Below are 144179 nucleotides of genomic sequence, written 5' to 3'. Positions count from 1 at the left end.
ACTCACACTCACAGTGGAAACAGATCAAGAAGAGGGAAGCTAGGGCTCGGGTGAAGGCCGATGGTGGCGCTGCCCAAAGCTAGGGCACGAGTGGTTGCGACAAGGATCGTTGGCAGCTGGCTCGGCAGATCCTCTGACCACCGTCATCACAAACAAGAAATGGACTAGGCGACGCCACTCAATGGAAGACGATCGGCGATCGAGCAACCCACAATTGAAGGCGTCGGGGTCAGATGGGGCGGCGTTGATCACGTCTAGGGCAGAGGCGATCCGGGTTGATTGCGCGTGAAACGTCGCCTCCTCGCACCGGGAGGAAGGGAAGGCAGTGGCGTACTAGGAGAGTCGTCTGCGTCGAGTCCAATGGCCGGCGATGAACTCATGGTGGTCGGCGATCGGGCGAGGAGGAATCGCCGGAGAGGGAAGAAAGGTTTCGGGCGAAGGGGTTTTGGGGAGAAAAGATCGGGAATTTAGGGATTTAAAGTTAGGTTAATTTAATTAACCTTAAGTTTATTCCTCAATCAATTCCTATTTAAGGGGTATTTCAAACAGGCTTTCACTGTACCCCGAATCTATCCCCTCAAAACGAATCATACGGACTCCGTTTAAATCCAGAAAAATTTCTAATAATTTCGAAAAAACCAATAAGATTTTTCGTCCAATGATATTTATTATTTAATTTTACGGTATCTTACACAAATTGTGTTAAGGTTTCAGTAATTAATTTCTGTACAATTAGGTTCTGGATCGAGTTTTTGGAAGAATTGGTGGTGGTGTTCTGTTGTATGCTATGTATCTCCCCACCAGATGGATTGAATCGGGTGATCAACCTTGGTAAGCTTCATCCGAATTCATATGGATTCGAGGTCTTACCCTAATTGTTTCCAATTTTTGTTCTTCTTTCTGTTCTGGAATAGAGGAAGCATTGGATCAGTATGTGGTGGACCTTCCCTGTTGCCAGCCATTTCCAATTCCACTTCTTGAAGCTGTGCAGGCCTCAGGTGAGGAGGTGAGGGTTCTATTGAGGTGAGTAAGGTCCGATTTATTAGGGTTTTCAGCATATACACTACTGTACAAACTGAGCTATGGATTGATTCTTGGAAGAATAGATGTGTGGGTGCTCTTGTAGCTTATGGACAGGGATCTTGGTGCAGTGAGCTACTGGTTTTGGTTGCCTTATCTCAAGGTGAGTGTATTTCAGTGATGTACTTCTGATTCTTAGTAGTATGTTACTCAATTAGGTCTTTTTATGGGTTGTAGGACTTTGTTCTTGCTTAGATATATTTGCATGTATTGTTGAATCCATGTTGATATTAGATTAGGGGTTTTGGATTGGAAACTATGGATAGAGGTGAGAATTTAAAGATGAATCATGTTGGAGTTTGTGATTGATTGTGATTTGATGATTTGGTTGATAGGTTGATTGGATGATTATCGAATTGGGAGGTATTGTTATGATGTTGGATAAAATTGGATTAAATGATGAGTTAGTTTGGGAAGCTATAGAGATGATTCATGGTAAACCTAATTTAATTAGGTTGTAGTATGGTTAAGGTTAATTGGGGATTAATCTATAAACCAGTTTGATTAGAGCTACTCTAATTAAGTGGGGGAGTTGTTTAGTTAATTACTTTTTATGTAATTAGCTAAATATACTATGTGATCGCAGGACTTGGATTCGGGGCGAGCATCTTGACGTGGGATTTCTGAACATGATCTACGTAATAAGGCGGGTATTTCTTCCTTGGCTCTATGTAGATTTTTGTTGAGCTTAGTGCATGGTTTTATGTGATGGTTTAGGATGCTTTTCCTTATATCGTATTTGTTGGTTGCCTTCCTGCTTGATACTTATGCTTGATCTTTGAGATGTCCTAGTTATATCATATACAGTCTCTACTCTTGATTTCTACTCTGCTGTGATTACGCGTGTAGAGTATGTATTGTAGGGATTGTTGAGTGGTTGGATTTATCATACTGATTTTGCATATAATGTGGACTGTACGTAGCTTGGTATGTGTTTTAGGAGACATCATGTTGACCGTACATTTGCATGTTGTATGTACACTTGTATTTATTATGTACTTTTGGAGGAGTTGTGTTGATTGTATATTTGTGATTTATACACATATCTGATGTGTTTACTACTGGAGGATACATTGTTGGATCGAAAAGAATTTAGATATCTCCACAATTGCATGATATTGTCCACTTTGGGCCAAATCCCTCATGGTTTTGCTCTTGGGCTCTCCCCAAAAGGCCTCATGCCAATGGAGATATCTTTTCTCTTATAAACCCATGATCTTTCCCATGTCTTTCCAATATGGGACTATGTTTGCAACCTTGCAACCCCAACAATCCCCCCTCAAACAAAGGACCATAGACTTCTCACGTCTGATCCTCGACCCACCAGGTCTTCCTGCCCTTCGGTTCACCCGACCTACTAGGACTTCCTGCCTGGTGTCTGGTCCTCTTGATCCGAACATAGGAGCTCTCACTTTCTTTGTTCGAGGTCAATATTGTACACACATGGCTCAATCAGACCATAGCTCTTGTGCACAGTCGGCGGTTAAACCTTCTGGCAGTCCGTGCTCTGATACCAATTGTAGGATCAAAAAGAATTTGGATATCTCCACAATGACATGATATTGTCCACTTTGGGCCTAAGCCCTCATGGTTTTGCTCTTGGGTTCTACCCAAAAGGCCTCATGCCAATGGAGATATCTTTTCTCTTATAAACCCATGATCTTTCCCATGTCTTTCCAATATGGGACTATGTTTGCAACCTTGCAACCCCAACATACATGTTGATTGTATTTATGTACATGTGTCTTGTGGGATTATTGGAGATTTTTAGTTGATTATACATGTGTAGTTGTGTACATATGTTTCGTGGGATATGTGGAGGTATCATGACGATTATATTCTTATTGTGCAGTGCTTATATGGTTTAGAGGTTGCATGGATGATGACGGTGTTTCTATCATGATTATATATATATCATGTTCATCATTCATTGCATCTGATGACTAATCTCCCTTGTGGTTGAGAGGGTCGTCAGTCTTTTATAGTTGTCCACTCTACCACTGATGGAGAGTGGTAGTTGGGAGTGGAGCTATGTCCTGTCGTGCTTACTCAGCTGCTCATTGTTTTTACTCTGTCAGCCTCGACCACTCTGGAGTAGTGGATCTTGAGGGTACAATAGTCAGGGGGCTTGAGTTGTGAGTGGTCAGGGACCCTTAGCTATGTAGTTAGATAACTACATAGTATATTGTCGCCTTAGTCGCTTTATAGCGGTTACGTGCGTGAGGCTTGTACGGTTTGTCAAGGACCCAAGCCTCTCGGCCATACAAGGGTCTCGGTGTCTGGAGAGGTGGCGGGGTGACCATGGAGCATGCATACACATTTGCATATGATGTGCAGTGCATCGGTGGATATATATTTGCATACATGCCTGGTAGATACTAGTTTCATGTGATTGTTGTTGTTGCACTTGTTTGAGATATGCTTGTTGCATATGGTTGTCATGCTGCATACATGTCATTTATTTTACATGTATATTCAGTCGTATTTATATTGCACATGTGTCACGGGTATGTCTGTTGCAGATCCAGTGAGTTTACTGATCTTTGTACCTTACGTCGATTTCAGATTGGGTATGTATTTATCATTATGTCAGTACTGGTTTGTGCAGTTTGTATGTCAGTTATGATTATATCTGGTTATTACGTCAGGTATGTTCAGATGCATTGATTATGATAGTATGATCATGTTCTTTATTTCCCTACTGAGGTTGTATACTTGTGATCTCCATGTTTGTTTATGGGCCATGCACTATCTTGTCTATTACCCGTTGAGTTACCTATACTCACCACCGCATGTATACATTTATGTTTTCAGGTAGCTTATAGATGGTTGGTGTCGCTCGGAGTATCCTGTCTGCCGGGTCCTACGTCACATCCAAAGACTGTTTCATCTAGTGTTTGTTTTCTTTCTGTATATCTTTTTATTATTTTTGGCATTGTATTTGTGTTTAGCCATGTGGATATCTTATTCTTTTGGTATTGTATTTGTGTTTAAGCCGTGCCGGCATGCATTGTATTTATTTGGTTGTATGGGCTTTCTTTCGTTTTTCCGCTGTGTTTTTAGTACAGCCGTGTGGGCTGTTTTATATATAACTGCGTGGTTGTGATTGTTTCATTCCAGCCGAGTGGGCTGTGATTATAACTGCATGGTTGTGTATATAAATATTCCAGCCGCATGTGGCTGATGTATTTTGTTTGTATTGATGCTTCAGATTGTCACCAGTACAGGGGAGATGCTGCCGGATTTTTGTCTGGCAGAGACTCCTTTGGGGGCGTGACAGATGAAGATCCGAAAGTTTTGATCTATATCTGAGTTCATCCAACCGTTGATCAAGCCCCGAGAAATCTGGACCGTCCGATCAAATTTGAGAAGGTTTAAATCACGCGAGAAGCAACAGTGATTCCTGGGCTCGGCTTCGCGATTTCCTCCACTATAGCTTCTTCTTCTTCAACGACGACAATCTCAAGCCTCCGGCGTTCATCTTCTAGTGATCAGAGAGTGGCAGAGGGAGGTTTCTTAGCCGCGACTTGGATTTTGTCCATCGCAGCATACCCGATCGCGGGAGGTTCCCGATCAATGTTATTTGCTTCCACTAGAGCTTGAAGGGAAGGTTTCTGAGAGCTACTGATACTTTTCCAATCTCCATTCAGCAGCAAATTGCAATTGCTGATAAATGGATGCATGCAAGTTCAATTTAATCCGAGAAGCCTTGTCAGAAGTGATCAATCCAAGGATTTTAAATCTGTTGCTGCTGAAAACTTCAATTACTGATTTCTCAACAGTGCCAAATCTGTGTGCAAATTTCAAATCTGTGGAGTGCCCATTTCTTGGTGCAGATTTCCGATAATTGAAGAGTTGGAGTAGTGCATAAATGAAAATATATACAGGAGATAAGTTCAGATTCTGTTATCAAAATACTAGAATGCAGAAATTAGAGTACTTGAAAGGATATGTTAAAACTGAATTCTTTGTAGAAATAGAAAAGAAAACAAATGCAGCTAGCTATGGTATATCAAAATTCAAAAGCAATATCAAGTAAAGGAGAAGATCTGGTGAAATTCTAAAGTGTGAAGAAACAAATGGTAATCTTGCATCAAATTACTGAAAGAACAGAAATGTGCAGGAATCTGAATCTGAATCAGGCAGAACAAATGGTATTTCAGCCTTTTATGTCATCTACAAATTCAGGAATTCAGTAGCAATATATTTAAATTCTGTTGAACTGGTGTATCAACTGAAGTTTGAAACCATGAACTTTCGGAAGCTGTAAATCCTTGAATTCTTGCTGAATTTGATTGCTGAATTGATGAAACCTAGATATTTCATAGAAACTAAATTCTGGAAATTCTGAACTGGATTCTCAATTCTGAAAATTCTGATGGGGTTATTGTCCTTTGAATCAAAATTCTGAAACTGCATTGTAGAAAGAAAGTTACAAACTGAAGCTGAAATTTTAAAGTGCAGAGTTTTTCTTCAAAACCTATAATTTATTGAAGTGCTGAAAACTTCTGTATAAAGTTTTTGTAACAGAGAATTGAATTCTGTTATTGCTGAGAATAAATTGTGATTCCAGAAATAATTATTTTTGGTTTGCATATGTCAAGTTGAAGGAGTCTTCACAAGTTAGTAGAGATCTGTTTGGTGTCAATTTTCTGTGCTGAATCTGAACTTATGAAGTAATTAAGTGAGTGTCTTCAAATCTGATCTCCTAGTCCATATTCCTGAAACTTTGGACCTTGTGGTGATTTAATTCATAAAGCTTTGCTGAATTTGTTTTCTTAAGTTCTGATTTACAGCCTAATTAATTGAATTATTGTTGAATTGTGTTAGTTCAGTAATTCTAAAGATCTGTTCTGGAATTTTACAGAATGTGCAGATTTGAAAATTTTAATTGGTGTACTAGTTGTGTACTAAATTATGTTACAAGTATTTGGCCTGTAAAATGTAGTGAAGCATTTGGTCTTCCATTCGATTTTCTTAAATCTGTTATGAGTTAGACATGCATGAACAATGAAAGAGATTGCTGGAATTATCCAACCCCATTGCAGTAGATAAATTTTTCAGCAGAATTTAGTTGAGTAAGGAATTCAGGAAATGTAGATTGCTGCGTTTGTCATTTCTGTAAGATTTTGGAAGAGCAAATGAGGTGTGCCTAATTATGGATGCAAGTTCTTTATTAGCAAGAAATTTATGCACTACACTTAATTTCTTGGTGTCATTTGGTGTTGTCTTCTCTTCACGACTTTTATGATTCAAAACATGAAATTTCAGTTGCCAAATCAGATTGACACAGAAACAAAGAAAGAATCTGCAGAAAGAAGAATAAAAAACTGTGGTTAAAGTGTGTTAATAATTGGAAAGCATGGTGTTTTGTATTGTCTGAGACGGCCAACATTTTATATGTGGGGGAGGGGGATCTTCTTTATAAGTGATAGAAATGAAACCAGATGTTGGAATTGAAGTGAAAAAAAAAACAGTAAAAATAGTGAAGAAGAAAGGAAAAATAGTGGCAAAACAAAAGAGTATCAAGTGTGGAGATAGTATCAAAATTTTTGGATAGATATCAAATTGAAGGGGAGTTTAGCTTGATCTTTTGTATTAATAATGGTAAATGGTATTCATCTTTTACATATCAAATTGGTCAACTCATCAAGTATATTCCTCCAATACTCTCATTTTCTCACTTTTCCTCATTGAATTCTTTGTTTTTGCTATTATATCACTTTATTTGTTCTTTTTTATTCCATTTAAATTCTTGTAGATAATCCTTTTGATTCATGTATGCTATGTTTTTAGTGGTGGAGAATTAGAAAATAAGCAAGCTTATGGTAGTGAAATGTTGTGAGTGACATTGAGTGAGCTCCACTAATACATGTTTTGAGTGTGAGGGCTAGAATAGGTGAATACCTTGTGAGATTACAACTTGCTTAATTTTTCAATTGGATTGAAACCACCATACCTACTGATTATTGTTTGAATTGTATTCATGATTGTTTGTGATCTTTAAGATGACCTTAGTTAATTTCCTTTTACTATCTTCTAGGTATTGCTAAGGAATTTGTGTGGAGATGATTTTTAGTTTTCTTAACTTGAACGGGACGTCCAAGATTAAGTGTGGGGGATTTGATAATCATGATTTTGCTATATTATTTTGACTCATAATGCATATTTTTAATGGTCTATTCATAGCCTAATCTCACATTTTACATCGTATTTCATAATTACATGTGATCTTGGACTTAATTACAAATTAGCAAAATATCATGGTATTTGACGCTAATATTTTATTGTTATTTTGTAGGCATCAAGGGTTTTTGGACTTGGATGAATTTGAACTGAATTCGTGCTCGGATCAGAGTTTTAATGAGACGATCAAGATCCAGAACATTCATAGTCATTCATTCAAGATTGGAGCAGATCTACACCATCCATTGAGAATCTGGTCCATCTGACCTAATGAGGTGCAGATCTGAGCCATTGATGAAGATCCAGAAGTTTTGATCCAGATCTGAGTTCATCCAGCCGTTGATCAAGCCCTGAGAAATCTGGACCGTCCAATCAAATCTGAGGAGTTTTAAATCACGTGAGAAGCAACAGTGATTCCTGGGCTCGGCTTTGCGATTTCCTCCAATGTAGCTTCTTCTTCTTCGCCCGACGGCCGCAACTCCCATTCCCGATTCCAGATCTGGTTCTTCTTCTTCTTCAATGACGACAATCTCAAGCCTCCGGCGTTCATCTTCCGGTGATCAGAGAGTGGAAGAGGGAGGTTTCTCAGCCGTGACATGGATTTTGTTCATCGCTGCATACCCGGTCGAGGGAGGTTCTCGATCGGCGTTATTCGCTTCCACTAGAGCTTGAAGGGAGGTTTCTAAGAGCTACTGATACTTTTTTGATCTCCATTCCGCAGCCAAACTATGTCGATTTGGTCGTTCGATCTAGTTTGGCAAATCACAGATTCATGCTCTGTTCCTTCGGTTGATGAGGTTCAGTAGTATATGAGCTTAAAGGAAGGTTTCCAAGAGCTGTGAGCACCTTCTGGAAATAGTTGTAAGCTTGTACATTGCTCGTTGAATGTTTAAGAGAGGTTTCTCAAAGACATTTCTGTTGACAACAGGTTGAGAGGTTGAGCTCAGGATTTGGTTATGGAATGTTTAGGGTTTTAGATTTCTTTGTTTTGTCTTTGAAATGTTCATCACTTTGCTTAGATCTATGATCTGATTTACTTTTCTGTAATTCTATTTCTTATTTCTTGTTTGTAACTTTGTTTCTCTTTAGATTTTTACAATTTGAACCAAATTCAACAACTAACTTAGTGTGCAATCTGAATCTTAAGTAGCTATCTAATTGTAGCTAGCTAATTTGTTTGTAATCTAGGTTTTGTTTTGAATTCCCTAGTTCGTCTCATGTAAGCTAGTATTAGTTTTAATTCAAGAAATTAGGAAACCTTTGATCTATTCATTGAACTTGTTGCGATTGTGATTATGCATGAAAATTTAATGTTTAACTTGAGCTTGTGATTTGTTATCTCTGTCTAATTTTAGTTATTTGAGTTTAAGAAATTGATTGAAATTGTGATTGTGAGTTAGAGAGATGATTATTGATTTATTTGATTCAATGATGCTTAATTGTTAACAACTTGAATTGTAAGAAGTTTAATCATGTTTAGATGAGAGTTATCTTACTTTGATGCTATTCTTGACCTAGTTGAAATTAGATTTTGATTGGAACCACTTGTAGAATTTTCATACATTTATTAGTTAAACTTGGAAAAATACGACTTGGGACTCCTTACTACAACATTTATTTTTATTTTAACGAGTTTCAATTTTAATCAATTTGGGGTGTCACGTGACATGTAAAAAGGGCAACACCAGTCTCCCGATGAGCTTGAGCTTCCTGTGTTCGCCCCGAACACCCAACTCAAGTTCATCAATAATAACTCATACCACTAAAGAGTTATTATTGAACTACCGCACCAATCCCAAATTACATTATGGACTCTTTCTTATCATGAGTGCATTAATCTCCATGTGTTTAAGATATCGAATGCCCATTAATTAAATGAGTTACTAACAACTCACTTAATTAATATCTAGCTCCAATAGTAGTACCACTCAACTTCATTATCATGTCGGACTAAGTCCACCTGCAGGGTTTACATGATAATCCTTATGAGCTCCTCAAGGGAACATCATCAACCTAGATTACTAGGACATAATTTCCTTCTATAATTAACAACACACCATATAAATAATATTATTTCCCAACTTATCGGGCCTATTGATTTAGCAGAATAAATCTCACCCATTGATAAATAAAAAAAATACATACTAAGTATATGTGCTTGTTATTATATCGAGATTAAGAGTACACACATCCATAATAACAGAGGTTTTTTTCTTTTATGTAGTCAGTATAAAAAGAAATTAGCTCAAATGGTCCTGCTCAACACACATATAGTGTACTAGTGTAAATTTATAGTCAAGATAAACTAATACCAAATTACACTACAACCACTCCAATGGTTTGTCCCATTCCATCTTGGTTGTGAGCTACTATTTATAATTTACAAGGAACTGATAACATGATCTTCTGTGTGGCACCACACACCATGTTATCTATAATATAAATTAAATGGACAACTACATTTAACATAAATGCACACATTTGACCTATGTGATTCTTATGTTCATACAAAAAGCTAGGCTTTTAGTATACATCCCAACATAGGGCGCCTCCAGCCTTGCCGCGCGCACATCTTCTCCTTTGTACCCGAGGCGCCTCCAAGCTCCATGAGGGTGCCTCAGGTACTATTCATCCTTGGCATACTTTGCTTTTTCATCCCTACAAAACATGTTAGTTCACAAAATACCAACATATCCTGCAAAACAAAGTTAGCACATAATAAACACAATAACATAAATATTTTGGCAATCTCTGGACTATCCAGTTCTGACTTCGGATTTTCGACCGGAAACACTAGGTCGAAATGACGCCTACTATTCCCTCCGCGGGGAACGCGCCCTCACCTACTCCACTCAGGAGAGCATACCTGATGTTAGTCCGGTCCTCCAGACCGACTGAACTTTTTGCCTAGGGTTACCACCCCCTAGGACCTAGGGTTACCACCCCTTAAGGTTTTTCGTCACCTAGGGTTACCTCCCCCTAGGACCTAAGGTTACCCCCCCCCCCCCTTAGGATTTCCATCACCTAGGATTACCACCCTCTAGGATTTAAGGTTGCCACCCCTTAGGGTTTTCCTCCACCTACGGTTACCACCCTCTAGGACCTAAGGTTACCGCCCCTTAGGATTTTCCACCACTTAGGGTTACCACCCCCTTGGGTTTTCCACCTGCCTAACCGCAGTTAGGACTTTCCTGCAACCTCATTCACACACATTAGATAACAAACCAACTTAACTTGTACCCTTTGACATAATCAAAACACCGGTTTAATCGTCGGATGCTTCCTGTACCAACAATCTCCCCCTCTTTGATTATGGCAACACGGTTCAAAGTTAAGCAAAAATATGACAAAAAATATGAAATTAAGAAATTTAAACATGAGCATGAATGTAAAAATTTGTAAAACTTATGCTCCTCTTTATGTTTAAATTCTTAATTCTTAAGTTTCTTTAACTTTGACTTTTCTCTCCCCCTTTGATATAAATCAAAAGAAATAAGTAGAGAGAAAAATATTTTATGTAATTTTAAGCTCCCCCGAATAGTATCCTTAACAAAATTTAGCTTTGAAAATACTTAGCTATTTCAACAAAAAATTAGCAAAACTTAGCATTTAAAAATAATTGCTTTGGAAAACACTTAGCTAAATTTGAAAAGCCTTTGAAAGATTTTGACAAACCCTTAAAAGTATTGATAAATACTTAACTTTTAAAAGGATTTTCTTGATGGAAGTTTAGTTTAAGTACTTAACTTTAAGAGGATTTTCATAAAAGCTAACTTAAGTACTTAGCTTTGAAAAATATTTATATTTTCAACAGAGACTTAGCTAAATGCTTCAAGTAAATGTTTTGTCAAGTACTTAGCTTTCAAAACTTATAAACACTTTGATAAATTTAGTAATTAGCTTTAAAATTTTGAAGATTTTGAAAATATAATTAATTCAGTTTTAAATCATAATTTGAAAATATGATTTGAGAATTAATTGAGATTAATTATCATTAAGATTTTGAATTAACTATAATTTGAAAATTAATTATTATATGATTTGAAAATTGAAAATTTAATAATTAATGATTTGAAACTTATTTAGAAATAATTAAGAATTTGAAGCTTAAGAACTAATAATTATGATTTATAGATTAGTAATCAAATAGTTTATTAATTATCATTTTGAAATTATAATTTTGGAAATAATGATTTTGAAATTAAACATAATTTAATTATGATTTAGAAATAATTGACATTTTGAAATTAATTAAGATTTTAAAATTATTTATAAAATTAAGTGAGATTTTGAAATTAATTATGATTTTAAAATTAATTATGATTTTTAAAATTAATTATGATTTTTAAAATAATTTAGAAATTAATTGAGATTTTGATATTAATTATTATTTTTAAAATAATTATGATTTTTAAAATAATTATCAAATTAATTATGATTTTTAAAATAATTATGATTTTTAAAATAATTTTCAAATTTATTGAGATTTTGAAATTAATTATTATTTTTAAAATAATTATGATTTTTAAAATAATTATCAAATAAATTATGATTTTTCAAATAATAATGAAATTAATTAATATTTTAAAATAATTATGCAATTAATTATGATTTTTAAAATACTTATCAAATTAAATATGATTTTTAAAATAATTATGAAAATAATTATGATTTTTTAAAATAATTATCAAATTCATTATGATTTTTAAAATAATTATCAAATTCATTATGATTTTTAAAATAATTATGAAAAGAATTATGATTTTTAAAATAATTATCAAATTAATTATGATTTTTAAAATAATTATGATTTTTAAAATAATTATCAAATTAATTATTATTTTTAAAATAATTCTCAAATTAATTATGCTTTTTAAAATAATTATGAAATTAATTATGATTTTTAAAATAATTATGATTTTTAAAATAATTATCTAATTAATTATGATTTTTAAAATAATAATGAAATTAATTATGATTTTTAAAATAATTATGGAATTTATTAAGATTTTTAGAATAATTATCAAATTAATTATGTTTTTTTAAAATAATTATCAAATTAATTATGATTTTTAAAATAAGTATCAAATTAATTATGATTTTTTAAATAATTATGAAATTAATTATGATTTTTTAAATAATTATGAAATTCATTAAGATTTTTAAAATAATTATGAAATTCATTAAGATTTTTGAAATAATTATCAAATTATTTATGATTTTTTAAATAATTATCAAATTAGTTATGATTTTTAATATAATTATGATTTTAAAATTAGTTATAATATTATGTAAGATTAAAATTAATCAAGTTAAATTTTTTAAATTGATTATGGTTGATTAATTAGATTAAATTAACTTAGGTAAAATATATTTAACTAAGTTCGTCCTAGGTCTATCTCACCCGATTCTAAGTTAACAATAAGGAAATCTTAAGTAGTTTTGTGAGATGGTTATCTTTAATTTAAATTATTTCTAAAGATTAATTTGCATTTGAGTTAGACTTAGGTTTTCCAATTAGTCAATTAAATACTTATTTCAAAAATTGGCTCCCAGGCTGTGGCGAGGCACTAGACCTTCTTAGATATGAGATTATCCACCACTTCTAGATAGAGCCTTTCAAAGAAAGTATATATTTAATTTTCTTTTTGAAACCCCTAGGTTTAACTAATGAATTGTAAATTATGCATAGGTCCTTAATCTAGCCTAATCTAAACATATAATAAATATAGAAAAAAAATAAAGCAATCATCGAACAATTCTATTTGTTTATAAAGATAGTTTTTCGATGAGCTCCCCCTGAATCATAGCCTCGATATGGTCTATCAAGGTAATGGACTTGTTCCTTGGCGAACCAATAGTGTCCAAGTCCGATTTTATTAGTCATATTTGACTTGGGAACCCATGCTTAGACTAAGTTTCTATTATTTCTATTTACAAGCGATATATATGACTTGTATTTGTGTTTGACCTTAAATCCAAGTCCAGATTTGTTGTAAACAGCTCGCTGTTTTCCAAGAATCAGATCAAGTTGGAGTTTTTAAATTGGAGTTTTCTTCCTCAAGTTGTTGGATTTGAGTTGAACTTCCAATTTGAACTGGCTCAGTCAAAGGACTCGAGTTAGTCACTTCCTTAAGGGTTGTTACCTCCTTTTGGAGTGACTTAATCCGGACATTGGATTTAGCCAATTTCTTGAACAAGTTGGAAACTGTCACGCCCCAGGTAGTCCCTGTCCGAAGAAATTTCGGCAGCATTTCCCCTGTACGGCGGACAATATGAAGCTCAGTATACATATATCTCTATACCTCGGCCACACACGGCCGGAATTATACAATACAATTAAGAAACAAACCACGCAGTGTATATCAACATTCCACACAGATATAATATATGATCAATCCACGCAGTTTAATAAGGAAAGGCGATATAGAACCCCGAAGATATATGTAAACAGCCTACTCCACTACAACGAAGAAAACAAATCCACGAAGTAATGAAATATTCACAGCGGAAAACAAAGTAGCAAACCCGAATGTTCGATATAAAGTCCACAATACAAACCCACAATACAAGTATATAAGATGCAAAAGCAAAATATAATACGACAAAGAAAATCCTCGCGAGAATGGGGCTAACGACTGGAATACCTCCCGACGGCCTCAACCTGAAAAATAGTAACAACGGGGTGAGTTCAAAGAACTCAGCAAGTAATCCAATAGACATGTATAGCAATATATAACTACTAGTAACATCCTATGGTACAGTACACTAAACCATAGAGCCTACAGTACAGTCTCCTAACAGTACAACCTACGGTACGGTCTCCTAACAGTATAACAGATATGCATAGCTGAAATAAACTGTAATAACCAGCAAAAGACATAAAGTACAGTCTATAGCAAGAATGATAAGAAAATGCATAACTGAAATAAACTTTGCTCACCTGCAAGGCTTGGGCAACTGACTGTCAACATACAGAGATAAAAGTAGTCAGAGCAAAAGCATGTATCCTGTATGCATGTCAATCATATGCAATCACCAAAATGCATCAATCATAACGAATGCAATCCGTGCATATGATGCAATATGACATGGTCACCCCTGTCAACCAGTCAGCCATCTCACACACAATGGTGAGACCGAGTGGGTAGGGCTGTGACACCGTGCACTCTGCCGTCACTACCCCTGATGAGTGACCGAGTGGACGGGATGCTGTCGGAGTACACCTATCCTCCTACCTCAAACATAGTGAGGAGCGCAATGCTCTCAACTCCGATGCGATGACGGGGAGGATCCGGGCAACCCCGTATCGTGCTACCGCATGAGCACCCAGTGCACCACCGAACAACGCCATACACACCCGAGTCGTGCCACTACCCATGCGGTGAAACACGTTGTGTGCGAGCCTATGTAGCCGAAGCGAGCTCAACAATAATGGAGTCGTCAATCGCCCAACATGCAATCATGCGGGATGGTGCATGTTGCTACAGTGTCATACTGAACATAGCCTCCTCCATATATGTGTGTGCCCAAAAGGTAAACGCATATATATAACCATGATATAAATAGCATAAATCCAAAGACATCACATATAACAATGATGTAAGTATCATGAATCCAAGAGCATGTATCACACATGTAAAGCAACTAATCCAGTAGAGTAGAGCACTATAGATATGCATCTCTATGAACATATATACACATGGCAAGAGATAAAATATCCAATCCTGAAATAAGGCAACTAGCAGATGAAACATGTGATAGGTATCAACTAACTAAGACCAAGAGAAAGAATAATCTACTATCTACCACTAGTAAGTATATATAAGCTAAACATATCATAAGACATTATCAAAAGATAAGTCAAAGGGTACCCGCCTCAAATAGAAGGTATAATCCCAAAGCCGAAGTCAACGTCGAGACGCCTGTCTCGAATCAGAATCCTGCGTCAATCAACATATATATATTTTATTTAGCTAAATCCAAATGAATAGCTAAATAAAATCCCTAAACTAAATTAGGGCAAAACCCTAATCAAACACAACCTTATCCCATCTAAGTAATCCAATGGTTAATTAGGATTAGTTACCTAATCCCTAATCACCAATTAGATTAGTTAGCTAATACCTAAATTAAATCCAATAGTCGATTAGGGTTAATTGTCTTAACCCTAGTCATTCCATTAGATTAATCTAACCAAATAAATCTAAACAATAATCACTAACCATCTAGTAATCATGTAATCCAAATCATACATAAATCTACACATCATCCACAACTAAGTAATTCACAGAGAGAAGAACTCACCTCACTAATCGAAAGCCACAGGTGATGCTACTGGAAATCCCTTACGATCACAATTCCACCATCTCAGCAACAGGACCTCGCTGCTCTAATCGAGTTGCTGTTGAAACCATATGTTGCTGGATCATAAAGCAATCCACAACACACAATTTGAATTCCACAGAACATGTCCTTATTGGAATCAATCGGATCAAGCTTGGAATCAAGAACAAGGAACCTCACAACCTACAGAACACCTCTGCTGAATCCACTTCACGATCACAGATCCTCATTTCATTGAAGTCAATCCGATCACAAGAGATGAGATCAACAATTCAACACACCCAATCTCGTGACCTAAATCAGCCACAAAGAGAAGAGGATCAAGATTTGATCAGGGGAAAGAATCCAGCACAAGAAGAGTCAATTCCAGAAGGAGAACCCTAATCCAGTTAAACCCTTGAATCAACAAGGATCCAGTGATGAATCAAGAGGCAATTCGAGAAGAGGGGTTTTCTGTTAAGGCTAGCTTACCCACGCTGGCGATCAAGTGGCACAAATCCAGACTAGGGCACCTCTCCAAGCTTCGGTGGATGATTGGTTGGGAGTCGATGCAAATCTTTCCCCTCACCGTGCCCTAGCCACCAAGGAATCGCCGAGGATCGGCGCAAGAAGCCACCGAGATAGAGATCCCTCGGCCAGATCCAGCTTGTCTTCCTTAGCACCGTCAAGCTCCGGTGATGTGCTCCTCTGGTCTCGGCACCGAGTCGTCCGCGATAGAGAGTGCGTCGAGCGGAGGAAGATCGGGGAAGAGGAGATCGGGAATTTGAGTCGAGCAGAGAGGGGAGAAGAGATCGGGAAATCCGGAACTCCTGGTTCGATCTCCGGTAAGCTCCGGCGGCAAGCTCCTCCGGCGATGTCGACGATCGGCACAGATCCGCCCGCAAGAGGGAACGAGAGGGAGAGGAGTCGGAGAAGAGAAGGGTTCGGGTGAGAGGGTGGATCGGCGATTTGGGGGGGGGGAAGAAAAGAAATAAGGAATTTATATATTAACACATTTCCTCACTTAAACGGGTATCCTAAACAGGCTTTATCCGAACCCAAAATTGATCCCCTCAAAACCCTCCATACGAGCTCCGAAAAATTCCCAGAAAATTTCTAAAAATTCCGGAAAAATTCTATAAGGCTATTTTCCAAATAACCCTATTAATTAAATTTTCCGAGATCTCACATCCTCCCCTACTAATAAAAATTTGGTCCCCAAATTTCGCTCTAACCAACAGCAAATACTAGAATATAACCAAACAGGATAAATGCTGAAAGAAACTCTAACTCACATACCTCAAGTAAAGAGATGAGGGTATCGAGCTCGAATCGTATCCTCCAGCTCCCAAGTAGCCTCCTCGTCAGAATGATGCTACCATCCGACTTTAACCAGCCGGACAGTCTTGTTCCATAGCTGACGCTCTCTGTGATCCAGAATCCGTACCGGAACCTCCTCGTAAGTAACATCAGGCTGAATAGGAACAGATACATCTGACAGAACATGTGCTGGATCGGATACGTATCTCCTCAGCATAGATACGTGGAATACATCGTGAATGCCAGCTAGAGATGGTGGTAGTGCCAGACGGTAAGCTACTGCGCCAATCCTCTCCAAGATTTGGAATGGTCCAATATATCGAGGAGCTAGCTTACCTCGGAGACCAAATCTCTTTACCCCTTTCGTGGGTGAAACTCTAAGAAATACATGATCACCAATGGAGAACTCCAGGGGTCTCCGTCTCTGATCAGCATAACTCTTCTGACGGTCTTGAGCCTCTGACATCCTCCGTCTGATAGTACGAAATAACTCTGCATCCTGCTGAGCTCTCTGAGGTCCTACCAACTGAGCCTCCCCAACCTCTCCCCAGAGGATGGGTGTCCGACAAGGCCTACCATACAACGCCTCAAACGGTGCCATCTGGATAGCCGAATGATAGCTGTTGTTGTAGGCGAATTCCCCTAATGGCAGGTGGTCCTCCCAACTGCCTCCGAAGTCCATGACACAAGACCTCAGCAAGTCCTCCAATGTCTGAATAGTCCTCTCTGACTGCCCATCTGTCTGCGGATGGAACGCCGTACTGAAACGAAGCTGTGTGCCCAAGGCCTGCTGCAGACTCTGCCAGAATCGGGACGTGAACCGTGGGTCTCTATCGGATATAATGCTCAACGGAACTCCATGCCATCTGATAATCTCTCGACAGTATAACTCAGCTAATCGATCCAGAGAATCAGTATTCCGGATCGCTAAAAAGTGTGCGGATTTGGTTAATCGGTCAACGATTACCCAAATCGCATCATGGCCTCGTCGAGTCCTAGGCAATCCTACCACAAAATCCATAGTAATATGCTCCCACTTCCACTCTGGAATAGGGATCCTCTGAAGTAAACCAGCAGGTCTCTGGAGCTCAGCCTTCACCTGCTGACAGACAAGACATCTAGCTACAAAATCTGCAATGTCTTTCTTCATACTGTTCCACCAATAGGAACGCCTCAAATCACGATACATACGGGTCCCACCTGGGTGGATAGCAAATCTAGAAAGATGAGCCTCCTAAAGTAGCTCCTCCATGATCAGGTGAGACTAAGGTACACATAATCTGCCCCGGAAATAAACAATACCCTCGTCACCTCGGGTAAACTCGGTCTACTATCCGGAAGCTATATGGCTGCTAATGAACTGTAAATGCTGATCTCCGGCCTGGGCCTCTCGAATCCTCGTCCTGATCGACGACTGAGCAACCATGGTAACCAGAATACCCTGCTCTGTCCGTCCCTGCTCATCAAGGCCCAACTCGGAGAATCCCTGAATCAAGTCCGTGACCAAAACTCGGTGACAAGCTAAAGTCCCTCTGGACTTCCTGCTAAGTGCATCAGCAACCACATTAGCCTTACCCGGATGGTAGCTAATAGTACAATCATAATCCTTCAGGAACTCCATCCATCTCCTCTGTCGGAGATTGAGTTCCTTCTATGTAAAAATATATTTGAGACTCTTATAATCATTAAGAATCTCAAACGTAATACCATAAAGATGATGTCGCCAAATCTTCAAAGCAAAGATAATAGCGGCTAGCTCTAAATCATGTACTGGGTAGTTCTTCGCATGCTCCTTCAACTGACGAGAAGCATAGGAGGCTACCCTACCGTGCTGCATCAAAACAGCGCCCAAGCCCTGAAAAGATGCGTTTGTGTTAAGTACGAATCCGTCATCACCAGAAGGTAAAACCAAAACTGGTGCTGATACTAATCTCCGCTTCAGCTCCTGGAAGCTGGTCTCGCAAGCCTCTGACCACGCGAACTTCATGCCTTTCCGGGTCAGATGTGTCAACGGCATAGCAATGCTGGAGAAACCCTCAACGAATCGTCAGTAATATCCAGCCAAGCCCAAGAAACTGCGAATCTCCTGGACCGACTTCGGCTGCTCCCAGCTGGTGATAGTCTCGATCTTCTGAGGATCTACAGAAATACCTCGGCTAGACACCACATGTCCCAGAAAACTAACTGAGGATAGCCAAAATGCACATTTGCTGAACTTCGCATATAGATGATGTCGTCGAAGAGTCTCCAGGACTATGCGAAGGTGCTGCGCATGTTCCTCCTCGGAACGTGAATAGATCAATATGTCATCGATAAACACAATCACAAACTGATCTAAATACTCCAAAAAGATACGGTTCATCAAATCCATAAATACTGCAGGAGCATTGGTAAGCCCAAACGGCATTACCAAAAACTCGTAATGTTCGTATCTGGTGCGGAACGCTGTCTTCTGAATATCAGAATCTCTAACTCTCAGCTGATGATATCCAGACCGCAGATCAATCTTGGAATACACTGATGTAACTCTAAGCTGATCAAATAAATCCTCAATCCGTGGCAAGGAGTACTTATTTCTGATAGTCACTGCATTCAGCTGCCTATAATCGATGCACAACCTCAGAGTACCATCCTTCTTCTTGACGAATAGTACAGGAGAAAACTAAGGCGGAATACCGTGGGGTTCTCCACAAGGACATCGAAATGCTCCTGCCCGTGCATGCCATATGCAGCTGCTATAGGAGGGGTTGTCCTCTATTGACGATGTGAAGATTGGACTTTCGACCCGCCTCGCTGAGTCCCGGGCTGACCAAACCGTCCTCCCGGAACAGAAATCCTGGAAGTTACATGCTGAGCCTTCAGCGAACAGCCTCGACTCAAATGTCTAGGCTGTTTGCAATAATAGCAAACTGACTGTCCCAGAGTACATGCAGAGATGATGTGATCTCAAGACCCGCATCGGGTGCAGTGAGAGTCACCGGTGGACTTTTCCGATTCTGCTGAGAAGACCGGGAACGTCCTGATCGTACTAACTTCTGGGGTCGGCCAGATGACCCCGAAGTACCCTGACTTGTCTGAGTACGACTGCTCTGCTGCTGTCCCGTAGTCTGTGTCTGCTGGGTCTGTCCGGAAGTCCGATCGGTCTGCTTCCTCGTCTTATCTACATTCACTTTCTGCTGAGCAGACTCAATCATAAGAACTCTATCTAGTGTCTCGGTGTATGATGAAGTACTAAAGCCAGAAATCTTCAGCTGAAGATGCCCGTTCAGTCCCTGGACAAACTGAAGCATACGAGATCTGTCATCGGCAACTAACTCAGGACAGAATCTGGCCCACTGATTAAATTCGGCATTATACTCCATCACTGAGCGGTTATTCTGCCGAAGACTCAGAAAATCCTGCCGACGTGTTATCTGATACGCCGAGAAAATACTGACTCTCGAATGCCTCCCTAACTCTCGTCCAGGTAATATGATGCTCGCCTATAATCAAGCGCTGCGTGTCCCACCATATCTCTGCCTCGTCTCGTACCTCAAGTACGCAGTAGTAGGCACGACTGGAGTGGGTGCCGAGTATACTAAAGGTGATACCGCTAGTGGTACAGTCGAGGTATGCACCTCTGAAGTCGGAACCGTCGAGATCTTATAATCCGACGTGCCTATGATATCCTGACGAGTCTGTCCCTGATGGACAAGCTCGACCCTAGCAGATCTCTCTGGAGACTCTATCTCCGGAGAATCTATCAGCCGCTTACGTGGATGACCACGTCTCGGTACCGAAACACGTGTATGTGTCATATCTGTAAACAAATGTTACCCAGATATCACTACAGGTATAAGAACTGAAAAATTACCTAAATTACCTATTTGCCGTCTGGAGATATCCTGTCGCTGCTTAGCCCCCAAATAGAACCAATAGAACCTCGTCAAAATACCTCAGAATTCCGAAATGAGTAAGTCGACGAAAATCCGTACGAATCCAAAATACCGAGAAATACTCACGAAAGTAAGCATCGTAAATCCGAAACCCGACAAGTAGGTATCGCAAAACTTTGCTCTGATACCAAATAAATTGGTATCAGATAAACCTCGAAAATCCAAAACGAAGAGCAAGTATCGTGAGCCTAGCTCTGATACCAAATAAATTGGTATCAGATAAAATCTCGAAAATCCAGAATACCTAGCAAGTCTCGTGACCTGCTCTGATACCAAATAAATTGGTATCAGATAAAAAGAAAATACAGAGCATCGTAACCCATGCTCTGATACCAAAAATATTGTCACGCCCCAGGTAGTCCCTGTCCGAAGAAATTTCGGCAACATCTCCCCTGTACGGCGGACAATATGAAGCTCAGTATACATATATCTCTATACCTCGGCCACACACGGCCGGAATTATACAATACAATTAAGAAACAAACCACGCAGTGTATATCAACATTCCACACAGATATAATATATGATCAATCCACGCAGTTTAATAAGGAAAGGCGATATAGAACCCCGAAGATATATGTAAACAGCCTACTCCACTACAACGAAGAAAACAAATCCACGAAGTAATGAAATATTCGCAGCGGAAAACAAAGTAGCAAACCCGAATGTTCGATATAAAGTCCACAATACAAACCCACAATACAAGTATATAAGATGCAAAAGCAAAATATAATACGACAAAGAAAATCCTCGCGAGAATGGGGCTAACGACTGGAATATCTCCCGACGGCCTCAACCTGAAAAATAGTAACAACGGGGTGAGTTCAAAGAACTCAGCAAGTAATCCAATAGACATGTATAGCAATATATAACTACTAGCAACATCCTATGGTGCAGTACACTAAACCATAGAGCCTACAGTACAGTCTCCTAACAGTACAACCTACGGTACGGTCTCCTAACAGTATAACAGATATGTATAGCTGAAATAAACTATAATAACCAGCAAAAGGCATAAAGTACAGTCTATAGCAAGAATGATAAGAAAATGCATAACTGAAATAAACTGTGCTCACCTGCGAGGCTTGGGCAACTGACTGTCAACATACAGAGATAAAAGTAGTCAGAGCAAAAGCATGCATCCTGTATGCATGTCAATCATATGCAATCACCAAAATGCATCAATCATAACGAATGCAATCCGTGCATATGATGCAATATGACATGGTCACCCCTGTCAACCAGTCAGCCATCTCACACACAATGGTGAGACCGAGTGGGTAGGGCTGTGACACCGTGCACTCTGCCGTCACTACCCCTGATGAGTGACCGAGTGGACGGGATGATGTCGGAGTACACCTATCCTCCTACCTCAAACATAGTGAGGGAGCGCAATGCTCTCAACTCCCGGTACACGATGACGGGGAGGGATCCCGGCTGCAACCCCGCTGTATCGTGCTACCCATGAGCACCACAGCAGTGCACCACCGAGCAACCTGCCATACACACCCTGAGTGCTGTGCCACTACCCATGCAGTGAAACACGTTGTGTGCAGGCCTATGTAGCCGGCCGACGAGCTCAACAATAATGGAGTCGTCAATCGCCCAGCATGCAATCATGCAGGATGGTGCATGATGCTACAGTATGTCATACCTGAACATAGCCTCCTCCATATATGTGTGTGCCCAAAAGGTAAACGCATTTATATAACCATGATATAAATAGCATAAATCCAAAGACATCACATATAACAATGATGTAAGTATCATGAATCCAAGAGCATGTATCACACATGTAAAGCAACTAATCCAGTAGAGTAGAGCACTATAGATATGCATCTCTATGAACATATATACACATGGCAAGAGATAAAATATCCAATCCTGAAATAAGGCAACTAGCAGATGAAGCATGTGATAGGTATCAACTAACTAAGACCAAGAGAAAGAATAATCTACTATCTACCACTGGTAAGTATATATAAGCTAAACATATCATAAGACATTATCAAAAGATAAGTCAAAGGGTACCCACCTCAAATAGAAGGTATAATCCCAAAGCCGAAGTCAACGTCGAGACGCCTGTCTCGAATCAGAATCCTGCGTCAATCAACATATATATATTTTATTTAGCTAAATCCAAATGAATAGCTAAATAAAATCCCTAAACTAAATTAGGGCAAAACCCTAATCAAACACAACCTTATCCCATCTAATTAATCCAATGGTTAATTAGGATTAGTTACCTAATCCCTAATCACCAATTAGATTAGTTAGCTAATACCTAAATTAAATCCAATAGTCGATTAGGGTTAATTGTCTTAACCCTAGTCATTCCATTAGATTAATCTAACCAAATAAATCTAAACAATAATCACTAACCATCTAGTAATCATGTAATCCACATCATACATAAATCTACACATCATCCACAACTAAGTAATTCACAGAGAGAAGAACTCACCTCACTAATCGAAAGCCACAGGTGATGCTACTGGAAATCCCTTACGATCACAATTCCACCATCTCAGCAACAGGACCTCGCTGCTCTAATCGAGTTGCTGTTGAAACCATATGTTGCTGGATCATAAAGCAATCCACAACACACAATTTGAATTCCACAGAACATGTCCTTATTGGAATCAATCGGATCAAGCTTGGAATCAAGAACAAGGAACCTCACAACCTACAGAACACCTCTGCTGAATCCACTTCACGATCACTGATCCTCATTTCATTAAAGTCAATCCGATCACAAGAGATGAGATCAACAATTCAACACACCCAATCTCGTGACCTAAATCAGCCACAAAGAGAAGAGGATCAAGATTTGATCAGGGGAAAGAATCCAGCACAAGAAGAGTCAATTCCAGAAGGAGAACCCTAATCCAGCTAAACCCTTGAATCAACAAGGATCCAGTGATGAATCAAGAGGCAATTCGAGAAGAGGGGTTTTCTGTTAAGGCTAGCTTACCCACGCTGGCGATCAAGTGGCACAAATCCAGACTAGGGCACCTCTCCAAGCTTCGGTGGATGATTGGTTGGGAGTCGATGCAAATCTTTCCCCTCACCGTGCCCTAGCCACCAAGGAATCGCCGAGGATCGGCGCAAGAAGCCACCGAGATAGAGATCCCTCGGCCAGATCCAGCTTGTCTTCCTTAGCACCGTCAAGCTCCGGTGATGTGCTCCTCTGGTCTCGGCACCGAGTCGTCCGCGAGAGAGAGTGCGTTGAGCGGAGGAAGATCGGGGAAGAGGAGATCGGGAATTTGAGTCGAGCAGAGAGGGGAGAAGAGATTGGGAAATCCGGAACTCCTGGTTCAATCTCCGGCAAGCTCCGGCGGCAAGCTCCTCCGGCGATGTCGACGATCGGCACAGATCCGCCCGCAAGAGGGAACGAGAGGGAGAGGAGTCGGAGAAGAGAAGGGTTCGGGTGAGAGGGTGGATCGGCGATTTGGGGGGGGAAGAAAAGAAATAAGGAATTTATATATTAACACATTTCCTCACTTAAACGGGTATCCTAAACAGGCTTTATCCGAACCCAAAATTGATCCCCTCAAAACCCTCCGTACGAGCTCCGAAAAATTCCCAGAAAATTTCTAAAAATTCCGGAAAAATTCTATAAGGCTATTTTCCAAATAACCCTATTAATTAAATTTTCTGAGATCTCAAAGAAACTAACTTTTGTAATTCGTCTACTTGAGTGCCGGCGAATAGAGAACTTACAGTGGAGTTAGGCCCTCCAAAAATGGATACAGATCCGTGGCTTCGCTCGGACTCTGTATCTGATTCGCTCTCGATTTCGAACTCGAACTCGGACTCGGTTTTGATGATGTTCGCTTGTATCGGTAGAGCGAGAAGGCTCGTTTGTTCTTCTTCATCGAATTCGGATTCGTCTGATGACTCAGACCATGTTGCCTTCAACACCTTCTTCTTTCTAACCTTCTTTGTCTTGCTTGTACCTGCAACCAACGCAACACCTTCCTCTGTCGGAGTAGTATTAGTGTGCCCAAATAATTCATCTATTAAATCATGCTTACTTACTTTCACATTGGAAGTACCTTCATGTAGCTCAATCAACTTCTGCCATAATTCTTTTGCAGTTGAGAAAGGGCTGATGCGGTTCAGCTCCTTATTGGTTAGTCCGCACTGTAGTGCATATTGCTTTGGCGTTTGCTTCTACCTTCTTTATGAGTGCTGCATTGCAGTTCTCGCATGGGATAGGTTTGCTAGCGTCGTCAGTTGGAAGTACCAGACCGGTTTTAATGATCATCTAGACTTTGAAATTAGTTTGAAGGTACGACTCCATCCGACCCTTCCAATAACCGAAGTCATCTTCGGTGAAGAGCGGTGGGCGAGCAGTGCTATAGCCTTCTTGGAATGCCATAAAAAAATGAATCTCGCACACAAAAAGAAAAAAGAAACAAATATTCCAAGACTTGGTCTTGGATTAGTAGTACGGGAGAAAGATAAGAATAAAAATTCACTAATTTCTGAAAAAAATAATAAAATAATAATAAAATATAAAAAAATATTATTTCAAACTTTTGAAAATGCGATATTTCTCTAATGTCGACCAATGGTGAAAAATGAAAATGAATTTTTTGAAAATGATTTTGGAGGGGAAAAAAATGAAAGGACCGCTACATCTCCAGAACTCGGGTGTAGTGATAAATATGCAAGAGTTCGCGTTACAGGGTCCGACTGTAACGTCTCAGCAAGGACCGCTACATCTCTATGAGAACTTGGGTGTAGTGTTAAATAGGCAAGAGTTCTCACACCATAGGTTAGATAAGAAAAAATATGATAGGAAAACTAATAATCTAAGATTTGGAACATGGAACATAAGAACTCTCACTGGTAAATCAATGGAGGTAATAGATATGATGATTAGGAGAAAAATTAATATTTTATGTGTACAAGAGACAAAATGGACAGGTGAGAAGGCAAAGATGATAGAGAACTCGGGTTTTAAGTTATGGTACACTGGAAAGAGTAAAGCAAGAAATGGAGTGGGTATTATTGTAGATAGTTTGTTAAAGGATGAAGTTGTAGGAGTAGTTAGAAAAGGGGATAGAATTATAACCCTTAAGTTAATAGTGGCGAAAGAAACTATGAACATAATTAGCGTATATGCACCACAAGTAGGATTAGAGGAAGCTACCAAATTAAGGTTTTGGGAGGACTTAGATGAAATATTACAAAATATTCCACCAAATGAAAGGATTTTAATAGGAGGTGATCTAAATGGGCATGTCAGAGTGAAAAATGAGGAATATGAGAGAGTACATGGGAGTTATGGGTTTGGAACGAGGAATGAGGAAGGGAAAACTATATTAGATTTTGCGATAGCATATGACCTTATATTAGCTAATACGTTTTTTTAAGAAAAGAGAGGAACACTTAGTCACATTTAAAAGTGAGAATAATAAATCGCAAATTGACTTTCTTATGGTTAAGAAGAAGGATAGAAAAATTTGTAAAGATTGCAAAGTTATCCCTGGAGAAAATTTAACTACCCAACATAGGGTAGTAGTGTTGGATATACGCCTCAAACATAGTATCAATAGAAAGAAAATATATAAAATTCCTAGAATTAAGTGGTGGAAGTTAAAGGATGGGAAGCAACATATATTTAAAGAGAAGGTAGAAGTACAAGCATTAGGTGAAATATATAATGACTCTAATACAACATGGGATAAGATGGTATCAAAGTTGAAAATAGTAGCTAAGAGTGTCCTCGGTGAGTCAAAGGGGCATGCACCGCTAAGTAAAGAATCTTGGTGGTGGAATGAGAAAGTACAAGAGAAAGTGAAGGAACAACGAATAGCTTATAAGGAATTATATATTTGTAAGAACGAGGAAAATTTAAAAAAATATACAATAGCCAAGAAAGAAGCTAAGAAAGTAGTGAGTGAAGCAAAAAATGAAACTTTTAAACGATTATATCAAAAATTGGATACAAAAGAAGGGGAAAAAGACATCTATAGAATAGCTAAAGTGAGAGAAAGAAAAACAAGAGATCTTAGCCAAATAAAATGTATTAAAGATGAATGTAATAGGATATTAGTAAGCGGTGGAGAAATAAAAGAGCGGTGGAAGAGGTATTTTTATCAACTTTTTAATGAAGGTTTAGGAGACAAACTTAACTTAGGTAATTTAATTAGGTCAAATGAGCATCGAAATTTTAATTTTTATCGTAGAATTCAAACTTCAGAAGTAAAACAAGCTTTAAATGAGATGCACAATGGAAAAGCCGTTGGACCAGATGATATTCCGATAGAGGTATGGAAGTGCTTAGGGAAACAAGGTATTGAATGGCTTATAAAATTATTTAACATGATATTGAAAACAAAAAAAATGCCTGATCAATGGAGGATAAGTACTCTAGTTCCCTTATATAAGAATAAGGGAGACGTACAAAATTGTGCAAACTATAGGGGTATTAAACTAATGAGTCATACTATGAAACTTTGGGAAAAAGTAATAGAAAAAAGATTAAGGAAGGAGACCACAGTGACAGAAAATCAATTTGGGTTCATGTCTGGAAGGTCGACAATAGAAGCTATACATCTTCTTAGACAATTAATTGAAAAATATCGGGAGCAAAAATAAGAACTACACATGGTATTCATTGACTTAGAAAAGGCATATGATAGAGTCCCAAGAGAAATTATATGGAGAATTTTAGAAAAGAGAGGTGTTAGCGTAACATATATTGAGCTAATTAAGGATATGTATGAGGATGTAACGACCAGAGTAAAGACTTCAGGTGGAGTAACTGAAGCATTTCCAATAAAGATAGGATTATATCAAGGATCAGCTCTAAGTCCCTATATTTTTACATTAATTATGGACGAACTCACTGCACACATTCAAGACACAGTACCATGGTACATGTTGTTTGCAGATAATATTGTTTTGGTAGATGAGACACGTGAAGGAGTAAATGCTAAGCTAGAATCTTGGAGGGAAACACTAGAAGGGAAATGTTTTAAACTTAGTAGATTAAAGACGGAATATATAGAATTTAAGTTTAGCAATATTAGAAGTAATGAAACAATTGTTAAGATAGGAGAGGACGAGTTACCTGGAACCGAGAGATTTAAATATTTAGGATCATTTTTACAAAATGATGGAGGGATTGAGAGAGATGTCTTACATAGAATACAAGCAGGATGGGTGAAATGGAGGGGAGCGTCGAGTGTTTTATGTGACCATAAAGTACCTCTTAAACTTAAAGGTAAGTTTTATAAAACCACAGTTAGACCTGCTATGTTATATGGAGCTAAATGTTGGGCTATGTCTCGAGCAGATGAGCAGAAGATAAGAGTTGCAGAGATGAGGATGTTAAGGTGGATGTGTGGACATACGAGGATGGACAAAATAAGAAATGAGAGCATTAGAGAGAAAGTAGGAGTTACATCTATTGAGGAAAAACTCAGAGAGACACGTTTAAGATGGTACAGACATGTACTTAGACGACCAATAAATGCTCCAGTTAGACGATGTGAAACTATGATAAACATGCATATAAAATGAGAAAGAGGAAGACCAAAAAAGACTTGGTTAGCAACAATAAAACAAGATAAAATTTATTTAAATATAGATGATGATATAATAGAAGATAGAGTTCAATGGCGTAAAAGGATTCATACAGCCGACCCCACCTAGTGGGAAAAGGCTTGGTTGTTGTTGTTGTTGCTGTTGTTAACACAAACGATATCTAATTTTCTTTCAAAAATGAACCCCCTGCTCGATTGGTGGTTTCACCAATTCAGAGCAGCCTGGCTCTGATACCAATTGTTGGATCGAGAAGCGCTAGAGGGGGGTGAATAGCGCTCGTGCCTTTCACTTATCATAATCGACAATCAACGAGTTAAACGTAGCGGAATAAGTAACTAATCACAGAAAGACTCAAGTGTTTTTACTTGGTTCGGAGCCTTGGGCTACTCCTATTCTAAGGCCCACGCTCCTTGAGCGTTTACTTTGGGCAATTCACTATAAGATCGTAAAGTTACAAATATGTATTATAAAATAATAACAATAAATCTATACCAATAACAGAAATACTAAAATTGAAGCTCCGGGTCGTCGGGGTGTTGCTACAACACTTCTGGAACATCTCTTGAGCAGCACACAGGAGAATGATCGCTTGGCAATTGATTGAATGGAGTTGTTGGTCGAGATTTGCATATAATGGCTGTTGAAGGTGCCTCAGAGGCCCTTGAGGGCGCCTCCATCACTGCCGAGTCAGCCGCGCGGATGAGCGCTGAAGAAGTCCTCGCTGTTCCTCTTGAAGGCGCCTCCATACCCCTTGAAGGTGCCTTCAAGCCTGTCCGAGGTGCCTCAAGCTTCCATGATGGCACCTCCAGCCTTGCTACACAGACATCTTCTCCTTTGCACCCAAGGTGCCTCCAAGCTCTATGAGAGCGCCTCGGGTATTGTTCATCTGAGGCATACTTTGCTTTTTCATCTTTGCAAAACATGTTAGTTCACAAAATACCAACATATTCTACAAAACAAAGTTAGCACAAAGTAAACATAATAACATAAATATTTTGACAGTCTCCGGCCTGTCTGGTTCTGACTTTGAATTTTTGACCGGAAACCCTAGGTCGAACCGACTTCTACTGTTCCCTCCGCGGGGAACGCGTCCTCACCTACTCCACTCAAGAGAGCATACCTGATGCCAGTCCGGTCCTCCAGACTTACTAGACTTTCTGCCTAGGATTACCACCCTCTAGGATTTTTCGCCACCTAGGGTTATCTCCCCCTAGGACCTAAGGTTACCCCCCTTAGGATTTCCACCACCTAGGGTTATCACCCTCTAGGATCTAAGGGGTTATAGGGTTATCCTCCGCTTAGGGGTTTCCTCCACCTAGGGTTACCACCCCCTAGGACCTAAGGTTACCGCCCCTTAGGGTTTTCCACCACTTAGGTTTACCACCCCCTAGGGTTTTCCACCTGCCTAACCACAGTTAGGACTTTCCTGTAATGTCATTCACACACATTAGATAACAAACCAACTTAACTTGAACCCTTTGACATAATCAAAACACCGGTTTGATCATCGGATGTTTCCCGCACCAACAATGAGCTCGTTTAAGAGTTTACCCAGAATATACTCTCAATCCCTTATGGATAAGATGGTATTTCTATAGTTCTCATTTGCCCTATAATTGTGAAGAGAGGGCAGTTGGTAAGCTCATGAGCCAATGCATAGTTATGTCTTCAAGTAATAAAAATATCGGTCCATAGGGATTGGTGGCTAAGTACTTGTCTACTAAACAAATACAATTGTATAGACTAATCATTGGGCTGAGTTGTGCAAGAGCAAAAGATATAAAGAAGAAAAATCAGAGAATATGGTGAAAAACGAGTATTGAGTGAGATGGGAGAAGGGAAAGGAGTGTGATCTAAGAGAATTTGATGGGAAAAATAATTCTAAATTTTGGTTTTATCACAATGATTGTAAACACCTAATGTATGTTTAGTTTCCTATCTTCAATGGTTATAGGTAGACTATCCTATGGTATTTGATGTAAACTTTTGGGATTACACTAACATATCCATTCTAATTCGTCATCTATTTTCAGAAGGACAGAGCTAAGGGATTGCTTTCTCAAGGGGATCCCTATCATGTGATCCCACAACCCTGGGAGTTGCCTAGTCTTACTATGTAGCGACAAATTGGAACTGATCCATTAAGATATAAGATAGCCTATTGCTCCTTATGACATACCGATCTACTTTCGTAGGCGAATCTCTACATCATAGGTTTCTATGGGTTAGAAGATTGGGTTCACCTTTCGGTTCATCCCCTCACCTCATGGGATATGAATCTTATGCTTTTGATATCAAGATTAAGGATACACAGTAGACTTGGACCACAAACACATATATCATTATTGAATAAGAAATATTCAAAATCAATATATTCAACAAAATAGTGTTTACATATCAAAAGGTTTAATCCTTAACTCTAGAATCAAGAGTCTACTCCATAAATTTCGAGTTACAACTAGAGATCAACATTCAAACAAATTACAATCAAGACAAATTCAAAAAAGAGAAGAGAAGCTTAGTCTCGATGTGTAGGATCATCTCCAAATGCTCTCCAATCTAAAATCTAGGAATTAAGGCATCAAAATCCCTTGTATCCACTCATCTAAGTCTTTTTGGGACCCTTAGGCGGCTTCCAATCATGATGCCTAGCTTGAGATCAATCGCCCGACACGGCCATGCTGCCTACATGTGTTGGTGCGAGAAGCATCCGACGATCGAACCGGTGTTTTGATAATGGCAAAGGAATTCAAAGTTAAAATTATGTTGTTATCTAACAAGGTTCATGGAGCTTGTAGGAAAGTCCTAAGAGATACTTAGGCAAAAGTCCTAGCTGCGGTTAGGTAGGTTGAAAACCCTAGGGGGTGGTAATCCTAGGTCATAGGGGGCGGTAACCCTATGCGGAAAAGACTTGGCGGGTCGAGTGCTTCAGGCGAAAGTCCTAGGGGTGGTAACCCTAGGTGGAAAGTCCTGGTGTCGCGAACCAAGTGGAAGATTGGACCAGCCGGGAAGCGGAAGTCCAGCAGAAAGTTCGGAAGCTTCGAACGCTGAGCAAAAGCCCAGTCGATCTGGAGGATCGCACTGGCAACAGGTAAATCTCCTGAGTGGAGTAGGTGAGGACGCGTTCCCCGTAGAGGGAACTGTAGGCGTCAAGTCGAACTAGGGTTTCTAGTCGGAAACTCGAACTCAGACCCGGACAGTCCGAAGGCTGTCAATTTATTTGCTCATATATTATCGATTGTGTTCTAACTCTATTTTGCAAGAGACTAACGTTTTTGTGCAGAGTTAGAAGTGATTGGGATCGGTCGACCGAACCTTGGGATCAGTCAACCGAACCCACAAGCTAGCAGATCAGATCTCTAGAGGTTGGATCGAGCTCGACCAGGGGATCGGTCGACCGAACCTTGGGATCAGTCGACCGAACCTGGGTTGGGTGTCGACTGGATCAGGCTGACTGAGCGGAGTCAAAACAGCTTATCGGTCGACCGACCATGTTTATCGGTCGACCGAACCTCGGATGGAGTTTTGACCAGAACAAAGCAGAGCGGGAGGATCGGGCGGATCAGATAGGAAGAGATCGCCTGATCGGTCGACCGAACAGGGGATCGACCGATCAGGCGATCGGTCGACCGATCCGCCTCGGGTCAAACTTGATCCCGAACCTTGGGGATCTGGATCAGACTTTGCAGAGCTATAAAATAAGGCCTCGGAGTACAACTTACAACAACGCTAGAATAGAACAACCTGTGCTCCTGTGTGCTGCCCTGTGCTCTTCAACAACGCCTTGCTGCTCTAACGAATTAGAGCTCCAAAAGTTCATTATTTTCCTTTTTGTTGGTATAGTTTCTTTTACTGCACTTAATTGTAATTCATATTATACTCATCTTTTTCAATATTATAGTTGTTTCCCAACGTAAATGCTCAACGAGCGTGGGCCTTGGAGTAGGAGTCGCCACAGGCTCCGAACCAAGTAAATGGTTGTGTCCTCTATGTTTGTTTCTTTTTGTTTCATATCTTCCGCTACGCTACTCGAGTTTTTCCGATTCCGAAATGAGTGAAAGCCACGAGCGATATTCACCCCACCACCCTCTAGCGATTTCGATCCAACAATTGGTATCAGAGCGGGGTCGTTTTGAATTGGTGCAACCACCATTCAAAGCAATTTTACGTGGTCTTTTTAATCTTTTCAGAGTCAATTAGAATTAGCTTTGTAGCTACATTCTAATTCTTTTTACGAATCGGTTTTGCTCGAATCAGGTGCAACACCAATCGAGTTCGCAATATTTTTTTCCCTCTTCTCCCGCACTACTAATCCAAGACTTAGTTTTGGAACAGATTTTCTTTTGTTTTTGTCACGCAAGGTTTCAAGAGGGTTATAGCACCATTCGCCCCCCACTTTTCACCGGAGAAGATTTCGGATACTGGAAGGGACAGATGGAGAATTTCTTGAAAATCCAATTCGAAACTTGGATGATTGTCAAGACCGGACTTCAACTACCAACTGATGAAGATGGCAAGACAACACCCTGTGAAAAATGGGAACCTACCCTAATCAAGAAGTTGGAAGCCAATGCAAGAGCTACTTGCACCCTCCAGTGTGGACTGACCAAGGAGGAACTCAATAGAGTTGGTCCGTTCTCAACTACAAAGGAGTTGTGGGAGAAATTAATTGAACTGCACGAGGGCTCCTCCGAAACCAAAGTAAGTAAGTGTGATCTACTGTTTAATAAACTGTATAATCTAAAAATGCAGGAAGACGAGACGTCCAATCAACTTCACGCTCGTATTCAAGACATCCTAAACTCCCTCCACGCAATCGGGCAAAAGGTCGAGAACATGGACGTCACAAGGTACGCACTTAATGCTTTTACGAGGAGCACATTGTGGGCATCAATTGTAGATGCCTACAAAGTCTCCAAGGATTTATCTTCCAGTAGATTAGACGAGTTATTTTCTGAATTTGAACTTCATGAGTAGACTAATACATAGCCACCCGAGAAAGGTGTAGCTTTGCTTGTAGGTACCAGTAGAACACGCGAACAAAGATCACGACGAAGAACTGAACCGGAGTCGGAACCAGAACCAAACTTAGACGATGAAGACGACGAACTAACAACCGAACTCGTCAATCTTGTAAAGAAATTGTACAAGAAGAAGAAGGGGTTCAACAAGAAGGACCTCAAGAAGGCAATTCAGTCCAAGGAAGTTCAATCAAAGGTGAAGTTCGAGGTAACGTGCTACGGATGCAATCAGAAGGGGCACATCAAAGCGAACTGCCCAAATCAGAAAGATCCAAAGAAATCAAGGAAGAAAAAGGCCCTAAAGGCGACATGGGACGAATCTTCAGAAGAGGATACAGACGACGAGCTCGAACAGACGAGTCTTCTTGCACCGATGGCTCGGGACCAGATCGAACTGTCCGAGAGCGACAGCGAGTCAGAAGCAGATTCAGAAAGAAGCCACGGATCCGTATCCGTTTCTGAAGGGCCCGATCCCTCTGTAAGTATCCCTCGACTAAACAATCTAGTCAATTATTTGTTACGAAAATTAGCTAAGTCTAATCTTAGAATTAAGTCACTTCTAAAGGAAGCAGCTGTCCTTAAAGAAGTGACTAACTCCGAACCTTTGACTAAACCAGTTCAGATTGGAAACTCAACTCAAGTCCTAAAACTTGAGGAAGAGAATTCCAGCCTGAAAACTCAGATTAAGGATCTGGAGAAAACATTAGAATGATTCTCTTTGGATTCCAAGAATCTTGACTTAATTCTTGGAACACAAAGGGCAATCTACAATAGAACTGGACTAGGATTCAAATTAAAAAAGAAATATAAATCATATTTATCACTTATACAAAGAACTAATAGAAAAATGGTCCAAGCATGGGTCCCCAAGTCCAACCTGATCAATTAAGTTGGACTTGGACAATATTGGGTTCTCAAGGATCAAATACACTATCTCGATAGACCATATCGAGGCTATGATCCAGGGGGAGCTAGAAGAAAAACAATAAAAGTAAAATTAAATTTAAACTCAAATTAAATAAAAATTTAAATTAAATAAAATTAAATTCCAAATTAAATTAGAATTTAAATTAAAATCCAAAGGAAGGCTCCAGAATAGCTGGCACCTCCAACTTAATCCACCCGATAAGGGTAACCAAGAGTAGACTACCCGGCAGGGTAATTAAGATTAGAGTAAAGTGGGCTAGGTTTAACTTGACCCATGGTACTGGTGAAGTATTGGATGATAGTACGTTGGGGAAGCCTAGTCATCGCATGTCTAGGAAGATATGGCTTCGACCTGGTACGTTTAGTAAGTGAAACTAATCGAAGCTACCCTCTATGGATCCTAACCAGTTAGACCAAGGTTTTGTATTAAGTTCAATGGGTAGACTATTTGGAAAACTTCGAAGGCATGGTTACTTTAATGATGTCCTTGTGACTCACCATAGCCCAGAAGTTTATCCAAAGAATGCCTATTTGTTAAACCCAAAGCTAAACCTGAATCTAACATAAAGTTAAACCAAAACCCTAAATTTGAATCTAATTCATCTCACAAAAATTATAGGATTCCCTGATTGAAAATTTAGATCGGGTAAGATGACTAAGAAATAAAAATTAATTAAAATTCAGCTAATTCAAATTTAAAATTAAAATTAATTCAAATTTAAAATTAAATTCGTAATTAAAATTAATTCAATTTCAAAGTAAATTCGTAATTAAAAATTAATTCAAATTCACAGTTAGTTCAAATTTAAAATTAAAATTAATTCAAATTTAAAATTAAATTAGTATTTAAAATTAATTCAATTTCAAAGTAAATTCGTAATTAAAATTAACTCAATTAATTAACTTAAATTATTTTCCAAAATTTTAATTAACTTAAAATAATTTTTAAAATTTAATTAACTTAAAATATTTTCCAAAAATTTAATTAACTTAAAATATTTTTCTAAATTTGAATTAAATTAAAATATGTTTCAAAATTTAATTAACTTAAAATATTTTTCAAAAATTTAATTAACTAAAAATATTTTCCAAAATTTAATTAACTTAAAATTTTTTTCAAAATTAATTAACTTAAAATATTTTTCAAAATTTTAATTAACTCAAAATATTTTTCAAAAATTTAATTAACTTAAAATATTTTTCAAAATTTAATTAACTTAAAATATTTTTCAAAATTTAATTAACTTAAAATATTTTTCAAAATTAATTAAGTTAAAATATTTTTTAAATTTAATTAACTTAAAATATTTTTCAAAATTTTAATTAACTTAAAATATTTTTCAAAATTTAATTAACTTAAAATATTTTACAAAAATTTAATTAACTTAAAATATTTTTCAAAATTTAATTAACTTAAAATATTTTTCAAAATTAATTAACTTAAAATATTTTTCAAAATTTTAATTAACTCAAAATATTTTTCAAAAATTTAATTAACTTAAAATATTTTTCAAAAATTTAATTAATTCAAAATATTTTTAAAAATTTAATTAACTTAAAATATTTTTCAAAATTAATTAAGTTAAAATATTTTTCAAAATTTAATTATCATAAAATATTTTTCTAAATTTTAATTAACTTAAAATATTTTTAAAAATTTAGTTAACTTCAAATATTTTTCAAAATTTTAATTAACTTAAAATATTTTTCAAAATTTTAATTAACTTAAAATATTTTTAAAAATTTAATTAACTTAAAATATTTTTCAAAAGTTTATTAACTTAAAATATTTTTCAAAACTTAATTAACTCAAAATATTTTTCAAAATTTAATTAACTTAAAATATTTTTCAAAATTTAATTAACTTAAAATATTTGTTGAAATTTAATTAACTCAAAATATTTTTCAAAACTTAATTAGCTCAAAATATTTTTCAAAATTTAATTAAGTTAAAATATTTTTCAAAATTTAATTAACTTAAAATATTTTTCAAAATTTAATTAACTTAAAATATTTTCCAAAATTTAATTAACTTAAAATATTTTTCAAAACTTAATTAACTTAAAATATTTTTCAAAACTTAATTAACTCAAAATATTTTTCAAAATTTAATTAACTTAAAATATTTCTCAAAATTTAATTAACTTAAAATATTTTTCAAAATTTAATTAACTTAAAATATTTTTCAAAATTAATTTACTTAAAATATTTTTCAAAATTTTAATAAACTCAAAATATTTTTCAAAAATTTAATTAACTTAAAATATTTTTCAAAAATTTAATTAAGTCAAAATATTTTTAAAAATTTAATTATCTTAAAATATTTTTCAAAATTTTAATTAACTTAAAATATTTTTCAAAATTTAGTTAACTTCAAATATTTTTCAAAATTTTAATTAACTTAAAATATTTTTCAAAATTTTAATTAACTTAAAATATTTTTAAAAATTTAATTAACTTAAAATATTTTTCAAAAGTTTATTAACTTAAAATATTTTTCAAAACTTAATTAACTCAAAATATTTTTCAAAATTTAATTAACTTAAAATATTTTTCAAAATTTAATTAACTTAAAATATTTTTTGAAATTTAATTAACTCAAAATATTTTTCAAAACTTAATTAACTCAAAATATTTTTCAAAATTTAATTAACTTAAAATATTTTTCAAAATTTAATTATCTTAAAATATTTTTCAAAAATTAATTAACTTAAAATATTTTTCAAAATTTAATTAACTTTAAATATTTTTCAAAATTTAATTAACTTAAAATATTTTTCAAAACTTAATTAACTTAAAATATTTTTCAAAATTTAATTAACTCAAAATATTTTTCAAAATTTAATTAACTTAAAATATTTTTCAAAATTTAATTAACTTAAAATATTTTTCAAAATTTAATTAACTTAAAATATTTTTCAAAACTTAATTATCTCAAAATATTTTTCATAATTTAATTAACTTAAAATATTTTTCAAAATTTAATTAACTTAAAATATTTTTCAAAAATTTAATTAACTTAAAATATTTTTTAAAATTTAATTAACTTAAAATATTTTTTCAAAATTTAATTAACTTAAATTTTAATTAGCTTTCAAAACTTAATTAACTTAAAACATCTAATATTTATGTCTTAATTATTCAACAATCACCCATAGGATTAACTGATAATTAACTTAGATTGGGTGAGATGGAAAATTTAGGAAGCTTACTTCAATTAAACTGTCTTTTGATCCAAGAGGAAAAATTCAATTCAACTACTTTATGTGTAAGAATTGGATCAATGGATATTGGACAGTGGATTCTCCAGATATATGACTGGAGATAGGTTGAAATTTACTAAGCTCAAACTAAAGAACCTAGGGTCGGTTGAATTCGGCAACGACAGTAAACTTAAGGTAATCAGAAAAGGTAATATCGAACTTAACTCCGATTTTATTATTCGAAAATTTTTATTACTTGAAAATTTCAATTTTAATTTATTAAGTATAAGCCAATTATGTGATACTGGTTACTCAGTTAATTTTACCAAGTCCGAATGTATAGTCAAACATATTGATAATCCAAAAATCATACTTAATGGCGCTAGAAAAGATAATGTCTACACCATTTACCTACCAACACTCTCAATAAAGTGTTTTCTAAGACAACAAGAGGAAACTGAGTTATGGCACAGGAGATTGGGTCACACTAGACTCATTTCAAAAATGAGTCAAAATGGACTAGTTAGAGGGTTGCCCAAATTAAAAGTTATTGAAAACTCAATCTGTAATTCTTGTCAACAAGGAAAACAAACCAAGTCAACCCACAAGTCAACCAATCTAGATAGAACTACTTCTTTACTTGAGCTCCTTCACCAAGACCTATTTGATTCACATGGAGCCAAGTCACTAAGCAAGAACCAGTATTGCTTAGTTATAATTGATGACTTCTTCTGGTTCACCTGGGTAAAATTTCTAAAAACAAAAGATGAAACCTTTGGAGTATTTAGTAGTTTTTGCAAATTAACAGAAAATGAAAAAGATACTAAAATTAAAAGAATAAGAAGTGATCATGGAGGGGAATTTGAAAATCATAAATTTACCCAATTCTGTAAAATCAATAGGTATAAACATGAATACTCTTGCCCTAGGACCCCCCAACAAAATGGCCTAGTAGAACGTAAAAACCGGACCCTACAAGAAGCCGCTAGGACCATCTAAACAAATATAACTTAAATCATCAATTTTGGGCTGAAGCAATAAATACGGCAAACTATATTCAAAATCGAATTCTAGTTAACAAAGTTAATAATAAAACCCCTTATGAAATATATTATAATAAAAATCCTAACTTAAACTATTTAAAAATATTTGGATGTAAAGTTCATATTTTAAACACTAAAGATTACTTAGGAAAATTTGCATCCAAATCAAACCAAGGAATCTTTTTAGGGTACTCTACAACTAGTAGGGCCTATAGTGTCTATAATCAAAATACCCTAAAAGTTGAAGAAACATCTAATGTAATATTTGATGAAGAAAAAATCTACCAAATATAGATAAAAATGTTAACATTAACCCAAGAATTATAGAAGATGATGAAATTCAACTTAACACTAGTAAACCAGAGGAACTAACTCCTAACACAAATATAAGACCAACAAGAATAGGTACTTCTCACCCACTTGACCAAATTTTGGGTGACCCAAACCTAGGAGTTAGAACTAGATCCTCGTATAGAAACCTGAGTCAGATTGCCCTTATTTCAAAGATTGAGCCTAAGACCATAGATGAAGCCCTACCTGACCCAGACTGGATCATTGCTATGCAGGAAGAGTTAGCCCAATTTGATAGAAATCAAGTCTGGGAACTTGTACCTAAACCCATAGATAAATCAGTAATAGACACCAAATGGGTATTCAGAAACAAGTTGGATGATCAGGGTGAGATAATAAGAAATAAGGCTAGACTAGTAGCCAGAGGGTTCAGTCAAGTTGAGGGCTTAGACTATGACGAAATCTACGCACCAGTAGCTAGACTCGAATCCATAAGAATGTTGTTAGCCTATGCAACACATAAAGGGTTTAAGTTATACCAAATGGATGTAAAATCCACATTCCTTAATGGGTTTATTAAGGAAGAGGTCTATGTAAGTCAACCCCCAGGATTTGAAGACTTAGACTACCCTAACCATGTATTTAAACTGAAAAAGACCTTATATGGACTAAAACAAACCCCTAGGGCATGGTATGAATGATTATCTAATTACCTAATATCCAAGGGCTTTAACCAAGGACAAATAGATCAAACCTTATTTGTCAAAACCTTAGAAAAAGACATTTTTATAGCCCAGATATATGTTGACGATATAATTTTCGGTTCAACAAACTCCAAACTTTTAAAAGAATTCGTTAAATTAATGGAAAATGAATTCGAAATGAGTTTGGTTGGGGAACTCAACTTTTTCTTAGGCTTACTGTAACGCCCCGCCCCTTCCTGCTCAAGCTGACGGGGGTTACTTATCCTTTTCTTCTTATCTTATCTTACTTATTTACTTGTTAATAATCTTTTCTACTTAAAACAGCGGAAGTCTTGTTTATAGTATATTTTTTTTTCTTTTTAAAACTTTTCTTTTACTTTTCAAATCATCATCACTAACTACCTATCATATAAAGTCACATAGCATGCTTAACATAAATTTAAGCCATAATACTAATAAGCATGATGAAATTTCATGGAGTCATGAAAGAACGACATAAGCATAATTCTTATTAGATAAAAGCAGATCTTTCTCTTTTAGCCGAGCCACTACTACACACATCCTTCTTGCCCCTCCTGCTGCTCCCTTAGTACATCCATTCCTTGCCTTTATCTGTGGTACAAGGAAAGTAAGCTATGAGCACACAAGGCTCAGTAAGATCCTTCCTACTCACAAAAACCATAAAGCATAGCATATAGCATAAAGACAACTCATCATATCATATATGGAAGCATCATATCGTAACATAATCGTAAGGTATCATGGCATATCATAAAGTGCATCATAGCATAACATAACATAATCATAAGTGTCATGGCATATCATAACATAATCATAAAGTGCATCCTAGCATAACATAACATAATTATAAGTATCATGGCGTATCATAACATAATCATAAAGTGCATCCTAGCATAATATAATATAATCATAAGTATCATGGCATATCATAACATAATCATAAAGTTCATCCTAGCATAACATAACATAATCATAAGTATCCTGGCATATCATAACATAATCATAAAGTGCACCCTGACAAATCATAACATAGTCATAAGTATTATGCGAGATGACTTTCAAAAACATGTATCATGAAAAATATATGCAACATGTCTTTTGAAAACTTATTACATACATACTTAAACATAATCTCAACATGATTAGGGCCCCAGCTAGTACCACATACATAAATGTGCGCGTCCTATGTAGGTCCAAGGTAGCAAGTCTCGAACCCTACAAGGCATACATACTAGGCCCGTTTCTTAGTCCATTGACCTAGGGGCACTTAGGAGCCCATCCCTAACGAGGTCCGTTTCTTAGTCCATCGACCCCGGGGCGCTTATGGAGCCCACCCTTGGTACAAGCCATATAAAGTAAAGTAGCATGTCATACATATCATGGTTCTTATTATTTCATGCACATCATATTTCTTAACGTATCATATCATACAAAATTTGGGCACACAGCTCATCATAATAGCATGCATAATTTGGGCACACAGCACATCATAAATACATGCATAGTTTGAGCACACAACTCATCATAATAGCATGCATAATTTGGGCACACAGCACATCATAAATACATGCATAGTTTGGGCACACAGCTCATCATAAAAGCATACATAATTTGGCACACAGCTCATCATAAATAGCATGCATAATTTGGGCACACAGCACATCATAAGGGTTATCAACATGCATAGATCATGAGCATACATAATTAAACATAGAAGCATAGCAAGCTCTTATCATATCATAAAAACATTGCATGTGTGACACATGGGAATCATATTTAGGTCTCTAACCCTAATATCATATAGTGGCCGAAACATATAGTTGTGACTTAGGTTAAAAATCAACATACAAGCATGTGAACCCTAAACCAATATCGTATCATGTATCACAAGGAACATCATGAGCATGCTTAGTTTAGGTTCTAGGTTTCCTAAGCTTAGAAATCTTGTCATGGCCGAATCTTATCAAGCATTACTTTGGGCAAAAAGCAACATACAAGCATGAGAACCCTAAACCAATATCATATCATAAATCGTGAGGAACATCATAAGCATGTTTAGTTTAGGTTCTAGGTTTCCTAAGCTTAGAAATCTTGTCATGGCCGAATCTTATCAAGCATTACATTGGGCAAAAAAACAACATACAAGCATGTGAACCCTAACCCAATATCATATCATATGTCATAAGGAACCTCATAAGCATGTTTAGTTTGGGTTCTAGTTTTCCTAAGCTTATAAACCTACCATGGCCAAAACTTGTTAATCATGGGACTAGGTTTCATGTGGCATAAAAGCATGAAAAACCCTAAACCAATTTCATAGCATTTATTACAAGGAACATCATAAGCATAGTTAGGTTGGGTTCTTAGTTTCCTAGGCCTTTAAATTATTTGTGGCCGAAAGTTTATAAAGCATGAAAAGTTCTAATCAACCCTACAAGCATGAGCATGTCATGTTAACTTCATATTTTTGTCTTAAGGAACATCATGGCATGCTTAGTTTAGGTTTAAAGTTCTCCTAGGCCCTAAAATCTACCATGGCCGAATATTCATGAGCATGGAATAAAATTCTAATCGATATACAAGCATGAGCATATCATGTTAACTACATATCTTGTCTTAAGGAACATCATGGCATGCTTAGTTTAGGTTTAAAGTTCTCCTAGGCCCTAAAACCTACCATGGCCGAATATTCATGAGCATGGAATAAAATTCTAATCAATATACAAGCATGAGCATATCATGTTAACTACATATCTTGTCTTAAGGAACATAATGGCATGCTTAGTTTAGGTTTAAAGTTCTCCTAGGCCCTAAAACCTACCATGACCGAATATTCATGAGCATGGAATAAAATTCTAATCAATATACAAGCATGAGCATATCATGTTAACTACATATCTTGTCTTAAGGAACATCATGGCATGCTTAGTTTAGGTTTAAAGTCCTTCTAGACCCTAAAACCTACCATGGCCAAATGTTCATGAGCATGGAAAAATTCAAATCAATATACAAGCATGAGCTTATCATGTTAACTACATATCTTGTCTTAAGGAACATAATGGCATGCTTAGTTTAGGTTTAAAGTCCTTCTAGACCCTAAAACCTACCATGGCCGAATATTCATGAGCATGAAATAAAGTTCAAATCAACATACAAGCATGAGCATATCATGTTAACTCCTTATCTTATCTTAGGTAAAAATCATGGCATGCTTGGTTTGAGTCTTAACTTACCTATTTCCTTTATTCATGCTTGGCCGAGAGTCTAAGGACATGACTCTAAGTTCTAACCAAACATTCTAGCATATGAACATTAGATAAATCCTCTACCATAAGGTACATGTTACAAGAAACATATTGAGCATGTCAAATTTGGGCCTTTACATTTCCTAGGTCCTTCTTGTCTTGGCCGAAAATTCCATGAAGGTATCCTAGGTTTTTAGGCAACCAAATCTCATAGGAAAATACACAAGCTATTGTACCACAGGTGAGGGGAAACTTACCTCCTTTCGCTTGTGGTTTTTCTTAAGGAAAAAGGTACCCTAGGTGCAAATGAAGGAGAGAGCTTCTTCTTCTTGCACTTCCTTTTTGCTTCTCTTGCTTGGAAGGGGTAGATCTTGAAGGCTTCTTCTTGTAAATTAGTTTTATTGGAGAGGAAACCTTAGCTTAGCTTTTGGAATGAGGAGAGGGAGGGCTCTTGGTTTCGGTGGAGAATGAAGAAGGAGAAGGAAGGAGGAAGAAGAAGAATTTAATCCCTTGCTTTTCCTTTCCCAATCCTATTTATTCCTATGTAAATGAAGCATGTCTTCATTCATTCCCTCAACTCCTCTTTTCCCTCATTCCTTTAATCCCACGAAAATAGAGAGAGGGAGGGAAGTAGGCAATTTATCTTTTTCTTGCTTCTTCTCTTAACCAAGAGGAAGAGAAGGTAAGCAACTTGGTTTTCTCTTGCTCTTTTACTTAATCATCTTCTCTCCTTTAACTACCATTTCCATTCTCTTTTATTCACTTATCATTCATTACTCTAGTGGTTCCATCCACTACTTTAACTCTATTACTTGTGGGAGGTTCAAGGTTCAATCCTTGGCCTCACCTCTTCTTATTCTATTTTGGTTTCTATTTTTCCTTCTCTTTTATTTTTAAAGAAAATACTCCTAGACATAGCTTAGCATTTCGTGGGTGTTACAGTACCCCATACCTCATAGAAAGTTCGTCCTCGAACTTAAAATAGCGACATCAGGTGGCACAGGACTTTCTACTGAGTGCATCGGCCACTTTGTTCGCCTTCCCTGGATGATAAAAGATCTCGCAGTCATAGTCCTTGACTAGCTCGAGCCATCTACATTGTCTCATATTTAGGTCTTTCTGCGTGAAGAAATATTTCAGAATCTGGTGGTCTGTATAAATCCTGCACTGGGCTCCATATAAGTAATGCCTCCATGTTTTTAGTGCAAAGACCATAGCTGCTAGTTCTAAATCATGAATGGGGTAATTCCTTTCATGCTCTTTGAGTTGTCTAGAGGCATAGGCGATGACTTTGCCATCTTGCATGAGTACAACTCCAAGTCCTAGTAAGGAAGCATCGCTATACATATCAAAGCCTTTGTTACTTTCCGGAAGAGTAAGGATCGGAGCACTAGTCAGTCTCCGTTTCAGTTCCGTAAAACTCTTCTCGCAGTCGTCCCTCCATTCATACTTTTTATTTTTCTTGGTGAGAACCGTCATAGGGGCTGCAATTTTGGAGAAATCCTCTACGAACTTCCTGTAGTAGTCCACTAGTCCGAGAAAACTTCTGATTTCACTGGCACTCTTTGGCCTGTTCCAGTTTCTTACAGCTTCAATCTTGCTTGGATCTACCATGACTCCATCCTTGGAGATAACATGACCCAAGAATATTACTCGGTCTAGCCAGAACTCGCATTTGGAGAACTTCGCCTATAGTTGTTTTTCTTGGAGGATCTGCAGTACAATATTCAGATGTTCGGCATGTTCTTCCTGGGTTCTTGAATAGATGAGAATATCGTCAATGAAGACGATCATAAATTTATCGAGATATGCCGCAAATACCCGATTCATCAAATCCATGAACACAGCAGGGGCATTTGTCACTCCAAAGGGCATAACTATGAACTCATAGTGTCCGTATCTTGTTCGAAAGGCTGTCTTTGGTATATCATCTTGTTTCACTTTCACTTGGTGATAGCCGGACCTTAGGTCAATCTTAGAGAAGACAGTTGCTCCCTTTAATTGGTCGAATAGGTCGTCGATCCGTGGAAGGGGGTATATGTTCTTGATTGTCGCGTTGTTCAACGCTTGATAGTCTATACACATTCGCATAGACCCATCCTTCTTTTTCACAAACAGTACCGGAGCTCCCCATGGAGAGTGACTAGGGCGAATAAGTCGCTTGTCGAGTAACTCCCGTAGCTGTTCTTGAAGTTCCTTTAACTCAGTCGGCGCCATCTGGTAAGGTGCTTTAGAGATCTGTTTAGTACCAGGAACTAATTCCATCGTAAATTCTATTTCTCTATCAGGGGCTAATCCCGGTAGTTCATCGGGAAATACTTTTGGATAGTTGCATACCACCCTGACCTCTTCTAGCTTCTGGCCCCCTGTTTGACTTGTATCAACCACGTGCTCTAGAAATCCAGTACATCCCTTGTCTAACATCCTCTATGCCTTTATAGCTGATAAGAATCTTTCAGTTTCCTTCCCAGATTCCCCAATGAATTCAAACATCGGTTCAGCTTCAGGTCGGAAGACTACTTTCCTTTTACGGCACTCGATTGAAGCGCCGTACTTGCTCAGGAAATTCATGCCCAGTATAATGTCATAATCCTGCATGTCGAGTACTATCAGATTGCAGTAGAGTTCCCTATCTGCGATTCGGATAGGTACGGGCCGCAACATATGAACTGATTGCATAACTTCCCCGGATGGTAGGGTTGTTAAGAACGTGCCATTTAGTGTTTGGGGTGGTATGTCTAATTTCTTCATAAATGGTGCTAAGACGAACGAGTGTGTCGCCCCAGTATCAAATAATACTATAGCATACTGACTAAAAATAGGCAGCTGACTTGTAACGACAGTAGAGGCGCTCGCCACATCTTCTTTAGTAAGCGAGAAAACCCTGGCGTTCGTTGTAGTTGGCGGGGCTTCCAATCTCCCTTGGCTAATCGGTGTTCCTTCAATAGCAGCTTGCATCTAATGTAGTTGTGAGGGGGCACTCTTGTTCTGGTTATTCTGCTGGGGTAGTGCCTGAAACCGGTTAGTGCAGTCTCTGGCCAGATGTCCTTCCCCTCCTCAATTATAGCACTTTCTTGTACCCTTGTGGCATACTCCGGAATGCAGCTTTCCACATGCACTGAGGGTATTTTGGTTGCTTATTTACTGGGCCACCTTTTGCATTGTCCCATTGTTTCCTTTTTCCCGTAGGGGTCCCTTTCCAGCTTGTTTTGGTACCTGAAGGTCTCTGCCCTTCTGTTCGGGCCTGATTCTTATTCTCGTTCATCGCTTTCTGATAATGTTCCGTAATCAGGGCACTGCTGACCAATTCCTCTGTAGTCTGCGGTCTATTAATTCCGCCGGCCACGTTTAGTGCTATCTCGGGTCGAAGCATCTTCAGCATCAGTCTGACCCTTTCTCTTTCTGTATGAACCAACTCTGGACATAGGCGTGCCAGACGGTTGAAGCGCTTTACTGCTTCATTCACTGATAGGTCACCTTGCCGAAACTCGGTGAACTCATCGTAATGCCGGTTCGTCACTTGCATATGGAAGAACTCTTCGAAGAACTCTGTCTCGAAGTCCATCCAGTTCATCAGATTAATCTGTCTTTTTGCCTTCACTCTTTCCCACCACATTCATGCGTCTCCAGAAAAGCAGAATGATACACATTTGATCTTTTCCGATACGGGTCAGTCCAGTAATTCCACTATGCTTTCCACTGTCTTGAACCAGGCCTGGGCGTCCCATGGCTCGCAAGTACCTGAGAAGTTCTCCGGCTTCAACCTTAGCCACTGTATCAAGTAGTCCTCCTGTCGGACCCCTGGGACAGGGGCTATCGGTGGTATTGGTGCAACTACTGGGATGATGGGCACTGCATTCTGATTCACTGGCGGGGTGGCAGGATTTTCTTGCTGACCCATCAAAGTCATGATCAGCTATTGTTGCTCCGTGATCTGACGTTAGAGGTCAGTAACTACCTGGGTCAGATTTGGTGGAGTCGCTGTCTCGTCTGCTCGGGTAGTACGTCTCCTAGCCATGCTTATCTTCATTAAATGACAATAAATTATCGTTATTTCTATCCAAGCAAACATAAGATCATTATCATTCTTGTCCTACCATCATGCATACCTAAACTAGAACTGTGACTTATCATCATCAAAAGAATAGGTAAACATGCATAATATTAAATCATCATAAAAGAATTAAATTAAGCATACAGATTCTTACTTGGAGCTGCAGGATGGAGGCTTGACATGTGTGTAGTGGAAAGGCTAAACCTGGCTCCGATACCAAACTGTAACGCCCCGCCCCTTCCTGCTCAAGCTGACGGGGGTTACTTATCCTTTTCTTCTTATCTTATCTTACTTATTTACTTGTTAATAATCTTTTCTACTTAAAACAGCGGAAGTCTTGTTTATAGTATATTTTTTTTTCTTTTTAAAACTTTTCTTTTACTTTTCAAATCATCATCACTAACTACCTATCATATAAAGTCACATAGCATGCTTAACATAAATTTAAGCCATAATACTAATAAGCATGATGAAATGTCATGGAGTCATGAAAGAACGACATAAGCATAATTCTCATTAGATAAAAGCAGGTCTTTCTCTTTTAGCCAAGCCACTACTACACACATCCTTCTTGCCCCTCCTGCTGCTCCCTTAGTAGATCCATTCCTTGCCTTTATCTGTGGTACAAGGAAAGTAAGCTATGAGCACACAAGGCTCAGTAAGATCCTTCCTACTCACAAAAACCGTAAAGCATAGCATATAGCATAAAGACAACTCATCATATCATGTATGGAAGCATCATATCGTAACATAATCGTAAGGTATCATGGCATATCATAAAGTGCATCCTAGAATAACATAACATAATCATAAGTGTCATGGCATATCATAACATAATCATAAAGTGCATCCTAGCATAGCATAACATAATTATAAGTATCATGGCATATCATAACATAATCATAAAGTGCATCCTAGCATAACATAACATAATCATAAGTATCATGGCATATCATATCATAATCATAAAGTGCATCCTAGCATAACATAACATAATCATAAGTATCATGGCATATCATAACATAATCATAAAGTGCACCCTGGCATATCATAACATAGTCATAAGTATTATGCGAGATGACTTTCAAAAACATGTATCATGAAAAATATATGCAACATGTCATTTGAAAACTTATTACATACATACTTAAACATAATCTCAACATGATTAGGGCCCCGGCTTGTACCACATACATAAATGCGCGCATTCTATATAGGTCCAAGGTAGCAAGTCTCGAACCCTACAAGGCATACATACTAGGCCCGTTTCTTAGTCCATCGACCTAGGGGCACTTAGGAGTCCATGTTAGAGTGTATACTAAAAGTCTAGCTTTTGGTATAAACAATTATCTAGAAATAAGAATCACATTGGTCAAATGACTACATTTATGATAAATGTAATTGTTCAATTAATTTATATTTTAGATAACATGGTGTGTGGTGTCACACACAGAGGATCATGTTATCAGTACCTTATAAATTATAAACAGTAGCTCACGACCATAATGGAAAGGAACAAACCATTGGAAGGTCGTAGTGTAATTAGGTATTAGTTTATCTTAACTATATAATTACACTAGTACACTTAGAGTGTATTGAGTAGGACCATTAGAGGTCGTTTCTTTTATACTGACTTTATAAAGAAACAAAGACCTCAGTTATTATGGAAGTGTGTGCTCTTAATCCTAATATAATAACAAGCACATATATTTGATATTTATTTCTTTAATTTATCAATGGGTGAGATTTAGTTCGATGAATCAATAAGCCTGATAAGTTGGGAAATGATATCACTTATAGTGTGTATTGTTGATTATAGAAGGAAACTGTATCCTAGTGATCTAGGTTGAGAATGTCCTCAAGAGGAGCTCATAAGGATTGTCATGTTAAACCCTGCAGGTGGACTTAGTCCGACATGACGATGAAGTTGAGTGGTACTACTCTTGGAGCTAGATATTAATTAAGTGAGTTGTCAGTAACTTACTTAATTAGTGGACATTTGTTATCTTAAACATAGGGAGACTAACACACTCATAATAAGAAGGAGCCCAAAATGTAATTTGGGATTGGTGTGGTAGTTCAATAATAGTTCTTTAGTGGAATGAATTATTATTGATGAAATTAAGTTGTGTGTTCGGGGCGAACACGGGATGCTTATTTTCATCGGGAGACCAAAACCAATTCCTCCTCTCGGTCCCTATCGTAGCCTCTAGTATATAGAGATTTATACCCACCACATACCCACCTTCTTACCCATCCAATGGGGCCGGCCAAGCTAGCTTGGAACCCAAGCTAGGGCCGGTCAAGACCAAGTGGATGAGCCATGTAGGTGGCCGGCCAAAGCATGAGTCCCAAGCTTAGGTGGCCGGCCACTAGAATATTAAAAAGGATTTTTATTAAAATTATTTCTTATGTGGATATCATGATTTTAAAAGAGAGTTTAAAAATTAAAAATTTCCTTTTATAGCTTTCTACAAAAGATTAAGAGAAGAGATTAATCTCTTTCCTTATTTATAGTTTAAAAGGATGGTTTTAATTTTTGGTAAAAACTTTCCTTATTTGTAAATCATCTACATGTTTAAAAGAAAGTTTAAAATTTGAAATCTTTCCTTATTTGTTGATTAAAGGAGGATTTTAAATTTTAAGAAAAGCTTTCCTTTTTAACCATGTTCATGATTTAAAAGAAAGTTTAAAAATTAAATATTCTCTTTTATAAGTTTCTACAAGAGATTAAGAAAAGATTTGATATCTTTCCTTATTTGTAGATTAAAAGAGATTTTAATTTTTAGAGATAACTTTCTTTTTATCCACATGTTTAAAAGAAAGATTTTAATTTATAAAATTTCCTTTTTATTAACCAATCATGAAGAGATTAAATTATTAGAGAAATTTTTATAAATTTCCGGAAACAAATTAGGAAGTTTTAATTCTTGTTTTAATTAAAACTTTCCTTGATTTGGGGTTTGAGGTGGCCGGCCATTGTATTTGAAAAAGAAAATTATTTTTAATTAAATAATTTTTCCTTTTCAATGGAAAAAGAATTAAGGAAATTTTTATTAAATTTTCCTTATTTGCCAAGACCAAGGATTATAAAAGAGGGGATAGAGAAGGCTTTATGGTTAATGATCTCTATTCTTTTCCTTCCTCTCCTCTTTGGTTTTGGTGGCCGGCCCTATTACTCTTCTCTCCTCTTGTTGGCCGAAACTTATCTCTTGGTGGAGCTTTTGTTTGTGGTCGGATCAAGGAAGGAGAAGAAGGAGAGAAAGCAAGCCTCGTTTCTAGTATCCCTTGGAGCATGGTGGTGGTGGCCGAACCTCTTCATCCTAGAAGAAGTTTTGATGGCCGAAACTTGAAGGAAGAAGAAGGTGCTTGGTGGTTCTCATCTCGGAAGATCGTTGCCCACACAACGTCCGAGGTTAGAAGAGGAATACGGTAGAAGATCAAGAGGTCTTTCTAAAAGGTATAACTAGTAATTTTTGTTTCCGCATCATACTAGTTATTTTTGGAAATAATACTAAATACAAGAGGCATACGATTCTAGAGTTTCGAATTTGTTTTCGATATAGTGTTCTTTTGTTTTTCTTTTCCTTGTGATTTGATTGTTCTTTTCGGTTAACCTAAAGTTATTTTAGGAAATTAAATATTATCTTTTCATAAAAGGTTTTGTCTAGTCGGTGGTGGTTGCTCCCATATCCAAGAAGGTCGTGTGCCTCGCCACGTCAGTACTGGGAACCAATTATGGAAATTAATATTTAATGGAATTAATAACTTAAGGTGATTTGGGTCGAACGTGTTAAGTTCCGCAGGAGACCCAAGTCAAAACCTAAAAGAACGAATAGATTAAGTTTTGGATCAAACGTGTTAAGTTCCGCAGGCGATCCAAAATTTAATTTAAAAGAACACATGGTAGCTAGGAAAAGGTTCAGACCTTTGTACAAAATTTTTGTACAGTGAAACCTCTAGGTTTTCCGAGTAGCAACCAACAGTCTATCCCTAACGAGGCCCGTTTCTTAGTCCATCGACCCCGGGGCGCTTATGGAGCCCACCCTTGGTACAAGTCATATAAAATAAAGTAGCATGTCATACATATCATGGTTCTTATTATTTCATGCACATCATATTTCTTAACGTGTCATATCATACAAAATTTGGGCACACAACTCATCATAATAGCATGCATAATTTAGACACACAGCACATCATAAATACATGCATAGTTTGGGCACACAGCTCATCATAATAGCATGCATAATTTGGGCACACAGCATATCATAAATACATGCATAGTTTGGGCACACAGCTCATCATAAAAGCATACATAATTTGGCACACAGCTCATCATAAATAGCATGCATAATTTGGGCACACAGCACATCATAAGGGTTATCAACATGTATAGATCATGAGCATACATAATTAAATATAGAAGCATAGCAAGCTTTTATCATATCATGAAAACATTGCATGTGAGACACATGGGAATCATATTTAGGTCTCTAACGCTAATATCATATAGTGGCCGAAACATATAGTGGCCGAAACATATAGTTGTGACTTAGGTTAAAAATCAACATACAAGCATGTGAACCCTAAACCAATATCGTATCATGTATCACAAGGAACATCATGAACATGCTTAGTTTAGGTTCTAGGTTTCCTAAGCTTAGAAATCTTGTCATGGCCGTATCTTATCAAGCATTACTTTGGGCAAAAAGCAACATACAAGCATGTGAACCCTAAACCAATATCATATCATAAATCGTGAGGAACATCATAAGCATGTTTAGTTTAGGTTCAAGGTTTCCTAAGCTTAGAAATCTTGTCATGGCCGAATCTTATCAAGCATTACATTGGGCAAAAAAACAACATACAAGCATGTGAACCCTAACCCAATATCATATCATATGTCATAAGGAACCTCATAAGCATGTTTAGTTTGAGTTCTAGGTTTCCTAAGCTTATAAACCTACCATGGCCGAAACTTGTTAATCATGGGACTAGGTTTCATGTGGCATAAAAGCACGAAAAACCCTAAACCAATTTCATAGCATTTATTACAAGGAACATCATAAGCATAGTTAGGTTGGGTTCTTAGTTTCCTAGGCCTTTAAACTAGTTGTGGCCGAATGTTTATAAAGCATGAAAAGTTCTAATCAACCCTACAAGCATGAGCATGTCATGTTAACTTCATATTTTTGTCTTAAGGAACATCATGGCATGCTTAGTTTAGGTTTAAAGTTCTCCTAGGCCCTAAAATCTACCATGGCCGAATATTCATGAGCATGGAATAAAATTCTAATCAATATACAAGCATGAGCATATCATATTAACTACATATCTTGTCTTAGGGAACATCATGGCATGCTTAGTTTAGGTTTAAAGTTCTCCTAGGCCCTAAAACCTACCATGGCCGAATATTCATGAGCATGGAATAAAATTCTAATCAATATACAAGCATGAGCATATCATGTTAACTACATATCTTGTCTTAAGGAACATAATGGCATGCTTAGTTTAGGTTTAAAGTTCTCCTAGGCCCTAAAACCTATCATGGCCGAATATTCATGAGTATGGAATAAAATTCTAATCAATATACAAGCATGAGCATATCATGTTAACTACATATCTTGTCTTAAGGAACATAATGGCATCCTTAGTTTAGGTTTAAAGTCCTTCTAGACCCTAAAACCTACTGATATGGGTTAGGTTTTGTGGGTCCCCCGATGAGGAAAGAAAAGGAGGAATGAAAAGCAAAAGAGATAGGCTAATATCGGTCGGGACATACCTTCATGATGAAGGTAGAGTAATATCGGCCGGTACATACCTTCAGGAAGAAGGTAGGCCAATATCGGTCGGGACATACCCCGATAGGAGGTAAGCCTATATCGACCGAAATACGCCTCCCAGGAGAAAGACATATATACTTTAAAGGAAGTAGGCTAATATCGGCCAGTACATACCTTCAGGAAGAAGGTAGGCTAATATCGGTCGGGACATACCTCGATAGGAGGTAAGCCTATATCAACCGAAATACGCCTCACAGGAGGAAGATATATACACTTTAAAGGGAATAGGCTAATATCGGCCGGGACATACCTTCAAAATGAAGGTAGGCTAATATCGGCCGGGACATACCTTCAAAATGAAGGTAGGTTAATATCGGTCGGGACATACCCCGATAGGAGGTAAGCATATATCGAACGAAATACGCCTCCAAGAAGGAAGATATATACACTTTAAAGGGAATAGGCTAATATCGACCGGGACATACCTTCAAAATGAAGGTAGGCTAATATCGGTCGGGACATACCCTGATAGGAGGGGAGAGCCTGTACAGGCCGGTCGATCAATACTTTGGAAAGGTACTGAATAAAATGCAGCTTATTAACATAAAAAGGGGTGTAAATAGAAGCCGCATGAGGAAGGATCATAGATGAATATTTCAAATAAGATAATTAATGAGGATATCTGTAATATGTAAATACATGACAGGTGTTATATTTTGGCGGGAAATATGCTTCCAGATTATTTTACAGGTACTAAACGACAAAGAAGGTACATCTGGGGTACAAAAAAGATTCCTTAAAAATCATCTACCACAAGTACGCAGCTGACGTCATCTCATAACGAACTCTAACAAACCAGGGTCCACTTCATGATTATGGAGGTTATATGAAGTGGTATAAAAAGGGGAATCCTCTCCATTGGCAAGGTAAGTTCACATTATTGCCCACATTCATAACCTTAATTTTACCAGCTACTGTTCATCATCTTCTTCCTTCTTCCACACCGAGAAAGATCACTGACTTAAGCGTCGGAGGGCCTAGCCAGGGATTCCCACCCCGGTCTTAGGTCACTGACGATAGTGTTAGTTGGTCTCTTGTGCGCAGTAAGTCTTGGAAGCTTTGGATCGGAGTTTCTTCTCTTCAGAGTAGGCGTTCTTCTTCATCATCGGGTCTTCATACGAGGAAAATCTCCGATGACTTTATTCTTTCCCGATCCGCTTTGGATTTCTCGGATCGGTATTCAGTACGACATTATTCTCCATCGGCACGACATTATTCTTCATCAGTACGGTGGGTTTCTCTCTTCCAGATCTCCTTCCTGTCCAGCTTCTCAGACAGGATCAAATTTGGCGCCGTCTGTGGGAACTTCACCTAAATCTGAGACTACATGATGGAAGAAGCCGTAAAATCAAACCTACTTACTATCAGTCGTGAGAACTTGGATTTTCTCATCAACTCTCATGTACAAAAATCCTTGCAACAGCAGCAACAACAACTTCAAGCTCACACTGGAGCTACTCTGCCAGCAGCTCATAATCAGGCGATATCAACTACCGAGCATCGGAAAGGAAAGGAGCTAGAAGAAGAGGAACATGCGTATTTTCCTCCGGCTGCTGTTTCTCCGACGAGACGTCCACGAGCCTTCCTTCACACCCCTATGGAGCAGGGGGGGTAGAAGGCCTGTGTTCTAAGAATCCTCTGGTGAAGCACCCGATAAAGAAAAATGTAAGATCAAAATGATAACTAGTGATAGTTCACCAGAGAAAGTCATCTCTCCATTCTCTCAAAGTGTACTAGAGGATCCGCTTCCTAAGCGGTATCAAAATCTTCAGATCGGGGAATATACTGGAACAACAGATCCAGAAGATCATCTGTTGAAATTTGAGAACGTGGCATTATTACAACAATTTTCTGATGGGGTGAAATGTAGGATGTTTCTCACTACCCTCGGAGGAGCAGCACAGCGTTGGTTCAGAAGGTTGCTGGAGAAGTCTATTCGAAAATTTAAGGACTTCAAGAAAGTCTTTCTACACCATTTCTCCAGCAACAAGAGGTATCATAAGACCCCTTGGAGTTTGTTTTCAATTAAGCAGACATCTAAAGAGTCTATCCGATTCTACATCAAAAGGTTCAATCAGGTAGCTATTGATGTACCTAATGCTACTACTGAAATATTAGTAAGTGCTTTCTCTCAAGTGTTAAATGATAATGATTTCTTTAAAGATTTGGTAAGAAATCCCCCTGTTAATTTTGATTCCTTGATTGAGCAGGCTACCGAGTTTATTAATGTAGAAAAAGTTCAAGCTGCTCGTAGGAAGGAAGGCGCTACCTCTTCTCCTACCCAGGTTAAGGAGAAAGTTCCGGCCTCCGCGCCTCCACCAAGAGGGCCTAGAGTAACTCATCCACCTCATCGGCAACCAGAGTATCGTCCACAAACTGTACAACACGTGGAGATACAACCAGAAGCACCGAGGAGATGGTGCACTTATCATAAAACTAGCAATCATCATACTGAAGACTGTTTTGTTTTGAGAAATAAATAAGCTAATCGAGAGCATTATCAGAGGCAGAATTATTATCGACAGTAGTACCCCAGGAAGCAAAGCCCACTCAAACTGGAATATCACCTGGTCGAACCTCGGCAAGAGGCAATACCAATCTCGGCCGGTACCGGCCGAGTATAAGAAAAAGCACCTGCTGAAGCTGCGACGACTCGGCAGGAAGAAAACAGAAACAATGCTGCTCGAGGCAATATCAATATGATTGCGGGCGGACCCACTGATGGGGATTCTAATAGAGCCAGAAAAGCACATGCCCGAAGATTGGAGATTCATGCAGTAGGGTGCAGCATGGAACGAGCAGCCGGTCCTGAAATAAGTTTCGGGCCTAGAGATCTTGAGGGGGTAGAAATACCTCATGATGATGCCCTGATCATCAAAGCTGTGATAGCCAACTACGCCATTGCTCGTACCTTCATAGACACGGGCAGTTCCGTCAATATTATATTCAAGAAGGCTTTCGATCAGCTACAAATTGATCCAAGTGAACTTCAACAAATCGTTACTCCTCTGTATGGATTCACAGGCAATGAAGTACAACCGTTAGGTCAAATAAAGTTGGCCATTTCGCTGGGAGAAGAGCCTCTGATGAGAACCAGGAGATCTTATTTTATGGTCCTAGACGATCCATCCTCTTATAATGTGATATTGGGTCGACCTGCCTTAAACGAGTTTAGGGCGGTCGTTTATACTTTTTGTCAGAATATCAAATTTCCTGTGGATGATCAAGTTGGAGAGGTACGAGGCGATCAGAAGACAACCCGAAGATGTTACGTAGAGATAATTCGAGCTAAAGCTAACACCGCCCAAAAGATTCAAAGAATGGAGGTTAACACCATTCGGGAAAAGCAGCCCGTCCTGGTTTATGAAGAGAAGGAAGAAGTTCAGATCCAGGCCGGTCGAGCTGAAGCTACTACGTATATTGTGGCTGATATTGATCCTACTCTGAAGGCCGAATTAGTACAATGCCTCAAGAAGAATAATGATGTATTTTCCTGGACTCCCAAAGAAGTCTCGGGCGTTTCTCCTACCGTCATAAAACATTCCTTGCATGTCTTCCCAGACGCCCGCCCGGTCATGCAAAGAAAAAGAAGTTTTAGCGCGGAACAAAATCAGATCATCAAAATGAAATAACCAAACTTATGGAGGCAGGATACATTAGGGAAGTACAATTTCCAAGCTGGTTGGCTAATGTAGTGTTAGTCTCTAAACCAGGAAATAAATGGCGAGTGTGCATTGACTTTCGGGATCTCAACAAAGCTTGCCCGAAGGACTATTATCCAATACCCAGGATTGATCAGCTTGTCGACTCCACTGCTGGATGCGAATATATCTCTATGTTGGACGCTTATCAAGGCTATCATCAAGTTCCCTTGGCTAAAGAGGATCAAGAAAAGGTCAGTTTTATAACATCTGAAGGTACTGATTGTTATAATGTTATGCCCTTCGGACTAAAAAATGCAGGAGCAACTTATCAAAGGCTTATGAATAAGGTCTTCCAGAAGCAGATTGGTAGAAATATGGAAGTATATGTTGATGACATCTTAATTAAGTCTCTTCAAGCTGCTGATCTGTGCAGGGATATAGAGGAAACTTGCAAGACGTTAAGACAATATGGGCTCAAGTTAAATCCAAGCAAATGCTTGTTCGGCGTGAAGGGAGGAAAATTCCTGGGATATATGGTGTCCGAACGGGGGATAGAGGCCAACCCGAGCAAGGTCAAGGCGCTGCAGAACATGGAGCTACCGTGCAACATGAGGGAAGCTCAAAGACTGACAGGCCGTATCACAGCCTTGTCTAGATTTATTTCTAGATCGGCCGATCGTATTTTTCATTTCTTTAAAATACTCAGAAAGGCCAATAAATTTCAATGGCATGAAGAATGTGATAAGGCTTTCCAAGAATTGAAAGATTATTTGGCTACTCTCCCTGTGTTGGCTAAACCTATAGTAGGAGAGACTCTGTGGGTATATTTGTCGGCTAATGAAAACGCCGTAGGCTCTGTATTAGTCAGACAAGAAGGAAAGGAGCAACAACCTGTATATTTTTCTAGCCATTTATTAAAAGGAGCTGAGTGTAGATACACTACACTAGAAAAATTAGCTTATGCCCTAGTATTGACTGCTCGGAGGTTGCGCCCATATTTCTTATCACATGAGATTATTGTCTTAACCAATAGCACTCTTGGACGGGTATTACTCAACCTAGAGGCATCAGGACGGTTAATCAAATGGACAACCGAACTTGGGAAATATGATATCCAATATCAACCTCGCTCGGCCATCAAGGCACAAGCTCTAGCAGACTTCATCATAGAAGTTCAAGGCCCTGAAGAAGAAAACACCTGGAAAGTTTATGTAGATGGCTCTTCAACTAGACAGGCAGCAAAATTGGTGTTCTTCTTATATTTCCAAGGGAAGACAGACTTCAACTCTCCATCAGGTTGAATTATAGAGCTACCAACAATGAAGCAGAATATGAAGCTCTAATAGCCGGCTTACAAGCCGCTTGACATATAGGGGCAGCTCGAGTCCTTATCTATTCTGATTCTCAATTAGCAGCTCAACAATTATCAGGTAATTTCAAAATCAATAATGATAGGCTTAAGTTATATGCTGAAGCATTCGATAAGTTGAAGTCTCAGTTTCAAGAGGTGAATATACAAAAAATTCCTCGAACTGAGAATCAAGTAGCTGATGAATTAGCAAAGCTGGCCTCTGCTATAGTGCCATGGAGTTTAGATCGGCCCGTGGAATAGACCCTGTTAATATCTTGTATTGAAAGACAGACCGAAGCCGAAATTTGGGGTGATTGGAGAGCTCAAATCATATTGTATTTGCAGCAAGGTATTCTCCCCAGTGATATAGAACAGGCAAGGGTATTCAAGAAAAGAGCTGCTCAATACACTATGGTAGGAGAGTAGTTATATAAAAGAGCTTTTTCTAGACCTTTGCTCAAGTGTATTGGCACAGAAGATATACACTTTATTCTACAAGAAGTCCATCAAGGTTCATGTGGTAGTCATATAGGAGGGAGATCTTTGGCTCGCAAAATTCTATTAGCAGGATATTTCTGGCCTACTCTACATGAAGATGCTAACAAGTTGATGATAACTTGTATTTCTTGTCAAAACATCAGAATATCTCACATCATCCTACGCAGTTATTGAGAACCTCTATAGTTGAATGTCCCTTTGATCAGTGGGGCATCGACATAGTAGGTTCGTTTCCTATGGCAGCTATGCAAAGAAGGTTCTTATTGGTAGTGGTGAATTATTTTTCTAAATGGGTGGAAGCAGAACCACTTGCTCAAATTACTGAAGATGCAGTTATTAAATTTTTATGGAAAAATATAATCTGCAGATTTGGCATTCCTCATAAATTGGTCTCTGATAATGGAAGGCAATTCCAAGGGGATAGGATTTTAGACTGGTGCAACAGCTACGGCATTACTCAGGCATTCACCTCTGTGGCTTATCCACAAAGTAATGGTCAAGCAGAAGTAACCAATAGGGAAATCATAAGAGGTTTAAAGACCAAATTGGATCATGTCGGAGGCAGCTGGGTAGATGAATTACCCAGTGTTCTTTGGGCATATCGTACAACGCCTCGAGAAGCTACAGGCATCACTCCTTTTCAATTAGTTTACGGAGGAGAAGCAGTAATTCCCATCGAGGTGGGAGTAGAATCCGACAGAAGACAATTATATGATGGGGACAATGAGGGTCGACGACTCATGGAGCTAGACTTGATAGAAGAAGTTAGAGACAAAGCTACTACTCGTCTTATATCATATCGACAGCGGATGAGACAGAACTATAACAAAAGAGTAATCCCCAGATTTTTCCAAGTAGGGGATTTGGTGTGGAAGCGAATTAAACCTGTCGGAGATGTCAGTAAGTTGGCGCCACAATGGGGAGGACCTTACAAAGTGGTAGAAAAGCTCGCATCAGGCTCATATTATCTCCAGGATGCTGAAGGGAGAATTTTGGAGCGCCCCTGGAGCGCTAACCATTTACAACCTTATCGGACCTGAATAGATCATATTATTTAAGGATGTGTGTGAAGAAACAAATCACAATTATTTGAAGTCCCTGGTGAGCTGAGGACAAGTATACCTGCAGTTTATGTACTCTACTCCTTTTTAATAAAAGCCAGGCAAGACAAAATATCATCGCAGGAAATAAAAATGGTTCATACAGATTGATAAATATCGAGAGAACCTTCATTTCCTATGACAAGCAGTCAACAGGGGAAAATCCTAAAGGCCTATTCAGCTCCCCTCAAGAAAAGCCAAGAAACTTTAAAAACCATCACAAGGGTAGTACAAATATCATATTTTTTCATAGAACTAAGTCGATCGGGAAAATCTTATGAAGTAACTCGGACGGGTCTTCATAAGAGGAACCGGAGACTCTAAACCATCAAAGATCAAAAGTCGATCGGGAAAATCTTATGAAGTAACTGGGACGGGTCTTCATAAGAGGAACCGGAGACTCTAAACCATCAAAGATCAAAAGTCGATCGGGAAAATCTTATGAAGTAACTCAGACGGGTCTTCATAAGAGGAACCGGAGACTCTAAACCATCAAAGATCAAAAGTCGATCGGGAAAATCTAATGAAGTAACTTGGATGGGTCTTCATAAGAGGAACCGGAGACTCTAAACCATCAAAGATCAAAATTCGATCGGAAAAATCTTATGAAATAACTCGGACGGGTCTTCATAAGAGGAACCAGAGACTCTAAACCATCAAAGATCAAAAGTCGATCGGGAAAATCTTATGAAGTAACTCGGACGGGTCTTCATAAGAGGAACCGGAGACTCTAAACCATCAGAGATCAAAAGTTGAACGGGAAAATCTTTTGAAGTAACTCGGACGGGTCTTCATAAGAGGAACCGGAGACTCTAAACCATCAAAGATCAAAAGTTGATCGGGAAAATCTTATGAAGTAACTCGGATGGGTCTTCATAAGAGGAACTAGAGACTCTAAACCATCAAAGATCAAAAGTCGATTGGGAAAATCTTATGAAGTAACTCGGACGGGTCTTCATAGGAGGAACTGGAGACTCTAAACCATCAAAGATCAAAAGTCGATCAGGAAAATCTTATGAGATAACTCGGACGGGTCTTCATAAGAGGAACCGGAGACTCTAAACCATCAAAGATCAAAAGTCGATCGGGAAAATCTTATGAAGTAACTCGGACAGGTCTTCATAAGAGGAACCGGAGACTCTAAACCATCAAAGATCAAAAGTCGATCGGCAAAATCTTATGAAGTAACTCGGACGGGTCTTCATAAGAGGAACCGGAGACTCTAAACCATCAAAGATCAAAAGTCGATCGGGAAAATCTTATGAAGTAACTCGGACGAGTCTTCATAAGAGTAACCGGAGACTCTAAACCATCAGAGATCAAAAGTCGATCGGGAAAATCTTATGAAGTAACTCGGACGGGTCTTCATAAGAGGAACCGGAGACTCTAAACCATCAAAGATCAAAAGTCGATCGAGAAAATCTTATGAAGTAACTCGGACGGGTCTTTATAAGAGAAACCGGAGACTCTAAACCATCAAAGATCAAAAGTCGATCGGGAAAATCTTATGAAGTAACTCGGACGAGTCTTCATAGGAGTAACCGGAGACTCTAAACCATCAGAGATCAAAAGTCGATCCGGAAATTCTATGAAGTAACTCGGACGGGTCTTCATAAGAGGAACCGGAGACTCTAAACCATCAAAGATTAAAAGTCGATCGGGAAAATCTTCTGAAGTAACTCGGACGGGTCTTCATAAGAGGAACCGGAGACTCTAAACCATCAAAGAGCAAAAGTCGATCGGGAAAATCTTATGAAGTAACTCGGACGAGTCTTCATAGGAGTAACCGGAGACTCTAAACCATCAGAGATCAAAAGTCGATCCGGAAATTCTATGAAGTAACTCGGACGGGTCTTCATAGGAAGAATCGGAGATTCTAAACCAGTACAGATTAAAAGTCGATCAGGAAATTCTATGAAATAATTCGGACGGGTCTTCATAAGCGGAATCGGAGACTTCAAATCATCACAGAACATAATTAATCAGGGAATCTCCTGACTTCAAAGCCTAATCAGCCCGGATTCAAGGGGGACTCCATACACATGGCACGTGATTCATTTGGGAGCCCATTTATATGGAGATCTTTATTTAAAATTCGCCCGAGCACATTGGATGTTATTCAAAGAAGGATTCATCAAGACAAGGCTTAGCTTCAAAAGATGAGCAAGGAATTCTTGAATAAAGTTTATAATCAATACTCGAAAGCATTTCAGAATGGGTATTCTCAAACCAGCATAACAAAGAAGCAAGTAAGTATCAAAAATTTCTACAAGTACTTAATTACCAAGCTCTAATGGCACTTCTTTTCATTATCAGTTTTTATATTACAAGCCTTTTATAAATAATCCCCTTAAACATTCGGAAAAGGAGCTTTCAAATCCACGGGCAGTTCTTCGTTAAGCTTGCGATGATTTATGAAAGAAAGGGGAGGTTCCCTGGGTAGATAACCACCCTCTCTTAATTGTTGAAGAACTCCCGATACGGAATGATTCAAAGCACCCACTAGCCTGCGAACGAATTCTTTGGCAAAGGCTGAAGACTTTAAATAAGCCTGACGGCACTCTTCCCACCGACTCTTCTCCTGCTCCTTGTAACTTTGGAAATCAGCTTGTAGTTTGGTGTGTTGATCCTGCAAAGCATCCTTCGTTGATTTGAGCTGTTCCAATTCCTTCTAGAGCACTGACAATTCAACATCTTGAGCTTTCCTCTGCTCTTGTTCCTGTAGGAGAATGAAATCATGAGAGGCTAAGTCCTGAGCTTGGTCAGAAAGATAGGCGTTATGAAGCTTCTCTACTTTCTCTAAAATAAGACTTTTTTGAGAAGCATCTAAGAGAGCTTTCTCTTTTAGAGCAATCTCCAGCTGAAGACCAGAATGTAGTCGGTCCACCTGTAATTCCAAAGTTCTTCTGGCTAGCTCTTTATCTTTCAATAATTGCTGGCACTCCTCCAATTCTTGTTTCAAGGTCCCCAGTTGTTGATCTTGTAGGACCACTTTCTCTTGTAACTGAGTCAAATCGCTACTAGAAGAAGGAGAAGTAGCCCTCAACGTTTCCAGTTGAGCTTTTAATCTTTGGTTCTCCTGATCCTTAGCCGTAAGTAGCTGGTCGATGTGTAAACTTGAGGCAAGGAACTAAACAAAAGGATAATATAGTTAGAAATGAGGATATGAAATTGATAGCATATAATTAGAGATACTTACAGCTACTGCCTGACGACTGTGGCGATCAGCTCGATGGGGAAGACTAAGGCCTCTTAATTGTTCTTGACCTTGTAGCCAAGATTCGGCTAATAGGCCTTGCAGTTGTAGAGAACCATAACTAGATGGATTAGAGACTTGTCCCACTTGAGAGGGTAGACCCACATCCTGTTTAAATAAAGCTCGGGGAATGGAGGAAGTAGGAGGTAGAGAAGAAGAAGAAGACGCAATGGGAGGAAAGGAGATAGTAGAAACAAGGGGAGCAGAAGAAAAACTAGATGGAATAGAAGGTAACAGTGTAGGAGGGGCTGTCGCAATTGTGGGAACACTAACGGCTGAAGGACTAACACTTGGAGAGGATCTCCGGCAGGGTGTCCGTTTTGCTCGAGGCCCAGAAGCCAAGGGAGACAGAGCTAAAGCAAGAGGTGCGAAAGACACAGAAGGGATAACGACCACCTCAGAAGCAGAAGCAGAAGCAGAAGGAGCTGAAATAATAGAAGAAGAAGGGATGAGTAGACCGGGTCTCATCATCCTAAGAGAAGGATTAGAGATAATATGGGTAGGAGTTATCGGTGCTTTACCTCTCTCAAGAGAAATGGGAGCCGGGATAAGGGGAGCTTGCTTAAAAGTACCAAAGAAATCGCCGAAGGGAGAGTCCTTAGTGAGATTTGGCTTTTTAACTAAGGTAACAAAAGGTTCTTCTTCTTCCTCATCCATGGTTGCAACAACTTCTGCCCGTCGTTCTTCCTCAGGTAGTAAACCCAACATGGAGGAATTAGGATTGGATCGGCGAGCGCGCAACCATTCTTCTCCAAGATTATTGACAAAAGACTTAGTCATAGCAAAATTCTTATACATAAAAGCTGGAAGAAGAGCATCAGCTGAAATACAGAGGATAAACACCATTATCAAAAAGATATTCTAATCAGCAAAGGCGAAATGAAATGATTATACCTACCGAAAGAGCTATCCAAAGGAGTGTCAATATTGCCTATCCCAAAGGGAAACATCAAACCCTCTTCAATTAGATGTGGCAAACTAAATTTTGCTCCCCTCAATTTAGATAAAGCAAGAGTAATGGAAGGATCGTTGAGGAGATTGTGAGTGCTAGGAGGCGGAGGTAAGTCATATATCCATTGAATGGGAAACAGAGGAGGAGAAGGGAGACGCATATAAAAAAATTTGCGATACCATTCCCCCTAAGGAGGAATGCGGTTGAACAAAACGGCCTTGGGACGAGACTGGAACTTGAAAACACCAACATCTACCCGCCGGGGAATAAAGAAATGATGAAAGAGACGGGGAGATAGGGGAAAATCTAATAGTTTAGATACCCCGATAAAACCAACAAGGATAGAAAAGGATTGAGGGACAAATTGATTTAGTGGAATATTGAAATAAAGACTAACATCACAGAAGAAAGAATGAAGAGGAAATCGAAAACCTTGTAGGACTTGATCTCTAAAGATAGAGATACACCCTAAGGGAGGGAGATGTGGACCCTCATGAGGAGCGGGACGGATGATATAAAAAGGAAAACCATAGGTCGCCTATAAATCCACTTCTTCTGTATCTATAAGTTTGGAAGTGCATGAGAGAAACCATGCTGGAGGGGAAGTTGCCATGAAAAAGCACAATAAAAGGAAGAGGAATCAGGGAAGAAGAACAGAGACGAGAAAAGCGGAAGAAAACTTCGTAAAACCCTTATGTTTCTTTTGACCCTGTGCTAAAACCCCCAAAAGAGATAGTGGAAGGAAAGAAGAAGAGGAAAAGGTATTCAGAACCCCAATCGTCATAAATAAGGAATAACCTTAAAAGGATAAAAACAAAAGAAAGAAGTAAAGTTGAATGATCTTCCTCGAAAAGTGTGTAGAGATTCCCCGAAAATAATTTTTTTTTTAGAAACTCTACATTAAAGTTCAGATTATTGGCGTAATAAAAGGAGGAAAGAATTAAGCGCAAGGTATTTGTTAGCAGATAGAACCTGGTCGAAAATTACTAAATAAGATTCATAGATATGAATCGGGCGGTTCTGATAAATCGGCCGAGACAAAGGTCACCCAAATGTATCGACCAAAGGCTTATCATAATGAGTCAAACAATATACACTATAATAAAACCCCATGAGAGTCGATTAATACGTGAAAAAGACGTATGAAGACATAGGGGTAAATCGGTCGAGTAAAATAAATCGACCAATATTATGGACATCATGATGGAACTGTGTTAAATCGGGTGAGACATAACTGCGCTATGAAATATTGGGCGATATTTATCAATCTTGATATATATCGTCCGATCATAAAGAAACGATCTAAGACATGATAATCTGTTGGGAGAGATCGTATGGTGGCAAACCGAGCCACAGTAGATACATTTATATAAAACAGGTAATTATCATGAGAAAGAGTGAAATTGATAACAAAAGGAGAATAAGCAGTGTTATGTGAAATCGTCATTAAAAAGTTTCAGCCTACCTCTTTACAAGAGTTTGAATTCAGGTCAAAGTCAACTTAGGGTACAGATCAGGGGGTTTGTTCTCAATCAATCTGCGTCGATTTAAGAAATGGGGAGGAGGGTCACGAGATAAGTATCTCTTTTCTTTTAATTGTTGAATTGCCCCTTGAGCTCCTGCAGTAAAGGCAGATAGGATGGACCTCACGATCGGTCTGTTGAATTAGGAAGACTCAATCAAGGCAGTGGCCCGTTCCTTGTAACGAACATCCTCGTTCCCCTTGTAGACTACCAACGCCATCTGAGAGGTCTTTAATTCATCTTCTTTGGCAGAAACCTCGGCTTTAGCTGAATCAAGGAAGGTTGTCAGAGATGCTACCTCATCCTCTTTCAGTTGCAAGGCTTTGAGCTTCTCAGTCAATTCTGCTTCATAATTATCTTTTAGCTCGCCAAGTTTTGAAGTCAGTTCTTGGTTGAGGTCCGTAGCCAATTTAGATTGTGCTTCAAGACTTTCAATCTGAGCTTCAAGCTGTTTCTTGGCAACAGCAGAAAACGCAGCAGAAGATAACTCGGCAACCTCTTATTTTAGCTTATCATTTTCAGATCTCAACCTCTTATTCTCAGCGTATAGGTTGTGCAGTAGTCGAGAAAAACCCATATTTTCTATCCATCGCTGGAAATACAATAAAAAGCCATAAGATAATAGTTAAGAAATAGAAAATGGGCGTTAACAAGCATCTACCTGATTCTCCTTATGAGAGAAGCGATCAATTGCCTTAGGAATAGAGAGTTCTTCAAAAAGGGGACTAACTTCATCCCAAGAGCTGGCAAAAGAACCCCCTAATATTATGGGGAGAACAGGAATGGCAAAGGAACCAGCCGAGAAGGAAGTGTTGGTTGCTACTCGGAAAACCTAGAGGTTCCACTGTAAAAAAATTTTGTACAAAGGTCTGAACCTTTTCCTAGCTACCATGTGTTCTTTTAAATTAAATTTTGGATCGCCTGCGGAACTTAACACGTTTGATCTAAAACTTAATCTATTTGTTCTTTTAGGTTTTGACTTGGATCTCCTGCGGAACTTAACACGTTTGATCCAAAATCACCTAAGTTATTAATTCCATTAAATATTAATTTCCAAAATTGGTTCCCAGTACTGACGTGGCGAGGCACATGGCCTTCTTGGATATGGGAGCAACCACCACCGACTAGACAAAACCTTTTAAGGAAAGCTAATATTTAATTTCCTAAAATAACTTTAGGTCAACCGAAAAGAAGAATCAAATCACAAGGAAAAGAAAAACAAAAGAACACTATATCGAAAACAAATTCGAAACACTAGAATTGTATGCCTCTTGTATTTAGTATTATTTCCAAAAATAACTAGTATGATGCGGAAAGAAAAATTACTAGTTATACCTTTTAGAAAGACCTCTTGATCTTCTACTGTATTCCTCTTGTAACAACCACCCTTCTTTACTAATCTCTAAGGATGGATGCTACTTAACTATAACTTTACTTAAGTAATGTTGCTTATGCTAATAAAAGCAAAGCTTAAAAAAAAAATTTCGGACTGCCATGCAAAACTAATCCACTGTTCTTACTGTAAACGCCCTTCATATCATGCAATTTAAACATTTCTATATGTGATTACATGCTGAGGAACGGAAAGAACTCCTCATATAAAAACTAAACTCAAACAATAAACTAGCATACCTAGAAATTGTTATAGACAGAGTTATAGAGAAACTAGTCCTCAGTATGCTACATTTTTCTTCCAGGTACACAAATAACCTTCTTAGCATACAATTTAAGACACCATAGCAACAATTCTGATAGGAGTATTTCCAACAACACGGCATAAACAAGTCTAACATGCACTTTACTCATTTCAAGGCTTGAATGCAATTGCAGCACATTTATGAACAAATGCAGGTTACGGATGTATCATGCAATTATATTTGGTACAGCAACTGAGCATGCAGATCTTTCTGAATTTAAACAGCAGTGTATCCCAACACAAATAATGCTACGACATTGATAAAAAGATACGTACATGGCAGTTCAAATGAAAGAAATTTTAGAAATAACTAAACTCCAATAGTGCAAGGAATAACAATACTGCACCTAATTTTAACATGCAACCAAAACAATCAAGTCCGGCCAAACTTTCAACAACAGGACTAGCGTACCTAGCAATGGTAATAAAAACAATGCGAAATAAACAAAGTCCAGTGACCCAAGGGAATAATCCTTCTAGTTATCTTATCAATTAAATGAAAAAAAACTGATTAAATCCTGTTACAAGGTCCCAAGCTTCCATTGTCCGACATCACACACATTCATCACACATCCTTCTTGTCGCCTTCCTTCTTATACTTTTCCTTTTCCTTTATCTTTTATCTGTAGTAGGAGAAATGCAGACTATAAGCAAAATGCTTAGTGAGCGCTATCTAACTCACAAAATCTCTGTTAGGACCAAAAGTAGCTAGAGGAGGGGTGAATAGCTCTTCGCGTGCCCGTTGCTCGGCGTTGCTTGTTTCTTTGACGATGTGCAGCGGAAAATACGGAAACAACTCACACAACGCTAACACGGTTGGTTTACTTGGTATCCACCTCACAAGAGGTGACTAGTCCAAGGATCCACACCACGCACACACCCTCCACTATGAAAACACTCCTTTTCGGTAACTACCGAGGGTGGAGAAGCCCTACAAGACTCAGTACAAGAAAAGAGGGAAAGGATACAAGAAATACAAGCTTACAAGCTTACAATGAGTACAAACCCTAACCCTAGCTTCTCTTCTTGACTTTGATCCGCCTCTTGACTTGGAAACCTTCCAAGATCCTTCAAGAACTGGCGATCTGAGCTTTGAGAGTGCTGTGGAGAAGCTGGCGAGAGATCTGGAGTGAATCGGTGAAGAGATGCCGCAGCCATCGCACGCCTGCAGCTATAAACGACGCCAACGGTCGGATCCCGATCGATTCGAATGTTCCCAATCGATCGGGGAGGCTTTGGATCGATCCATGGATCGATCCAGAGCGCCTCTGTGCTCTGGGAAAAGCGCCTGGATCGATCCACGGATCGATCCAGCGCTTATCGCACGAAGCAGCCGTGTCCCAATCGATCCACTGATCGATTGGGACATCTGGATCGATCCACGGATCGATCCAGAGGCTTTCTGTTCGCTGAGAGAAGCCTGGATCGATCCACTGATTGATCCAGCTCCTGGATCGATCCCCTGATCGATCCAGCACTTGGTTTTTGCCCAAAACCAAGTTCCAAGACTCCCAAACCAACATCCGGTCAACCTTGACCTGTTGGTACATCATGCCTAGCATCTGGTCACTCCCTTGACCTGCCAGAACTTCCCACCAAGTGTCCGGTCAATCCCTTTGACCCACTTGGACTTTTCTCGTCGTGCCAAGTATCCGGTCACTTCCTTGACCTACTTGGACTTCCACCAGATGTCTGGTCAATCCCTGATCCATCTGGATTTTCCCTTGCCTGGCTTCACTCACCAGGGCTTCATTCACTAGGGTTTTCCATCTGCCTGGCTTCACTCACCAGGACTTTCATACTGCCTAGCTTCACTCACTAGGACTTTCACCTGGCTTCACTCACCAGGATTTTCCTTCTGCCTGGCTTCACTCACCAGGACTTTCAAACTACCTAGCTTCACTCACTAGGACTTTCACCTGGCTTCACTCACCAGGACTTTCGTACTGCCTAGCTTCACTCACTAGGACTTTCACCTGGCTTCACTCACCAGGATTTTCCTTCTGCCTGGCTTCACTCACCAGGACTTTCATTCTGCCTAGCTTCACTCACTAGGACTTTCCTTCTGCCTGGCTTCACTCACCAGGACTTTCATTCTGCCTAACATCCCAGTTAGGACTTCCCAGTCAAATATCCGGTCAACCTTGACCTACTTGACTCTTCTTCAATTAACATCTTATTGTCAAACATCTAAACCCAAACCAAGACTCAGCTTGGTCAAACAGGTCAACCTTGACCTGAGGGATGTTGCACCAACAATCTCCCCCTTTTTGATGTTTGACAATACCAACACTATCACTTACAATACCACATGTAAGTTAGGCTAATCCCATAGCCTAAACCTTCTTCATGCCACTAGGTAATGAATACATAAGTTAAGCCCTTCATTCTCCCCCTAAGAGGGCAAACTCCCTCTAGGTAATGAAAGCCTAACTTACTCCCTTTCATTCTCCCCCTATTGGCACACATCAAACCATCTTTGAGCACACATCAACCCGTGCCTCAATTTTGGACACTCTTCAACAAATGCCCCATTGTTGAAAACTCTCCCCCTGAAGAGTTGCTCATCGTTATTCACAACTTCACTCATTGTGACCAACACGATAATGAAGGCCCCATACCCTTCATTAACCTTAACCCTACATTCTCCCCCAATGTAGGCAAATGCCCATCCTTGAGCATTATCCACTTGAAGCCACTTGAACAATGAGGATATCCACTCCCCATTAAAGTTCAAACGCTCAACCTTGAGCATATTCTTAACGGAAGGTTGACCACCTTCCAAGGTTCATGAAAAATAATTTTCATGTCTTTAAAGAGTCCCTCCCCCTAAAGACATGGTGGTAACTTCTGTCATTGCACCAACAATGACTTGGAATCCCCAAAACTTTAGGAAACCCAATTTTAGAAGTTTTGAGGTTCAAATATTCAAAATTTGAAACACACCTCAACCTAAACTTCAACTTAGCCTTCCTTAACCAATCCATCCTTGTTTTCAACACGAAAACACCCGGTTTGTGTATACAAATGTATTTTTAAGGGTTTGGAATGGTTACCTAGACTAGAATAGGTTCAAAATGCTGAAAATCAGGCCTTCCCAGCCAAAACCAGCAACTTGGATCGATTGAAGTTGGGTTCCAATCGATTGAACCTTTCTGAATCGATCCACTGATCGATTCAGACTCCTTGGATCGATCGGCTGATCGATCCAGCAAGCTTCTGCTCGCGGGAATTGCCGTTTGAATCGATCCATGGATCGATTCAGGAACTCCAATCGATCCATGGATCGATCGGAGCTCTGATAGTTGCTGAAATTCCATTTCAGTCAACTTCAGAGACCCCTAGAAAATTCTACAAAATTCCAAAAATCGTAAAACTTTGTGTAGACATTATTTAGGGTATAATTTATCATGGAAAAATAGTTTTCTATGAAAATACTTCATATTTTCAAAGATTGACACAAACTTGAAAACTTGCAGAAACTTTAGTGTTTTCTTCAAGTTTGTGTCTAACTATTCAATGGTGATTACTATCAAAAGATAGCCTTCACCAAGGTTTTCCAAAATCATTTTGAAAACATTTTTAAAACCAATATCCCATCATGTTCCTTGGGCATAATGCACATGACTTGTACATTAGCTTTCCCAATGATGGGAAAACACATAACTATGTGTTTTGATGAACATAAAAACTCAAAAGAATGCACTAAATCAACATCTTGAGCTTTGTTCATCATCCTAACATCTCACTTGTATCTAATGTGCACTAAAACACATACAAGTCACCTTATAGTCTTTGTGAGATGTAGATTTTGGTTTTGCCCTAATCTAGGGATCATGCATATCTATCTAGGCATTTTAGAGATATTAGACATCCACCTAGGATGTCACTTGTTAATAAGTGTTGTTAAATGCCATTTGTCCTTAATTACAAGGAATTAAACTAATGCATGATAATGTTATGGCATACATCAAAATAAAATAACTTTCAAAAGAAAGATTCCTATAATTACATGATGTATGAATGTCATGACATGGTATTTTTGGATTTTTCATAATAAAACAATGAAGTCAAAAATAGACATGATGTCATGGCATATGATGGGCAAACAATCATGGCAAGGTTTAGCATAAATAAAATATACCTAGATTAACTATCTAAGTATCCTTAAAATCTTAGCTAAACTTACAACTTAAACCTAGATTGCCCTAAAGTGCTTCAAGAAAATGCCAAAGCCTAAGTTTGCATTTCTAATTCCCTTGATTAATTTATGCCAATTAAAATTAAGCATATTCCTCAAATGTTGGCATATTCCATTTTTCCACAAGAGTAGCACTTTTAAATTAAAGCTCGGATTGCCTTAAATTGCCTAAGAACATACCAAAATCTCAACTTGATAGTTCTTATGAATTTCCCAATATGTGCCTTTTAAGATTAAAATTAATTCTTCCACCATTAGGCACATTTTACTCTTTCAAGGAGTAAATAATAATTCCATTTCATTTTCAAAGGTTAACAAAACCTTGAAAATGCTCCTTGAGTGTCAATTTCCTCAAAGTTGGGTTAACTGCCCTTCTAATTGGAGTTGACACTCTCTAACCCATCTATGGGGTAGAGAAGATGCTCCTAGGAACCCAACACCTATTGGTGCTCCTTGGATGCTCTAGGTATTCACTAGGGATAACTTCCCTAGATACATTCCTAGTGACCTTGTTTGGCTTCTTGGAAGCCTTGGTCACACTTTCTAGGTCAACTCTAGGGATAGCCTCCCTTGTAACCTTGTTCGTGACTTTCTTAGACTTCTTAGAAGTCTTAGTCACTTTGGTTGCAAAGATACTTCTAGGGATATCTTCCCTTGTATCCTTGACTTGACCTCTAGACTTAGGATTCGTTCCATAACTATATGGAACCCTATGATAACTAGGCACATCCTTCTTAGCTTTTGGTTTGTATCCCAAACCTTTATGGCCATTGGATGGCTTTGATTTTCCTAAACCTAAGTTATGCTCACTTTGCCCTAATAGGATATTTTCCATCCTTTTTAGGGTCTTTTCCATTTTATCAAGTCTTGACCTCAAGACTTGATTTTCTCTCACTAAGTCCTTAGTATTTGTTCCATGAGCATTTTTGTTTCTAGGCTTGTATCTTAAATCCTTAGAGTTATCGCCTAGGTTTTTACCTACATTCCTAGCCTTAGGGATAGTAGTTTTGGCATGTAGGGCCACATGCTTTTCCTTAAAGCCCTCATGCTTCCTATTCTTATGGTAAATCACATTAAAATGATAAAAATTTGACCTATCATGCTTTTTACCATTTTGCAAGGGAATAGGCTCAATGAAAGTTACCTTCCTTTTTACCTTGGAGGCTCCCCCTTGACTAGTGCCTCCTTGAGCCTTGACCATCTTCTTCCCCTTGGGGCATTGACTTCGGTAATGCCCTTTTTGTTGACACAAGAAGCACACAATGTGCTCCTTACTCTTCTTTGTCCCGGGGGTGATCTCCTTGGGCTTCGCCTTGCCCTTTTGTGTCATTTGGCCCTTCTTCTTGGCCAATTTAGGGCACTTGCTCTTGTAGTGCCCATGTTCCCTACATTCAAAACATATAATATGATTTTTATTATTAATTGAAATATTTATACCTTTGCTTGTAGGGGTGGCATCTTTTTCTTTGGATCCGGAGGTAGAAGCTTCCTCTTGATCGGACCTTGATTCTCCTCCATTTGATTTTTCTTGACTTGTGGAGGTAGAATCTACTTCCTCCTCTTCGTCTCTTGACCCGGATGTAGAAGCTTCTCCTTCTTCTTGATCCGGCGTCACCAAGGATTGCTCCCCCTCAATCCTAGAGGTGGAGGCTTCATCATCTTGAATATGAAACAAGGAGTATGCTCCCTCCTTGTTCCCTTCGTTGCATTCCCTTGAGGATGAAGCTTCTTGGATCTCCTTTTCTTCGGAGGTTGAGCATCTCTCAACCTCGGAATCCTCCTCTTGGTCTTGCTCCAAAGAGTCACCCTCTCTGGATTTTTCATGATCTTGTACAGTGGAGGGGATCTCTTCATGAAGCTTAGCCAATTTGCTCCATAATTCCTTTGCATCTTCAAATTCTCCAATTTTGCAAAGGATGGTGCTTGGCAATAAATTGACCACAAGCTTGGTCACTTTGTCATTGGCCTCGCACCTTTGGACTTGCTCTTGGCTCCACTTGCTCCTTTTGAGTACTTTGCCCTTGGAATTTATGGGAGCTTCAAAACCTTCCATGAGAGCAAACCATTGCTCTATCTCCATCATAAGAAAATTTTCGATTCTTGATTTCCAAGAATCGAAACTCGTAGAAGTGTATGGTGGAGCCACCCTTGTGTCAAATCCAAGTCCATCTTGAAATTGCATCTTGAAGTTGAGCTTGATAAAGTCTTGAACTTGAAGAATTTGCTCCAACTTCTTCACCCTCTAGCTTTTCTTGTTATGTTAGACCCTTCCGGCAATGATTCCGGTGAAGAGCGGCCTCGCTCTGATACCACTTGTTAGGACCAAAAGTAGCTAGAGGGGGGGGGGGTGAATAGCTCTTCGCGTGCCCGTTGCTCGGCGTTGCTTGTTTCTTCGACGATGTGCAGCGGAAAATACGGAAACAACTCACACAACGCTAACACGGTTGGTTTACTTGGTATCCACCTCACAAGAGGTGACTAGTCCAAGGATCCACACCACGCACGCACCCTCCACTATGAAAACACTCCTTTTCGGTAACTACCGAGGGCGGAGAAGCCCTACAAGACTCAGTACAAGAAAAGAGGGAAAGGATACAAGAAATACAAGCTTACAAGCTTACAATGAGTACAAACCCTAACCCTAGCTTCTCTTCTTGACTTTGATCCGCCTCTTGACTTGGAAACCTTCCAAGATCCTTCAAGAACTGGCGATCTGAGCTTTGAGAGTGCTGTGGAGAAGCTGGCAAGAGATCTGAAGTGAATCGGTGAAGAGATGCCGCAGCCATCGCACGCCTGCAGCTATAAATGACGCCAACGGTCGGATCCCGATCGATTAGAATGTTCCCAATCGATCGGGGAGGCTTTGGATCGATCCACGGATCGATCTAGAGCGCCTCTGTGCTCTGGGAAAAATGCCTGGATCGATCCATGGATCGATCCAGCGCTTATCGCGCGAAGCAGCATCGTCCCAATCGATCCACTGATCGATTGGGACCTCTGGATCGATCCACGGATCGATCCGAGCTTTCAGAACGTCTGGATCGATCCACGATCGATCCAGCTCCTGGATCGATCCCCTGATCGATCCAACACTTGGTTTTTGCCCAAAACCAAGTTCCAAGACTCCCAAACCAACATCCGGTCAACCTTGACCTGTTGGTACATCATGCCTAGCATCTGGTCACTCCCTTGACCTGCCAGGACTTCCCACCAAGTGTCCGGTCAATCCCTTTGACCCACTTGGACTTTTCTCGTCGTGCCAAGTATCCGGTCACTTCCTTGACCTACTTGGAATTCCACCAGATGTCTGGTCAATCCCTGATCCATCTGGATTTTCCCTTGCCTGGCTTCACTCACCAGGGCTTCATTCACTAGGGTTTTCCATCTGCCTGGCTTCACTCACCAGGACTTTCATACTGCCTAGCTTCACTCACTAGGACTTTCACCTGGCTTCACTCACCAGGATTTTCCTTCTGCCTGGCTTCACTCACCAGGACTTTCAAACTGCCTAGCTTCACTCACTAGGACTTTCACCTGGCTTCACTCACCAGGACTTTCGTACTGCCTAGCTTCACTCACTAGGACTTTCACCTGGCTTCACTCACCAGGACTTTCGTACTGCCTAGCTTCACTCACTAGGACTTTCACCTGGCTTCACTCACCAGGATTTTCCTTCTGCCTGGCTTCACTCACCAGGACTTTCATTCTGCCTAGCTTCACTCACTAGGACTTTCCTTCTGCCTGGCTTCACTCACCAGGACTTTCATTCTGCCTAACATCCCAGTTAGGACTTCCCAGTCAAATATCCTGTCAACCTTGACCTACTTGACTCTTCTTCAATTAACATCTTATTGTCAAACATCTAAACTCAAACCAAGACTCAGCTTGGTCAAACAGGTCAACCTTGACCTGAGGGATGTTGCACCAACAATCTCGATATGCATGTATATAAATAAAAAAAAACATGTTAAAACTGAATGCTAACATGTAAAGCTACTCATGCTCATAAATAACAAAGAAATCAACTAACTGAAAAGCTAACATATAAAGCTAAACATGCTCATCAACTAGCAAATAAATAACATGTAAGAAACTAAACATGTAAAAGCTGCTAGCATAAAAGAAAGCTAAACTTGCTGATCTTTAAAACCAAGTGAAACTTACTTCATTAACTCAAAACTTATTCTTTTATTTCACTTATTTAAAATCTATACTTTAATACTTGAAAATAATAATCAACTTCTCTTGGGCCCAGGCATAGTACCATTTTATGCGCGTTCCCTAATAGGTTGGGGTAGCGAGCTGCCAATCCTAAAAGAGCATACCTTGGTCTACCAGGGCCAAGACCTTAGAATTGGACACCTAGATTTGTTTAACGACAACCTTGGAAGTCGGGTACTAGCCTCTTCTTAAAAAGTAAAATACTTATTAACTTAAATTACTTCTTCTTTAAATGCCTTGGCATTTTAATAGCATCTTGTGTGCCAAAATCCCTAAAGTCTTGACTTTGGGATTTACTTAAGGCCTTGGCTTTTTCTTTCTTTTCTTTTTCTTTCTTTTTACTTGTTAATGCTTCTAAAAGAATTTGATAGAACTCTTATTTTCCCACTAGAATACATGGTTGTTCATGCTTATTAAAATAGCAAATAAAAACTAAAGAAACTGCTCATGTGTATCTAGTAATAAAGAAAACTGATCATGCTCAACTCATAGCAATTAACAACTGCACATGCTCAATAATATGCTTAAACAATTCTACAACTTCAGTGCATGAATAAAGTCTAATAGCAAAACAAAAAGAACTGCTCATACCCAACTACTAGCAAATGAAACACTGCATACGTTCAGCTAATGGTAAATAAAAAAAACTGCACATGATCAGCTAAGGGTAAATGAAAACAAAACATGCTCAGCTAAGGTAAGTTCAAACATCAAAGGAAAACTAGAAACTCTATCTATCATGCACAATGCAGGCAACTCAAAGATGATCAGTACCACAGCAAATTCGGTGATCTCATATTCAACCTAGCAGGTTCGGAATTAATGGTCATGGCAGCAACCAACACAAGCAACCCGAAACTACAACTCTTCCCCTGTTCAATGTCAACTGCCCTATATCTAAAGGAACAAAAATACCTAGTTCATACAATTATTTCCTTCTTTGAAGTACACAGCAGCAAACACACAAGCGATTTTACAGCATGCTTCAAAAATCAAAAGACACAAGCATATTCTTAACAGCATGATTCGAAATCAAGAAGAACAAGTCCAAAAACCACTCCTACATGCCATAAGGCCTGAGGTAAACAACCACATGCTTAATATATACCCTTCATCCTCCTTCATACCTGGAGGCTCACGGCAGAAGGCACAAAACCACTAATCTTTACCACATGCTTCAGAAATCAAACTCACGGCAATAGCATAAAACCAAAATCCTTAAATCACGACAGCAAGGAAAACAAATCTCGGAGCTATCCTACTACAGGTGAGTAGCAACTCACCTCGCTGTTCTTGGACTTACAACCGAAAGGGAAGGCTCTAGGGTTTCGGGTAGCTCGACCTTCGGCTCCTCCTCGTGCCCACAACCTCTCCTCGACGAGAGGATCTCAACGATGTGAAGAGCTCTTGGAGAAAAGTGCTCGCCGGTCTCCGGAGACGAATCCCTAGCCACGGCTTCGTTTCTGCCGGAGAGGAATCGCCGACGCTGCGTGAGGAGAAGAGGTGAGAAAGAAATTAGGTTTCGGGAAACCTAAATCCTTTCTTTATAACTAGGGTTATTTTTGGTTCCAATTACAACTTAAATATTTTTCTCTCCCTCTTAGGTTAACACAGCCCGCGAGCGCAGCCGGTCAAGCGGGTTTTGCTCGAAGCCTCAGATCGCAGGTTCGATCCTCGCTGCACCCTTTTTCCTCTTATTCTTTGTTCTAACTTCTACCTTATATATATTTTATTCCATATATAATTAACAAAACAACCACAGACCGGTTGGTTGGGCTGGGTTCGGCTGAGATTCGGCTCGGGTCAAGGTCTCGGGTTCGAGTCTCACCTTCAACATTTCTTTTATCAAAACTTCTTTCTTTTTGTAACCCTACTAAACGACCTCCAAAACTTACATAAAAATACTCTAAAAATTCCTAAAAGTCTCTAGAATATTTTAAATGTATTTCCAAATATTTTTATGGACTTTTAGAACTTAAAATAGGGAAAATTGGGTCGTTACAATTCCCCATACCTTATAAAAAGTTCGTCCTCGAACTTAGAATAGCTCTGGATATTTCTCTCTCATACTGTCCTCCCGCTCCCAAGTGATTTCCTCGTGCTTCTGATTCTGCCAGACAACCTTCACTAGTGGTACTTCTTTGTTTCTCAATCTCTTGACTGCTCTGTCCACTATCTGTGTAGGTCTGCTCTCATAACTAAGATCCTCTTGGATCTGCACTGACTGAGGCTGAATCACTTGGCTCGGGTCATGGAGACACTTCTTTAGCATGGAGACATGAAATACATTGTGTATTGCTGACATGTCTTGTGGTAAGTCCAGCCTGTAAGCTACTTTCCCAATCCTTTCTGTGATCAGGTAAGGTCCTACATAATGAGGACTTAATTTGCCCTTCTTGCCAAATCTCATCACTCCCTTCATAGGAGCGACCTTGAGAAAGACTGAATCCCCTACTTGGAATTCAAGTGGCCTACAGCGTGTGTCAGCATAACTCTTTTGTCTACTCTGGGCAGTCTCAATTCTCTGTTTGATCTTCTGAATAGCCTGAGTAGTCTCATCCATCGGCTCTGTCTGAATGCCCAGTTCTACTTCCATTTCTTTTCTCTCACCTGCTTCTTGCCAGCAAATGGGTGATCTGCACTTCCTGCCATACAGTGCCTCATAAGGTGCCATCTTGATGGTGGCCTGATAGCTGTTGTTGTAGGCAAATTCAGCTAAGCATAGATACTTGCACCAACTTCCTTTGAAATCTAGTGCACAAGCTCTGAGCATATCTTCTAGAATCTGATTTACTCGCTCTGTCTGTCCATCAGTCTGAGGATGGAAGGCTGTGTTGAACTTGAGTTTGGTGCCCAGTGCAGTCTGAACACACTCCCAAAAGTGAGAGGTGAAGCGCCCATCTCTATCAGAAACAATAGATTTAGGAACTCCATGAAGTCTGATCACCTCTTTAACATACAACTATGCCAACTGCTCTATAGAGTGGGACACCTTGATGGCTAGAAAATGAGCAGACTTGATCAATCTATCCACTATCACTCATATCGCATCATATCCATTTGTGGTTCTTGGGAGACCTGTTATGAAGTCCATGGATATGTCTTCCCACTTCCACTCTGGTATAGGAAGAGGTTGTAGAACTCCTCCTGGTCTCTGTTGTTCTGCTTTGACTCTCTGACATGTCAGGCAGGTACTGACATATTTAGCTACATCTCTTTTGAGTCCAGACCACCAGAATCTCTATTTCACGTCTTGATACATCTTGGTAGAACCAGGATGCATGGAGTAAGGTGTACTATGAGCTTCTTCTAAAATTTTGTTTCTCAGCTCTTCATCATTGGGGACACACAGGCGGCTCCCCTGATAAAGAATTCCATTATCTGATACTCGAAACTCCGAATTTTCTTCTTTCTGTATCCCTTGCTTGATCTTCTGGATATCTGGATCTTCACTTTGCTTTCTCTGTATATCCTCAAGCAAGGTAGACTCTAAGGTCAATGTAGAGAGTTGCACATAAATAATTTCCATTCCAAAATCTGACAACTCCTTCTGCAGTGGTAGGGCTAATGATGACAAAGACATCAGGGATGCACTGGATTTTCTGCTTAGTGCATCTGCCACTTTATTAGCTTTGCCTGGATGGTAGAGGATTTCACAGTCATAATCTTTGACCAACTCTAGCCACCTGCGCTGTCTCATGTTTAAGTCTTTCTGGGTAAAGAAATACTTCGAGCTCTGATGGTCTGTGAAGATTCTGCACTGAACTCCATACAAATAATGTCGCCAGAGTTTTAGTGCAAAGACCACAGCTACCAGCTCAAGATCATGAGTGGGGTAGTTCTTTTCATAATCTTTGAGTTGTCTGGAAGCATAAGCTATCACTTTTCCTTCCTGCATGAGTACAGCTCCTAAGCCCATCTTGGAAGCATCACCATAGATGTCAAAACTCCTGTCACTTTCTGGAACAATCAGAATAGGAGCACTGGTCAGTCTCTTCTTGAGCTCTTGGAAACTCTGCTCACATTTATCTGATAATTCAAACTTCTTGTTCTTTCTGGTGAGGGCTGTTAGTGGAGAGGCTATCCTGGAAAAGTCCTCCACAAATTTCCTGTAGTACCCAGCTAAACCAAGGAAGCTTTTGATCTCCCTGGCGTTCTTGGGTCTACTCCAGTTGTTGACTGCTTCTATTTTGGTTGGATCCACTTGAATGCCTTCTTTAGAAATTATGTGACCTAGAAATGCCACCTGATCTAACCAGAACTCGCACTTTGAGAACTTAGCGTAAAGTTGCTTTTGCTGAAGAGTCTGCAGTACTATCCTCAAATGCGTGTCATGCTCCTCTGGGGTTCTGGAATAGATTAGAATGTCGTCGATGAACACAATGACAAATTTGTCAAGGTATTCTCTGAACACTCTGTTCATCAGGTCCATGAAAACTGCAGGTGCATTAGTCACACCAAAAGGCATGACTACGAACTCGTAGTGTCCGTATCTGGTCCTGAAAGCCGTTCTGGGTATGTCTCTTTCCTTCACTTTTAGCTGATGGTACCCAGAGCGCAGGTAATCTTTGAGAATACTGTCGCCCCTCTCAATTGATCAAATAAGTCGTCGATTCTGGGAAGGGGGTACTTGTTCTTAATTGTCACTTGATTCAGAGCTCGATAATCTATGTACATCCGCATAGATCCATCCTTCTTCTTAACGAACAACATAGGAGCTCCCCATGGTTAATGGCTAGGGCGGATGAAGCCTTTGTCAAGCAGCTCCTGAAGTTGTTCCTGTAGTTCTTTCAGCTCTGCTGGAGACATGCGGTATGGAGCTTTTGAAATTGGACCGGTACCAGGAACCAGTTCAATCTCAAACTCCACTTCTCTGTTGGGAGGTAGTCCAGGTAGCTCTTCTGGGAATACCTCTGGATACTCACAGACTACTCGAACTTCCTCCTGCTTGGGTCCTTCCTGTTCTTCTGTACTCACAATGTGCGCAAGAAAACCAGCACACCCTTTAGCTAACATCTGGTGAGCTGTGAGAGAAGAGAGGAACTTCTGAGTCTTCCTCTTTGGCACCCCTGTGAACTCAAAGGTTGATTCACCTTCTGGACTAAAGATCACTTTCCTTCTGCGGCAGTCCACTGAAGCACTGTACTTGCTGAGGAAATCCATACCCAAAATGATATCGAAATCCTGCATGGCGAGGACCACCAGATTTATACATAGCTCACAGTCTGAAATTCTGACTGGTACAGCCCGAAGCCACTGGTTGGATTCCATGACTTCCCCAGAAGGTAGGGTCGTCAGGAACTTGGAGTTCATGTTTTCTATAGGTACCTGTAATTCTTTGGCAAAGGGTACTGATACAAAAGAATGGGTCACTCCAGTATCAAATAGTGCAGTAGCTAAATGCTGAAAAATAACTACTTGACCTGTTACGACCGTCGAGGCACTAGCAGCTTCTTCTTTGGTGAGGGAGAATACTCTAGCACTGGCTGGAACTGGTGGGGCTTCCAACCTTCCTTGACTGATCTGAGGTCCTTCCAGAGTAGCAGGCATATAATGTAGCTGAGGTTTGCCTCCATATTGTATTGGTTGTGGCTGAGGTGCTTTGAGCTTGTTAGGACATTCTTTAGCAATGTGTCCTTCCTGCCCACATACATAGCATCCAGTCTTACCCAAAAGATACGCTCCTGGATGTGTTCTCCCACATTTAGGACAGAGAGGGATCTTGGTCTGCTTATTTGCTGGTCCTCCTTTTTGGTTACCTCCTGAGTTCCACTGCTTTCTTTTGATACCCTTGCCTTTCCAGTTCTGCTTATTTGCCTGAGGTTTCTGACTCCCAGCTGTCTTATCTTTGATCTTGACTGGCTTATGCTGCGCTCGTTGTGCTCTGATGCTGTTCAGATAGTGCTCAACAACTAATGCTCTGCTGACCAGCTCTTCGCCAGTCTGAGGCTGATGAGCTCCACTACTCACATTAAGTGCTATCACTGGCCTCAGCATCCTGAGCATCAGTCTGACTCGTTCCTTCTCTGTGCTTACTAGCTCTGGGCAGAGACGAGATAGCCTATTAAATTTCTTTACTGCTTCTTCCACTGACAGGTCACCTTGTCTGAATTCTATGAACTCCTCATAATGCTTATTGGTGATCCGCTGACGGAAGAATTCTTCATAAAACTCTGCTTCAAAGTCAGCCCAGCTCATCTGATTGACTGCTCTCTTGCTTTTAACCCTCTCCCACCACATACGAGCAACTCCAGATAGGCAGAATGAGGCACACGTGACCTTCTCGACTTCTGGCCAGTCAAGAAGCTCCATGGTACTCTCCAGTGTCTTGAACCAAGCCTGGGCATCCCAGGGCTCAGCCGTGCCTGAGAAGCTATCTGGTTTCAGTTTCAGCCACTATATCAGGTAGGCTTCTTGTCTCGGAGGTGCTGTGACGACTCCCAGGGCAGCTGGTGGAACGTCGGTTACCCCTGGAGTCTCCATAGTTACTGTTGGAGGAGTGGGAGGGGCTGGCTGCTAATTCGCCATCAGATTGACGATCACTTGCTGCTGCTCTGCCACCTGTCTCTAAAGTTGAGAAACAACTTCAGAGAGATTCGGTTGAGCTACTCTGGGCTCTTCATTCTCCTATGCTCGGTCCGCAGTACGAGCGGTACAGGGACGTCCTCTTCTTGACATCTAGTTATACAAATAAAAGATTTGATATTTTCTCTACCCTTTCTAAACATATACATTTGCATATGAATAAAGAAAACTACAAAAACTCTTATCTTACTTAAGCACTTATAAGCAATCACTCTATACTGCAAATAATAATAAAGGAAAGCAAATAAGAAATAATTTAAATACTTTCTTACTTGAAGATGGCAAGGATGATGCTGATGTGTGTGTGATGCTGGAGAATGGGAACTGCTCTGATACCAACTGTAACAACCACTCTTCTTTACTAATCTCTAAGGATGGATGCTACTTAACTATAACTTTACTTAAGTAATGTTGCTTATGCTAATAAAAGCAAAGCTTAAAAAAAAAAATTTGGACTGCCATGCAAAACTAATCCACTGTTCTTACTGTAAACGCCCTTCATATCATGCAATTTAAGCATTTCTATATGTGATTACATGCTGAGGAACGGAAAGAACTCCTCATATAAAAACTAAACTCAAACAATAAACTAGCATACCTAGAAATTGTTATAGACAGAGTTATAGAGAAACTAGTCCTCAGTATGCTACATTTTTCTTCCAGGTACACAAATAACCTTCTTAGCATACAATTTAAGACACCATAGCAACAATTCTGATAGGAGTATTTCCAACAACACGGCATAAACAAGTCTAACATGCACTTTACTCATTTCAAGGCTTGAAAGCAATTGCAGCACATTCATGAACAAATGCAGGTTACGGATGTATCATGCAATTCTATTTGGTACAACAACTGAGCATGCAGATCTTTCTGAATTTAAACAGCAGTGTATCCCAACACAAATAATGCTACGACATTGATAAAAAGATACGTACATGGCAGTTCAAATGAAAGAAATTTCAGAAATAACTAAACTCCAATAGTGCAAGGAATAACAATACTGCACCTAATTTTAACATGCAACTAAAACAATCAAGTCCGGCCAAACTTTCAACAACAGGACTAGCGTACCTAGCAATGGTAATAAAAACAATGCGAAATAAACAAAGTCCAGTGACCCAAGGGAATAATCCTTCTAGTTATCTTATCAATTAAATGAAAAAAAAATGATTAAATCCTGTTACAAGGTCCCAAGCTTCCATTGTCCGACATCACACACATTCATCGCACATCCTTCTTGTCGCCTTCCTTCTTATACTTTTCCTTTTCCTTTATCTTTTATCTGTAGTAGGAGAAATGCAGACTATAAGCAAAATGCTTAGTGAGCGCTATCTAACTCACAAAATCTTGATATGCATGTATATAAATAAAAAAAACATGTTAAAACTGAATGCTAACATGTAAAGCTACTCATGCTCATAAATAGCAAAGAAATCAACTAACTGAAAAGCTAACATATAAAGCTAAACATGCTCATCAACAAGCAAATAAATAACATATAAGAAACTAAACATGTAAAAGCTGCTAGCATAAAAGAAAGCTAAACTTGCTGATCTTTAAAACCAAGTGAAACTTACTTCATTAACTCAAAACTTATTCTTTTATTTCACTTATTTAAAATCTATACTTTAATACTTGAAAATAATAATCAACTTCTCTTGGGCCCAGGCATAGTACCATTTTATGCGCGTTCCCTAATAGGTTGGGGTAGCGAGCTGCCAATCCTAAAAGAGCATACCTTGGTCTACCAGGGCCAAGACCTTAGAATTGGACACCTAGATTTGTTTAACGACAACCTTGGAAGTCGGGTACTAGCCTCTTCTTAAAAAGTAAAATACTTATTATCTTAAATTACTTCTTCTTTAAATGCCTTGGCATTTTAATAGCATCTTGTGTGCCAAAATCCCTAAAGTCTTGACTTTGGGATTTACTTAAGGCCTTGGCCTTTTCTTTCTTTTCTTTTTCTTTCTTTTTACTTGTTAATGCTTCTAAAAGAATTTGATAGAACTCTTATTTTCCCACTAGAATACATGGTTGTTCATGCTTATTAAAATAGCAAATAAAAACTAAAGAAACTGCTCATGTGTATCTAGTAATAAAGAAAACTGATCATGCTCAACTCATAGCAATTAACAACTGCACATGCTCAATAATATGCTTAAACAATTCTACAACTTCAGTGCATGAATAAAGTCTAATAGCAAAACAAAAATAACTGCTAATACCCAACTAGTAGCAAATGAAACACTGCATACGTTCAGCTAATGGTAAATAAAAAAAACTGCACATGATCAGCTAAGGATAAATGAAAACAAAACATGCTCAGCTAAGGTAAGTTCAAACATCAAAGGAAAACTAGAAACTCTATCTATCATGCACAATGCAGGCAACTCAAAGATGATCAGTACCACAGCAAATTCGGTGATCTCATATTCAACCTAGCAGGTTCGGAATTAATGGTCATGGCAGCAACCAACACAAGAAACCCGAAACTACAACTCTTCCCCTGTTCAATGTCAACTGCCCTATATCTAAAGGAACAAAAATACCTAGTTCATACAATTATTTCCTTCTTTGAAGTACACAGTAGCAAACACAAAAGCGATTTTACAGCATGCTTCAAAAATCAAATGACAAAAGCATATTCTTTACAGCATGATTCAAAATCAAGAAGAACAAGTCCGAAAACCACGCCTACATGCCATAAGGCCTGAGGTAAACAACCACATGCTTAATCTATACCCTTCATCCTCCTTCATACCTGGAGGCTCACGGCAGAAGGCACAAAACCACTAATCTTTACCACATGCTTCAGAAATCAAACTCACGGCAATAGCATAAAACCAAAATTCTTAAATCACGGCAACAAGGAAAAAAATCTCGGAGCTATCCTACTGCAGGTGAGTAGCAACTCACCTCGCTGTTCTTGGACTTACAACCGAAAGGGAAGGCTCTAGGGTTTCGGGTAGCTCGACCTTCGGCTCCTCCTCGTGCCCACAACCTCTCCTTGACGAGAGGATCTCAACGGTGTGAAGAGCTCTTGGAGAAAAGTGCTCGCCGGTCGCCGGAGACGAAGCCCTAGCCGCGGCTTCGTTTCTGCCCGAGAGGAATCGCCGACGCCGCGTGAGGAGAAGAGGTGAGAAAGAAATTAGGTTTCGGGAAACCTAAATCCTTTCTTTATAACTAGGGTTATTTTTGGTTCCAATTACAACTTAAATATTTTTCTCTCCCTCTTAGGTTAACACAACCCGCGAGCGCAGCCGGTCAAGCGGGTTTTGCTCGAAGCCACAGATCGCAGGTTCGATCCTCGCTGCACCCTTTTTCCTCTTATTCTCTGTTCTAACTTCTACCTTATATATATATATTATTCCATATATAATTAACAAAACAACCACAGACCGGTTGGTTGGGCTGGGTTCGGCTGAGATTCGGCTCGGGTCAACGTCTCGGGTTCGAGTCTCACCTTCAACGTTTTTTTTATCAAAACTTCTTTCTTTTTGTAACCCTACTAAACAACCTCCAAAAATTAAATAAAAATACTCTAAAAATTCCTAAATATCTCTAGAATATTTTAAAAGTATTTCTAAATATTTTTATGGACTTTTAGAACTTAAAATAGAGAAAATTGGGTCGTTACACCTCTTCTAACCTCGGACGTTGTGTGGGCAACGATCTTCCAAGATGAGAACCACCTATGGACCTTCTTCCTTCTTCCTTCAAGTTTCGGCCAAGCACAAGAACTTTCAAAGGATGAAGAATTTTCCACCAACCAAGCTCCAAGGGATGCATTCTTTCTCTCCTTCTTCTCCTTCCTTGATCCGGCCACATCCTCCAAGCTCCAAGAGATGATAGATTTCGGCCACAACAAGAGGAGAGAAGAGAAAGGGAAGGGCCGGCCACCACACCAATGAAAAGAGGGAGAAAAATAGAATAGAGTCCTTAGCCTTGAAGCCTCCTCTACCCCCTCTTTTATATTCCTTGGTCTTGGCAAATAAGGAAAATTTAATAAAAACTTCCTTAATTCTTTTGCCATTGAAAAGGAAAATTTATTTAATTAAAACAATTTTCTCTTTTCAAATTACAATGGCCGGCCATAACAAATAAAATCTCCAAGCAAATAAATTTTTAAACACCAATTAAAACTTCCTCATTTGCTTCCAGAAATTTATAAAAATTTCTCCAATAATTTTTATCCCTTCATGATTGGTTTATAAAAAGGAAATTTAATAAATTAAAATCTTTCTTTTAAACATGTGGATAAAAAGAAAGTTATCTCTATAAATTAAAAACTCTTTGAATCTACAAATAAGGAAAGATATCAAATCTTTTCTTAATCTTTTGTAGAAACTTATAAAAGAGAATATTTAATTTTAAGCTCTCTTTTAAATCATGAACATGGTTAAAAAGGAAAGTTTTCTTAAAATTTAAAATCCTCCTTTAATCAACAAATAAGGAAAGATTTCAAATTTTAAACTCTCTTTTAAACATGTAGATGATTTACAAATTAGGAAAGTTTTTACCAAAAATTAAAACCATCCTTTTAAACTACAAATAAGGAAAGAGATTAATCTCTTCTCTTAATCATTTGTAGAAAGCTATAAAAGGAAATTTTTAGTTTTTAAACTCTCTTTTAAAATCATGATATCCACATAAGAAATAATTTTAATAAAAATACTTTTTAAATTCTAGTGGCCGGCCACCTACATGGCTCATCCACTTGGTCTTGGCCGGCCCTAGCTTGGGTTCCAAGCTAGCTTGGCCGGCCCCATTGGATGGGTAAGAAGGTGGGTATGCGGTGGGTATAAATCTCTATATACTAGAGGCTACGATAGGGACCGAGAGGAGGAATTGGTTTTGGTCTCCCGATAAAATTAAGCATCCCGTGCTCGCCCCGAACACACAACTTAATTTTATCAATAATAATTCATTCCACTAGAGAACTATTATTGAACTATCGCACCAATCCCAAATTACATTTTGGGCTCCTTCTTATCATGAGTGTGTTATGTTAGTTAGAGCCCTAGAGCCAATCATTTGATGATTGTATGGACTCATGTATATCATATTCTTATATATATATTAAGGCATTTGGTTTTTGGTTATTATGCTTATTTGTATTAGTGCCAGATAAAGTAAGTATAGTAACGTCCTTGAGTAGAAGGTTCTTACCTATATCAATCGATTAGTTGAATCGAGAGTGAGATGATATAGGGAGCACTACTCTAAATCATTCCTAGTCGAGTATTAACATTCAGGGACAATGTTAATACAATAAGACTAGCATGTAGGTCAGCTCGATGACTTGATCTCACAAGTCATGGATATAGAGATATTAAGCTGACACATGGGTATGCATTAGAGAATGTATACTGAATGACCCACCATGAGAAAGTATCATGGATCGTTATATGAGTGTCATATACTTTCTCATGTGGCTATTAGTATGACTATTAGTCCTTTGACCTGAAGTCACCATGGATCCCTACATAAGGAGTTATGTACTTTGGTTTCGTCAAACGTCACCCGTAACTGGGTGGACTATAAAGGCGATTACCGGGTATGTAACAAATTATGCAGAGGGATGTAAGTGATGTAGATGGGATCTATCCCTCCCATATGACGGGAGCGACATCAATATTCTTAATAGAGTGAGACCACTAAGTGCATGGCCATGCCCAAATGAGTCAACATTAGATGTTGAGCTCATTTGATCGAGTGAGTCTACATAGAGTTCAAGATTTAGATTGATTAGAGGATGACACGGTCTATGCCTCATATTGATCAATCTAGATGTCTAGGATAGAAGGACAATGTCACATATTGTGAGGAGTCACAATTAGTAGTCACAAGGTGATGTTGGATCTTAACATTTCTTGTAACTTGGGTAGCAATGATGTATTGCTAGATGCCGCTCATTGCTTATGTTTCTAAAAGAGTTTAGAAACATTGCCAACGTTACAAGAACCTATTGGGTCACACACAAAGAACATGTGGATGGAGATTAGGTTCATATGATGAACCAATTGGATTAGGTTCATATGATGCACCAAAGATTGGATTCAAAATTAGACTTATTGAGTTAGACTCAATTAGATTCAAATGTTGAATGAGTCTAATTTAAATTTGATTCATTGGGTCAATTTATATTAATGAATTAGATTCATTAAATTAAAATTGACTTGAATCAAAGGTTGGATTTAACTCAACAAGGAAGAGAATTGGTCAAGTTTGACTTGACCAAATGGAAGTTGAAACATCAAGTTTGACTTGATGTCTTGCCACATCATCATGAAGGTTGACTCATCCTACTTGGCATGACCAACCTAGCCACATCATTAGCCACATCACCACCTCATAATGGTATGCCACCTCATTGGAGGTTACACATCCAATTGGTTTTAATGTGGCCGGCCACATTAATGAGGGGCTTTATGGTGTGGCCGGCCACACATTAGATGGTGTGGAGGTTTTTGTTTTGGGTATTGATGTGGTGTCATTATTCCTTCTTCTTCCTTGGGTTCTCCTCTCCTCTTGAGTTGCTGTGGTCGTGGCTATCATGGTGAGGAGAAGATGTTGAGTTGTTTCCAAGAGCACAAGGGAAAGTGAAGGTCACAAAGGAGGGTACTAAAGGAGTGTATGTGATTCTCTCTTCTATTTCTCTCTTTTCTCCTTTTTGTTCCCATCCGAGAGCTCTAGAAAAGTGCTAGCACACTTGGGGCTCTCTTCTCCATCTTTGAGTGGTAGAAGACCACTCCTTGTTCGTGTGGATATCACTAGAGGAGTGTCTACATTGACACTCTCGAGATCCAACGCTTCCTTGGACGAGCGGGACTAAACGAAGGGCACGCTTCAAGGGTAAACTCTTAACATATAGATCTAGGAGTAGATATAAAATTATGAAACCCGTACTCATATTTTTCGTTTGGTTTTCCTTGCACGAGATCTGTGGCTTGGGCGATTCGGGGTTTCCGCGACGCGAAAAGCGGTTTTCGCGGCCCGAAGAACCCAACCGTGGTATCAGAGCCACGTGCAAGGCTTGTACGAGTTTATTTTTATTTTTATGAAAAATAAAAACCTTCTGTGATTTTCTGTAAAAATTAGTTTTTTATGATTTTATGGGTAATTTTTCCGTAGAAGCGAAGCACAAGTGTCTCGGCACTTGTAGGCTTCGGCTACCGGAAAGATCTTTCAAAACCGACTTCGTTTTGCCCCAAATCCGTTTGGGACAGCAGGCTTTGGTGCCATTAGATCGCAAAGGAGCAACTCACGATGGTTAGATCGTGGGTAGGGGTACTGCCCCTAACCCCGCAAGGGTTTGCGATCGCACCCGAAATCGCTAAAAGCGAACCCTCCGGAAGATTTTTCCGAACGGCAATGTCTCGCCCAAATCGTTTTGGGACAGCGGGTTTAAGCGTTGTTGGATCGCAAACGAACCCTCGCGATGGTTAGATCGCGGGTAGAGGCGCTGCCCCAGGCCCCGTAAGAGGATTCCCGAAAATTCGCTAAACGGGACCGCCGGGAAATTTTACTCGTAAAATTGTAAAAATTATTTTAAAATTATATAAAATTATGAAAATATATAATTTTGAATTATATATTAATTTTGTGATAGTCATGGCCCAAAAACCCAATATGATTGGATTGTGTTGTAATTCATAATACGGCCTGCGTGCCATTATGTGTTTGCGCGTGTTGTATGTTTTTATTTTTCCGCGACCTGCGCGTCGTGCCTTTCTCTTATATTCTTGTTGTAAATTAGATTTAGACTCGAATGTAACTCGAGTTTCAATTTATAATGTACAAATTGGAGCGGTGGAGGGTCCACACGAGACGGAGTTCCGAGGCGGGCACGAGCAACACAAGGTGGTCAAAGGGAGGAGCTTGGAGAAGCTGTTGACCCTAGGTTGACCAATCGATCTTCTCATTGGCTTGAGAAGATCGTAGTAGGGCCATGACTAAATCACAAATAAATTAATTAATTGCTTGTGTATGTGATGCATATTTAATAAGTAGTTAATTAATTAGTGCCTTACGATTAGATTAGATCTAAGTCGTGCACATGATGCACCCTTGCGATTAGATTAGATCTAAGTCGTGCACAAGATGCATCCTTTTTCGATCAGATTAGATCTCAATCGACTCAACTCTAAATGCCTAACCGTGCCGTGATACCTATCACTACCTCGATCACATGTATTGTTGAAAGCAGAGCAATACATATTATCTTGGTAGGGTACGGAGGGACAATCTTGGTCCCGCCTATCAACGCATGGGAGAATACAAACTCAATTAGATTGAGTATTCCTAGTTACTCGGTTGGATCGAGTCAACTATAGGCATTATTCCAACGGTTGGAAAAGATAGGTCAAAATCACATCTATATTAACTCTCGGGCGTATTAGCCAAAGCTAACTCGAGTTTTAATATAAATACGGATATTGATTCTATAAACAAGAGTTGCATAGAGATGTAATTGGTAATCGTTACCTACCGATCATACTAAGCCTTGGGCGTATTAGCCAAAGCTAACTCAAGGGTTAGTATGATGTGGATCTTGTCCCACAAGAATTATAGAATTCAGTGGGAGCATCATTTAATTAAAGGCCTAATTAAATGATTTTAAAGAATATGATACTTATTTCTGCATTTATTTCTGTTGTAGAATTGCCATGACGTCGAATCTGAACATTTTCTCCCTGCGATCTGTCCTTAAGAAGGACAAGCTCAACGGAGCAAATTTCCTGGACTGGTACAGGAACACGAGAATAGTTCTCACTCGGGAACGTAAACTGTATGTTCTGGAGCAGCCCATTCCGAGGCTCCTCCTGCCAATGCCCGCGAGTGACAAAGATGTTTACAAGAAGCATCAAGATGACGCATTAGATGTGTCATGTCTAATGCTCGCAACCATGAACTCTGAGCTTCAGAAGCAACATGAGTTAATGGGTGCTTACGATATGGTTGAACATCTTCGTCAACTATATCAAGGACAAGCAGGGCACTGGAAGAGGAACTTCACAGGATACCTGGAAGATCTTAACAAGAAGAGAAATAAGATTTCTACTTCAGGTATAAATGTTATAGAAGTCAACCTCTCTATTTCTTCGTCGTGGGTATTAGATACCGGATGTGCTTCGTACATTTGTACTAATGTACAAGCACTGAGAAATAGCAGAGCATTGACAAAGGGCGAGATAGACCTACGAGTAGGCAATGGAGCACGGGTTGCTGCTGTTGCTGTAGGGACTTATTTTCTATCTCTGCCCTCTGGGCTTATACTAGAGTTAGACGATTGTTGTTATGTGCCTGCATTGACTAAGAACATTATATCAGTTTCTTGTTTGGACAAGAAAGGATTTTCATTTATAATAAAGAACAAATGTTGTTCTATCTATTTAAATGATATGTTCTATTGTAGTGCACCTCTGATAAACGGACTCTATATTCTAGATCTAGAGAGCCCTATCTATAACGTTAGTACCAAGAGGTTCAAATCGAACGATATGAACTACACCTATCTCTGGCATTGTCGCTTAGGTCATATAAATGACAAGCGCTTATCCCAGCTCCATAAGGATGGTTTGCTGGACTCATTTGATTTTGAATCATATGAGATATGCGAGTCATGCCTACGAGGCAAGATGACCAAGACTCCTTTTAGTGGGCACAGTGAAAGAGCGACTGATTTGTTAGGACTCATACATAGTGATGTATGTGGCCCTTTCAATGTCGCTGCTAGAGGCGGTTATAGGTACTTCATCACATTTACTGATGACTTCAGTAGATATGGTTATGTGTATTTGATGACACATAAATCTGAATCCTTTGAAAAGTTCAAAGAATTCAAGAATGAAGTACAGAACCAGCTTGGCAAGAGTATTAAGATACTTCGATCAGATCGAGGTGGTGAATACTTAAGCCATGAGTTTCGTGACTACTTAGCTGAGTGTGGGATTTTATCTCAACTCACTCCTCCTGGAACACCACAGTGGAATGGTGTATCCGAAAGGAGGAATCGTACCTTATTAGATATGGTACGATCTATGATGAGTCACACAGATCTTCCGACATATCTATGGGGATATGCTCTAGACACGACAGCTTTCATTCTCAACCGAGTTCCATCCAAGGCCGTGATAAAGACACCATATAGGATATGGACTGGGAGAGATGCCCAGGTGTCTTTCATGAGGATTTGGGGTTGTGAGGCTTACGTACGACGTCAAGTTTCAGAAAAATTAGGACCCAAATCCGACAAGTGCTATTTCATCGGATATCCCAAGGAAACTAAGGGATATTACTTCTACATTCCCAGTCAGCACAAGGTAGTTGTGGCAAAGACTGGGGTCTTTCTAGAAAGGGACTTTGTTTCTAGAAAGACTAGTGGGAGTACATTCGATCTTGAAGAAGTTCAAGATGTGAATCCTAGCACTAAACCCTCGATGGAAGTTGAACTGGAACCACAAAGTGTTGTGGATGATGTTGTTCCACAAAGAGTTGAGGAACAACAACCAGTTCAAGTAGACATACCTCTTCGCAGGTCTGATAGGGTACGTCATCAGCCTGAGAGATACTCATTTCTCTTGTCTGACCATGATGACATTGTGTTCATAGAGGATGAGCCTACCACCTATCAGGAAGCTGTGATGAGACCAGATTCCGAGAAATGGCTAGAGGCCATGAGATCCGAGATGGAATCCATGTACACCAACCAAGTATGGACTTTGGTTGATCCACCTGAAGGGGTAAAACCCATTGGGTGTAAGTGGGTCTTTAAGAGAAAGACTGACATGGATGGACTTATCTATAAGGGTCGCTTGGTAGCTAAAGGTTTCAAGCATATTCATGGTATTGACTATGATGAAACCTTTTCTCCAGTAGCGATGTTTAAGTCCATTCGGATCATGCTTGCTATTGCAGCCTACCATGACTATGAGATATGGCAGATGGATGTCAAAACCGCGTTTCTGAATGGAAACCAACTCGAGGATGTGTACATGACACAACCTGAGGGTTTTGTAGATCCACAGCATACTAGTAGAGTATGCAAGCTGCATAGGTCCATTTATGGACTAAAGCAAGCTTCTCGGAGCTGGAATCTTCGATTCGATGATGCGATCAAACAGTTTGGTTTCATCAAGAATGAAGATGAGCCTTGTGTCTACAAGAAGGTTGTAGGGGACATAGTTGTCTTCCTCATATTGTATGTGGATGACATACTACTCATTGGGAAGGACATTCCTATGCTTCAGTCTGTCAAGACCTGGCTAGGGAGTTGCTTCTCAATGAAGGACTTAGGTGAGGCATCCCACATTCTAGGGATTCAGATCTATAGAGATAGATCTAAGAGATTGCTTGGCCTAAGTCAGAGTACATACATTGACAAGGTACTCCTTCGGTTTGCCATGCAGAACTCCAAGAAGGGATTCGCGATGTCACATGGCGTGAGTCTTTCGAAGACTCAAGGTCCCTCTTCTAGAGAGGAGAGAGACCGCATGGATCAGATCCCTTATGCCTTAGCCATAGGATCGATCATGTACGCCATGCTATGTACTCGACCTGATGTCTCGTATGCTTTGAGCATGACGGCAGATACCAGTCAGATCCGGTGAAAGTCTTTGGATAGCGGTCAAGAATATTCTTAAGTACTTAAGAAGGACTAAAGAATATTTCTTGATATATGGAGGCAATGATGAGCTAGCGTAAAGGGTTACGGTGATGCTAGCTTCCGACCAGGATGACTATAGATCGCATGATCGGGGTTCATATTTTGCATTAATGGTGGCGGTGGAAGAGTTCGAGCGAGGATCGATGGCGATTCTACAAGAGTACATTGCCGCATCGAGGCAAAGGAGGCTTGGATCCGCAGTTCATCATGAACTTGGGGTGGTTCCAGGCTGACCCCATTGAGGTCTATTGTGACAATAATGGAGCTATAGCACAGCGAAGGAACCTCGCTCACACCGGCGGACCAAGCATATACTACGGCCATCTCATTCGAGAGATTATCGATAGAGGAGATGTGAAGATTTGCAGAGTACCTACAGAGACTAACATCGCAGATCCCTTGACCAAGGCTTTGGCACAGAGGAAGCATGATGGTCACACTAGGTCTTTAGGCCTTAGAGCCTATACTGATTGGCACTAGTGCTAGTGGGAGATTGTTAGTTAGAGCGCTAGAGCCAATCATTTGATGATTGTATGGACTCATGTATATCATATTCTTATATATATATTAAGGCATTTGGTTTTTGGTTATTATGCTTATTTGTATTAGTGCCAGATAAAGTAAGTATAGTAACGTCCTTGAGTAGAAGGTTCTTACCTATATCAATCGATTAGTTGAATCGATAGTGAGATTATATAGGGAACACTACTCTAAATCATTCCTAGTCGAGTATTAACATTCAGGGACAATGTTAATACAATAAGACTAGCATGTAGGTCAGCTCGATGACTTGATCTCACAAGTCATGGATATAGAGATATTAAGCTGACATATGGGTATGCATTAGAGAATGTATACTGAATGACCCGCCATGAGAAAGTATCATGGATCGTTATATGAGTGTCATATACTTTCTCATGTGGCTATTAGTATGACTATTAGTCCTTTGACCTGAAGTCACCATGGATCCCTACATAAGGAGTTATGTACTTTGGTTTCGTCAAACGTCACCCGTAACTGGGTGGACTATAAAGGCGATTACCGGGTATGTAACAAATTATGTAGAGGGATGTGAGTGATGTAGATGGGATCTATCCCTCCCATATGACGGGAGCGACATCAATATTCTTGATAGAGTGAGACCACTAAGTGCATGGCCATGCCCAAATGAGTCAACATTAGATGTTGAGCTCATTTGATCGAGTGAGTCTACTTGGAGTTCAAGATTTAGATTGATTAGAGGATGACACGGTCTATGCCTCATATTGATCAATCTAGATGTCTAGGATAGAAGGACAATGTCACATATTGTGAGGAGTCACAATTAGTAGTCACAAGGTGATGTTGGATCTTAACATTTCTTGTAACTTGGGTAGCAATGATGTATTGCTAGATGTCGCTCATTGCTTATGTTTCTAAACGAGTTTAGAAACATTGCCAACGTTACAAGAACCTATTGGGTCACACACAAAGAACATGTGGATGGAGATTAGGTTCATATGATGAACCAATTGGATTAGGTTCATATGATGCACCAAAGATTGGATTCAAAATTAGACTTATTGAGTTAGACTCAATTAGATTCAAATGTTGAATGAGTCTAATTTAAATTTGATTCATTGGGTCAATTTATATTAATGAATTAGATTCATTAAATTAAAATTGACTTGAATCAAAGGTTGGATTTAACTCAACAAGGAAGAGAATTGGTCAAGTTTGACTTGACCAAATGGAAGTTGAAACATCAAGTTTGACTTGATGTCTTGCCACATCATCATGAAGGTTGACTCATCCTACTTGGCATGACCAACCTAGCCACATCATTAGCCACATCACCACCTCATAATGGTATGCCACCTCATTGGAGGTTACACATCCAATTGGTTTTAATGTGGCTGGCCACATTAATGAGGGGCTTTATGGTGTGGCCGGCCACACATTAGATGGTGTGGAGGTTTTTGTTTTGGGTATTGATGTGGTGTCATTATTCCTTCTTCTTCCTTGGGTTCTCCTCTCCTCTTGAGTTGCTGTGGTCGTGGCTATCATGGTGAGGAGAAGATGTTGAGTTGTTTCCAAGAGCACAAGGGAAAGTGAAGGTCACAAAGGAGGGTACTAAAGGAGTGTATGTGATTCTCTCTTCTATTTCTCTCTTTTCTCCTTTTTGTTTCCATCCGAGAGCTCTAGAAAAGTGCTAGCACACTTGGGGCTCTCTTCTCCATCTTTGAGTGGTAGAAGACCACTCCTTGTTCGTGTGGATATCACTAGAGGAGTGTCTACATTGACACTCTCGAGATCCAACGCTTCCTTGGACGAGCGGGACTAAACGAAGGGCACGCTTCAAGGGTAAACTCTTAACATATAGATCTAGGAGTAGATCTAAAATTATGAAACTCGTACTCGTATTTTGCGTTTGGTTTTCCTTGCACGAGATCCGTGGCTTGGGCGATTCGGGGTTTCCGCGACGCGAAAAGGGATTTTCGCGGCTCGAAGAACCCAACATGTTAGTCTCCCTGTGTTTAAGATAACAAATGTCCACTAATTAAGTAAGTTACTGATAACTCACTTAATTAATATCTAGCTCCAAGAGTAGTACCACTCAACTTCATCGTCATGTCGGACTAAGTCCACCTGCAGGGTTTAACATGACAATCCTTATGAGCTCCTCTTGGGGACATTCTCAATCTAGATTACTAGGACACAGTTTCCTTCTATAATCAACAACACACACTATAAGTGATATCATTTCCCAACTTATCGGGCTTATTGATTCATCGAACTAAATCTCACCCATTGATAAATTAAAGAAATAAATATCAAATATATGTGCTTGTTATTATATTAGGATTAAGAGCACACACTTCCATAATAACTGAGGTCTTTGTTCCTTTATAAAGTCAGTATAAAAGAAACGACCTCTAATGGTCCTACTCAATACACTCTTAGTGTACTAGTGTAATTATATAGTTAAGATAAACTAACACCTAATTACACTATGACCTTCCAATGGTTTGTTCCTTTCCATCATGGTCGTGAGCTACTGTTTATAATTTATAAGGTACTAATAACATGATCTTCTGTGTGTGACACCACACACCATGTTATCTACAATATAAATTAACTGAACAACTACATTTATCATAAATGTAGACATTTGACCAATGTGATTCTTATTTCTAGATAAATGTTTTATACCAAAAGCTAGGCTTTTAGTATACATCCTAACAATCTCCCACTTATACTAAAATACTAAGCTGCCATATCTGCTGCCATACATCTGATTCCCATGCCTTTCAAAAAGCTCTGCCTTAAGGACCTTAGGTTATCATCTGATGCAATCTAGGCGGCAACAACTTCTCCTCATTATACAATTTCTCGTATTGGGTAGTACTTGCGCTCTATTGTGTTTACTTGCCTTATACACTCATAGTTTCTTCGAGTTTGCTACTGCACCATTATTATTACAATAAATTGTAATAATCTTTGGACAAACTAGAAATAATATCTAAGTCTATCTTGAGGTTATTTAAGTCATTCATCTTTTATGGCTACCTCAGAGGCTTGCCATATACTCAGCTTCTATGGTGGAGTCCAGAAAAACACCTATGCTTATCACTCTTCCATAGTTATGACTTTTCCTCCTAAAGTAAACACAAAACCCTGAGGTCGACTTATTATTGTCCCTATCCGATTGGAAGTCAAAATCCGTGCAACCTACAGGAACCAAATTAACTGCCTTGTAAGCTAGCATATAATCTCTAGTGCCTCTAAGGTACTTTTAATATATGCTTTACTGCAGTCCAATGTCCTTGTCTAGGGTTAATTTGATATCTGCTAACTATGCCCTTAGCAAAACAGATTTCTGATCTCGTGCATAGCATACATTAGGTTGTCTAACTGCCGAAGCATAAAGAACTGGCTACATGTCCTCAATCTCCTTTGATGTCATCGGAGACATCTCTTTAGATAAAGACACTCCATGCTTAAAAGATAAGAAACCTTTCTAGGAGTTTTGCATGCTAAAAACGAGCAAGGATTTTTCTGATGTATTAAGCTTGGGATAAGTAATATATTTTTTTTTCTTGCGATCCCTTATAACTTTGATCTCAAAAATATATACATTCTCCCAAGTCCTTTATATCGAATTATTTGGACAACCATACCCTTACTTCTGACAACATTTTGATATTGTTTCCAACTACCAAAAATGTTATCTACGTATAGTACAAGAAACATCACCACGTTTCCATCACACCTTTTGTATACACAAGACTTATCCGTTTACTCAATAAATCCATAGGTCTGGATTACTTTGATAAACTGGATGTTCCAAGACCTTGAAGCTTTGCCTCAGTCCATAGACTGATTGAGTTTGCACACAAGATGCTCTTAGCCCTTTACAATGAACTCTTCTGGTTGCTTTATATGGATGCTTTCTTCAAGACTTCCATTAAGAAATGTTGTCTTGACATCCACTTGCCAAATAGATAAAAGAATCCGGATAGACTTAAGCATGGCTACCAGTGAAAAAGTTTCCTTTTTCATCTAGCCTTGCTTTTGAAAGTTTCTACCTTCCTGTCTATCCCTCTTTTCCTATTATAGACCTTTTTACACCTAAAGGCTTTTACACCATTTGGTGTTTCTACAAGCTTCCAGATTTTATTAGAATACATATATTCTAATTCTGTTATTCATTACTCTTTGCCAAGATGTTGCATCTTTATCTTGGAGTGCTTCGTCATATGTCCGAAGATCAGGTTCATGTCCTCCAAGGATCGAGTCCAAAAACTCTCCCAAAACATGAATTCTTTTAAGTTGCCTAACAACCCTCCCACTACGATAAGACACTTTTTGCAATTGTGTATCATTTGTGATACGTGTTGCAGTTTCCTTGTGGTATCTCATCTTGTACAGTTGATACTAGATTAGACATGTCTTTTATTATTTCCTTAAGAATAAATTTTCTTATGGGCACATGGTTTATTACATAGTCCTTTTCTAAAAATTGGTCATTGATGCTAACAATGACCTTCTGATTTTTAAGACTATAAACCTACTTTCATTTCTCTATGATAACCCACAAACAAGTGAATTCCTGTCCAACTTATCATTGTCTCTCTTCTGTATATGTGCTGGACTACCCGAATCTGAATATGTTTCGAAATAGGCTTACACCTATTCAGCAATTCTATATGAGTAGAGAGTTCTGTCTTTGGAAGGTACTATATTCATTTCCATTTCCAGAGTATATCCTTAAAATGATTTTGGTAATATTCTAAATAACTCATCAATCTACTTATTTCCATAAGAGTCCTATACCTTCCTTTTTCTACACCATTCTGTTGGGGTGTACCAGGTGCAGTTAGTTGGGATTGAATCCCTACTTCTGATAAGTGACTCCTAAATTCTCCCAAGAGGTACTTGCCACTACGATCTTACCATAGTGACTTTTACTTTAACATTTCTCCGCATCAGCCTTGTACTCTTTGAGCTAATCAAAGTACTTAGTCTTGCGGTACATTAGGTAAATTTATTTGTATCTTGAATAGTTGTCTATAAAATAGACGAAATATTCAATACTACCTCTTATCTGGATAGTCATAGGATCACACAAATCAGAATGGACCAATTTCAACATATCTTTAACTCCATACCCCTTAGACATAAAAGCTTCTTGGTTATTTTTCCTTCCAAGTAAGACTCGCATGTTGGAAAGATTTCCACTACTAATGAACCCAAAAGTTCATCAGCTACCAATGAATCCTACTCAAGTTAATATAACCTAGCCTTAGATGCCAAAAATATAATTGGTTCATTTCCGAAGGTTACTTTCTCTTAAAGTTAGAAGATGTGTTACTAATTTCCATTTGTTGCATCATGAGAGTTATTGGATTTATAAATTGCCAACCAACGTACCAGAACAGATAACTTCCCTCTTTTTCTTAATAACAACTTTATTATTAAAAGAGACAGAATATCAAGTTCTTTGAATAGTTTAGAAACTGAAAACTAGTTCTTTCTAAACTTGGTGCGTAAAGACAATTACTCAAAAATCCATGTTTTATTCTTATCAAAAGATAAACATCTCCCACTGCAACAGCTACCATTTTTACAGTAGTGCACATGTGGACGGTGTTTTAATTTTTATTTAGTTGCCGGGTTTCCTGGAACCCTGCAATGAATTGCGGACATGATTAATGGCATCTATATTTACACTCCAGGTTCTGGTAGATAACACCACTAAACATGTTTCAACTAATGAATTAAATACACCTATATTGTTCTTAATTCTAAGAAGACAGTCTACCTTAATGTCCAAGTCCTATTTCCAATCATTACAATTGGGACTACTAAGTCTTTTCTATAGTATGACTACTAGGGGATTGACAAACATTTTAAATCCTAAGAATCACAAAAATATTTGGTCAAGATCAATTCCTTAAAATCCCCACGAATTTTGTATGCCACGATAGTGTGAACGTATACAAAATCGAAGAGGAGATTTTATTCATTAATTTTATTATCTCGTCAACTTTACTTTATGACGAATAAAATTAATAGTTGATCTGTCTTTGATCAAATATTTGGTCAAAACTTTTTGAATTTAAAATAACATTGATTCCTCAAACAATATTTTTTAAATTCACCAACACCTCAAACACCGTGAATTTTACATGCCACGATAGTGTGGACGTATACAAAATTAAACATTTGTAAGAGGAGGGGTTTACCCATTAATTACCTTGTCAATAAATCTTTATGACAAATAAAATTACCTCAAACACAGTGAATTTTGTATGCCACGATAGTGTGGACGTATACAAAATCAAAAATTTATAAGAGGGGTTTTTAATTTTATTATCTTGTCAACTTATTTATTTGACAAATTAATAGTTGGTTTTCTTCAGTCACACAAATAATAGCAGTGACTCCGATGGAGAGGATACTATTAGACGTGCCTAAGTGTATACCATTACTTGACACTAAGTCCATTAATAAGATTATGCCCCTTCCGATGGGGGCACGCTCTTAATTAACTTCCTATAGTCATCCAAAATGGAAGTTTAATCTAGTGATCTGCAAACAAGCTCATCCGATATGGAGGAAGGCACTCAGAGCCAACGCGCAAACTTGTTACATCACTTATAAACCAGTAATGGAGACCGTGGAATTTATTTAAAATAAATCCCTCTCCCACTTAGTTATTTAAAGTGAGGAATTTTGACTATGCTAGTCTACCTAACATGCATACTAACAAGCACACACAACACAGCATAAAAAGCAATAAATAAAAAAACTAATTTTCAACTATTATGGCTTTAATCTATTGTTGTCCTCCGTGTGTCACCAACCCTAGCTGCTGCCATCTTTGGCCACCGCCACCGGGTCTAGTTGTCGCATCCATCTTGCTCCTTGTTCCGCTGCACCTCTGGTCCTCAAAAAGGTTCCACGCCTTGCAAGATTCGATCCGCGACATAAATAGAATTTTACATTTTTCGATCCTATATTCCTCGAAGGAATGTACATGTAAACTAGATCAAAAAATAAAATCCTAATAAAACTAAATACAGCTCTCGCTGTATTTTATAATACAATCATGCACACACAATAAATGCCCTTGACATGTCCAAGGGTCTAATCACACATATAATAACTATAAGTCATAATAGTTGGATCCTGCATCCACAAAGTTAGCACATCCTACTATTATCCTGCCTAAATTATGTATGACATGTGCATAATTAAACTAATACCAAATACACAGAGGCAACTAGCTCTGATACCAATTGTTGGTTACTACTCGGAAAACCTAGAGGTTCCACTGTACAAAAATTTTGTACAAAGGTCTGAACCTTTTCCTAGCTACCATGTGTTCTTTTAAATTAAATTTTGGATCGCCTGCGGAACTTAACACGTTTGATCCAAAACTTAATCTATTTGTTCTTTTAGGTTTTGACTTGGATCTCCTGCGGAACTTAACACGTTTGATCCAAATCACCTAAGTTATTAATTCCATTAAATATTAATTTCCAAAATTGGTTCCCAGTACTGACGTGGCGAGGCACATGGCCTTCTTGGATATGGGAGCAACAACCACCGACTAGACAAAACCTTTTAAGGAAAGCTAATATTTAATTTCCTAAAATAACTTTTGGTCAACCGAAAAGAACAATCAAATCACAAGGAAAAGAAAAACAAAAGAACACTATATCGAAAACAAATTCAAAACACAAGAATTGTATGCCTCTTGTATTTAGTATTATTTCCAAAAATAACTAGTATGATGCGGAAAGAAAAATTACTAGTTATACCTTTTAGAAAGACATCTTGATCTTCTACCGTATTCCTCTTCTAACCTCGGACGTTGTGTGGGCAACAATCTTCCGAGATGAGAACCACCTAGGCACCTTCTTCCTTCTTCCTTCAAGTTTCGGCCAAGCACAAGAACTTTCAAAGGATGAAGAATTTTCCACCAACCAAGCTCCAAGGGATGCATGCTTTCTCTCCTTCTTCTCCTTCCTTGATCCGACCACATCCTCCAAGCTCCAAGAGATGATAGATTTCGGCCACAACAAGAGGAGAGAAGAGAAAGGGAAAGGCCGGCCACCACACCAAGGAAAAGAGGGAGAAAAATAGAATAGAGTCTTTATCCTTGAAGCCTCCTCTACCCCCTCTTTTATAATCCTTGGTCTTGGCAAATAAGGAAAATTTAATAAAAACTTCCTTAATTCTTTTGCCATTGAAAAGGAAAATTTATTTAATTAAAACAATTTTCTCTTTTCAAATTACAATGGCCGGCCATAACAAATAAAATCTCCAAACAAATAAAATTTTAAACACCAATTAAAACTTCCTCATTTGCTTCCAGAAATTTATAAAAATTTCTCTAATAATTTTTATCCCTTCATGATTGGTTTATAAAAAGGAAATTTAATAAATTAAAATCTTTCTTTTAAACATGTGGATAAAAAGAAAGTTATCTCTATAAATTAAAAACTCTTTTAATCTATAAATAAGGAAAGATATCAAATCTTTTCTTAATCTTTTGTAGAAACTTATAAAAGAGAATATTTAATTTTAAGCTCTCTTTTAAATCATGAACATGGTTAAAAAGGAAAGTTTTCTTAAAATTTAAAATCCTCCTTTAATCAACAAATAAGGAAAGATTTCAAATTTTAAACTCTCTTTTAAACATGTAGATGATTTACAAATTAGGAAAGTTTTTACCAAAAATTAAAACCATCCTTTTAAACTACAAATAAGGAAAGAGATTAATCTCTTCTCTTAATCTTTTGTAGAAAGCTATAAAAGGAAATTTTTAATTTTAAACTCTCTTTAAAAATCCACATAAGAAATAATTTTAATAAAAATACTTTTTAATATTCTAGTGGCCGGCCACCTAAGCTTGGGACCCAAGCTTTGGTCGGCCACCTACATGGCTCATCCACTTGGTCTTGGCCGGCCCTAGCTTGGGTTCCAAGCTAGCTTGGTCGGCCCCATTGGATGGGTAAGAAGGTGGATATGCGGTGGGTATAAATCTCTATATACTAGATGCTACGATAGGGACCGAGAGGAGGAATTGGTTTTGGTCTCCCGATAAAATTAAGCATTCCGTGCTCGCCCGGAACACACAACTTAATTTTATCAATAATAATTCATTCCACTAGAGAACTATTATTGAACTACCGCACCAATCCCAAATTACATTTTGGGCTCCTTCTTATCATGAGTGTGTTAGTCTCCCTGTGTTTAAGATAACAAATGTCCACTAATTAAGTAAGTTACTGACAACTCACTTAATTAATATCTAGCTCCAAGAGTAGTACCACTCAACTTCATCGTCATGTCGAACTAAGTCCACCTGCAGGGTTTAACATGACAATCCTTATGAGCTCCTCTTGGGGACATTCTCAACCTAGATTACTAGGACACAGTTTCCTTCTATAATCAACAACACACACTATAAGTGATATTATTTCCCAACTTATCGGGCTTTTTGATTCATCGAACTAAATCTCACCCATTGATAAATTAAAGAAATAAATATCAAATATATGTGCTTGTTATTATATTAGGATTAAGAGCACACACTTCCATAATAACTGAGTCTTTGTTCCTTTATAAAGTCAGTATAAAAGAAACAACCTCTAATGGTCCTACTCAATACACTCTTAGTGTACTAGTGTAATTATATAGTTAAGATAAACTAACACCTAATTACACTATGACCTTCCAATGGTTTGTTCCTTTCCATCATGGTCGTGAGCTACTGTTTATAATTTATAAGGTACTGATAACATGATCTTCTGTGTGTGACACTACACACCATGTTATCTACAATATAAATTAACTGAACAACTACATTTATTATAAATGTAAACATTTGACCAATGTGATTCTTATTTCTAGATAAATGCTTTATACCAAAAGCTAGGCTTTTGGTATACATCCTAACAGGAAGAAGTAGGAATGGAGGGGGGAGCAAAGACTAAGTAAGAAGAAGACGAGGAATGTAAAGATCCAGAAGTTGGAATAGATAGAGGAAAGGTAAAAGAGACATCCCCAGAGGCGTTGGCACTAGAGAAAGGTGAGGCAGGAAAATTAAGAGAAGGATAAAGCTCCGCCAATGTTGGCTCATCAGAAGGTAGGTCGGTTGGAACAAAACCTTCTGAAACTAGCTCGTCGGTAGGAAGGATGAGCCTCCTTTTTGAAGGAGGAGCCCTGGTTAGTTTGCATCCTGGACGTTTGCCCGTGGAAATTTCAGCTATCGATTTACCAGAGCTACTAGGAGACGCAAACTCAATGAGAGGAAGAGGGGCAGATGAAGAGACAGCGGCAGCCACTAGGGAGGTAACAGTGGGTACAGGATTGGGAAGGATCTCTGCAGAAGGATCTCCAGGAGCTTCAAGAGCTTCAAAAGCGCCCGAAGAACTAGGTACTTCAACTGAAGGAACTGGTTCTGCAATTGGGGGTAGAAGAGCAATAGTAGCTAGGAGTTCGGCTTCCTTGGCACGAAGTATGTCCTCTTCCATGCGTAGTTCATCGTCAATCAAAGCGTCATAGAAGCTATCCACTACATAGAGAAGGGAAATAGTTTAGTTAGCTAAAAACAAGAAGGAAGAAATAAGGTGTTACCTAAAGGAACTCGAGTATCAGGTCTGACAGGGCTTAAGCCAAACAAGTATAGGAGATCAATTCGTAGCCACTTAAGAATAGAAAGTCGATGATTTAACAATTTCTCACAATAAACAGGGAAAGAAGAATGAAGATGAAACTCCTTGACGTCGGGCAAGGGGGGCAAGAAAGATTTCCAAGCATGAGACCAAGGAATAGGTCCTGAAAACTTTAAGAAGAAAAAATGAGATTTCTAGGCTTTGAGAGACGACGGCATATCTCCAAAAAGGACCATTTTAGTTCGCGACTGGAATAAGAAGACACCAGGTTCCGAGCACTTGGGATAAGAAAACATGAAGAAATTTTGAGGAGTAGGAGGAATATCCTGTAGACGAAACAACATGTAAGTACCGCATAGATAACGAAATGCATTAGGGGCGAACTGCTGCAAAGGAATATCAAAGTACTGACTTATTTCAATCAAGAAAGGAGGAATGGGGAACCTTAAGCCCCCTATCAACTGGTCCTTGAAAAAAGTCACGCAGTTATCAGGGGGACGATGAGGTCGATCATTCGGTGTTGGGATTATGATGCTATATTCCCTAGGAATTTCATATTGACGACGGATGGATAATCTAGCATTCTTATCAAAGGAAGAAGACATATGGATATACCAAGGAGCAATTGCTTCCGCGGCCATGGACAAAAGTATAGGCTAGTGAAGCAACAGATTACTTACTGAAGATAAGAAAAGAGATCGTCGAGAAACAGTGAGCCCGGGATATGGTTGAAGGCAGCAACAAGAAAAGAACTCTAGAGAAGAAAAAAGAAAGGACAAGGTTTAAAAGGAGATGAAGGGTTTAGGGTTTGAAAAGCACACAACTGTCGTCAGATCAAGACACTGGTATCTCAACAGACGCTGAGGATCGCAATAGAAAGGCAAAAGACCTACGTGACGTGGCGGTTAGAAAAAGTATGTGTCATACCATCATAAAAACATTCACATCGGATGTGATAGGTCGGATCACACTTGGGTTGGTAGCGTCTCGGGGTACATTTCTAACACTCTCTCACCCGAAGAAGAACCAATCACTAGCTAGGAAGCTTCGAAAGAAGACGTGAATAACTAGGTATAATAACTAGGAGATTGAACTTTTGACTAAACCCGGGCTAAAGACAAAAACATTTAAGGTTGAAGATTTAGGGGAATAACCAATTTTAAATTAATATCCTTATAAAATACAAACTAATATTTATCAGAGTAAGTTTATGTTAATTAATATAACTGTGATTATACTAGATAAGTATGGTGTTGATTTTGATCAACTAGACAATATTGGCTGGTATAACATTAGTTATAATGTGAAAATGTTCCAACAACTAAGATAGCCTTAGCTATAATAAATGACACATAGGATACACAAAGGAATGATGAATGCAACATCACATTTAATCTTGTAAATTACAGAAGGACTCAATAGAACCATTTAATTCAATACAAGAGTTTGTTATTACACTCAAAGTCTGATCAAGTACATAACATTACATTTTTCCCTTAGAACAGTAAGCCTCAGATAGATAACAAAGTTTACAAACACAAGCTCTTGAAATTCTTAGAAAATTTTAATCCCACTGGATTCAAACTTACCATGGAGCGGAGATGGAAATAGCTCACTTCGTCCGAGCTTACCAAGGCGCATAAGTGGCAATATTCTGCCTGGGACAAAGAAAGCAACAAAAGCAGAAAGACTCAAGGGCAAGGAGAAGAGGATGGGTCTATTCAGACCATCATGGAAAAGTAAATGTAAAATCCACTTCCCCTCTCAAGCCCTAGAGCTCGGTAAGTGAAACAACCAGGTATAGCCCAAGGGTAACATGTGTTGTGCCCTTCACACAGCACCCCTGGGTCATTTGGCTGCCCCTCTATGAGTAGCAAAAATTTCTCTGAAGTTCCTTGAGTCCTTCAGAGCATCGGCATCTTTGGATGAAAAATCTAAATGGTGAAGCTTCATCTCTTAAGATAATCCCTTGAACCCTAGAGATAGTCGGAGCAAAAATCCCAATAAACTCATATATAGATCTCACCTGGTCCAACAAAAGTCACCCCCAAAGGGGAGGATCCGAGACCATAACCTTAGCAATAAGAGATGACAAGGAATGAAAAGAGCTGAAATGGGTGGTGGATGAAGAGAAGGTTGTAAGCCTATTTAAAGAAGCAAAAGGCTCACAGGATCACTATACTTGGTTTAGAGAGACAATGGTACATAAAATCTGTGAGGTCATTTCAATATCTGGAGCAGAGTCACGAGTAGGAAAAGACAAGACTATACTTATGTCTAGTCAGTCGTCTACACCTCCTTCGACTAGACTTGATGAGAAGGCTAGTGATATGAGTTAGGTTTTGTGAGTCCCCCGATGAGGAAAGAAAAGGAGGAAGGAAAAGCAAAAGAGATAGGCTAATATCGGCCGGGACATACCTTCATGATGAAGGTAGGGTAATATTGGCCGGTATGTACCTTCAGGAAGAAGGTAGGGTAATATTGGCCGGTATGTACCTTCAGGAAGAAGGTAGGCTAATATCGGTCGGGACATACCCTGATAGGAGGTAAGCCTATATCGACCGAAATACGCCTCCCAGGAGAAAAACCTATATACTTTAAAGGAAGTAAGCTAATATCGGCCGATACATACCTTCAGGAAAAAGGTAGGCTAATATCGGTCGAGACATACCTCGATAGGAGGTAAGCCTATATCGACCGAAATACGCCTCCCAGGAGGAAGATATATACACTTTAAAGGGAATAGGCTAATATCGGCCAGGACATACCTTTAAAATGAAGGTAGGCTAATATCGGCCGGGACATACCTTCAAAATGAAGGTAGGTTAATATCAGTCGGGACATACCCCGATAAGAGGTAAGCATATATCGACCGAAATACGCCTCCCAGAAGGAAGATATATACACTTTAAAGGGAATAGGCTAATATCGACCGGGACATACCTTCAAAATGAAGGTAGGCTAATATCGGTCGGGACATACCCTGATAGGAGGGGAGAGCCAGTACGGGTCGGTCGATCAATACTTTGGAAAGGTACTGAATAAAATGCAGCTTATTAACATAAAAAGGGGTGTAAATAGAAGCCGCATGAGGAAGGATCATAGATGAATATTTCAAATAAGATAATTAATGAGGATATCTGTAATATGTAAATACATGACAAGTGTTATATTTTGGCAGGAAATATGCTTCCAGATTATTTTGCAGGTACTAAACGACAAAGAAGGTACATCTGGGGTACAAAAAAAATTCCTTAAAAATCATCTACCACAAGTACGCAGCTGACGTCATCTCATAACAAACTCTAACAAACCGGGGTCCACTTCATGACTACGGAGGTTATATGAAGTGATATAAAAAGGGGAATCCTCTCCGTTGGCAAGGTAAGTTCACATTATTGTGCACATTCATAACCTTAATTTTACCAGCTACTGTTCATCATCTTCTTCCTTCTTCCACACCGAGAAAGATCACTGACTTGAGCATCGGAGGGCCTAGCCAGGGATTCCCACCCTGGTCTTAGGTCACTGACGATAGTGTTGGTTGGTCTCTTGTGCACAGTAAGTCTTGGAAGCTTCGGATCGGAGTTTCTTCTCTTCAGAGTAAGCGTTCTTCTTCGTCATCGGGTCTTCATACGAGGAAAATCTCCGGTGACTTTATTCTTTCCCGATCCGCTTTGAATTTCTCGAATCGGTATTCAGTAGGACGTTATTCTCCATTGGCACGACATTATTCTTCATCAGTACGGTGGGTTTCTCTCTTCCGGATCTCCGTCTTGTCCAGCTTCTCAGACAGGATCACCTACCATGGCCGAATGTTCATGAGCATGGAATAAATTCAAATCAATATACAAGCATGAGCATATCATGTTAACTACATATCTTATCTTAAGGAACATAATGGCTTGCTTAGTTTAGGTTTAAAGTCCTTCTAGACCCTAAAACCTACCATGGCCGAATATTCATGAGCATGAAATAAAGTTCAAATCAACATACAGGCATGAGCATATCATGTTAACTCCTTATCTTATCTTAGGTAAAAATCATGGCATGCTTGGTTTGAGTCTTAACTTACCTATTTCCTTTATTCATGCTTAGCCGAGAGTCTAAGGACATGACTCTAAGTTCTAACCAAACATTCTAGCATATGAACATTAGATAAATCCTCTACCATAAGGTACATGTTACAAGAAACATATTGAGCATGTCAAATTTGGGTCTTTACATTTCCTAGGTCCTTCTTGTCTTGGCCGAAAATTCCATGAAGGTATCCTAGGTTTTTAGGCAACCAAATCTCATAGGAAAATACACAAGCTATTGTACCACAGGTGAGGGGAAACTTACCTCCTTTCGCTTGTGGTTTTTCTTAAGGAAAAAGGTACCCTAGGTGCAAATGAAGGAGAGAGCTTCTTCTTCTTGCACTTCCTTTTTGCTTCTCTTGCTTGGAAGGGGTAGATCTTGAAGGCTTCTTCTTGTAAATTAGTTTTATTGGTGAGGAAACCTTAGCTTAGCTTTTGGAATGAGGAGAGGGAGGGCTCTTGGTTTCGGTGGAGAATGAAGAAGGAGAAGGAAGGAGGAAGAAGAAGAATTTAATCCCTTGCTTTTCCTTTCCCAATCCTATTTATTCCTATGTAATTGAAGCATGTCTTCATTCATTCCCTCAACTCCTCTTTTCCCTCATTCCTTTAATCCCACGAAAATAGAGAGAGGGAGGGAAGTAGGCAATTTATCTTTTGCTTGCTTCTTCTCTTAACCAAGAGGAAGAGAAGGTAAGCAACTTGGTTTTCTCTTGCTCTTTTACTTAATCATCTTCTCTCCTTTAACTACCATGTCCATTCTCTTTTATTCACTTATCATTCATTACTCTAGTGGTTCCATCCACTACTTTAACTCTATTACTTGTGGGAGGTTCAAGGTTCAATCCTTGGCCTCACCTCTTCTTATTCTATTTTGGTTTCTATTTTTCCTTCTCTTTTATTTTTAAAGAAAATACTCCTAGACATAGCTTAGCATTTCGTGGGTGTTACACTTACAGATTAAACAAACCAAAGATGGTATTTATATTTATCAAACCAAGTATCCTAAAGAACTAATTAAAAAATTTGGAAAGAAAAATTCAAAAATTATAAATACCCCAATGGCCACTAACATTAACATTGATTCTGACCCAGAAGGAAAACCTGTAGACTCAAAGTACTATAGAAGTGTCATAGGTAGCCTACTCTACCTAACTACAAGCCGACCCGACATATTATTTGCAGTAGGTATGTGCGCAAGATACCAATCTTGTGCAAAAGAGTCACACCTAACCTATGTCAAAAGAATACTTAGGTACGTTAAGGGCACCATAAATGTAGGACTTTGGTACCCAAGAACTTGCTCCCTTGACCTTTTTGGCTACTCTGATTCAGACTATGTCGGGTGCAAACTAGACAGAAAAAGCACAAGTGGTAGCTGCCAGATTCTAGGTCAGTGCCTAGTAAACTGGTCAAGCAGAAAGCAACACTGTGTTGCTTTATCCACTACTGAAGCCGAATACATAGCCCTAGGCGAGTGTGCTTCTCAACTTTTATGGATGATGCATACTCTAAAAGATTACCAATTGGAATATAATAATACAAAAATTTTAATTGATAACCTAAGCTCAATTAATCTCACCAAAAATCCAATTCACCACTCTAGGACCAAACATATAGAGGTAAGACACTATTTTGTAAGGGATCATGTTGCTAAAGGTGAAATTGTACTTAACCATGTTGAGTCCAAATCAAACCTAGCTGACATCTTCACAAAACCCTTACCTAAACTAGAGTTCAGTACACTTAGACGCCAAATAGGAATGTGTTGGATAGAATAGTTCTATGTTTCAAATGTTTTTAACTTGATGTTCAAAATTTACTTGTTTTTAAGCTAATAGGAAAAATAATTTTCAAAATCCCAACTTCTTAGTTTTCAAAATTTGGACTTAGTCTAGGCTCTAACCCTAGAAATCATGTTCCCCTAGTTTCAGCCAGAGCATCTCACAAACACCTAGGCTTACCATATCTATGTTTGGAAAAACTTAGAACGGCGTGAGATGCATAGGGTACAGCCTGGACTCAAGAATGCTTATGTTTGTGCATCGATATGAGTCTAGGCGTTAAATACTTTATTTACAGTAATCAAGTTAAGTCTTCCAGCCTTAGTCAAATCTAACTGGACCAAATAACTTAACTTGACTAACCAAGTGAAAGTTGTTGCCCTCTAGGCACTCAGTCAGTAGCTAAAGGTTAGACAGTTGGTAAACAATGTTAAGATTTTAAGGCTAAGCATGCTTGAACTGTAGGGCTCTGATACCTCTCTTAAGTAAATTGAATAATTTGAAATATATTTAACTTGACTCATGCTTGGACTTAAGGATCAACTGAATTGGAATGAATAACCTTACTTGAATTTTTATAAGTCTAACTACTCTCTCCTTGCAACTAAAAGGTAACTAAACTTTTGTTAAAACTAAATATCTTTCAAAATTTGAAAATGTTGTTATCAAGCTAAGTACTTTTCAACTTTAGTTATATTTTTAGTTTTGTGCTAAACCATCTTGTCAAACTAATAATATCCTCTTAGGACCCTTCAAAATTCTATATTTTCAACTAAAGTGTTTAATTGTCAAACATGTTTTTGATATATGGCAAAGGGGGAGAGTAGAAAATTTAAAGAAAAATTAAAGAAAATTCAAAGAAAATTAAAAAGAAATGTTTCTTAAGGGGGAGCTTCTATTAAGGGGGAGCTTTGTATGTGCTTATGCTGTATTTATGCTTGTGCATATTTGTGCTTATCTTAATTGCATTCTTGACTTAACTTTGATTTCGGTTGCCATAATCAAAAGGGGGAGATTGTTGGTGCGGGAAGCATCCGACGATCGAACCAGTGTTTTGATAATGGCAAAGGAATTCAAAGTTAAAGTTATGTCGTTATCTAACAAGGTTCATGGAGCTTGCAGGAAAGTCCTAAGTGATATTTAGGCAAAAGTCCTAGCTGCGGTTAGGCAGGTTGAAAATCCTAGGGGGTGGTAACCCTAGGTCATAGGGGGTGATAACCCTATGCGGAAAAGACTTGGCGGGTCGAGTGCTTCAGGCGAAAGTCCTAGGGGGTGGTAACCCTAGGTGGAAAGTCCTGGTGTCGCGAACCAGGTGGAAGACTGGACCAGTTGGGAAGCGGAAGTCCAGCAGAAAGTCCGGAAGCTTCGAACACGGTGAGCAAAAGCCCAGTCGATCTGGAGGATCGCACTGCAACAGGTAAATCTCCTGAGTGGAGTAGGTGAGGACGCGTTCCCCGTAGAGAGAACAGTAGGCGTCAGGTCGACCTAGGGTTTCCAGTCGGAAACCCGAAGTCAGACCCGGACAGTCCGAAGGCTGTCAATTTATTTGCTCATATATTATCGATTGTGTTCTAACTCTGTTTTGCAGGAGACTAATGTTTTTGTGCAGAGTTAGAAGTGACCGGGATCGGTCGGCCGAACCTTGGGATCAGTCGACTGAACCCACAAGCCAGCAGATCAGATCTCCAGAGGTTGGACCGGGCTCGACCAGGGGATCGGTCGACCGAACCTTGGGATCGGTCGACCGAACCTGGGTTGGGTGTCGACTGGATCAGGCTGACTGAGCGGAGTCAGAACAACTTATTGGTCGACCAAACGTGTTTATCAGTCGACCGAACCTCGGATGGAGTTTTGACGAGAACGAAGCGGAGCGGGAGGATCGGGCGGATCAGATAGGAAGAGATCGCCTGATCGGTCGACCGAACAGGGGATCAGTCGACCGATCCACCTCGGGTCAAACTTGATCCCGAATCTTAGGGATCTGGATCAGACATTGCAGAGCTATAAAAGAAGGCCTCGGAGTACAGCTTACAACAACGCTCGAATAGAACAACCTGTGCTCCTGTGTGCTGCCCTATTCTCTTCAACAACGCCCTGCTGCTCCAACGAATTAGAGCTCCAAAAGTTCATTGTTTTCCTTTTCATTGGTATAGTTTCTTTTACTACACTTAATTGTAATTCATATTGTACTCATCTTTTTCGATATTATAGTTGTTGCCCAACGTAAATGCTCAACGAGCGTGAGCCTTGGAGTAGGAGTCACCACAGGCTCCGAACCAAGTAAACGATTGTGTCCTCTGTGTTTGTTTCTTTTTGTTTCTTATCTTCCGCTACGCTACTTGAGTTTTTCCGATTTTGAAACGAGTGAAAGCCACGAGCGCTATTCACCCCCCCCCCCCTCTAGCACTTTCGATCCAACAACATGACCTAACCGTGTCGGGCGCTATGATTTATTTCAAGTGGCAGCACGACCTGCCCGTGGAGCAGGCTAGAAATGGTTTATAGAATTTTAATATGGTTATACCGGCTTTGACGACCTGTTCGTGGCAAACACTGTGAAGATTCTGGAATGGGGTAAGGCCATGCTGGATGACCACGACTGGAATGCCTACAAGAATGGGTCTTTAAACTCCGTTTTCACTCCTCTTCATGCCCTATCAAAGAAAATAGACAATAGTAGCTCTCCGAACTAGAAAAAATTAAAATGAAGCACGAATAGATGAAAGCATGAGATATATATGCACATAAAATGGTATAGGATGTGTGTCAAACTATTTTTATATGAAATGTACACATCGAAATCCCCTAGATATCAAGAATACATGTGAATAAACATCTCTCGACTTTAATAAGTTCATCTATTCTTATTAGCACAATTCATTGTTTATTGCTAAAGTTTCAAGTTCCTATAGGATCAAAAAGAATTTAGATATCTCTACAATGGTATAATATTGTCCACTTTGAGCCTAAGGCCTCATGGTTTTTGTAAAATACCGGAAAATAGAGAATAATAATAAGGGAAATTTCCAAAATTTTGGAAATTTTTTGGAAATTTTTCAGAGCTCGTATAGACGCGTTAACAGGGACAAAAATGGGGCTTGGAAAAGCCTGTTTAGGCTACCCTATTTTAATGAGGAAAAGTTTTATTTCCTTTTCTTTATTCTCACCCGCGTGCCCAAACCCCTCGCCCGCGACCTTCTCTCCCTCGCGCACCCAAGCCGCAACCTCTTCTCTTGCGCCCGACGGCTTGCCCTAACCGCTGGCCCCGGCGGTTTTCTTCTCCTTCCCTTTTATTCCTCTTCTCATCTTCTTCCTCACCGACTCTGTGCCCTAGCCAGCTCTGACGCCACTGCCGGCACCGATTCCTCTCCCCTCCTCTGGTCCGACGAGACACCGCCGGCCTCACCTTCACCTCCTTCCCTCTGTGCTGCCAGAGCCGACCATCACAGCCGACCTTCGTGCCCTAGCACCATCGCCGGCTACCCCTCCAAGGAGTGCCCTAGCACCGGCCTTCCCTCATCTGCCTCCTGATCCCTCTCCCCTCCTACGACGTCGAAGCCATTGACATCGTCGACAGATCGCCACAAGAGCTCGCCGAAAGAAAGGATCAGTACCACCACTTCGTCTCTACTCGGGTTTGGTTTCGGACAGGAGCCATCAGTGCCGAGTCCTACTTGTGTTTCTGCTTGACAGTGCCGAAGAAGACACAGAGCTGTGCCCTAGCCGGATCTTGGAGGTAAGTATGGTCGGTGTTAGGTTAATAGGGATTTGATTATAGGCTATGGTTGAATCCCTAAACTGATCTATGATCTCCACTCCTCTTGATTCGAACAGTGTATTGGAATACAGGGAGATTGTGCTCTGTGGGAAATTTTTGGTCCGAACCATCTTGGTATGAGGTAATCAATTAGTACTGGTGTATTTCTGATTTAAGATCCATACGTTATGTTAACTTGAGGTATTTGGGTTTGGAACGACAGCAGGTGTCCCCGGCAGCCATTGTGATTTTCGGCCATAATTTCCAGCAACATCCTTGCTGTGAGAAGTGAGGTAAGGAATAGGGTTTTGTTATCGATGATTGATAGATAGGTTAATAATTAACGTTAACCTAGGTACATGTGTTAATTAGGGTTTTGCCCTAATTTAGGATTTGAGTTTTTATTTAGCTATTTAGAAGAATGGTAGCTAAATAAGATGTATTTCTATTCGTGACACAGGACTTTGACGCGAGACGAGTATCTCGACGTCGTATTTGGACCAGATTGGACTTTACGATTTAAGGCGAGTACTTTGACTTATGTCTTTTGATATGCATAATAATATTTTTTTTTTAACATATAGCAATGATTGTGTTTTCCATTTGTTTCGGTTGGTCACTACATGATCTGATTCATGCTTGCTTATTTACTTATTATGCACTGCATGTTAGTACTTACCTGATCATACCTGCTTTTAGAGGTAGTGACACAACCATATTATACATTATGTTCAGGACCTAGGGTTTATTTGATACCCTATCTGATTTGTGTACCTATCATTTGATACATTGTCCTGTGGTACACATTTTATATTTATATATGGATCTTGCTATGCTATTCATGATATTGTCATGTTTAGTGTCATGCATCATTTTGCATGATTGCATGCTGTGCGATAGTCTGCTCCATTATTGTCGAGCACATCGCCAGTTACATGTGTTGGACCCCGTGGTAGTTTTGATATGATCAACCAAGTTGGTTAGGTCCTGCTGTGTTTGATCCCTGTGTCTGAGTGTGCAGGAGCTTAGGAACACAGGAAGTCGAGCGGAAGATGCAGCTAGCGAGAAGGACGGCACGGGAAGGGAGCCGACAGGCTCGGTGCGTCCGAAGGACGAGAGAGCTATGGAAGAGTACTCCGGTGGGCGTGAACAGCATGCGCGGCGTTCGAGGGACGTTAAGCCGGGACGGAAGGCTGCTCGAGGAGAAGGCCGGGAATTGGGTTTGGGTGAGCCCTATTTCGGTTGGCCGCAATCACCCAAAAGAACGGAGCGTCGGAAGCTGAAGAAAACAAGCTGGAAATAAGGCTGCCAGCTTGGAGGCGCCTCCAGCAGGATTGGAGGTGCCCTTGAAGGCGCCCTCAACAAGTCAGTTTTGACCGTTTGCGTGCGGATAAAGTTTTATCCGCTAACCGAGCTGGAGGCGCCTTGAACCTTATTGGAGGCGCCTTGGACCCTCGAGATAGACTTTTCAGGAGCTATAAAAAGGCCCCTGGAGCTAGGAATTCAACAACAACTCAAGCAATCAATCTGTAAGCAATTCATAGCAGTAGTTCTGAGCAATTAGAGTGTAAAAGGCTTCTCCGCCTTCAGAGAAGGAGAATTTTCTTAGTGCGCTTTTCACTGCCCTGGATTAACAACCCTCTTGGTTGTAACCAGGTTAAACTTCTGTTTCTGCTTTTATTTTCTGTCTTTATTATTTTACTACTGCATTTATTCTGAGTTGAAATCTGAGGAGGGTAGTTTCATTTTTGTTTTCAACAATCACCCCCCTCTTGCCGGTCTCCGCTGCACCAACAAGTGGTATCAGAACCTGATCGCCTCAGAAGGACTAACCGCCAACTGAAGCACTACGATTAAGATGATGGCCGGAGCGAACATCCATCCCCCGAAGTTCGACGGAGACTTCGCCACATGGAAGCGCAAAATGGAGGTATTTTTTAAAATCGAATTTGACATTCTGTTAATAATGAAATATGGCTATGCAGTTCCGAAAGATAAGGAGGAAAATACCTGGACGAAAAAGGAGCAAGCAGATTTCGTCGCCAACGGAAAGGCTGAGTTCCACCTACTTAGCGTTCTACTGCCGCAGGAGGTAAATCGGATCCGAAGCTACGACTCAGCGAAAGATCTCTGGAAAAAATTCCTGGAGTTTCACGAAGGTACTTCCGAAGCGAAGCTAGCGAAGCTAGCGAAGCTAGCGAAGCGCGACATCCTCCGGAACCAGTTAACGAACCTCCGGATGAACCAAGGCGAGAAGGTAGCGCAACTCCAAGCGAGAATCAAGGAGCTGATAACGCAACTAACGAACCTTGGAGAAGAGGTAACCAACCGGGATTCTATCCGATACGCACTCAATGCCTTCCCGAGAACTCCAAAGTGGGCCTCCTTAGTAGATGCGTACTACATCTCTAAGGACCTCGAGGTAAGTACATTAGAACAATTATTTTCGACTTTTGAACTTCACGAATCTCGAGTTTCAGAGCCAAATGGAGTAGAGAAGACCAGTCAGAACATAGCTCTAAGGGCAAAAGTAAACGGTTCTGACTCCGAAGCCTCAGTCGACGAATCCGAAGTGGCACTATTGGTAAGACGCTTCAATAAGTTTTTCAGTTCTAATAAATTTAAATCGCAGAGGCATCATCGAAAGAAGAGGATGGTTCATTGCTACAACTGCAACGAAGAAGGGCACATCAAGAAGGACTGCCCAAAATTGAAGAGAAAGGAGAAAGAAAAGGAAAAGCCAAAACACAAGAAACCAAAATCCTCCAAGCACAAGAATCTGAAGGCTACCTGGTCAGATTCGTCAACCTCTAAGTCAGACATCGAAGAATTCTCAGGGTTAGCGCTATTGGCGAACCATCAACCGGAAGAAGACTCAAGCTCAGAGATGAGCATTGATGAAGGGGGAGGAACATCAGAAGAAGAAAGCAGCAGTGAAGGGGGAGCGTCACCAGATCAGGTAAGTAAGGTACGTAATCTAACCCCGTCTCAGTCATTTCAATTTATTAAATCGCTTTCTAAAGACTTATTCGAAGTAGAAAAAGAAAATAAAGAATTAAAAATGAAATTAGTAAAAGCATGTCCACTTGAAATGTATGATAGTGTAAAATCAGAAAATGATAAATTAAAATTAGAAATTGAAAAACTGAAATCTCCTGCATACTTAAATCAATTTCCAAATTCAAAATTAAGAATTTATGGTAAATTAAATTGGTATATAAGGAAGCATCAAGGTCAACTTAGGAAAATACCAAGAAACTATGTATCCCCTAGATTTCTGAATAATCCTGTAGAAAGGAACCTCTATTGGGTTCCAAAATCTGTGCTTAATTAATTTTTCAAAAATTAAAAGCTTACAGTGAGACAATTAAACATTGAAATTCTTTATGGAAGCTTTGTCTAAGGAAGTGGTTGTTGCTCCAATAACCAAGAAGGCCTAGTGCCTCGCCACGACCTGGAAGCTAAAATATTGAAAGAAAATATTTAATTAACTTTCTGAAAAAGCATTAAACAAGAATTAAATAATGCTTTGAAAGTTTATCAAATATTTGTTAAAATAAACAAAAATTCCTTAAAATTTTTATTTAAAATTCTAACTTAGAAATTATTTTATTCTTAGAAAATTTTCAGTTTAAACTTAGAAATTTGTTTTAATTCAATTTAACTTAAATTTTTTAAAAAAAAAAATCATTTTTACGTAAAAATTTTTTAATGATTTAATCTTACTTGAAAATATTTTATTTAAGACCCCATTTTTGCTGTGATCAAAGGGGGAGAGTAAAGTACAAGTTTAGGGGGAGTTAGAAAAATTTAAAATTTCTGTTATTCTTTTTATAAAAAGTGTTGCAATTTTACTAATTGCAAAAATTATGCTTAAGTTGTTAGTTTAGTAATTTCTTCTTTAAAATTACTCTTTATGTCTATTTTTACCCTAACTTGAACTTGGGTTGATGCACATCAAAAAGGGGGAGATTGTTGGACCCCGTGGTAGTTTTGATGTGATCAATCAAGTTGGTTAGGTACTGCTGTGTTTGATCCCTGTATTTGAGTGTGCAGGAGCTTAGAAACACAGGAAGTCGAGTGGAAGACGCAGCTAGCGAGAAGGACGGCACGGGAAGGGAGCCGACAGGCTCGGTGCGTCCGAAGGAAGAGAGAGCTGCGGAAGAGTACTCCGGTGGGTGTGAAGAGCGTGCGCGGCGTTCGAGGGACGTTAAGCCGGGACGGAAGGCTGCTCGAGGAGAAGGCCGGGAATTGGGTTCGGGTGAGCCTTATTCCGGTTGGTCACAATCACCCAAAAGAACGGAGCGTCGGAAGCTGAAGAAAACAAGCTGGAAATGAGGCTGCCAGCTTGGAGGCGCCTCCAACAGGATTGGAGGCGCCCTTGAAGGCGCCTTCAACCCTGTTGAAGGTGCCCTCAACAGGTCAGTTTTGACCGTTTACGTGCGGATAAAGTTTTATCCTCTGACCGAGCTGGAGGCGCCTTGAACCTTGTTGGAGGCGCCTTGGACCCTCGGGATAGACTTTCCAGGAGCTATAAAAAGGCCCTTGGAGCTAGGAATTCAACAACAACTCAAGCAATCAATCTGTAAGAAATTCCTAGTAGTAGTTCTGAGCAATTAGAGTGTAAAAGGCTTCTCCACCTACAGAGAAGGAGAGTTTTCTTAGAGCGCTTTTCACTGCCCTGGATTAACAACCCTCATAGTTGTAACCAGGTTAAACTTCTGTTTCTGCTTTTATTTTCTATCTTTATTATTTTACTACTGCATTTATTCTGAGTTGAAATCTGAGGAGGGTAGTTTCATTTTTGTTTTCAGCAATTCACCCCCCTCTTGCCGGTCTCCACTGCACCAACAACATGTTTCCGTAAACACCACCCCTCATGGGTTAGTGGTAGATCAGACAGGTGTGTGACAGTTCTGTTGTTTGGCTCCGTTGGTCTGGTGACTCAGCGTGGTAGTCGGCAGACAGTTCTGCTCTGTTTGGCTCCGCTGGTTTAGTGTAGCAGCGTGGTAGTCGGCAGGCGGTTGGACTCTTTTTGGCTCCGTTGGTCCGCTCATAGGTAGTGTGGCGCAGCGTGGTAGCCGACAGAGATTTCCTCCCCGTCATCGTGTACCGAGAGATGAGAGCATTGCACTCCCCCATTTATGATTTGGGGTAAGAGTATGTGTGTACTCCGACAGCATCCCGTCCACTCGGTCACTCATCAGGGGTAGTGATGTCAGAGTATACGGTTGTCATAGCCCTACCCACTCGAACTCACCATTGTGTGTGAGTTGGCTGACTGGCGTCAGGGGTGACCATGTCATTGGCATCATATGCATGATGCATTTATTGCTTGTGTTTGCTGCATTTATATGGATGCATATGATTGACATGCATACAGGATTATGACATCCTCAGTCTGACGACCCTGTTACCCTTATACACCTTGGTCCAGGTTAGTACAGCTTTTCTCCTGCATTCCTCAGTTGCATTTACCTTTCTTGTGTCAGGAGACTGTACGCATGATTAGTGCTAGTTGTTATGTTCTTTGTTATGCATATCAGTTGTACCTGCTGAGTGTTGGACTCACACCCTCCTCTATTGCTATTTCAGGTTGATGCTGTCAGGAGAGAGTTCCAGTTGCTAGTCCCCTGCAGCCACGAGGCTGTTTATTTATCTTTTGGCTTTATGTACTAGACTATGTTTTGAACTTGTTATGTTTTGAATACTTTGGATCCGGTATGGATTGCTTTATTTAGTCGATGACTTTCATTTGGATTTGTTTTACTATATGCCTACCTAGACGGCAGAAGAGGTGAGTGGATTTATTCCGTCGGATTTGTGCTTTATGGGTGTAGTGGAGTAGGGTTGTTTTTGAGTCATATTATCCCTGTTCTAGTTTGTTATCTATTTAACAGCGTGGATGGCTGTGTGATGTATTTTATTATTGTTATTATTCCAGCCGCATGTGGCTGGGGTATATGGTAGTGTAGAAAGTTTCAGATTGTCCGTCGTACATGGGAGATGCTGTCGAAATTTCTTCGGACAGGGACTCCTCCGGGGCGTGACAGTTTTGCTCTTGGACTTTACCCAAAAGACCTCATACCAATGGAGATATCTTTCTCTTATAAATCCATGATATTTCCCATGTGTTTTCAATGTGGGACTATGTTTGAAACCTTGCAATCTCAATAACCCCCCCCCCCTCAAACAATGGACAACAGGCTCCCTAACGTCCAATCCTCGACCCACTAGGACTTCCTACCCCTCGGTCCACCTGACCTACTAGAACTTCCTTGCCTAGGCACAACTAGGACTTCCTGCCCCTCGGTCCATTCGACCTACTAGGACTTCCTTGCCTAGCTGCAACTAGGGCTTCCTGCCTAGTGTCTGGTTCTCTTGATACGGACACGGGAGCCCCCACTTCTTTGTTCGAGGTCTATATTCCAACCATATGGTTCGATTGGACCATGGCTCTTGTGCACAGTCGGTGGTTAGTCCTTCTGACAGTTCGGGCTCTGATACCAATTGTAGGGTCGAAAAGAATTTAGATATCTCCACAATGACATGATATTGTCCTCATGGTTTTGCTCTTGGACTCTACCCAAAAGGCCTCATACCAATAGAGATATCTTTCTCTTATAAACCCATTATCTTTCCCATGTGTTTTCAATGTGGGACTATGTTTACAACCTTGCAACCCCAACAGTTCCTCCCTAAGTTAAGTCATCATTCCATCATGTTCCCAAGGTTTCCAATGTTAGACACTTACCTTCCATATGTGAGCTTCATCCCCTCTTCCCAACATAAAGTCTCAAAGACATGCTCAGTATTTAGAGAAATTGATAGGTGTTTCACCAATATTCTAACTCAGTCTTAAAGGGGCACCTTGTCATTTTAACACATGATAACTATTTTTTTTATTCCATATTTTGCTGCTCAAAATGTTTTATTACTTTTCAATTGACTATTTTGCTCTTTTCTCCCCTTTTTTATATACATGAGATGTTGATTTTTTCAAATGGGTTAAAACAAATCTGAGCATAATCTAGTAACTAAATGTTGGCAGAGAGTCACCCACGATCACCAAGGTACTAGTTTGGTAAGATGAACTGTGACTATGTCGTAATAAATCAACTTTTTGAAAATAAACTATAAGTAAAGTGAAATGGTCAAACTATCAAATAGACACTTTGTGAATCATCATCAACTCAACAATGCTTTTAAAATCTTACTACTAGATAGGAGAATATGAATTACCAAAAGTAAGGGAGTGTATTGACATGGTGTCATCAAGACTAAACACATCAAAATTTTGCTTAGAGGACAAAGCTATGCATGTGTGCTTCAAATTAAAATAAAAAAGAATAACATGAATAAAGCATAATATGATTCATTCTAACAATAACTATCAAACTAACAAACTATGACAAAAACATCAAAACAGGATCATCAAACAATGCAAACAAAAAAAAAGAAAAACTAACCCTAAGAATGAAACGCTCCAATAAAGCCAAATAATGTGGAGGATGAGGAGGGAAATAAGGAAGGGGAGGCATCTCATCATTGCTGGAAACTTGGGAGTTGAGGCGATGATGCAATAGATACATATGCCCAATCTGAGAGACTATAATATGCTCTACTCCCCGATAGTCTCCTTCCCTTCCCCATTGATGTTGTTGTTTATGCATGAATTGTCTCATCGCATCCCAATCTGCCTTAGATCTTGCCTAAAGGTTCCCACCTTCCTACCTTATCTTGAAAATATAACTCAACCTCATCAAAATGCATCTCTGCCCTTTGGAAGTGTCTCTTGAGGCCATCTAATATACTCCTCTAGTGTCTCCCTTATTGATCCATATACTACCTTATATCAACCTACTCTGTATGGATACTATCAAGGCTATAACAGAAATAAAATAGAGGATCCTGTAGGATACTCAAAATTAGAAAAAGATGGTCCAGTTGGTTCAACATTGAAAGTGGATGACTCATCCCTAAATACCAATGTCTCTTTTATATCTATAGGAGATATCTCCTAGTTAGGGTGGACTGTTGATGTATGGAGCATCTTAGAGGGAGGTAAATATGGTTCTTTAGATTGAGAGATTGGTGGGACTCATTCTAACTTCCAGTTCTTAGGGTTGGTGATAGTTGTGTATTCAATATTTGGCAATTTAAAGGGTGCACAATCTTTCATTACATGAGTAAATGAATCTCCATCATGAATAAGCATCTTAGTGGCTAAACACACACCCTATATCATACTCGAACTCCCCTCTATGCTCTCTAACTCACTCACATCATATCTAAGGCTTTCAGCAATGTAGGTAATCAATCCACCAACGATTATTGTCTCAGAGGAGGCTTTCTTGGACTTGACAAGGTGCCTAACAAAATAGGAGCCAAAATCAATAATCCCTCCATGCTGTTACAACAAAGGCAAAAGAGTTCACTAAGCCTCACAACCCCTTCACTATCTCCTCTTCCAAAAATAGTGTTTGCCATTGCTCTATGGATGTAGTGGAATATGAGATGTTGAAGTTAGGAAGCTTTTTTCCTTTGAAGGATCATACTTACTCAATCCAGTCAATTCCCACCAAAAAAACATTGGTTTCAAAATTCCTAGGCATTCTTCTCTCCCTTCCAACAAGAAATCTGAAACAATAATTTAATTGCTTCAAAGTCCATTTATACTCATCATTAAATAGTCAAAAGGTGATCTTCCCCTCCTTAGGGTTCTCTTCGATCAAAATTTCAGCTTCCAAAGAACTTAAGAACTCAAGGGTCATCCTAGCATAAGTGGGATAATGAATACTCACCAATTCATCCCAACTCACCCTACTAATTAACCAAGATATGTCATTCTTGGTTATTCCCTAGAAATTCCAAAACATGCTCATCTACATATCTTGTGGTTACAATCTTACACTTTATAAGTAGATCAAAATGTGGTTTATGATTATCATCATGAAAAATAATTCCAAGAGGATTGTTACCTTTCTCACATGTCTTTTCCTTTCCTTTATCTTTGGAAGTGGATGCTCCTCACCTTTCCCTTTTCATTCTTACTTTAAATAATGGAAAGGATTAGAAAACCCTTAAAAGATAGAACTTCGATTCTAAAAGGAGGCTTTTTCCAAAGGTATGATCACATAAAGAGGGGAGATGTGGAGGTTTAGGGCAAGAAGAGGCCTAAATACACTATCTAGAAGAAGATGAAGAGTTTAGGGTGTTCTCTAGTGCACATAGGTGGGGGTTGTTAGGGTTGCAAGGTTATAAATATAGTCTCATATTAAAAATACATGGAAAAAATCATGAGTTTATAAGAGAAAGATATATCCATTGATATGAGGTCTTTTGAATAGAGCCCAAGAGCAAAACCATGAGGGCGTAGGCTCAAAATAGATAATATCATACCATTGTAGAGATATCTAAATTCTTTTTGGTCCTATAATTAGTATCAGAGCCCAGATTACCAGAAGGTCTAACCACTGACTATGCATAAGAGTTATGGTCTAAGTGAACCATGTAAGTAGAATATTGACCTCGAATAAAGAAAGTGGTGGCTTCCATGTCCGGATCAAGATGACCAGATACCAGGTAGAAAGTCCTAGCAGGCGATTAGACCGAGGGCCAAGAAGACCTAATGGATCGAGAATCGGATGTGGGAGATCTTGTGGTCCTTTATTTTAGGGGGAGGGGAGATTGTTGGGGTTGCAAAGTTATAAACATAGTACCACTTTTAAAATACATGAGAAAGATCATTGATTTATAAGAGAAATATATCTCCATTGGTATGAGGCCTTTTGGGTATTGTCCAAGAGCAAAGCCATTAGAGCTTAGGTCTAAAGTGGACAATATCATACCATTATAGAGATATCTAAATTTATTTTGGTCCTACAGAGGTGAGGGTGACACAACTAAGGTTTGGACCGCGGTGGCCAATCTTTTATGTAGGGTTCGCCTGACACGATAGTGCCCGCTGATATGACCTACCTATGGCAGCCTCTATGTTGTGCAGGTTCCCTCACCACGGCAGTGTCGACTTGCATGACCTACCCATGGTAAACTCTGGAATCCTTGGGTGTCACTTGTGGTTGTTCAATGGCCTACAAAATGAAACAACTTGATAAAAAATAATCAAAATTAAAGATGAATGAAAGAAAACTTCAAAGATCTAAGCAACAAAATCTTGGGTTGCCTTCTACGAAGAGCTTGTTTAAGGTCATTACCTTGAGCCCTTTCTCAACTTAACTCAAAGTTTTGGCTATGAGGGGGGTTCCTATCCCCTCCTTTGAGTGGCCCAAAATGACAAGACTCCTCTCATATCTTGGTTTTTTCTGGAATCACATAATTGTCACGTTTCAAAGGATCTATATTCAGTTTTGTGTCTGAAGGTCTTTCAAGATGATCCTCCTTATAAAAATTATCTAGCTATTCTTGGTCATCTTCATAAAAACCATTTGATAGCTTTGAGAGGTCAAACTCTAACTTATTATTTCCCATCGGACATGAATATGATTTTTCATGTCTATGATCACTTCGGCAGCAAACAAAAAGGTTCTTCCAAATATGACATGAATACGGGGGTCTTCCTCCATCTCCAAAATGGCATAGTTGGTTAGAACAATGAAGTCACCAATTTCTACCAGGACATCCTATAGATTTCTCAAAGGATACGGACAAGAATAGTCGACTAGTTGTAAGGTCAATGTCATGAGTTTTAGGTCTCGAGACCTAACTTCTTACACATTAAGTATAACATCAAACTCACACTAGCTCCAACATCACAAAAAGTTTTATTTATCTTTTTCCCTGATGAAGTATGGGATGAAAAATCTTCCTGGATCTTTCAGCTTTGGAGGATGCTTATTTTAAATAATGGCACTACACTCCCCAATAAGTGCAACAGTCATATGATTCTCTATTTTCCTCTAATGGGAGATTATTTCTTTTATAATTTTTTCAAATTGTGGCATTTGGTGCAAAGCATTAAGTAATGACATCTTTACATAAATTTTCTTTATCATCTCCTAATTTTTTCCAAATTCTTTATCTTTCTTAGTCTTCGATAGACGTTGTGAAAATGGAATTAGTGGCTAATAAGTCTGCACTAGAGGTTTTAGCAAGATGCCTTCCTTTTGTTCTTTTGATTTACTCAGATCATCCTCTACCACCATAGGCATTATAGGTGTATCAACCCCCTTAACAAGTGATGTGCGTAGATATTATGATCGTTTATACATGTTTTAATGCACATTCACTTTCTTTATTTGTATATATTCTTTGCACGATCATCTCTCTTATCGTTTATTTAGTATTTATTACTCTTTTGTCGGAGATCTACTCTTTTTTTGGTTTTATGTTGACAGGGACAACTTTTGGAGTCAAAACGGTGATTGTCGATGCATCAGAGTAGAGCAGAACACGACCATGCAACCCTGTTCGGCCGTGTGGCCATTCCCCAAGAGAAAGCAGAGCACGACCGTGCAACCTTGCACGACCGTGCCTCACAACCAGCAACCAAGATCCACACGGCCGTGTGAACCTCACATGGTCTTGAAGTGCAGCCCGAGCCAAAACAAGACACGATCGTGCAGATGTGGCACGACCATGCCACTTAACCCGAAGAGAAGAAGAGCTTGGTCGTGCGGATCTCGCACGACCGTGGCACAGGCCGTGCGGCGCCCGTGCCCTAGCCTATATAAAGGCTTTTAACTCTTCTCCTCTAGGGGAGGGAGGCGAGTCGTTAGAAGAGATTTACCTTGGTGTCATTCCATGCTATCCCGGACCTCCATTCAACGATTTGAGATCACCTTCATCACCACATCAACTCTAGAAGCAAAGGATTGGATCCAAAGATTACCCGATATTATAGGATAAGCATCTCTTCTCTTTCTCTCTTCTCATTTGAGGATTGTATGCTTACTTATATTATGTCTTTGGGTTTTTCTCCTGCGTCTATGGAGTAGATCCTTTGTTATAGGATCAGGGAGTAGTTGTGGATAGGGTTGGATATAAGACTCATGTTTATGCCTTTACTCATTAGATGATTTCTCTTGCCTTGTTTTATTTGATATGCATGAGACTTGTTGCTGAGATTACCTTGTCATATTAGTTGATTGTGTAGGAATTGCTAATTTCGTAAAGAGAGGATGTTAGATCGTATACCCGAGGGGCCCTAGTGACAAGGGTAACTCGTTCACAGATATCTAGGATACTCCCTTGAAAGGAGAGGCAACTTCTGCACAAGGAAATAAGAGACCAAACCAAACCCCTATCTCTATCCCTAATGATACTGATTAGATTTATATTCTTGTGATCTACTGGGACACCCTAGTGACAGAGGTTAACCGTAACAGGATTTCACAGGGATCTTCTCTATTTAGTGCTTAAGGATAGTAGCTTTAATTTCCGGCGAATGCATGTTGATTGACAACAAGGAAAAGATAGAGCATGATACATTAGGTTCTACCACAATGAAACTGAACTCCTAGAACTCTTCCCAAGCCAAGTTATCCTTTCTGTCTTTTGCTAGTTCTCACATCTACTTCCTCATTTCCTTTCTTCCTAAGAAATAGTTAACTTACAACCAACGGTAGTTTAACTAATTCTACGTGAACAATCGCTAGAGCTTATAACCAGTTCTCATGGGATCAATAATCTTTTATTACTGACGACATATCCGTGCACTTGCAGAAACATAACAAGTTTTTGGCGCCGTTACTGGGGTCTGCGTCTATAATATTAGTGAAAATCATATTGGATTAGACTAGATTTTATTTTTCCTTATTTTCACCTTACTTTCAGAAATTTTATTATCTGCACTCTTCTAGCTCTCTGTTTTATTTTTTTTCTTGGACTGTTCAATACCATGCCCTGGTATGTGAAGAGCTAACCTTGCAGGAGACTCAGGTACCTTCTAGGTTAGTCTATTTCACACTCATGGTTTGTTCAAATAGGACATGATGCTAAGACCATTAAAGGATTATGGGGCTCCGAAGTCTGCTAAAGAGTTAGGACCCATTGTGTTTCCAGTAATCCCAGCAAAGAATTTTATGCTTAGACCATCCTTCATCTCTAAAATTCAAGAAAATCAGTTTGGGGGATTAGATTCAGAGAATCTTTACTTACATCTCCTAGATTTTCACAGTTATTGTAATACACTAAGATTTGAGGGAGTTCCAGCTGATTTAATACAACTTATAGTTTTTCCATTCAGCCTCAGAAATAATGTAAAGGTTTGCTTCAACACACTGCAACTAAGAAGTATCAAAACCTGGGATGAATTAGAAAGAAAATTTTTAAATAAATATTTTCCTCCAAAAAGGACCGCCCAATTGAGAGATCAGATTCTGCACTTCAAGCAACTTGCCGGAGAAGCATTACATCAAGCTTGGGATAGGTATTTGTCAATTCTGTACCAGTGCCCGCATCACAGTATTGAGAGTTGGTTGATCCTTCACGTATTCTACATAGGACTTTCCTTCCAGAATAAGAGTCTTTTGGACACAGCGTCTGGAGGAGCATTCATGAAAAAAGTTTTGGATGAAGCACAAGAAATAATCTATATAGTGGTATCAAATCTGAACGATTGGTTAGGACAAGATGTGATAAACTTATCTCTACACTCGATCAAAGCAGGAGAAGATATGGGAGGGTCAACGAAAGAAAATAAGTTGGGATACGAAGGAACCAAGGTTCAGAAAGAATTAAAGGAATCCATCAATGTATAGTGCAAGGATGTACAAAATCTATTCCTTGGTGTGGGGAGGCCTTATTAAAATCACCAGAAGATTTGATATCTACCTTAGTATCATTTATGGAAGAAAACTTGGATGATGATGATGATGATAATATAGAAGAAATGGCTCAGGGAATTGAGGAAACACCAGGAGAAGTCATGATAAACGAGGAAATGCGGTTATTAGAACAGGAACCAACCTTGCCTAAAATCATACCGCCTCAGGTGGAGTTAAAACCTCTACCGCCTAACCTTAAATATACATTTCTTGGCCCAGATTCTACTTTCCTAGTAATAATTAATGCAAGTCTGGCTGAGATGGAAATACAGAAATTGATCAAGGAGCTAAGAGCACACAGAAAAATAATTGGATACACCATCGATGACATAAAAGGGATCAACCCTTCTATCTGCATGCACAGAATTCTGCTCAGAGAAGGATATAAAAATTCGATTAAGCGTCAAAGAAGGTTAAATCCTAATTTGAAAGAAGTGGTGAAAAAAGGAAGTGTTGAAGATACTAGATGCTGGAATTATTTATAATATATTGGATAGTGAGTGGGTAAGTCCGGTACATGTAGTCCCCAAGAGAGGAGGAATGAAGTGATTAGAAACGAAAGCAATGAATTCATTCCAATAAGAACGGTTACAGGATGGCAGATGTGTATTGATTATAGGAAGTTAAACAAGGAGACTAGGAAGGATCATTTCCCCTTATCGTTCATCGATGAGATGCTAGAAAGATTGACAAAACATTCTTATTTTTGTTATCTGGATGGATACTCCGGTTTCTTTCAAATTCTAATACATCTCCTAGATCAAGAAAAGACTACCTTCACATGTCCTTTTAGTACCTATGCTTATCGACGAATGTTGTTTGGACTCTGCAACGCACTAGCTACATTTCAGCGATGTATGATGGCGATATTTTCAGATTTTATAAAAAAAAATTATGGAAGAATTCATGGATAATTTCTCAGTCTATGGGGACGACTTCGACTCCTATCTTTTGAACCTCCTAAGGTTCTCCAGAGATGTGAAGATGTGAACTTAGTTTTAAACTGGGGAAAATATCACTTCATGGTTAAAGAGGGAATTGTCTTAGGACATAAGATTTCAGAACGAGGGATTGAAGTGGATAAAGCCAAAATTGAGAGAATTGAGAAACTACCCCCACCTCTTAATGTAAAAGGAGTTAGGAGTTTTCTAGGGCATGCTGGGGTCTACAGGTGTTTCATTAAAAATTTCTCAAAAATTTCCAAGCCACTAACTAATCTATTGATTAAAGATACTGAATTCTATTTTGATGATGATTACAATGAGGCATTTAAAAAAAATCAAAAATGCTCTTATCTCAGCCCCCATAATTCAATCTCCAGATTGGGAACTCCCATTTGAAATCATGTGTGATGCCAGTGACTTTGCAGTGAGTGCAGTCCTAGGGCAAAGAAAGGGTAAAGTACTGCATGCAATCCATTATGCAAGCCAGACACTGGATGCAACCCAAATGAATTATTCTACTACTGAAAAGGAACTACTGGCCATAGTGTTTGCAATCGACAAGTTCAGGACCTATCTAATGGGGTCATAAGTGATAGTATATTCTGATCATGCTGCCATATGATATTTGCTTAATAAAAAAAATGTCAAACCTCGCTTGATTAGATGGATTTTGCTTCTTCAGGAATTTAATTTGGAAATAAGAGACAAGAAAGGAACGGAGAATGTTGTGGCAGATCATCTATCCCGAGCATGGCCAAATGGGCAGAAAGATGTGAATTTTGATCCACCCATAAATGATGTTTTCCCTGACGAGCATCTGTTGGTAATAAATTCTGAGAAAGTTCCTTGGTATGCAGATTTGGTTAACTATCTCCCAAGTGGAGTACTTCCCCCAAACCTCACCTGGCAGCAAAAGAAGAAGTTTTTTTCAAATGTCAAACACTACATATGGGATGAACCACTGCTTTATAGGAAGAGATACAATTTACCGAAGGTGTGTGCCAGAGGATGAGGTCAAAGACATCTTGTTTCATTGTCACTCATCATCGTATGGCAGACATTTGGGAGTTTCGAAAACAGCTGCAAAGATTTTACAAGCAAGGTTTTTTTGGCCAAATCTATTTAAAGATACAAAAAATTTTGTGCAGTGTTGCAACCAATGTCAAAAGACCGGGAACATTACCAGGAGAAATGAGATGCCACTGAATTACATCCTCGAAGTGGAACTATTCAATGTATGGGGAGTAGACTTTATGAGCCCCATTCCTTCATCATGTGGAAACAATTATATTTTAGTAGCAGCGGATTATGTATCAAAATGGGTAGAAGTCATAGCTTCTCCTACAAATGATGCCAAAACAGTGATCAAACTATTTAAGAAGGTGATTTTTCCATGGTTTGTGTACCTAGGGCAGTTATTAGAGATGGGGGTTCGCACTTCATTAAATGACAGTTTGAAAATTTGCTAAAGAAGTACGGAGTGAGTCACAAAGTAGCGACGCCCTACCATCCCCAAACTAGTGGACAAGCTGAGATTTCCAACCGGGAGATCAAAGCAATATTAGAAAAGATAGTATCCAATTCACAAAAAGACTGGTCATTGAAATTGGATGATGCTTTATAGGCATACCGTACTGCTTTCAAGACTCCAATTGGTATGACCTCATTCTGACTCGTGTATGAGAAGTCATGTCATCTTCTAGTAGAGTTGGAATACAAGACCTATTGGGTGATTAAATAGCTTAACATGGACTTGAAGTTGGCAGGAAATAAAAGGAAACTCCAATTGAATGAACTTGATGAGTTGAGGATGGATGCCTACGAACATGCCAAATCTTACAAAGAGAGAACAAAGAGATGGCATGACCAACATATCCTGCGGAGAGAGTTCAAGGAAGGAGACTTAGTACTATTGTTTAATTCAAGATTGAAGCTTTTTCTTGGGAAATTAACATCAAGATGGACAGGACCATTCCAAGTCAAAAAGGTTTACCCGTTCGGAGCAGTCGACATTTGGAACGAAGAGAATGGAGAATTTAAAGTAAACGGGCAACATTTAAAAAAAAAAATACATCCACGACATGCCGACAGAGGAAAACACACTGATATAATTCTCGGATCCGCGCCCACCTGAATGAGTCAAAAAAGGGGTCGAGCTAAAGACCTAAAATAAGTGCTTCTTGGAAGGCAACCCAAGGGTTTTCGTTTTAATTCGTTATCAATTTGTCATTCTATTTTTTTAGTTAGTTCAATGAAGTATTTTTTTTATTGTCGGAGCTTTGTTTACAGGATGTGCATAACCTCCACGAGCTAACCATGATCATTTCATGGGCGTGGGGGCGTCAAAGGAGTCAAAAAGGTGAAGAACGAGACACTACGCGCGTAAGAGAGTCGGTCGTGTGACCCCACATGGCCGTGTGAAGCTAACAGAGGAAGAAATGCCACTGGCCATGCAACCCTGCACGGCCGTGTGGCCTGTGCAGGGAAAGAATAATACACGGTTGTGCTAATTGGCACGGCTGTGCGAAGTCAACAGAGGAGAAGAAGGCACGGGCCGTGCAAATCTGGCATGACCATGCAATCGAAGCCGAGAGAAGGAAAGAACCGGCCGTGTCAACTGACATGTTAATTCTGGATATTTCTTTTTGAGGCAATTGGTAAAATTAGGGAGAGTTTCTTCCCCTACTCCTATCATTTTAGGAGGATTGCTTACTCATATTGTAGTAGTGTTAGGTTATGATCTTAGTGGTCTTGAAATGATTGAAGATGTTTATCGAATGGATTTAAAATTTTGTTTAACCACTCATTTGATTCGCCGAGAGGAATATGGGTATAGTCTTGTGATTAAGGATAGTTTTCCCCTTAGATTGTCAAACCCGGCATTGACCACGATCCATGTTAAGGAGAATTGGCGTTTGACTTTAGCAAAGCAACAGTTTAACCCACCTCCATCCTCTGTTCCTAGAAATATTCCTTTGGTTAGTCGAGATATTTTTCGGTTCAATTTCCAAGAGTTTCGTCTTATTATTAACTCTCTTCATCATGACTTGGAACAAACTAATGGATTGCTTACTAGAAACATTCACATGAAGGACGAGCAATTTAAGCGTTTGCAGGGTTGTTTTAAGAGAGAGAGAGATTTATGCTTACGAATGCTTGAATCCATGGTGGCTCATAGGAAGAGAATAGTTTGGAACGAAGACTTTAGGTGGTATATGAGGAATTTCCAGAGTGATATTGATGAGTTGTTCTCGTATCATAAACGTGTAAGGGGCATGAGATGGGTCGTTGAGGCTTATCCTGAGCTTCCTGATTTCCCCAAACTTCAGCCTCATCAGCCGTATTGATTTCATCGGGACGATGAAAAGTCTAAGTCTTGGGGGGTGCTGTGTTTGCACAACCTGAGTCGAGTCGAGTCCTTTTCTTTTCTTTCTGTAAATTTATTTAGTTTGCTTTATCTACTTGCATTTCATTTTTTTATTTCTTTTAATTTCATATTTCTTGCATCTCATTTGCACTTCCTTTTCCTACTTATAGTTTTTCATCGTTTTTATTTTGAAGTTTTAAGGCATATTTGAGAACATCAAACCTTCTACTTCCTCTGCTGACTTGTCCAATAGTAAAATGACTAGCACATGTAATTTCTTAGTTCATGTGTTGTAGAGATAGTGTTAGTATTCTTGGTGTTCCTCCTTTCTCTATCTTTAGTAGCATGAAATAAGCTAAGTATTGTACGGAGTTTAGTATAAGTCTTGGCCTAACCTTAAGGATCTTACTTTCACTTCACTTAAGTACTTAAGCTTGAATAGTAGAAATATTTTGAAATAATTATGATTCATCCGATTTGCTTAGTACATTTGCTCCCATGGGGATTCCTTAGTTACATTTTGGTTACTGGATGACCTTGAATCATGGAAGCTCATTTGGAAAAATCTAAATCCCAACATATGCATCTGGCATTTGTGATTAGTGCTACACCTCTATAGCACCCAAACAAAAATTAATAATAATAATAATAAAAAAGAGTTGAATAAGGGATAAAAAATAGTTGTCGTGAGTGGAAACTAACAATTTACCCCTTTGAGACCGAGTTAGGTTACTGGGGAAATAAATGTTATGTTTCTCTTGATTCCGAGTAGTATCCTTTAAGACCTTGTGTAATTTAAGGAAAACAAACCAAGTGTGTGGCATATAAGTGCCTATCATCGGGAGCATTAGGAACTTAATTCTATGATGACTTGACTAGGACAGAAAATTGAAACTTAAAGAGTTTGAGTTACTTATTCCACTAAGAACAAAGAACTTATGCTTAGGCCATACTTAGGTTACTCCACAATCATGCTTATCAATGAAACTAGTTGATAGAATTAGGTGAGTACACTAGGGATTATGATACACTATAAGAACTCATGAACATAGATTACAGCATTTTGCTTGAGGATAAGCAAAGGTTCAAGTCTGGGGGTGTGATGTGCGTAGATATTATGATCGTTTATGCATGTTTTAACACACATTCACTTGCTTTATTTGTATATATTCTTTGTACGATCATCTCTCTTATCGTTTATTCAGTATTTATTACTCTTTTGTTGGAGATTTGCTCTTTGTTTGGTTTTATGTTGATAAGGACAACTTTTGGAGTGAAAATAACGATTGTCGATGCACCAGAGCAGAGCAAAGCACAGTTGTGCAACCTTGCATAGCCGTGTGGCCATTTCCCGAGAGAAAGTAGAGCACGGTCATACAACCTTGCACGGGCGTGCCTCACAACCAACAGCCAAGATCCACACGGCCGTGTGAACCTCACATGGCCGTGAAGTGCAGCCCGAGCCAAAGCAAGACATGACCATGCAGATGTAGCATGACCGTGCCACTTAACCCAAAGAGAAGAAGAGCTTGGCCATGTGGATCTCGCACGGGTTGTGTGGCGTCCGTTCCCTAGCCTATATAAAGGATTTGAACTCTTCTCCTCAGGAGGAGGGAGGCGAGTTGTTAGAAGAGATTTATCTTGGTGCCATTCCACGGTATCCCGGACCTCCATTCAACGATCCAAAATCACCTTCATCACCGCATCAACTCTAGAAGCAAAGGATTGGATCCGAAGATTATCCAACGTTATTGGATAAGCATCTCTTCTCTTTCTCTCTACTCATTTGAGGATTGTATGCTTACTTATATTATGTCTTTGGATTTTTCTCCTGCGTCTATGGAGTAGATCCTTTGTTCTAGGATCAGGGAGTAGTTGTGGATAGGGTTTGATGTAAGACTCATGTTTATGCCTTTACTCATTGGATGATTTCGCTTACCTTATTTTTATTTGATATACATGAGACTTGTTGCTGAGATTACCTTGTCATATTAGTTGATTGTGAAGGAATTGCTAATTTCATAAAGAGAGGATCTTAGATCATATACTCAAGGGGCCCTAGTGACAAGGATAACCCGTTCATGGACATCTAGGATACTCCCTTGAAAGGAGAGGCAACTTCTCCACAAGAAAGTAAGAGACCAAACCAAACCCCTATCTCTATCCTTAATGCTACTGAATAGATTTGTATTCTTGTGATCTACTGAGGCGCCCTAGTGACAGGGGTTAACCGTAACATGATTTTATAGGGATCTTCTCTGTTTAGTGCTTAAGGATAGTAGCTTTAACTTCCAGCGAATGCATGTTGATTGACAATGAGGAAAGATAGAGAATGATACATCAAGTTCCTCCACAACGAAACCGAACTCCTAGAACTCTCCCCAAGCCAAGTTAACCTTTCTCTCTTTTGCTAGTTCTCACATCTACTTCCCCATTTCCTTTCTTTCTAAGAAATAGTTAACTTACAACTAACAATAGTTTAGCTAATTCTACGTGAACAATTGCTAGTGCTTATAACCAGTCATCGTGGGATCAATAATCTTTTATTACTGACGACGTATCCGTGCACTTGTGGAAACGTAACAACAAGATCATCTATTACATCCTTTATACTTTCCATTGAATCTTGCAACACTTTTCTACTCCCCAAATTTATGGCATTACTATGTCCTATAGGGTTTGTCTCTGGTTGTCGCAAAAATTTCCCAAGAGTTCTTACAATTGAACTTGCCACTTGTGCTATTTGGTTCTCCAACATCTTTGTATAACTTGTAAGAGCATCAGCCAAAGTTTTCAACTCTTTAATCATGATCTCATGGTTAGAGTGTTGTCATTGAAATCTTTCATTTGCTTCAGATTAGGTTGCTATAAATTTTATCCATCATCTTCGTCATACTGGATTTTTATGGTTGTTGTAGAGATTCAAAACTTTGACCATAACTTCCTTGATTCTAAAATTGCCTTGATTTGATTGGTAAGAAAAATTTATGTGGTTTCACCATCCTGGATTATGATGCTAGAATAAGGGTTATTCGGCTATGAGTTGAAATTGATAATTGCATCCACATGTTCCACATAGTCACGTTGTACTGTTGCTAAAATAGATCGATTTTCTCCCAAGTGCTCCAAGATTCCACAAATATCACAAGACAGATTGATGGCATTTACTGGGCTTACACTTAATGAATTTAAATGCTTTCTCATAGCAACTGATACAGGTTATGATAGATCGGTCGAGCGAGTGAAGAAGGGGTTGTTGTCCAAATGAATAGGAAAGGTATATCATCGGTCGAATAAAGGTCGAGTGAGTGAAGAAAGGATTGTAGTCAAAAAGAATAGGAAAGGTATATCGTCGGTCAAATAAAGGCCGAGCGAGCGCCTTCGCGTTTATATATTCTTGGCCATGCAAAGCCCACCCAAGCATAAAGGCATTTAGCCTTATATAATTCTCATCATATTACCGACTGACCGCAAGTCGAGTGAGTGCCCTCGCATTCATATATGCTCGACCGGGTAAAGTCCGCCCTAGCATAAAGGCATTTAGCGTTATATGATTCTCAGCATATTACCGACCGACCGCAGGCCGAGTGAGCGCCCTCGCGCTCATATATGCTCGACTGGGCAAAGCCCACTCGAGCATAAAGGTATTTAGCCTTATATAGTATTCTCAGCATATTACCGGTCGACCGTAAGATGAGTGAGCGCCCCGCGCTCATATATGCTCAGTCGGGCAAAGCCCGCCTGAGCATAAAGACATTTAGCCTTACATGATTCTCAGCATATTACCGGTCGACCACAGGCCGAGTGAGCACCCTCGCGCTCATATATGCTCAACCGGGCAAAGCCAGCCCGAGCATAAAGGCATTTAGCCTTATATATGATTCTCAGCATATTATCGGTCGATCTCAAGCCAAGTGAGCACGCTCGCGCTCATATATGCTCGACAGGGCAAAGCCTGCCCGAGCATAAAGACATTTAGCCTTACATAATATTTTCAATAACTTACCGGTTGGTAACAGGCCTAGTGAGCACCCACGTACTTATATAAGCTAGACTGGGCTATAAAACTTGCCTAAGCATGAAAGATAGGTTCAACAGAAGTCGTCCTTACCGACCGGTCAATGTAACGACCCAAATTCCTCATTTGGAGTTCTAATAGTGGTTAAAAATATTTATAAATACTTTATAAATATTCTATATATTTTTAGAAATTTTTAGAGTATTTTTATGCAATTTTTGAAGGTCGTTTGGTATTTTTACTAAACGAAAGAAGTTGCAAAAAAATAAAGAAATTTAGCCGAGGTTCGAATCGGAGACCTCCGGCTAAGCAAAGCCTTTCATTGTCTCGGCTGACCAGGAGCCCAAGTAGGCATTACTGATTAAAAGAAGCATGAAATGTATTTAAGTAGTAGAAGTTAATAACAGGAAATAATAGGAAGAAAAGGGTTGCAGCCGAGATTTGAACCCACGAGCCAAGCCTTAAGCAACGCGCAGCTGACCAAGTGTTCACGCGGACGGATCTATTTAGAAAAGGTAGTGAATTTATTTAAGATAGTTAACAGAAATATTAGGTATTAAAAGGGAGAACTTAGGGGTTATGTTCGGGAAAACCAAAATTGCTCCTCTCCTTTTCTCTCTCGCTCGCGACGGCGGAGCTCGGGCGAAACCACAGCAGCAAGAAAGCACATCTCTGGCGGTCGGCAAGGGTGTTCTATGAGGGTTTCTTCACGGGATGGTGGTCCTCTCATCGAGGAGAGGCCGTGAGAACAAGAAGGGACTGAGAGCTTGAGTTACCCGAAACCCTAGAGCTGCCTTTCTCCTTCAGTAGTGAGCCCAAGAACGTAAGGTAAGCGCTTCTCACCTGCAGTAGAAGTAGTTCGGATTCTTGTTTTCTTTGATTGCCGAAGCATGCTGTGAAGGGCGTAGTATACTCATTTAGACTCCTGCTGTAAAGCATCAAAGAAGGGAAATGAATTGTAAAGGGTAGGAAAATGGTTTCTCATTGTTCTTTCTTTTCCGGTGTTGGTTGTGAAATTCTGGACAGATTTGTCATGGAGTTTGATTTCATTCCATGTTCCTGCTCTTGAGTTTTTTCAGAATTTGGACGGATTTCAAATAGTGTTTAACATGACTTTTCATTGAGTTATTGCTTAGTGCATTGGATGAGGAATCTTGGATAGATAGGTAGTGCTAAATCTGTTCATGATGCTTTCCGGTCCTCTTGGCAAATTTGGTCTTCATTGGTATTAGTCACTATTTGTGGACGCATTTGATCTTACTCCTTGTGTCAATTCCAGATTCTTTAGTTTCTTGATAAACAGTTATAGAGATGGTAAGTTTGATTGTGATGATTCTCGAATCTCTATTTCGTGTTTCTTCCCAGGGTTGTTACATAAGCTATATGCTGATTTATAGTGTGGCTCCCCTACGTGTTTGCATGCTTCAGTTGGAAATTTTCTTAATAGTTATGCTTACGAAATTTATGCTATAGGTGTTGGACTTTAATCTAGTTCTCTACCATGTGTGCTAGCTTCTAGATTTAATTTTGATGAGTTCTTGTTTTCCTTGATAGGCTTGAAACTCTAGACATGATTAAGTAAGTTGAGATTTGATTTCTATGTTGAGTTTAGTTCTTCAAGATAACTTAAAACTTCTAGATAGATTTGGGTGCACGTACCATGAACCAATAGTTTGCTTACGTTTATCCCTATAGAATTTTAGTGCAGATTTTATTAAGTATTAGTGTGCAGATTTTATTAAGCATTAGTGTGCAGATTTTTATTAAGCATTAGTGTGCAGATTTTATTAAGCATTAGTGTGCAGATTTTATTAAGTATTAGTGCAGATTTCTGTTGAGCATTAGTATGCAGAATTTTAATTAGTATAGTATGCAGATTTATTTTTGTTTAAACTACAGTTTTGGAACTTCTCAAGCACAGCAGATTTAGTTTGTTTAAGTATTCAATTTCAGTTTGTTTAAGCATTCAATTCTAGGTTGTTTAAGCATTTACATTTCAGTTTTGTAAGAAGCAATCTTTTATTAGAAGTATTAACAAGAACAAGTATTTTACTTGAACAAGTATAAGAAAGATAAAGAAAAGAAAGAAAAAGGCCAAGGCCTTAAGTAAATCCCAAAGTCAAGACTTTAGGGATTTTTGGCACACAAGGTGCGTGTTAAAATGCCGAGGCATTATATATTAGAAGTATTAAAAGATAACAAGTATTTTACTTTTATTAGTGGCACTGTGCTGGACTCTCAGTTGTCCTTGGGTTGGGCTCTCATAGTCGTCCCTAGGTTTAGATAACCTAGTATGCTGGACTCTCGTTGTCCTTGGGTTGGGCTCCCATAGTCATCCATAGGTTTAGATAACCTAGTAAACCCTACTAGATTCGGGACTAGTTACCTCGGGTCTAATTAGGGATGCGCGCATAGCAAGTACAGTTGCCGGGCCAATCAGCGGCATGATTATTATTTTTATCTATTATGAAAATAGTTTTCAAAACTTCACAAATCAGTTACGTGAATACAGTTCAGTTAAACTTATTATTCTGAAGAATTAAAGTATAAGTTTTTAAACCAAAGAAATAAGCTTCACATAAGTTTAAAATCCAGCAAGTTCAGTTTCCATTTATGCTAGTGTGTTTGTTTAGATTTGCTTTACATGTTTAGCATTCCAGTATGCCTTGTTTCTTTTGCTATTAGATGAGCATGAGTAGTGTTTCTTTCTGAGCATTCAGTTTTAGATTTCTTCCAGTTACATGCATATTCGAGGTTTGTGAGTTAGATAGTGCTTACTAAGTAATTTTGCTTATAGTTGCATTTCCTCTTACTGCAGATAAAGGAAAGGAAAAGTTATAGCAAAGGAAGGTGACAAGGAGGTGTTCGATGATGTGTGATGCCAGGACTATGGGAGAGGCTTGGGATGTTATTGAGTTTTCCGCATTTTAGTGATTAATAAATTTATGAAATTGTACTTTAAGATCCATGTCATTTGAGATTATTTTTGTTTTAGATTGCATGCTAAGATGAACTCAGTTTAGTAAGTATGTATTTTTGGCGTTTGACACTTATTTAATTGCGTGGGTGTCTGATATATGTTCCAGCTGCCTGTGGCTAATGTATACTATATATGTACCTCAGTTTATGGTCACCGGTACAGGGGAGATGCTGCCGAAATTTTTCGGTAGAGACTCCTCGTGATTTCTATTATACCGGTTAAGTAGAGTTAGTAGTTAAGTAATGGTCACCCTTAGAGAGTAGTATAGTAGGGAGAAGGGGTGGTTGTTACAGTCAAAACATATTCAGCAGGAGATATTCTTAACAGTATACACGACCGGCTTGAATGACGGGCCTAGACATATTCAGCAAGAAGTATTCTCAACAGTAAATATGACCGGCCTAAATGACCGGTCGAAACATATTCAGCAAGAGGTATTCTTGACAGTATACACAACTAGCTTGAATGACTGGCCGAGACATATTCAGCAGAAGGTATTCTTAACAGTATATACGATCGGCTTGAACTACCAGCCGAAGCATGCTTGGTGGAATATTTGGCGAGAAATATCTTCTAGAAGCTTCTTCAATTATGATAACGTGTCTCTATTATAAATACAAGTCATAAATGAAAAAACGAGTACATCTAGGGTATAAAAAAGATTTCTTAAAGAATTATTGCATGAAGTATAGAAAATGACTTCATCTCGTAACAAACTCTAATGAATCGGAGATCACCTCATGACTACGGAGGTCACGTGAGGTGGTATAAAAAGGGGGATCTTCTCCGTTGGCAAGGTACGCAAGTTCTAGCATCGAAACTCTATTTTCACTTCAGTTACTATTCTTCTTCTTCTTCCATCTTTAAGAGGAACTTACTTGAGCGTCGGAGGGCCTAGCCAGGGATCCCCACCCCGGTCTTAGGTCACAAATGCTTTGTTGGCTCATCTCATTGTGTGTAGGAGCATGGAGGAGTTTCTTCAGATCATCGGAGTTCCTCTTTATCGGAGGTCATCACTACTCATCAAAACCAGCTCTCATCTCCACAAATCTGAAAGATGATTAAATTTGGCGCCATTTATTGGAACTATTCAATTGGATCTGAGGCTACGAAGATGGAGGAGGCTAGAAAACCCAATACCACCACTATATCGTAAGATGATCTGGAGTTGATCATCAACGCCAGAGTACAAAAAATACTACAACAACAGTAGCAACAAGGGAATACTGGTGGCACATTACCGGTAATACCACCTCCAGTGATGTCTCTAACCTCTCATCATCGAGATAGGGATATCAAAGGAGAAGATCAGGTTCATCTGTTCTCTGCTCCTCTCTCTCCCACCCGACGTCCCAAATCTTACTTTCGAACACCCATTGAAGAAGGAGGACAAAGAGCATCACTTCAAGAATCATTTGGAGAAACCTTTGTGAGGGAGAAGTGAAAGGGGAAGCTGGTAGCTAGTGATAGTTCCCCGGAAAGAATTATTACTCCATACTTTCAATGGGTGCTGGATGATCCGTTATCAAAGTATTACTAGAACTTAAATGTTGGAGAATATTCGGGAATAACCAATTCCGAAGATCATCTTCTCAGGTTTGAGCATGCAGCGCTTCTCCAACAGTTCACTGATAGAGTTAAATGTCGTGTGTTTCTTATTACTTTTGGAGGACCGGCTCAGAGATGGTTTAAGCAATTATCGGAAAATTCTATTCGCCGCTTCAAGGATTTCCAGAAGGTATTCTTGCATCATTTTTCTAGCAATCGAAGGTACCATAAAACTCCATGGAGTCTTTTTTTCTATTAAGTAAGGGCCTAAGGAATCCATCAGAGCGTATATTAAGAGATTTAATCAAGTGGTCATTGATGTTCCATCAGCTACTACAGAGATCCTAATAAGCGTCTTCTCTCAGGGGTTTAATGATAATGATTTCTTTAAGGATTTGGTTAGGAATCCTCCTACCAATTTCGATATCTTAATTGAATGGGCTTTGAAGTTTATCAATGTGGAAGAAGCTCAAGCGGCTCGTAGGAAAGAGGTTAACATCCCTACACCGGTTCCAGCGGTAGCTCACCCAGGGGGACCTGTTCAGCCTCCTAAATGACCCCGGGCAGACCTGCCCCATTCGTCTTGAGCCACGACCTCAAGCAGTGCAACACATGGGAGTTCCTCCACAATTTCCTTAAAGATAGTGCACATACCATCTAACTAATACTCATAATATGGAAAATTATTTTACCCTAAAGAATTAACAAGCAGGCAACACTTGATACTATCGGCGTTCTCTAATCCCAAATCATCGGTGATATCCTCGGCAAGACAACCCGCTCAAAATTGAATATCGATCGAGCGGGTCACAAGCTGGAACATTAACTCTTCCTGTGGTACAAGCTCAAGCACCTGGCCAGGCACAGTCAGAGCCATCATCGACTCGACAAGAAGAAAATCGCAGTAACGCCGCTCGGGGCAACATTAGCATGTTAGCAGGAAGGCCCACTGATGGCAATTCTAATTGGGAGAGGAAGTCGCACGCTCGACAACTAACAATTCATGCTGTCGGTTGTAATGCTGAAAAGGCAGCCGGGCTGGAGATCAGTTTCGGACCTAAAGATTTTGTCTGGGTAGAAGTACCCCATGATAATGCACTGATAATCAAGGCTATTATAGACAATTATAATATTTTATGCACATTTATTGATACTGGTAGCTCTGTTAACATCATTTTTAAACAAGCTTTTGACCAGTTGCAGATTGACCTAAGAGAGCTTCAACCTATGGTTACTCCATTGTATGGATTCACAGGGAATGAGGTACAACTATTGGGTCAAATAAAATTGGCCATATCTCTGGGGGAGTAGATGTTACATTCCGCAAGTGTACGGAAATGTCGCAAGTAATATAAAATATTATCGTATCCACAGGGACTGGAATAAGCACTAGAAATATCTCAAAGCGAATTAGCTAAACAACTAATCAATTGGTTTCTATTGCTAAGGATGAAAAACAAATCTAAAATGAAAGATTAACAAACAATAGTTTGGGGTTTGAGTTATGATAAAGGGAGGTTTTAGGAGTTTTGGTTTCTTTGTAAGATCTCTTGAATGTATATGGTTTACCAATTCCTATTTCTCAATTGTCTAATATTTGTAGAAGGTTGTCGGTTCTCTCTTGCAATAGATAACCGGCTTAGGACTAAAAAATTTACATAAATGTGATCAATTAGATATGAACCTACGTTGTCTTTACACAGGATTGCACCTATTACTATGCTTCCCTCGGATATCAACATAGAAGTTCATAGCTTCTTAACCCATAAAGATATAAGGATTGAATCATAAAATCTATCCTACCCTCTTGAATATTCTCATTTCCCCTTCAAGGTTATCCCTCAAACATCCTTACACGGGCTTGCACCTGTCACATGGATCCCTCGGAAAATCGAGTGAGAGTTAATCTCTACAAAGTCTATAAGATATCCAAACAATCAATCAAGAATGAGAATTAAGCCCTAATCACATTAATCATTCAAGATCCAATCGATACAAACTAGGCAACATCATAGAAACAAAGAAATGGCAAATCCACAAGAGTTTACATCAATTTATCTCACAAATACTCCCTCCATCCTAGAACAAAAAGATCTACTCCATAAAACGAAGAAAGAAAACCAAAGATTAGAAGATTAAAAGATTACAAGCATTTCTTCAATCCCAATCCAAGAAGAGGAATGAAAGAAAATTTATCTACAATATAGCTCCATCTTCGTCTTCTTGGAAATTTTTTCAGGTGGTCAAAGACGGTTCAGATTGAGCTTTGAATTATTGGCCCATGTGAAATCTGCACATCCAAAAGAAAAACAAGTCCCCCACAAACATGTTATATAAGAAGGAACTAGAACCATATTAGAATGAATTAAGTATGTATCAAAAAATGAATCACATCCAACAAAATCAATTATAGGTACATCTATGAAATTTTCTAAAAGATCATTCAGAATACTAACCTTGCATTGTTGAGATGTACTTGAAAGTTCTAAATAATGGAATGTGACTTCTTCAGAATTATGTAGTGGCTCTAGCTCAGACTCAAATGGTGGTGCTTCTGAAAATGGTGATTCTTGGCACTTTGCTTCCATTGCATAAGTCCCTACACAATTATCATCAACCAATTCTATTCTTACACATTCCATAGTATCAATTGGTTGTGTGACCAAAGGAGGTGATCCTTGGGACATTTTCTCCATAGTACATGTCCCTACACTTTTATCCACCACATCATCATCATAAGTAGTGAAGAGTCCACTAACATCAATATCATCAATAGAGGAATCAACAACTTTATTGGAATTTTGTAGTAGTAGTCGTAAAGCTAAGATTCCTCGTTGTACCATTAGCTCTTCAGAATCTTGTGTTGTGGTCTTCATCTGATTGGGAGCAACGGTATTTGAGTTTTGGGAGTCCTCCCAAACAATTGGCTCATCAAATTGTGAACGATGTGGTCCATCTAATGAAGAATCATCCTGAAATTCTGACAAACTCTGATTTACTTGGGAAGTATACTCAACATTTTGTATGTAGTTGTAGTCCAAATTTTGTTGATTCATCCAAAAGTGATTATAATGTTGAGGAGGGTAAGAGATCTGCTGCTGGAATAATGACTGCTCACTCTGCTCTGAAATTAGCTGGGGTTAAAGGTACTGAATTTGATGATCTTCCCAGTCATATCCATCAGTATCAGGAACTTGATCATATGTATCTTGATGTTGAGGTTGAACCAAACACTGAAGTTTCGAAGTTATAGCAGTCTTTTGAAAAAAAATGGCAAATAGCAGC

The sequence above is a fragment of the Zingiber officinale genome, chromosome 6A, assembly GCF_018446385.1.
Source record: "Zingiber officinale cultivar Zhangliang chromosome 6A, Zo_v1.1, whole genome shotgun sequence".
Classification (NCBI taxonomy): domain Eukaryota; kingdom Viridiplantae; phylum Streptophyta; class Magnoliopsida; order Zingiberales; family Zingiberaceae; genus Zingiber; species Zingiber officinale.
The sequence above is the reverse complement of the archived record's forward strand: the minus strand, read 5'-3'. Positions refer to the sequence as shown.